Source organism: Cupressus sempervirens, chromosome 5 (genome assembly GCF_028749045.1).
Source record: "Cupressus sempervirens isolate cs-2001-9-10 chromosome 5, ASM2874904v1, whole genome shotgun sequence".
NCBI classification, from domain to species: domain Eukaryota; kingdom Viridiplantae; phylum Streptophyta; class Pinopsida; order Cupressales; family Cupressaceae; genus Cupressus; species Cupressus sempervirens.
The window spans coordinates 45321748-45465926 of record NC_143122.1 but is presented as its reverse complement, the minus strand read 5'-3'; the positions used below and the strand labels follow the sequence as shown (position 1 = coordinate 45465926).

General features: G+C 33.3%; 1 non-coding gene across 1 annotated transcript; it reads left to right on the top strand.

Moving 5' to 3' along the window:
* The first annotated feature begins 47709 nt into the window (after positions 1 to 47709).
* LOC149554475 (small nucleolar RNA Z43) lies at positions 47710 to 47836 on the top strand. Its single transcript, XR_016352515.1, has one exon. It is a non-coding gene; the product is annotated as a small nucleolar RNA Z43 (small nucleolar RNA).
* The last annotated feature ends 96343 nt before the right edge of the window (positions 47837 to 144179 follow it).

The window sequence follows — 144179 nt, the reverse complement described above, 5'->3', positions numbered from 1 at the left end:
GACCATCTCAAAAGTGGTCAACAATGGATTTCAAAATGAAGATCTCATCACAAGCTTTCCAACGACGCTCATTTCATCAAAAATGGACTTCATATGTGAAAGTTATGAGAATTTGAATTATGGAGGTAAAAAATATCATTTTGAATTCTGATGACATCATCATGACATCATGGTGGCATTTACACATCATTGGCAAGTGGATGGAGGACTTGGGTCGTTGGGGGTCGAACTCCCAACCACCCTTCTACCAAAATAAGACATTGCCATTAGGCCACGTGAAGTAATCATTACATATTTGTTAAACATTTTATTTGAATTGTGAATGTCGCCAAAACTCTTTGAAAATGTGTACCCCTGGGAGTTGTACCCCGAACCGGCCAGGGCATAAAATACTTAATTGCCACTATGCCACACACACATTTTAAAGTATATATTGGTTAAAACATATTTATCATGTGACCACCGACTGAGCTACCCTTAAAATAGGGATATATGGTTATTTTGTTAATTGTCTTTAACCTCAAATTCATGTAATGCCAAAATTATTAAATGGCAAAGAGGTTAATGACAAAGCATGTATTGTTAATAGGCCTATTATTAAAATATTTTTGTTTTGGCCTAATTTAAGTAAATTTGTTGTATAAAAAGGGGGAGAGAGTGAGTGTTTTTCACTCATAATTTTTTCAAGAGTCTTTTTGGAGGAGAATTTTGGCCAAGCATTCTTGGAGGCAGATTTTATTCTCTTCAAGTGATGATTTATTGAAACAGGCATTGTGACAGAGAGATCTTGTAAGGAGATTTTTGTACCATTCTTGTGTCTCGGAGTTTTGTTGCTACCGAAGTGCTCGAAGGAATGGTCTTGGTGCTTTGTAATTGATTTCTAGAGATTAATCAGATCAGTCATACTCTATTGGAGCCAACCCGAAGACGTAGTCACATTTGTGGTGAACTCTAAAATCAAACCTATTTGCAATTTTTCTCTCCTCTCTTATGTTTTGATTCTCACCTTAAGTTTTTAAGTTTTAATGCATAATTTTAATTATGTATAAATGTATTAAGACTTCCATTGAGTTGTGTTTTTAATTAAGCATTCAATACTGCAATTAGTCTAGATCCATCCATCAGATTACATGATGGAGAAGAATTTTTCTTTGAAATACTAGAGAGAGGCTATAGGTACAACTATATATACCTTGAACTATGTGCAAGTCAAGAAAGGTACTCATTTAAGACCTTTTGAATTATGTTATGGATACTCACCCAAACTAAAATATTTTAAGGTATTTGGAAGCAAGTGCTAAATTCTTAAAGATTTCAAGAATGGTAAATTAGATTCTAAAAGTGAAGAAGGTATATTCCTTGGCTATTCCATAAGAAGTAAAGCTTATAAGTGTTTAAATACTAACACTAACAAAGTTGTGGAAAGTGCAAATGTGAAATTTGATGAATATACAAAGGTACATGAGGCTAAACCTATGAAGGAACTAGAGGAATACAAATTTTTTGTATAATTTTATAAAGGTATGCCTGTTGATGAAGATTTTGTAAATCAAGTTGCAAATTAATAGGTAGTTTTAGTGACTATCGAGTCAAATACAATGAATGTCGAGTTGCATTCAGGAATCGAGCTGCAATTAGGTGTCAAGTTATAGACTAAAGCTAAGGCACATTTTGATAATATGATTAGTGTACATGAAAGAGATGTTGAATTACCTAATAGAGAAGTACATAGTGATTCAAAAGTTGACAAACCTAATGAGGAAGTTAGAGCAGAATAGATATTGTCAAAGTATGTTAAGAGAAATCACCCTGATGAACAAATTATTGGAGAGGGAGATGCTAGACCAATGAAAAGGAATAGGTTGAGAAGTGATACATGTTTTTTAAGTATGCATGAGCCTAAGATAGTGAAAGATGCCTTAGACAATGAGGACTCAAGTAAAGCCATGAAACAAGAGATTGGGTAGATTGAGAAGAACAAGACATGGACTCTAGTTCCTAGACTAGAGGATAAGAATGTGATTGGAACCAAGTGGGTGTATAGAAACAAGTTAGATGAGAATGAAAAAGTCATAAGGAATAAGGCAAGATTAGTTTTCAAGGGGTATGCACAAGAAGATGAGATAGACTATGGAGAATGTTTGACTCTATTGTAAGATTGGAAGGAGTAAGAACTCTGTTTTCTTACTTTGCATACAAAGTTTTCAAAGTTTATCAAATGGATGTGAAATCTACATTTCTAAATGGCATATTAGAAGAAGAGTTCTATATAGAATAGCCAAAAGGATTTGTTGATGCTAACAACAAGAAAATGGTATGTAGACTACACAAACCTTTTATGGTTTGAAGCAAGCCCCAAGAGCATGGTATGAAAGGCTTCACAATTATCTTGTGAAGATTGGATTTGAAAGGATTGATGATAACAACAATCTATACTTGAAGACAAAAAAAAGGAAAAGTTATTTTACTAGATGAAATTTTTGTTGATGATATCATATTTGGAGGTCAAGATGGATTATGTAAAGCATTTGTAGATCAAATGAAGAAGGAATTTGAGATGTTTATGTTTGGAGAGATCAATTTCTTTGTTGGTTTGCAATTATATCAAACAAAATGTGGTATATAAATCACTTAGTCTATGTATGTGAGGTAAATATTGAAAACTTTTTGATTAGAAGATTCCAAACTAGTTAACACACCTATGGTGATAGGACACAAGTTGTCAATGAATGATGATTCAATTGATGTGAATCATACATTGTATAGGTCTATGATTGGAAAATTGTAATATGTAGAGTATAATAGACATGACATTAAATTATCTATTGGGATAGTTGCAAGATTCTCTACTAAGCCTAAGGAGAACCATTTGATGGCTATAAAGAGAATTATGAGATATCTAAAAGGAATAGAAAATAGTGGTCTATACTACAAGAAAATCATAAGTTTGAGTTGAGAGCCTACACTGATGTTGATTGGGCTGGAAACATTAATGATAGAAAAAACACTAGTGTGAGAGAATTTTTCTTAGGAAAGAGGTTGGCCACCTAGACTAGCAACAAACAAAATTGCATATCTCAATCTATTATTGAAGTTGAATATGTGGCTAATGTAGTAAACTGTACAAACATTGTATATATCAAATAGCTACTCAAAGGTATGAAGGAAGAAATCACTAAACCTATGGTAATTTATTGTGATAATAAAAGTGCTATAAATATATCAAAGAACTCTATGATGCACACAAAGACTAAGAACATTGCAATCAAGTATGATTACTTGAGAGAGTTAGTTCAAGAAAAAAAAGTGAGGATGGAATATGTGAATACAAAAGAGAAAATAGTTGATATCTTCACAAAAGAATTACCCAAGGATGCTCATGAGTATCTAAGAGGTAAACTAGGGGTGATACCCCTATCCAAAGCTACTTAAGAAGCATGAGTAGTGCTCTACATCAACTAGAGTAGAATGTTGTATCTTACAACTTGATGCAATGGATCTTACTTTAGGAGCAGCCTAAAGTAATCAAAGAGTTAGAACAATAGATCAGTCACAAGTAAGGTGATAGAGGGAGAAATATGAATTGTTAAACATCTGCATGTTCAGATGACAAGTCTTTGGCATTGTTGTCAAAGAGGGAGATATAAGAATAGGGAGAAATACTTAAGAAGGAGAAATGACTAAAAGAAATACATCTACCTAGTAAGAGGGGGACAATACTATGGGAGATATAAGTTAGAAAGAGTTGATTGTCTATTGGTTAGAACAGAATTTTGTAGCATATATAGAAGATGAAAGATGATGATAGAGGGAGAGATTTCAATACAATCAATTATTTTATTTTTGGTATTGTTGTTGGTATTGGTTTTCCATCAATGCCAAAGAGGGAGATTATTGAGAAAAGATTGATACAAGTATGAGAATAAGTTTCAATCATTGTTTTGTCACTAATATCAAACTTACTACTTCATAGTAGGACAACTACTTAGTTGATTTGAGTACTATCATTTTTTTTATTGATAAATAGGTTTTGATCAAATGAGATAACAAGAGCACCTAGAGGAAAGATTGATTTATGGTATGCAAAAAGAAGTATAAAGGTCAGTTAAGGCAGTGATGATGTAGTGTATTAATTATCTACTTAAAGCTACAAAGGTTGGATACACTTATTAAGTCTAGAAGAACAAGTTTAAAAAAAAAAATGTCTACTAAACTTCATTAAGTGCATAGTAGGTGTCGAGAAAACTTAGTGCAAGCCGAGTAGAAAATTAGTTGGAGCTAAGTAAAGTGAAAATTTAGTGTATGTCGAGTGAACTTAGTATAAGCCAAGTAAAGTTTAGTTAGTGTGGAACATTAGTAAACTTTAGTGTTTGTCAAGTTATCTAGTTGAAGATGAGTGGAAGAACAATATGGAAGCTGAGTGACAGCATATTGATGTTGAGTGCCAATATTCATATTAAATCATAGATTTGACAAATCTGAGCCAATTATTTTATTTTCTTGAATTGTGTGAAACATGTGGAAGATAACTATGATGATCTGGTGGCACAAAATTCAAGGTAAACCATTTTGAGGCTAATTCAAGGGAGATTAAAGAAAAAGTTTCTAGAGGAACCAAATGAAAAATTGGATAGATTCATTGTATCCTACCTAATTCTACCTAACCCTAAAATGGATGACTGTGGTGAAATGGAAAAAGATATAAAATCTCTAATTTATAGATAGAGTTGGTCAAAAGAAAAGGTTGTCATTGTTGGAATTATAAGTAAGAAAGGAGTAAACTTTTTTTTTTTGGGGGGGGCAGGGGGGGGGAATTAGGAGTTTAAACTTGGACCCATAAAACTCTCACCATTCATTCATCACATGCATTAATATACTGAAATAACATGTAAACTAAATCCATCTAAAACATATAAGTAATCAAACACATACACACATAACATCAGATATGATTATGCTAAGAACGTAAAACTAAGGTGGGGATGACACCCATAAATCTTCACTACTATAGTTGTAAAGTGTATCCAATTAAGGTTACAATGGTTTGACCATGAATCATGATCTACCCTATGAAAGGCCTACATTTTTAAAAGCTTACAAAGACTATTAAGACCCACCTTGTTAGAGGATTTCAACACTTTATTAGAAGTGTGCCTTGTTAAAGGAATTTTGGTCATTCACTAGGAATTCCATCCTATTAAAGGATTTGGTAAAGTCTATTAGGACTACTCCGCCTAGGAGATTTAACTAAAATCACCTGTCAAAATGTCTCAACATAGATCTTGCAATTGGTTTCTTTCCAGATAACAAATCACCTCTATCCAATCTCTAATTAATCCTTCATGATTTGATGTATCAATGTTGTATCCTCTATCCTTTGTTCTTCACTTAAGTGATTCTACAATTCACTCTTACTGCTACGTCACCTTGAATGCTCTACAAACTCTCTTTTTCACTTCTTTAATTTGATCATTCACCCCTTGTTCAATGCTCTCAACTCTATTTAAAATTTAGGGCTTCATCCTCCTTAAGAAGACTAGGGTGACTTAAGGTTGGTATGAATCTACAGCTGAGATTCATCCATTTTTTTGTTTAAACTTTCATATATTCTAATTGGCTACATGTAATTGCATAGGGATTTTGCATATAGATCCGTCCTTAACTCTAAAGGATCAAAACTATCCTTAGGTCAATTTGGAAACAATTTACATAGTTGTTTGTGACTTTACAAACAAATATGTCCAATCTGTGTTACTCAACATATGAAGTTACTAATGCTCAGCATATACTATAATTCTACTTTTGACCTGGCACCTGAACTACTTAACATTTATTATTCACTGAACACTTGAATCACTTAGCATGGTCTATCTACTTAGCACTTGAGTGACTCCACACTGATTACAACTTGCCATGGTCTAATATTTACATGTTGTACTCGGCATGTATTACTAGTTTGGCATGAACTAAGTAAATGACTTAAGTGTGTTGACACTCAATTGTCAACACCAATTTGAGATCAACAATCTCCCCCTTTGACATGAGTGTCAAAAACACTTAAATATACATAATCAATCTAATCTTCTCAAGTATAACATATCCATGACTTGGTTTATATACAAAACTTCAAAATTTTCAAATTTTGCAATAACCTATGTACCTCAAAATGTATAACTCCCCTTAAGTTAATATGTTTGTTCCATATCCAAAACCTGTTCTCTATTCTGAGTAGATTTGTCTATCCTAACTGATACTCTTTGACTTCAATCCACTTATACTCTTTATGTTGCTCTATTTTTATCTCTGCATTTTTTCACTCTCCCTTTTTGTTATCTCCCCCTTCTCCATAATTTCCATTTGTATCTCTCCCCCTTTCATTATTCTCCCTCTTGCTTACTTACTCCCCCTTTCTTCTTGTTTACTTACTCCCTTTTTTTGGCACTTATGTCAAATGAGCTATACACTTATAGTGTATTTGTCCAAAAATTATTTATGGACTTCCATTATTATTTTAAGAGCTACATACCAATTGGCACATGAAACATTCAATGACTTGACTTGGATAGTGAGCTCTGCTGCAAGGTGTACTAGGCCATCTAGATTAGAAAGGTTGGGATCTTTCTTTAGTAGAGTTTCTGCATAACCTAGCTCTTTATGGAGGATTTCCATGTGTGGGGTGAGGGAGGCTTGAATATTTGTTAATTTGGCTCCTATTTTAGCCTCTTATGTTGTTAACACAACTAATTGACTCTGTGATTGAAGCAATGTATGGAAATGTTGCTCACTCTGAGTTGGGTTCTTAGGTAGTTGTGTGCCTAATATGTTTAGATTCCTCTCTAGGCTCAGAATTCTATGTCTATTGTCTTGGGTGAAGAGTATGGGGTCACACAATTTGGTGTACAATGAAAATATATTCTCAAGTACCTTCTTCACATCCTCAACCTTTGTTGCCAATGCAACTTGAGTCAGTGCTATGTCACTAGATATCTTTTCATTTACTTTTCCTTAAAACTTTCTTTCAGACCATTCTAAAAGTTTAGCATTTGTATCTAGGTCTTCATTATTAACCTTTTCAACAATTTCTAATAATTGTTCTAGTAGTGGCTTGGTTTCTTTAGGAGGTGGCAAGCTGAATGCATCTAAAAGGATGTCTTTAATTTCTTGGAGAGCTTGCTTCTACCTATATTCCCTCCTAATCATTTCTTGATGCTTCTTTTTCTCGAAGGCTTGTTGCAAAATGCCTATTTTATCTAATGTAATTGTTGCATTGTCAAATGTAGGAATCACTAATTCTTCATTAGAGTTACATCTCCATAGTGAATTACCTTTTCAACCTTAGAAGAGTTTGAGGTTGGCACTAAGATTTGCAAGGTTATAGCTTCCATGCTCAGCTTTTGAAGAGATTTTTTAGGTGAAGAGCCAAATGTTGGTAAAGTTACCAATGCTTGGATGGCCTCTTGTTCCTTTACCTTCGGTGATTTCTCCTACTTCGTTGGCTTATCTTGATCCATGAAAATGACTTTTCTTGCACCTTGTGTCTATGCTTTAGGTATAGATGAATCTATCTATCCTATTTTCTCTGTTGTTATCTCTTTTTCTTCTTTGGTAGTCTATCTCTGCTCAACTATGTCTACTTTACCACTTGTTTTGACCTTAATAGATGTGTCTATAGCTGTTTGAATCAAACGTTGATCACTAGTAACTGAAGGGATGATAGAAGGTGGTTCTTGTGAATTCATCTTATCCCTTGTAACCTCAATTATTTCCTTTTGAAGTTCTTCTACACTGACCAAAATTGGATTATTACATAATTTTGCTTGTAGTGTAGATTGGTCTAGAATTTTCTTCAAATCATTTGTAGTTAATGGATTGATTTTCTGATCTAATGCATTAGACACTTCCTTGAAAATGATAGTTTCTATAGTTTTACTAATGTTATGAGGAGGACTGGCACTCGACATTTGTGTGTCATCCACATTATGTTCCTCTTGCTACTGTTTAGCTCTTGTCGTGTTAGTATCCATCTTCTCAGTCTCCTCCTCAACTGTATTTTTTTCTTCCTTGTTGTCTTCTTTGTCATCTTCTTCTTTATCATCATTTTTACCCTAAAAGGGGTCCTTCTCTCCTTGTTTTATAGTAGTTAATCCATAGATTAATTTCCACATTGGTGTGGATTTCTTGACAACATCCTCAATGTTATTTTGGAGAATGTTGAAGGCTCTATACTTTGGTGTGAACCTTCCTCTATATTTCTTGTTTGTCTTAGCAATCTGCCCTTTTGTGATTTCTAGTATTACTTGGGCCAAAGTAGTTTCCCTTATTTTATTTTCCAAATTTAAACAATAATGCCATTTTTACTTAACTAAATCATATAATTGCTTGGGTAGTAAGTTAGAAAATTCTAATGGTGTAGTCTTAAATTTAGACATCATTGCATATAGGGCTTCTTCTACTAACTTTTTCTCCTCTTTTCCCAAATCATCAAAATTTAAATTTTTAAGTCCAGATAGATCTGCATTATTTCTGACATTTTCACACAAATTTTCAAGATCAGAAAGTGGTGTATGACTTACCACTTTGAATTGTCTTAGATCATCTAATTTAGTTCTCTCTTCATCTTAGTCAGGTTGTGTAATATATTTCCTTCTCTTCTTCTTCTACTCTTGGCCTCCTTGTTCTATATACTTGGTTTTCTCCTTGGCCTTTTGTGTGGTAGCTCATGTGCTTTCTCTAGTGATGGGTGTTGTTGGCATTGCTAGGCTTGGTTTAGCAATTGTCTTTGCTTTAGCAACAGGTTGTTCCTTGGCCTTTCTCTTCTTGGGCTTGGCATGTGTTGGTGCTTCCTTAGCACCCTCTATTTCCTCTTCTTCTTTATCCTCACCCATTCCTTGGGTTAATGCAAAAGGTTCTTGGGCTTGTTCTTGTTCTTCCTCTCCATCCTCTTCATCGCCTTCGTCTTCTTCTTCTTCAAAACCTTCATCAAATTTAGATTTAAGTTTCTTCACTAGTTTATCCCTCTTCTTTAGTGTAGAGGTTGTCTTCAATTCCATTTCTACCTTTGACTTCATTACATAATAGTTTCTAAACATTTTTTTCTATTTTTTCCATGTCCTCTACTAAAGTTTAGTTATTGTTGTCGATGGTTCATCAACATTTATCTCATAAGCTAAGGGTGTTATCCATCTTACCCAAGGTTTGGTTGCTTGTACATATGTGTAATCAATGTCTACAAGAAAACATATATCATTCTAATATTGTTCAACCAAAGAAACAAGTATGTTAATCCTTTGCTTCATAGACTTCTTAAAGTCTTCAAAATAACTAGTCATCAATATCTCAAAGTTTTCTTCCATTTGTTCAATGTACTCATTTATCTAAATAGCAACCAACCTATTTGTCTTCCATCCTATAGTGCCAAAAGATGGGAATTTATTATGTACATAGAAAAATATGCAAACTAGAATCGATCCAAATTTTCACTGTGCACTCTCATTCTTCCTTACTACTCCAGGGTTTTCTATTAATTGTTGTAGTTGAAGCTTTGCTAGATCATAAGTATGATCTTACTTCACAATTTTGTATCTAACATCTACTACAATATAGGGTACACTATTTAATCTGCTAGATTGATAAAACTTGTGAGAAATAACCCTTACTACAAATTTTATCAGTGGATATGTTATAGTATCTATTGTCATTCCTCGTTTGTTTTTCTTTGATCTTATATTATTCTCTATTACCTCTTTGGAATCATTTTGCAAAGTCTTTGGCTGATCTAGGGTTGGGAAACTAGTAACCCTATGGATTATTCATTTGGTGATTTTTATTGGTCCACCTTCCAAACCTAAGGATCCATCGTGTATTTGGCTCAATACTATTCTTATCCATTCTATCTTGAATATGCTAGGAAATTCTAGGGCACGCGTCAAACCCTTCCTTTTAACAATTTTGAATTCTTCTTTCAACACACCATTTTCACATAATCTATCATAGTCTTCCTTTATTTCCATCTCACCTATTCCTCCTATCTTACAGTTGTAACATTTTCTGACATCTTGAACCATAATGACATTTGGGGGAATTAGGGACAATGCACTTGAAGGATCTTGTTTGTAAGCTACACCTAGAATTTCTTTAAAATTTGGTTGTTTCACCTCATTACTAACTAATTGGACATTCAAGACCTCTTTCCCTTCTACATTTCTTGAGCTAGATGTCATTGTGACAAACTAGGGTTTTGTTAAATGCAAACTGCATAGCTTAGATTATGATAAATACTTTTAAAATCTTGTAGAACTGATGTGAAATCATTGTTTAAATCTTTGCAGTCACTTCAAACAAATTTTTGAATCACCTTATACTCTATTTTCTCTTGCTTGAATTAAAAATGACAAAAAATGAGTGAAAAATGACCATATACCCTTCAAAAACCCTTGCAATTAATGCTTAGTGCTTGTACAGTTGTAAACACGGCATTAACTTGATTTTAGAATCATTTGGCATCCATTGATATTACCATCACTCGGTAGTTACTATGGACTCAAAATCAACTAGCTAATCTAGTAGCTTGGCACTAACTAGCATTCCACTCAGCATCCATTAAAAACATTTTATGTTTGGCAACAACATGAAAACTTAAAATTTAATCTTGAATTTTCAACAACATATTACATCTTCATTCATGCTAATTTAGTCCTTTCATTAATAAGTTCTTTTGGAACTGATGTATGATATAATACTTTAATTATCAATCCCACATACCTCTTGATTGTTCAATTTGATGAGGTATCATTTGACCCATTGGGTGAAATGATCCCTTCTCCATTTGATCTAATGCACTATCACTTGGACCCATAAAACTTTCACCATTCGAACATCACATGCATTAACATACTAAAATAACATGTAAACTAAATGCAACTAAAACATATAAGTAATCAAACACACACACTTAAGACTAGAAATGATTACCCAAAAACCCTCCAAATGAGAATGTAAAACTAGGGTGGGGATGACACCCACAAATCTTCACTACTATACTTGTAAAGTGTAGCCAATTAAGCTTGCAATTTTTTGACCATGAATCATGATCTACCTTGTGAAAGGCTTGCCTTGTTAGAGGCTTCCAAAGACTATTAAGTCCCACCTGGTTAGAGGATTTCAACACCCTATTAGAAGTGTGCCTTGTTAAAGGACTTTTGGTCATTCATTTCGAATGCCACCTTGTTAAAGGATTTGGTAAAGCCTATTAGGACTACTTTGCCTAGGAGATTTAACTAAAATCACTTGTCAAAATTTCTTAGCATAGATCTTGTGGTTAGCACTTGCTTTCCTAATAACAAATCACCTCTATCCAATCTCTAATTAATCCTTCATGATCTAGTCTATCAATATTGTATCCTCTATCATTTGTTCTTCACTTAACTAATTCTTCAATTTACTCTTACTGCTACATCACCTTGAATGCTTTGCAAACTCTCTTGTTTGCTTCTTCAATTTGATCATTCACCCCTTGTTCAATACTATCAACTCTCTTAAAAATTTAGGGCTTCATCCTCCTTAAGAAAACTGAGGTGGCTTTGGGTTAGGTATGAATCTATACCTAAGATTCATCCATTTTCTTGCTTAAACCTTCCCATTTTCTAACAGGTTGCATGTAATTGCATGTTGATTCTACATATAGATTCTTCCTTAAGTCTAAAGGATTGAAAACTATCCTTAGGTTAGCTTGGAAATGGTTTACATAGTTGTTTGTGCCTTTGCAAAAAAATATGTCTAATCTATGTTACTCAGCATATGAAGTTACTGATGCTTGGCATATACTATAATTCTTCTTCTAACTCAACAGCTGAACTACTTGCCATCTACTATTCACTTAGCACTTGAATCACTCGACATGGTCTATCTACTCAGCACTTAAGTAGCTTGGCACATGAGTGACTCGGCACTCATTGCAAATTAGCATGGTCTCATATTTACATGTTGTACTCAACATGTATTACCAGTTTAGCATGAACTAAGTAAATGCCCTAAGTGTGTTGACACTCAATTGCACTCATTGCTCATTGCAAATCAGCATGGTCTCATATTTACATGTTGTACTCAACATGTATTACTAGTTTAGCATGAACTAAGTAAATGCCTTAAGTGTGTTGACACTCAATTGTCAAAACCAATCTGAGATCAATAGTCATATGTGAAACCTAAGGAAGACAAGAAGTCTAGGGTATTTTCTCCATTCAGTGGCCAAATAGAAGAGATTGCAACTAGAAAGAAAAGAAAGAAGGCTTAAGAGTATGAATGCTTTAAGGGTGAACAAGCTACTAGAGCTAAAGTGTGTGAAAGCCAAGTAGAATGGAGGACTAAAACAAAAATATTTAATTTGCAAGTGAGTTGTAATTTCAATTTAGATCAAGTCTTACTATTACTTTTTAGTCACTATATCAATCTAGGGTAAATCCTTTGGATTAAGGTTGACCTAGTAGTCATTTGTAAATCCTTTAACCAAGTGACATTCCAAGTGAATGATCCAAAGTCCTCTAACAAGGCTCACTCCTAATAGGGTGATTGAAATTCTCTAACCAAGTCACATTTAATAGTGTGTATTGTAACCTTTAACAAGGTTGGCCTTTCATTGGCCATCACTTCAAAAGAGTGAGAATTAGTAGCATGTTACTGGTGGTTTTTTCCAAATTGGGTTTCCACATAAAATCCTTGTGTCAAATGTGTTATTGAATCTACTATGTTTCATGTTTACATTGCTACAAAGTTATTTTGACCTAGGATAGTAACCTACCAAGTTTAAGTGTTGTATGATCTAATGGATGCATACATGAAAATGTTTTATGGATATGGGTTCATTGAGTTGTGAAAATTTTTATGTGTATATTTATATCTTGGATAACTGATTCAACCCCCCTCTTAGTTATTCTAAAAAATTCCAAATGAGTAATTCATCATTATGTTCTTCTTCTTCACTACTACCTTAGGCAACTCCTAAAGTACATCTGTTTGCATCAATTTGTAAGATAATCTAATCACCACATTTAATGCAATGCTTCACTATAGCTTAAGTAGCTTTGTCTAGTAGAATTGCCCCTAGTTTACCTCTAATATATTCACGAGCATCTTTAGGTAAATCTTTAGTGAATATATAAGTTATTTTCTCTTTAGTGTTCACATACTCCAATTTTCACTTCTTTCTCTTGAACTAGTTTTCTCATGTAATGATACTTGATAGCAATATGCTTAGTTTTTGTGTGCATTATAGGATTCTTTGATATGTTAATAGCACTAGTCTTATCACAATAGATAACCATTGGATCTGTGATCTCTTCCTTCATACCTTTTAATAATTGCTTAATCCACATGATATTTGAACAATTCATTATTGCTACCACATACTCAGCTATAGGTGTTGATTGAGAAATGCAATTATGTTTCTTTTAGTATTTTTCTTAGAAAGAATGCACCACTACATGTTCTCTTTCTATCATCAACATTTCTCACCCAATCAGAATCAATAAATACGTTCACTTTAAACTTATCATTCTTCTTGTAATACAATCCAAAGTCTTTTGTTCCTTTTAGATATCTTAGTATCATTTTTACTGACATCATGTGATTTTCCTTAGGCCTTGCAGAAAATCTTGCAAATATCCCAACTACTAATGCAATAAGTCTTCTATGAACAACATATTGCATTTTTCAATCACTATTGATATGTATAATGTCTAGTTTACATCAGTAGAATCATCATTCTTAGATAATTTGTGTCTTGTAACCATAAGTGTACTAACTAATCTTGAATCTTCTAATCCAAAAGTTTTTAGCATCTCCTTGATATATTACAATTGAGTAATGAAGATACCTTGCTTCATTGGATATACTTGTGCGACAAAAAAAAATGATCTCACCAAACATTGACATTTCAAATTCCTTCCTCATTTCATCAGTAAATTATTTGCGTAATGCTTCCCTGCCTCCAAATATGATATCATCAACAAAAAATTTAGATAGCAATACCTCATTGTTCTTGCATGTCTTCAAGTACAGATTGATGTTATCATTTGTTCTTACAAATCCAATCTTCACTAAATAGTTATGCAGTCTTTCATACCATGCTTTAGGGGCTTGTTCAAACCATATAAATCTTCGTTCAACTTACACACCATATTTTTCTTTCTAGGATCCACAAATCCTTCACCCTACTCTATATATACTTAAATCCTTTATAAGAATAATATGCAAGTAGTGTTCTAACACCTTCTAGTCTTTCTATAGGGACAAATATTTCCTCATAATCATGATACCTTCTTCTTGTGCATATCCTTTGCAAACCAATCTAGACTTATTTCTTGTGATCTCACCATTTTCATTAAACTTATTCCTACATACCCACTTTGTTCCAAAAATATTTTTGTCTTTTCATCTAGGAATTGGTGTCCATGTTTTTTTCCTTCCAATCTATTAAATTTCTTCATTCATTGCTTGTATCCAATCTTCATTCTCCTAACCATCTTTCACAAATTTAGGCTCAAAATCACATAGTAAGCATGTATCACTTCTCAGTCTTTTTATTTTCATAACACTAGATTATTTATCTCTAATAATTTGTTCAGGTGTATGATGTCTTACATATTTTGCAAGTACATGCTCTTTTCTTCTTCTTTTTTCAATAGGTTCATCTTGAAAAATGATTTCAATTTCATTATCTCTCTCTTTTTAAGGTTTTGTTCCATGCTTTGTATGCTCAATATTTTCTTTCTAATGTTCATCTTCCTTTGTATGTGACTCAGCATCATTTTCCTATTGCTCGGAACCCATAATCTGTTGCTTGGAAACTCCCTGTCGCAACTCGACATTACTAGTCTATTATTGATGTGTAACTTTATTTTCTTGTTTGGATGTTATGATTGGAGCACTATCATTCACATATATGAATGATTGTAGTCTTCGGGTTCTTTCTTCCATTCAACTTCATTACTTTTTGTATTCTCATCAACTTTCACATTTGCACTTTCCACAACTTTGTTAGGGTTAGATTTAAAACACTTATAAACTTTTCTCTTAGTGGAATAACCTAGGAATATGCCTTCATCACTTTTAGCATCAATTTTTCCATTTCTATCTTCTTTAAGTATGTAAAAATTCCTCCCAAAAACTTTGAAATACTTTACATTAGGAGCATATCCAAAGCATAATTCAAAAGGTGTAATAGTTGTACCTTTCTTGACTTGCACTCTGTTCAAGGTATAAACAACTATTCTTACAACTTCTCTCCAATATTTCTATGACACATATTTCTTCATCATCAATGTTGTAGCATAGTCTATGATTGATCTATTTCTTCTTTCAACTATCCCTTTTTGAGGAGGGGTCCTAGGTGCTAACATCTATCTTTTGATTCATCTATCATTCTAGAATATGTTAAATTTGTTGAAAATGAATTCACCACCTCTCTTAGATCTCAATCATTTCATACTCTTCCCTATCTACATTTCAACTCTAGCCAAATACCACTTAAACAATTGAAAACCATTAGATTTTTCTTTAACAAACATCACAGTCATCATCCTAGAATAGTCATCAACAAATAAAATGAAATATTTGTCTCCACAATAGTTTTGAACATCAATAGGTCTACATAGGTCAGTATGAACCAATTCCAAAATGTCATTTCATGAATTTTTCTTGGTCTTGAAACTAGACTTTGTCATTTTTCCCAATTGACATTGTTTACAAATGGTATTATCAAGTTTCTTAAGTTTTGGCAAACCTCTTACATACTCTTTTTATTTTGTTAATGCTAACCAAATTGTCAAAAATTTACATGACATAAATTCTTGTGCCATAACCAAATATATTCATGTTGTGCAAACAAACATGTCTCATCGGATAAATCTAAATAGAACAAGTTACCTCTTGTTTGATCACCACTTCCAATCAGTTTACCATCAACATCAAATATTTTTGGTCTTTTTGTGATGGAATTCAACTCTATAGCTTGATTTGTTTAATTGTGAAACACTACATAGATTATAGTTAAGTCCTTCAACCCAATAAATATTGTCACACTTGAGCTTATCAGTTAGTTGTATTTACCCTTTACTTTTCACAAGACATGAAATGTCATTAACCAGTTTAACACAACCACCCTTTTATGCTCTAATTTTCTCAAATTTACTTCTATCATTAATTATGTGATTTGAACAACTACTATCAATTATCCATCTATCATTTTTATTCACATAAGAGATTAATACAGCTTTCTCATCTTTGTCAGAATCTTCTTTCATAGTAACATAGACTACTATCACTTTTCACATACTTCCCTTTTCCTTTCTTGCTAAGAACTAGTTATAATTTAAAATCATATTCAATAGTAGTAGAAGTGTAATTGTCAAAATTAGACATCTCAAAATCAGTAAGCCTACCAATCACACCTTCTAGAGTTATGGTGTTACTTGGTATACATCTCAGGTTTTATATTGCAAAAATCATAATACCATAAATAGAAAATGGAGTTCTCAATGCCTTTCTTATTACTATTTCATCCTCAATATTTTCATTTTCTCCTCTAATAGTATTGATAACCTCTTTGATTCTTGTAGAGTACTAAACTATATTGCTTAGGGTTGAAGCAATCTACAACATTGCTTGATTGTGCTCTTGCTTTTCTTTCAACAAGTCCTACTTTATTTGTGAGAAAATTCTAAAGACATGTAAACTTAAAAGATCATTTATCTCATAATAGAACCCTTCTTAATTAAGCTAATAGGCTTATATGTAGGAAATATGCTCACAGATTTTACAATTTTTCATCAAGAAATTGTCAACCTTTCTCAGATTTCATATTTTCTGACAATAGATCTTCCCTTTAGCAATCTCTATTTTCTACTCTTAAAAACTATCACTTTCATTTCTAATTTAGTCTCTAGTTTCTAATTTCCATTCACCTCCCAATTTAATAGATTTTTTTTAACATTTGTTTATAAAAAGAAGCTTTTCAATCAAAGTGGAATAGTGGAGTTTTGTGTATGAAATATTGAAGAGTTTTCTATGCTATGAAAAGGGTTTCATAATCTTCCTTGAGTACTATGTCCATTTTCCCTACTTATTCCCAAACGTTTAGATTTATAGTTGCAATAATGTTTAGATATCTTCATAGCCTCATTTATTAGTTTCGTAAAGGAGATTTTTATTTATTTTTTAATAGATTTTCAATTTTTTTAATGTGACTAATTTTTTGGATTAGTTAATTATTATTTTTACACAATTTTAAAAAAATCTGTAGGACTTACAAATTAGTGAATCATTGAATGATAGGTGGTGGAAAGAAGGTAAAAGAAAGTTTGAGGGTTATATATTATTTTTGTGACAAATTATTCATTTTGAATTAGGCAAGAAATTTTTTTATGTTTATTGTTTAAATCAAGACAATTATGTTTCCAAACTCTATTCTATTTGGATATTATCATTTTATTCAATTGTGTAGAATCTACTTTTATTATTTGTGCATGATAATATATATAACAATAACTAAAGTTGGAGTTTGTTACTTATATTTGCAACAATAAGATTTAAGAAATTAAAGAGCTCTAATGAACAAAATATTACTAGATTTTATAGTGAAGACCTTGAATAGAAAAATATCTATGCATCTTAACAAGAGAGAAAAGTTAAAAAATAAAATGATAAATATAGAAAATGAAAAAATATACATTTTTTTGATAAAGAATGATTTGGATTAAAAAAAATAGTATTTCTGCATCTAAATTTTACTTTAATATTTCTTGAAATTAAGATTTAATTTAATTTTATAACATAAATGATTTGCATGAGGTTTATATGCACATTTTGGTAACAATGTAATTTAGATTAACTTTCTAATATGAAATGTTTTAAAGTAAAAAGGACAAATAAAATGGAAAGATTATTTTTGAAATATGAAGTAGCCAAAACAAGGGGATTGGCCCTTATAGAAAGTTCACTTGGCCAACTACCTGCAAATTACCAACTAAGCAAAAATTACCCCCTACCTTCATTTAATATACCAAAAAAATAGTAGAACATAAGAACAAAAAGGTATCGAACTAAGATACCATAACCAATACTATTTAAACACAAAGAGTAAATAAACAAAGGCCAAACTACCTTAAAATTGACCAAGTTCAAGATCTGCCAAAAAAACATAAAAGCAGAGGTCAGGCACTAATTATGCTTTTTACTGCATCTCCCCTTGAGGAGGACATCTGCCCAGTCTTCCACCAAGAACCCAAATAGTAATTTGGAGTCCTCTTTGTTCAAGTCCTCATCCTAGTTATCTTTCAACAAATTCAAGGTTGTAGTAGACACATGGGTCACCTTGATGGTGAATTTGGACAAAAGGCCAAATCTTTTCTCTAAGGCCATTGTTTCCTCCCTTGGCTCCTTGACCTTTGTTTTAAGAGTTGTCACTGTATCCTCTAGATAACCACATGAGCTGCATTTCTCCTTCTCCATGTTGTTAACTTGCAAAACTAGGGATATTTGTGTTAGAAACAATTACACTAGATATGTTAACTAGGGAAACCCTTGATCAGAGGGAAAACCCCAATGGGAACGATGCCTGGACAAGATGATGTACTAATATAAATATTAGAGGATGGACTTGTTAGGTGTCTATTACAACATTTAGTACATAGATACCCTATTAGGAGATTTCAACCTTGTTAGGAGTTGTAGAACAACTTATACAAGAAGAGCCCACTGCCCAAACATACATTTTCAATTACAAGAAGAGCTCACTTCCCAAATAAGTAATTTACTATTAAGTTCCTCTTTCCTTTGTTCTGTCAACCAAATCAATCACTGTCAAACCTTGTAGACTAGATCACAAACCTTAAATCCAAATTTCAAACCTCAGATCACATAATGAAACCTCGGCAATGAAGTTTCCTTCACTTCTGCTCTACTACTTCGCATCCACTCTCTTAATTGCTTACAATCACTTCTCCATATCATCTATGATAAAGGAAAATGTCCTTCCTTTATACTAAATCCATAAAAAAATTCCCTAAGTTGACTATTACACCTTCTAAAAAAATTATTATAGGACCACATTAAGAATATGTTACACTTAGCAATAACATTAATCTTTCACCTTTGAACTTAAATAAATTTTTGTACATGCAATATTATGATGAGTGAGCTTAGCTATGTCATCATCAACATGTATTTTTCACATCATCAACCTCAATTCTCAGAATAACACTGCTGCTAAGAGATATAACAAGTCTATTAGAACATGCCTTTGTAAACTCTATCTTAGAACAAACATCTCCAAAACTTACATAATTTCTTCCAAAATTAACATTTCTTCACTTGACATTAACTACATATACTAGATAGTCAGAAGTATCTCTCATAACCTCGTATAGTGAGAATACTCAACTAACCATCCATACCAACTTGATCTTTCTGTTGTTCTTCTAGCAAATACAATAGAAGACTACTATGTTGACATCAATGACAAACTTAGTCATGAATGTAACATATCATCATCTACAATACTCCCCCATAGGAATATGATCAGCATTCATGCTTCCAACAATTTGTTGATATTGTCCATATAGCTAGATATTAGTTTCTTGTTTATTTTAAAATTATAATTAGTAATTAAAACCTATTCTAAAATAAGCTTACAAATTTAATCTAATTTATTTCTTTAGATTACTATTATAATTAAATTAATTATTTAACATCACATAATAAATATTTTGAAAATTTGAATTTAATTTAATGAGGTTGCACTTTAGATTCTAGGTTATGATTGAATTAGAGTTAGATGAAATGAATAGTATACACTATAATAGCTTTTTTATAATATATATATTTAAAATATTTTTAATTATACTTTAGTAAAACAAAAACTTTAAGTTAGATTTTTTGTATTAATCTTTCTTTAAAAAATTTAAGTTACATACTTAGATGGTCACCTTTAGATATTTAAATATCTTGTATAATAGATTCTTTCTATTTTTTATATATTTCTTAAATTAGAATAAATAACATTATTTCACAAAAAAATGGCAATTTGTTTTTGAAGTAAAAGTTTTTAGTGGGTTTGTAGAGTTAACAAATTTTTAAAATCTCTTTGCAAACTATGAAATTAAATCTATAATAAAGATTTTTCTTACCCACTTTATCACTGCATCATAATGAACTTGAGAAACTAAATAGATTTGTATAATATTTAAGTAAGCATTTAAAGATTTTTTTTAAATAAGTTGTAGTGTTTCTTGTAGACACATATGGTTTCCTCTATGGACTTAATTGACTTTGCAATTTGTATTTTTATATATTTAGCAAAGCTAGATTGTTACTACGAAGAATAAATGTGGACAAGGTACATAATGAAATGGTTAGATATAAATTAATCAAGATTTTAAAAATAAAAAATTAAACTCCAATTTAATGTTACAAGGTACCTTATAACATTCAATTTATTGTATGTAGATGTTTTTGTTAAAAAAGAAGCCAAAAACAAGGGGGCTGGCCCTTTACAATAGTGGTGGAACAACCATAAAAAAAACCTAGTGGCAACCAGCACAAAACCAGCTTGCAACTAGCACAAAACTAACTAGCAACCAGCACACAACCAATCTCCCTAATGGTTCATATCAAAAAAATCAAAAACAATATACTAGAATATAGAGTTACTAGTATTCCTACTTTTAAAACTAGCAGAGTTTAAGTTAACAAAATGCATGTAGGTGGTCATCGCATTGTACCACCTACAACCCACAAACAAGATCAACATAACAAATAAAACCATCAACATCACATGGGGAGAGACCAAAAGAGTATGAAAAAAAACAACAACAAAATAGAAAGCCATTAACTAGCCTCCTTTTTCTTTCCCTTCCCAACCATGAGGACTTTGGCCTAGTCATCAATAAGGAAGCTATAAAGAAGCTTTGTGTCTTCCTTACCCAGGTTCTCCTCCTCTAAGTTATTAGCCAACAACTAAAAAGTGGTAGCTGCCGCATGCATCACTTTAAGATTTAACTTGGAGAAAAGGTTGAATCCATTTTCCACTACCACAGACCTGTCCAACAACTCATTGTATTCATTGTAGGTAATAGGTTCATTCTCCTTGGTTTCCAACTTTAGGATCCTTCGATGATTCTCTAGGGCATTCTATTTAACTTGCACATCAAAAATGTTAGCATGCCCCTTTAGGTTCTCCTAGCCCTCTTTACCACTCAAGGAGGAAATAGCATCAGGGGAGGCATCGGTGATATTGGGGTATTCCTAGTTGATAGCAAAACGTAGGGTGATGGTGGTGGAGACATGTGTGGGGTCAGGGGAGGGGTCCTTAGTACTGTTGCCTACCTCAAAGTCCTAGGTACCATCAAGGGTATCATCCCATTTCTCAACTTCTTTAGATGTCTCCTCTTTCCCCTTATCCATACCGTCCCTCGAATTTCACTCTTCTTAGAGTTGGTATCATCCTCCTCCTCTTCTTGAGAGTGATTGGCCATTTGTCTATATTGATGCTAGGTCTTAGCAATTCTTCCCAACCTCCTTCTACTCCCATAAATTTCCTCATTAGAGTCACCAATTTCAACCTCTGCCCTTTCATCCATTTTAATTCTTTTATTGGGCTCCAGCTCAAGGGTGAATTTTTTTTTTCCTTCCCTTAGCAAGGGTTTGACTAGGAGAGGGCTGAGGAGTGGGGCCTTGGCTACTACTAGTAAATTCCAAACATAGGGGGCCCCAAAGGAGAGGATGTTATCTATGGCAAGCACACAAGGAGAGAGGAGGGCAGAGGGCCAAGTGAAATTGGAAGAGGCAAAACATGAGCCCTTACTATTACTTTCAAATCATTGTATCAATCTAGGATAAATTCTTTGGATTAAGGTTGACCTAACAGTCATTTGTAAATCCTTTAACTAGGTGACATTCCAAGTGAATGATCTAAATTCCTCTAACAAGGCTCACTCTTAATAGGGTGATTGAAATCCTCTAACCAGGTGACATTTAATAGGGTGTATTGTAACCATTAATAGGGTTGGCCTTTCACTAGGCAAGACTTCAGAAGAGTGAGAATTAGTAGCATGTTATTGGTGGTTTTTCCCAAATTGGGTTTCCACATAAAATCATTGTGTCGAATGTGTTATTGAATCTATTATGTTTCATGTTTACATTTCTACAAAGTTATTTTGACCTAGGATAGTAACCTACAAATTTCAAGTTTTGTATGATCTAATGGATGCATGCATGAAAATGTTTTATGGATATGGTTTCACTAAGCTGTGAAAATTTTTACTTGTACATTTATACCTTGGATAACTGATTTAACCCCCCTCTTAGTTATTCTAAATAATTCCAAATGACTGATTCATCATTATGTTTTTCTTCTTCTTCACCACTACCTTAGGCAACTCGTAAAGTAGAACTATCTGCATCAATTTGTAAGATAGTCTGATCACCACATTTAATGCAATGCTTCACTATAGCTTAAGTAGCTTTATCTAGCAGAATCACACCTAGTTTACCTCTAATATATTCATGAGCATCTTTAGGTAAATATTTAGTGAATATATAAGTTATTTTCTGTTTAGTGTTCACATACTCCAAGTTCACTTCTTTCTCTTGAACTAGTTTTTTCAAGTAATGATACTTGATATTAATATGCTTGATTTTTGTGTGCATTACATGATTATTTGATATGTTAATAGCACTAGTGTTATCACAATAGATAAACATTTGATTTGTGATCTCTTCCTTCATACCTTTTAGTAATTGCTTAATCCATATGATATTTTAACAATTCATTGTTGTTGCCACATACTCAGCTTTAGGTGTTGATTGAGAAATGAAGTTATGTTTCTTGATTGTCCATGAAATTTATCTTTTTATTAGAAAGAATGCATCACTATGTGTTCTCTTTCTTTCATCAACATTTCTCGCCCAATCAAAATCATTAAATACCTTCACTTCAAACTTGTCATTCTTCTTGTAATACAATCCAAAGTTTTATATTCCTTTCAGATATCTTAGTATCATTTTGACTACCACCATATGATTTTCCTTAGGCCTTGTAAAAAAATATTAGAAATATCCCAACTACTAATTTAATAAGTCTTCTATGAACAACATATTGCATTTTTTCAATCACTATTGATATGTATAATGCCTGGTTTACATCACTAGAATCATCATTCTTAGATAATTTGTGTCATATAACCATAGGTGTACTAATTGATCTTGCATCTTCTAATCCAAAAGCTTTTAGCATCTCCTTGATATACTAGAATTATTTAATAAAGATACCTTGCTTCATTTGAAACACTTGTGCACCAATTTTTTTTATCTCACCAAACATTGACAATTCAAATTCCTTCTTCATTTCATTAGTAAATGATTTGCATAATGCTTCCCTACCTCCAAATATGATATCATCAACAAAAAAATTAGATAGCAATACCTCATTGTTCTTGGATGTCTTCAAGTATAGATTGATGCTATCATTTGTAATTGCAAATCCAATCTTCACTAAATAGTTATTTAGTACCATGCTCTAGGGGCTTGTTCAAACCATATAAATCTTTGTTCAACTTACACACCATATTTCTCTTTCTAGGATCCACAAATCCTTCAGGATGCTCTATGTATACATTAAATCCTTTGTAACAAGAATATAAAAGTAGTATTCTAACCCCTTCTAGTCTTTCTATAGGGACAAATATTTAATTATAATCTTGATACCTTCTTCTTGTGCATATGCTTTGCATACCAATATAGACTTGTTTCTTGTGATCTCACCATTTTCATTCAAATTGTTCCTAATGTTGGATACAATTGACTAACTGTGTGTTGTCCTTGATGTTACACAAATGTCATATCAATTGACAGTTAGTGCATGCCAAGCCCACTTGGTTAGTGAAGTCAGTTCTCTTTATCTACCAAGCATTCTTGACTCTTCTCTGTACAAAAGGTAGTATCTACCAAGCTCACTCAAGCGTTGAAAGAATTTATGCATAAAAGAGTGTTAACTTAGCTCACTTGGTTAACAAAGGGAAAAGTGAATAGAGCTAGTATTAATTGAGTTCACTCGGTTACTAAAGGAAATTTGTAAGTTCACAGTGTTAACTAAGCTCTAGTTGGTTAACACAAGAAATCGCTTCAGAATCAGTTTCTACCAAGCTAGGTTGGCCACCAAAGGATTTTCTTATTTTGGCATGTAAAGCTTAATTATTTTACCTATTGATTCTATCTGACTATGGTAATGAATATTGGTTATTCTAATTTGTATTTAAGCTAACTTGACAATTTGGAAGGTATAAGTAAAAGGTCAATTCATGATTTCAAAGTATGCAAGTTGAATGAGTTGAAAAAGAGAAGAAAAGAGGAAGAAAACTTGAAGATAAGAAGGTATCCTTGTTGAGAAAAAGAGTGTTACTTGATCAAGAAGGATTAATTATAAGCTAGAATAGAGATCTATAATCAGCAATTTAGTTGCATCACAATTAGGTCATTTCATTGTTACTCTCTAACCATTGTAGTAGTGATCTAAAATCTCTTAAGATAGTTGGTGTAACAGCCATTTTTAAATCCTCTAACAAGGTGGAAATTCCATTGAATTATTTCAAGACCTCTTACAAGGAAACTCCTAATAGGGATATTAAATCTTTTAATAGGGTCATACCTAACAATGTGTTTTGTAACCTTTAATAGGGTTGGCTCCTAACAAGGCTCACTTTAGAAGAGTGAAAACTAGTAACTAGTTACATTTGGTGGTTTTTCTCAAATTGGGTTTCCACGTTAAATCTTGGTGTCATATGTTTTCATGTTATTTCTTTCATGCTTACAAGTAAATTATTGACAATATCTTAAGATTTGCTAAGTTAAACACATTCTACATTTACCGAGTTACAACAATTTTTGTATGCTTACTGAGTATCAGTAGTAATTAGTTTTATTAGTGTGAATTTTATTTTACATTTAAGGGATCTAGGATTTATTTTAGTAGTACCTAATTCACCCCTACCCTCTCAGTTACTCCTCTTATATTTCTAACAATTGGTATCAGAGCTTCTGGTGCTTGCAGAAAAGGTTTTAAGGACCTAAGCTAAAGATCAGGATATCTTACAAAAGAGAGATTTCAAAGCTAAACAAAGAACACTTTGCAATATGGAAAGGACTTATGAGGCTTCATATGGCTACCATCAGTGGATTAGGCTGCAAATATCTTGATGAAGATTACAAAACTCCCACTAGAACATTATCAGTTGAAGATATTGCTAAAAAAAAGAACCATAACATCATGATGATTGATATTGCATCTACTCTTAGTTATGTTGAATTTGATGAGGTCAAAGACTATAAAACTACTTTTGATATGTGGAACAAACTGAAAAAAATCTATGGAGGAGATCACAATGTAAGTAGAGCCAAAACAGAAAGCCTTAGAGGACAATTTGATCAAATGAGAATGAGAGAAGATGAAAACATTGCAAAATATGTGGAAAGAATTAAGGCTAGTGTCAGTGCAATCAGAGTATGTAGAGGAGAAATCAAAGAAGAAACTATTGTAAGAAAAATACTCAGAACTCTGCTTCCCATTTATGCAATCAAAGTGTCTGCTATTCAAGAAAATAGATGTGATCCAAATAACAAGATAGGCTTGGATGCCCTAGTAGGAAGATTGACAAGTTTTGGACTAGACAACTTTGACAACTATGTTCCTGCTTCCAAGAATATTGAGTCTGCATTTGAAGCTAAACTCTCACTCAAAGAAAATGGCAAGAAAATAAAAGATAATCAATCCAGAAGTGAGGAAGAAACTGAAATTTTTTTTGATAGTGATCTTAAAATTGTTGAAGCCCTACTTGCAAAGAAATATTCTAGTAGTAGAGGAAAGTACAAAGGTAAAATCCCTCTAATCTATTTTTTCTTGTGAAGAAATTGGTCATAAATAAGGAAGAGAAGAAAAGCCACAAGTAAAAAGGCAAGAATGAATTCAAAGGTCACAAATCCTACAAAGACAAAGGTAAGAAAACTTGTTTTATGGCTAAAGATTATAATAAAAATGAAGATGAAATAGTGTATATTGTTGTAAAAGATGAATCTGATGATGAAGGAGATAAGATGGCACTTGTCTCTCATGTTAGTAAAAATGATACTTGGATCATAGATAGTGGATGTTCCCACCAAATGAGTGGAGATAAAACTAAATTTGAACATTTTGAACACTATGATAGAGGTAGTGTAAGGTTTGGAAACAATGAACCTTGTTGCATAAAGTGAAAAGGTTGTATCAAATTAACCAATGAACTTGTATGTGATAATGCCTATTGGGTTGAAGGACTAAAACATAATTTACTAAGTGTGGCATAGTTGAACAACATTGGATTCAAGGTAGAGTTCATGAATGGCAAGGCAAGACTACTGGATAACAAAGGAAATCTGATTGGATCAAGCAAGAAAACAAAAGGTAACCTATTTTATCTTGATCTTGGTGATTGATTGTGTTTTATTACTCAAGTAGAAGAAAGTTGGTTATGGCACAAAAGACTATGTTATCTAAACTTTGATAATATGGTCAAGATAAGGAAACTCAAAAGAGTAAGAGGTATCCCTAGTTTGAAGAAACCTGATGTTGGATTATGCAAAAATTGCCAAATTGGTAAAATGGGAAAGACTAGTTTTAAGAGCAAAAACTACTAGTCAGAAGAAGTTTTGGAAATTGTGCATACTGATTTATGTGGACCCATTGGAATAGAAAGTTATAGTGGAGAAAAAATTTTCATTCTTTTTGTTGATGACTATTCTAGAATGATGACTATTATGTATCTGAAAGAAAAATTAGAAGCTTTTGAGAAATTCAAATGGTATCTAGCTAGAGTAGAAAAAGAAACTGGAAAAAGATTAAAATGCTTAAGATTAGATAGAGGTGGTGAATTCATCTCAAATGAATTCAACAATTTTTGTATTGAAAGAGGAATTAAAAGACAAGTATCAGCCCCTAGTACTCCTAAGCAAAATGGAATAGCTAAAAGAAGAATTAGATCCATCATGGATTGTACAAGAACACTAATGATTGAGAAGAATGTTGCTATCAAATACTAGAAGGAAGTTATTAGCACTATAGTTCATAGTTTGAACCAAGTTTAGTTGAAGAAGGACTCAAACAAAACTCCCTATGAACCATGGTATGGCTACAAACCCAATGTAAGTTACTTGAAAGTATTTGGTAGCAAACGTTATATCTTAAAAGAATCTAGAAAAGGAAAATTTGATGTAAAAGGTGATAAAGTTATATTTCTAGGATATTCCTGCAGAAGGAAAGCATACAAATGTCTAAATTTGTCCACTCACAAAATAATAGAAAGTGCACATGTGACAATTGATGTGTTCACATAAAAGAGTGAAGAAGAAAGCAAAAAGGAGCCAAAAGATTATAGAAGATTTGTTTGCTATGAACCTGATACATTGCCAAACAAATTTGACGAAAAGGAGACTTAATCTCCTATGCTCTCCAAGTCTCCAACAGTTGTTGAGTTGCAAGAAGTGCAAACCAAGTCATAGGGACTCAAGTCACATTTAGAGGCTACCGAGTTAGTGCATATCAAGTCTAAAGGACCCAAGCCATAAATAGAAGGACTCAAGCCTGAAGTTGATATTCAAAATGAAGATAGAGCAATTCATTCAAAAGTCAAAGAACTTGTATTTGCTAAATATGTCAGAAGGCATCATGCACCTAATCAAATCTGTTGGTGTTTTTCAACTATTGAATAACAACGGCTCAATACCAAGATAATAATGCTCACAAATCTAAGGATTAGCTATGTTCCATCAACAATTATGCTTGCATATTATCTGGAACCAACTTCAACAAAGCCTAGGTTGGCTTTCTACTCTTTAGGCTCTACAAAACCAACGTGGGTATAACTAAGGGATAATCTAGAACAGATGTTGAAGTGTGAGAATTCTATTAGTTTCATCCTGATTCTCATCTCATACCTCTAGCATATGCATATTTTTTCCTTTGTAGTCACTTTCAGATGATATATATCCCTTACAAGAAGATTTGGTCACAATTCTTCTCAGATTTGCAAGTATCTCTAACCATAGCAGCTAACTAAAGCTAAAATACTACATGCAAACAAGTGTTGACCATCTTTGAAGCTCTTCAAAAGTAAAATAAAGATGATTTTGATTTTAGAGTTGACAATTTTTCATGATCTACCTATCTGCAGACTAGATTATTTAGATTAGTGCCTATTCCATTGGGATTCAGAGTCTAATGCAATTTATAGATCTGACTTGTTGCATAACAACAAATATTATCAGCAATTCATACTAGAATTCATTCTTACAAACATCCTTTCTACAATCACAACAATCCCATCAACTTCATTAAAGCCTTTACATAATTATTTGAATCAATAGCAATAATGAATTGACATACAACCTAAGTGAATTGTATTCAATTGGACAAGCTTTACTCATACAATATCAAGATAACTAGATAGTAATGAAGGAGACCAACTTCAGCAAGAAAAGATATGGGAACTGCTCGAATTTGTATTAATTTTCTTTGAAATTTGTATGCAATTGCAATAAAACCCATAATGACTCTAAAAAGACACAAAGATCATATGCTATCAATGTATTCTCAAAAACTTTATAGAGAAGATACATCATGAAGTTTTCTATCATAACTAGACTGAAAATATCCTGAGTATAAAACTAAAAATGCATTAGAAATTGGACCCCTCTCTAGCCCTAGAATCTCACTTATATAATGTGAGATGCAACAAGCTTTAGGCTTAGAGAACTAACAAGTGTCTTTTTACAAAAGATATTTAAATTTGCTACCACAAAAGACAAAATTGTGTGTAATAGAAAAACTTATACATCATTATATTCTTTTGGTAGACCCTTTTTCTGTTACATCTCTTGGAACAATAAAACTCTATGATTTGATTCTCTAATTATTTTGAATCTTCAGAATAAGTGGAAATGAGGCTTGAAAGTGATGTGTCCTCTTCAATTATCTGCAAGCTTACTTTAACCTGGGGATTCTCCTTGTTTTCATCATCAACTATCAAAGTAACAGTTACACTTGCATCTTCTTCTGCCTCATCACCTTCTTCCATCAATTCTATAGACAAAAATGTTCCTTCCATTCATTGTAAATAGTGTCATTAGGCCAATCAAAATTTAGGATCTCCCTTTGTACAATTACTAAGGAACTTCCAATTGCTTCTATTTCAACAAAATATTTTCTGATGGCACTATAAAATAACTGCACCTTAACCAATTCCTCATTGGTCATTGCCCATAATAAATGCCCTGATTCATTTATTACATTATTTATTCTTTGAATAAATATTTCATCCAATTCCCTTTTCTACTCTTCCTTTTCCTTTACTTTGTCAACAATTTTTAGAGCACTAGGGAATAAATAAAACTCTCAGCTATGTACTTGGAAAAGAAAATTGTCACTCTTATTTGAAAAGAATCCTGTTTGTCATCAAAATTCTCTAGCTTATCTAACAAATCAAAAATCTTCTCTATCTGGTGATAGGATAGCTAGATGATAGATACATACATGATAGTAATATCATTATTTCTCTCAGTCCATTTATGTACAATAGGTTTCATTCTATTTTCATTTCCTTTTAACTCATCCCTGATTGCTGCAATCCTTTCCAACTGATCAAAAAATGTTGGGCATTCTATCCTATCCATTAAATACATTACACCCTTCCTTATTTTCTCTTCATATTGATTGTTCAACTCTACATGCAGTGCATATAACTTATTCTTTTCTTCTTCAAATTCATTTGTGGTGTAGAATTGAGGCCTCTTAGGGGTGTTTGGTATCTCAATAATAGGGGTTGACTTAAAGGGTTCAATAGGTGGCCATGGGGGGTATACAATTATGGGTCTACTAGACTCTCCCACCTTTCTTTTCCCAAGTTGCTTCTCCATTTGAGTTACTTGGTTTTCCAATGATTGTATCTATTTACCCCTATATTCATATGCTTTCAAAACTTCCTCAAACCTAGCATTGAGTTGCACAAACCTATCTTCTTCCTGGCCAGACACCACATTGCCAAATTTCATCATTTATAAAGCCATTCCAAAAATTTGTCTGTTGCCAACCTCACCAACCTTGACTACTGTTAGTGCACCAGTATGCTCTGTAGTAGAGATTTCCTACATTCTGATTTTATCTGTCTTCTCAATTGACTAGATTACTAGGGCTTGGTGGTCATCACTAAATTTAACTCCCTTGTGGGCCTACAAAATTTCTTCCTTTGTTTTATATTGTACATATTTCTTCTTTCTAATTGAATAAAAAATCATAACATTAGCTATGTCCCACTCTAGCAAAATTAAAACTCCTGATTACTTAATCAATTATCTCCCAGCCTCAGGTGTGAATTGGGAAAAGTCACTCAAAAACTTGGCCTTTACCTCTTCCTGAATAAAAAAGTCTAGTTTTCCAGGTTGCTCTATTTTTATTTTTTCACATGTTTTCTCAAAATTTCCTATATTCTTTCTCCACTAGAATTGTGCAAAAGCCCTAGATTTAACAAAATATTCATCATTAACAAATTTCTTAGAAGCCTGATCAATTATTGGATCTATCTCCTTACCTTGGTAATCAACAATTGTAAGGTCCAAGGAGGGCGCAGGAGGTTCTTGTGGTTCTCCATTTTCTAGGTCTGTGGTGGTAATAATGACATCCTCTTCTCCACCAATCTGTCTAAGCTACTCCCTTAAGGATGCTTCATCATCTATGAGGATTGGGGTCTGACTTGGGGAGTACTCTTCTAAATGAGAAGAGGATCCTTGTTCCAACTTTTACCTCTTTGGGGCACTAGCTACAGGTGGGCTTTCTAGCCTTGGTCTTCCCTAAGGGGGAACCTATTGTACATTTTGTACCATCACATATCCTACCCTCTTCTACAAAGTATATTGACCAGGAGATACTATGTTTTTGCTATTTATTCTTCTTTACACCTCTATAGCTTTGTCTGGATAAGTTTTGGCATATGAAGCCTTCTTCTCATTCATTGTTTGTATTATTACAACAAAAATTTTCATCAATGCATGCATTTTGGCTCCCCAGTATTTTTTATCCTTCAATAGATCATAGGTAGGTTCAAAATTATTAATGAATTCCAAAGTCTTGCTAAATACTACCAATTCTCTTTCATTAGTTCCTGCTCCTGTAAAGAGAAAATGTTCCTAATAATATCTTTAGGAAAATATACCTACTGCACCATATGAGAACCTTTTATTCTTTCTCTTAAAACATCATAAAATCCTTTTGGATCAATATATCTTGCATGGGATTTTTCCATGTTGTATCTATCCAAAAATGAACAGAGATGCCTCCATCCCTTTTTGACAAAAAAAAATCATGGGCCATAGTAACTACTGGGAAAAAGGTACCTTTTTTAGTCATTTCTCTTTCCTCTATGGTCCCAATCTACCATAGCAACTCTGTTATCCCTATCTGTAGAGGCACATGGAATGGTAGCACATGAGGCTTCCCTAGAAAGCTATATACTCTAATCATTGTAGAAACATTATATGGGATTATATCCCCCTAGTTATGACTAACCAAAAGCCCTTTTGCATGGTCCTTGGGTCTGACCAATTCTAGCAGTGATTGTGGAATCCTAGGGCTATCTCCTCTCAAGAGCAATCTAAGCTTGGATGCAAAATATCTATCAAACCTCACAAAATTGGCATCTCTAGCCTCTGAGGTCATGTCAACACTCCACAGCTAAACTGGATTCTTCTCTCAATCCCTTGTTACTTCTAACTTCATACCCTTCGAGAAAAAGGTGACTCCCTTAAACAGACATATATGCATGAGCAATGAATACCAATCAAAAGGTCTATTTACTTTTCCTTGTGCTATTCTCATTAAACCATTATGAATTTCCTGTGAAAGAAAAGTAGCAAAATCAAAAATATTGCTCATTCCAAATTGTAATGTCTAAGCCATAATAAGAACAATAGAACCTTTATTATGCTCCTCCTCATGCATACCAAAAATTTTGCACAAGGTGAAATATAATGCCTGAGCCCTAGGGTTGAAATGTTTCCTCATTAAGGGTTCTAGTGTATGGACTATAACTAAAGGAAATGTACCAATCCTAGAAAAATGTTGTTGTAGAGGCACTATCCTTAGATATGTTCTATATGCATCGTACATTTCCTAAAGGTCATCCATGTCAATCGTCTCATGCACAACACGGTTAGGGTTAAGATTGAAAACTTCACTAATCAACTCAAGAGAAACCTTAAAAAGATTGTCTCCAGCATAATTCTTTACAAACCCAGTAATATGATCATACTTTTTGGCCAAATCTATAAGCAAATCACTATCAAAGAAAACCCCAAGTACTACTAGTTTCCCAATGTCAAATTCCCAAACATTGCTTAAAGGGGTGTCTAGGTTTCTCCCAGCAAACCACTTCTTAAACAATTCCAATCCTCCCATAGAAACTTGGGTGTCTCTTACACAATTGGCTCTATCATAAAAACCCTTAGCTACAACTAACCTAGAGTGCTTTGAAATAAGCTCTCTCCCCTTAGTTATTTCATTTGTAGACAGTGGGAGTTGTTCAAGGAAATCATCATTCACAACCCTCTTTAGGTAATCAGTCTATCCTAAGAATTCCTTTTATGGAGGCATTTTCTAAGATTTTAAATTTTCACACTACCAAATTCTTGCTTTTCAGAAGTTACAGAGCACTTACCCACCGAATTATGCTTCTTTCTGTGTAATTTTCACTGTAATTCACTGAATCACTTGATAGAATTTCTATGCCCTAGCTCCAGAAGTTCTTCATGCTCTGATAACTTTTTTGCACTTTGGTGGTTCAATAATGGTGAAATCATGAGTTTTATTCATACATTAAGATCACACGAATGAACTCTGAGTAGTATTAATTTCCATTAGCCATTATTTGCATATTGCACTCAGATTTGAATCTTATTCGTTGATTTTAGTAGATCATATGGTCCTTATTCAAAAAAGTAGACTTGCTTTATCACTTTAAAAATCTAGCCATGTGTCAAATAGGCACTTCGCTACATTCCTTAAACTTCTTGTATTTCAAAATTGCAAGCAAGCACCGACCATTGATTTTCCTTCATATTAATGGCCAAGAGAAATAACACACTTTTATGACAAGTGGAAAATGTAATACAACTAGCTTAATAAATATTCCAACCTAGCACATAGTATCCCACTTTGGTCGTGACTAGTCCCACTTTGCCAGATGTCATGTTAGCACTTCCCCGCATTGCTTAAACTTCTTGCATCTTGAAATTGTGGGCAAGCACTAACCCTTGATCACAGATGAATCAATGATCATAGATTATTGTACTTTAATGATACCTAGTCAGCTATGTTGACCAATAGGAACTCTCCATATGCATCAGTGCCTTTTTGAAAAACTTCCACACAAGTGGGTCCCATATTATATTCTAAGAAAGTGGTCCCTAACATCACACTTGCCATGCGTCAGGTTGGCACTTTCCCATATTGCTTAATGGCAGAAAAGCTTAAACCATTTTGATAGTCTGAGATGGAAGTGTTGATATCACCATGGACACATGTCCACATGGCACTTACTCGGATTGCTTAAATTTCTTGTAGGTTCTTAGTGCAGGCAAGCACTATTCATCGATCTGACCAAGATCAATGGTAGATCAAAATCCTTGTCTTCTATGGTCAAATCACCCAATCTAACCAATAAAATAATGTCTTTTAACCATTTTGCTCTGAAAAATCCAACTATCATATTAACTATTAAAGTCTTCGTGCCCATGACATCATCACTCCCAACTTGGCATACATGTCACATTTGACCAATGAACGTGCTTGAAATATTATAGTTTTACAACATGGCATGACACAATAGTCTTCCCAAAACTTGGTCCCACTAGGCCACATGGCACAAGGGCACTTGCCCGCATTATTTAAAGGTCAAATAGTTTCTTATTGTGGGTAAGCACTAGCCACTCATCTTTAAAATATCTACAGTCATGAATGTTTAATGCATCTTTGGCAAACAACCCTTCTGAATGGCCTAGCTATCAGTACACATCAACATCTTTTTTCCAGCTTGGCACAACTCAATACATACCCTACACAGCTAGTTCCACCTTGCCATGCATCAGATTTGTGCTTCCCCACATTGCTTGACATTCATGCAACTTCATAATGTGGGCATGTGCTAACCATAGATCAATGATCAAAAATCTTGCACGTTGACCACATCAAGTCAACTAAATGACCAATGAGACACTTCACTTTAATCCAATTCACCTAATAGCTACCACAAAAGATATGTCATTATTACCCTCTAAAAAGGTGAGCACATGATGTCACATCGTGCTACGAGTCTTGTTTGCACTTCCCTGCATTGTTTAATTCTTGTGTATTTTCTCATTATAGGCAAGCACTAGCCTTTGATCTAAACAAGATCAACAGTACATAAAAATTGAACATAAAGTAATACATTCACCTAAAAATACCAACCAATGATATTGCCAAAATTTTAGAACGTGCATTAAGGTACTAACAATCCTGCAAAAAGTTTTAGCCAACTCTGAAAAATCATAAACTTTGTAGCATGCTAAAATTCTATCATGAGCAAGGGCTACATGGTGCAAAAGCACTTTCCCACAATAGTTAAAATTCTTGTATTTCAATGTTGCGGGGAAGCACTCTCCATCAATCTGACCAAGATCGACGATTGATAAAAAGGTGTTGCAATTAAGATTTTCAATAAAATGTTTGTAATAATTGCAATCAAAGCAAGGATATAAAAGGTTTTTAAAAAATTATGAAGTCATCCTTGCATAAGTTTAGAACTTAGGGTAAAAAATCCTACCAAAAATCATTTTGGAAAAGTATTTTCAAAAGTTTTCAAAACCTAGGGTAAAACAAGATAAAGCACTAGAGTTTTTTATGAATTTTACCCAAGGCCTTAACCTGATTTCAAAATTTCAAGGCACACATAATCAAGGTTTTTCACTGATGAATGTACAAAATAGGAAAGGTGAAAAACTAGGCCAACAAGATCATTGGAGACAAATCAGATGGAATAATGACAAGAAGCAAACTAAAAGGTACATGTTTACTTGCCGCATTTGAACTTAGAAGTGTTAAGGATGCACTAGAAAATGAAAGTTGGATTGAGGCTATGAATGAAGAAATAGAACAGATAGAAAAGAATAAAACTTGGACTCTTGTTCCTAGGCCCAAAGATAAAAAATGTGATTGGTATAGAATGGGTATTTAGAAATAAGCTGAATGAAGATGGAAAAGTGTCAAGAAATAAAGAAAGATTAGAAGGTGTTAGGACTTTATTGGCATATGCAGCTCATAGAGGATTCAAAGTATATCAAATGGATGTTAAATCTACATTCTTGAATGGAATTCTTGATGAGGAAGTCTATATTGAACAACCAGAAAGTTTTATTGATCCTGACAAATGGGACATTGTCTGCAAATTGCACAAAGCCCTATATGGTCTAAAACAGTCTCCTAGAGCCTGGTATGAAAGATTATATAACTATTTGATATAGATTGGTTTTCAAAGAACATATGATAATAGTAGCCTATATATCAAGGAAGGACCAGATAAGAAGATTGTGTTGGTAGAAATATTTGTGGATGATACTCCATTTACATAGAATCATGACTTATGCAAAGCATTCTTAGAACACATGAATAAATAATTTGATATGTCCATGTTTGGTGAAATAAAATTCTTTGTTGGATTGCAGATACAACAGATTAAAAATGGTATCTATATCACTCAATCTAAGTACATTAAAGAGACTCAAGAAATTTGGAATGGAAAATTCAAAACTAGTTGGAACCCCCATGTGTATTGGACTTAAGCTTACAAAAGATGATGACTCCAAAGAAGTAGATTAGACTTTATACAGATTAATGATTGGGAAATTATAGTATGTAGTACATACAAGGCTTGATATTGCCTTAGCAGTTGGGATAGTGGCAAGATTCTCAGCAAAACCCAAATAAAACTACATGATGGCAATAAAAAGAATCTTGAGATATTTGAAAGGTACTGAAGACTATGGCTTATGGTACAAACTTGGAGGCAATTTTGACTTAAAATTATTTACTGATACTAATTGGGCAAGAAATCTTGATGAGAGAAAAAGCACTAGTGAAGAAGCATTATTTCTTGGTAAAAGGCTGCTATCTTGGACTAGCAAAAAGTAAAATTGCACATCTCAATCCATAGTAGAAGTAGAATATGTAGCTATAGTAGTAAATTGCTCTAACATTGTTTGGTTCAAACAATTGTTGGAAGGAATAAAGGTCAAAATCAAAGAGCCAATGTCATGTATTGTGATAACACCAGTGCAATCAACATATCAAAGAATCCAGTGATGCATTCCAAAACAAAGCACATTGCTATAAAATATCACTTTATAAGAGAATTAGTATAGGACAAAGAAATAAAATTGGAATATGTGCATACAAAAGAACAAATTGTAGATATATTCACCAAGCCATTACCTAAGGATGCATTTTTGTATCTAAGAGGTAAGCTAGGGGTCATGCCCCTATTTGAAGCTCACTAAATAAAGTTTAGTGATGCATCAATATGAACTAAGTTGAAGATCAATCAGTTCATCTAGTATTGGCAAGGACATATTGTAGATGAATCTATACTCAAGGTACATCGACACTAATTAGAATTGTCTTTGGCATGTGTTGTCAAAGAGGGAGAAGTTTGCTGTCATAACTTTATGAAATTTTGTAATTTAAAGAAGGAGAAGTTAAGTAGTTCATTCATAGAGGGAGAATATTATAGGAGAAGTTTTCTATTTAAAATCAGAGAGGGAGAAACTTTCTGACAGAGGGAGTCTTGTTCTCAAAATTTCATTGTGCTATGACATGTTGTGTTGCCATCAATGCCAAAGAGGGAGATTGTTGGATAAAATTGACTAATTGTGTATTGTCCTTGATGTTACAAAAATGTCATATCAGTTGATAGTTAGTGCACACCAAGATCACTTGGTCAATGAAATCAGTTTTCCTTGTCTACCGAGTGTTCCTGAGTCTACTCTGTACAAAAGGCAGTATCTACTAAGCTCACTCAGGCGTCAAAGGAATTTATGCAAAAAAGAGTGTTAACCAAGCTCACTTAGTTAACAAAGGGAAAAGTGAATAGAGCTAGTATTAACTAAGTTCACTCGGTTACCAAAGGAATTCTATAGGTTTGTAGTGTTAACCAAGCTCCTATTGGTGAACACAGGAAATCACTTCAGAATTAGTTTCTACTGTGTTGGGTTGGCTATCAAAAGATTTTCTTATTTTGGCATGTAAAGCTTAATTATTTTACCTATTGATTCTAGCTGACTATGGTAATGAATATTGGTTATTCTAATTTGTATTTGAGCTGACTTGACAATTTGGAAGGTATAAGTAAAAGGCAAATTTGTGATTTCAAAGTATGCAAGTTGAATGAGTTGAAAAAGAGAAGAAAAGAGGAAGTGAACTTGAAAGATAAATAGGTTTCCTTGTGGAGCAACAAAGTGTCATCCGATCAAGAAGGATCAAGTATAAGCCAAAATAGAGATCTATAATTAGCAATTCAGTTGCATCACAATCAGGTCATTTCAATATTACTCTCTAACCATTGTAGCAGTGATCTAAAATCTCTTAACAGAGTTGGTTTAACAACCATTTGTAAATCCTCTAACAAGGTGGAAATTCCATTGAATTGTTTCAAGACCTCTTATAAGTCCACTCCTAAGAGGGTGATTAAATCCTTTAATAGGGTCACACCTAATAGTGTGTTTTTTAACGTTTAACAGGGTTAGCTCCTAACAGGGCTCACTTTAGAAGAGTGAAAAATAGTAACTAGTTACATTTGATGGTTTTTCCCAAATTGGGTTTCCACGTTAAATCTTGGTGTCATATGTGTACATGTTATTTCTTTCATGCTTGCAAGTAAATTATTGACAATATCTTAAGACCTATTAAGTTAAATACATTCTACATTTACTAAGTTACAGCAATTTTTGTATGCTTACTGAGTATTAGCAGTAATCATTTTTATCAGTGTGAATTTTATTTGACATTTAAGGGATCTAGAATTTATTTTAGTAGTAACTTATTCACCCATCCCCTCTCAATTACTCCTATTATATTTCTAACATATGAATACCCACTTTGTTCCAAAAAATATTTTTATCTTTTGGTCTAGGTACTATTTTCCATGTCTTGTTCTTTTCAATCTGCTCAATTTCTTTATTCATTTCTTGTATCCAATATTCATTCTCCAAAGCATCTTTCACAAATTTAGGCTCAAAATCACAGAGTAAGCATGTATCACTTATTAGTCTTTTTCTTGTCATAACACCAGATTATTTATCTCTAATAGGTTGTTCAGGTGTATGATGTCTTCTTAAATATTTTTCCAATATAGGCTCTTTTTTTCTTTATTTTTCAACAGGTTCATCTTGAAAAATGATTTCAATTTCATTCTCTCTCCTTTTTAGGTTTTGGTTCATGCTTTGTATGCTTGATATTGTCTTCCTGATGTTCAGCTTCCTATGTATGTGACTTGGCATCATTTTCCTATTGCTGGGGACCCATAATCTATTTCTTGGAAACTCCCTATTGTAACTCGACATTATCAGTATATTATTGATGTGTAACTTTATAATTTTGTTTAGATGTTGTGATTGGAGCACTATCATTCGCACACATGAATTATTGTAGTCTTCAGGTTCTTTTTTCCATTCAACTTCATTTCTTTGTGTATACTCATCAACATTCACAATTACAATTTCCACAACATTGTTAGGGTTAGAGTTCAAACACTTATAAGCTTTCCTCTAAGTAAAATAATGTAGGAATATGCCTTCACCACTTTTAGCATCAAGTTTTCCATTTCTATCTTCTTTAAGTATGTAAAAATTGCTTCCAAAAACTTTGAAATACTTTACATTGGGGGCATATCCATACCATAATTCAAAAGGTGTAATAGTTGTACAAGTTTCTTGACTTGCAATTTGTTCAAGGTATAAACAACTATTCTTACATCTTCTCTCCAATGTTTCTATGACACATTTTTCTTCATCATCAATGTTGTAGCACAGTCTATGATTGATCTATTTCTTCTTTCAACTATCTCATTTTGAGGAGGGCTCCTAAGTCTGACATTTGTCTTTTGATTCATCTATCATTGCAAAATATGTTAAATTTGTTGAAAATGAATTCATCACCTCTGTCAGATCTCAATCATTTAATACTCTTCGCTGTCTCCTTTTCAACTCTAGCCAAATACCACTTAAATAATTGAAAACCATCAATTTTTTCTTTAACAAACATCACATTCATCATTATAGAATAGTCGTCAACAAATAAAATGAAATATTTGTCTCCACAATAGTTTTGAACATTAATAGGTCCACATAGGTTAGTATGAACCAATTCCAAAATGTCATTTGATGAATATGTCTTGCTCTTGAAACTAGACTTTGTCATTTTTCCCAATTGACATTGTTTACAGATGGTATTATTAGGTTTCTTCAATTTTGGCAAACCTTTCACATACTCTTTTCATTTTTCTAATGCCAACCAAATTGTTAAAAATTTACATGACATAAATTCTTGTACCACAACCAAATATAGTCATATTGTGCAAACAAACATGTCTCATTAGCTAAATCTAGATAGAATAAGATACCTCTTGTGTGATCACCACTTCCAATCAATATACCATCAACATCAAATATTTTGGCCTTTTTGTGATACAATTCAACTCTATAGCCTAATTTCTTTAATTGTGAAACACTCAAAAGATTATAGTTAAGTTCCTTCAACCCAATAAATATTGTTACACTTGAGCTTATTAGTTAGTTGTATTGATCCTTTACCTTTCACAAGAAATGAAACATCATTACCAAGTTTAACACAACTACCCTTGTATGCTTCAATGTTCTCAAATTTACTTCTATCACCAATTATGTGATTTGAACAACCACTATCAATTACCCATCTATCATTTTTATTCACATAAGATATTAATACAGTTTTCTCATCTTTGTCAGAATATTATTTCATAACAACATAGATTACTTCTTCATCATTACTTTTGGATTCAATAGCACTATCTTCTTTAGCAATATAACAATATTTCTTTCCTTTATCTTTGTACACCTTGTTTCTCCTATTGTCTCAGTCATCTTTTCCTTCTTTTTTCTTGCTTTCCTTTCTTTCATCATCTTCTTCTGTGTTAGGACATCTTGCAGCAATATGACCAACTTTTTTGCATAAAAAAAGACTATAGGAAGTTTTCCTTTGTATTTACCTTTTCCTCTTTCAAGCCTTCTAACCATTAGTGCCTCAAGTTCATCAAGTTCATCATCAAGAGTATCACTATCACTTTTCACATGTTTACCTTTTCCTTTCTTGCTAAGAACCAATTGTAATTTAAAAGCATATTCAATAGTAGTAGGAGTGTAATTGTCAAAATTAGACATCTGAAAAGTAGTAAGCCTACCAATCACACCTTCTAGAGTTAGAGTATTACCTAGTGTACATCTTAGCTCTAGTATTGCAAAAATCATAATTGCATAAATAGGAAGTAGAGTTGTCAATACCTTTCTTATTACTATTTCGTCCTTGATCTTTTCATTTTCTCCTATAATAGCATTGATAACCTCTTTAATTCTTGCATAGTACTGAACTATATTCTCACCTTCTTTCATTCTCATTTCATCAAAATTTCCTCTTAAGCTTTTTGATTTGGTTCTCATGACATTATCATCTCCTCCATATATGATCTTCAGTTTATCCCACATTTCCTTTACATTCTTGCAATCTTTTATGTCATCAAACTCAACCTAACTTAGGGCTGAATATCTTGTGGGTCTATGATGTAAAGGAGTTGTTTTTACCTTAATCTATAAAAAACTTAGGGCTGAAGCAATCTCCAACATTGTCTGATTGTGCTCTTGCTTTTCTTTCAACAACTCCTACTTTATTTGTGAGAAAAATCTAAAGACATGTAAACTCAAAAGATCACTTATCTCATAATAGAAACCTTCTTAATTAAGTCAAAAAGCTTATATGTGGGAGCTTTACTCCCGAATTTTACAATTTTTCATCAAAAAATTGTCATCCTTTCTCAAATTTGATATTTTTCGACAATAGATCTTCCCTTTAGAAATTTCTATTTTCTACTCTTAAAAACTATCACTTTTATTTCTAATTTAGTCTCTAATTTCTAATTTCTATTCACCTCCCCATTTAATAGATTTTGTTTAACATTTGTTTATAAAAACAAGCTTTTCAATCAAAATGGAATAGTGCAGTTTTGTATATGAAAAATTGAAGAATTTTGTATGCTATGAAAAGGGTTTCATAATCTTCCTTGAGTACTCTGTCCATTTTCCCTACTTATTCTCAAACATTTAGATTTATAGTTGCAATAATGTCCAGATATCTTCATAGCCTTATTTATTAATTTCCTAATGGAGATTTTTCTTGGTTTTTTAATAGATTTTTAATTTTTTTAATGTGACAATTTTTGTGGATCAGTTAATTATTATTTTTACACCATTTTTAAAAAAAATATAGGACTTAAAAATTAGTGAATCATTGAATGATAGGTGTTGGAAAGAAGGTAAAAGAAAGTTTGAGGGTTATATATTATTTTTGTGACAAATTATTCATTTTGAATTAGGCAAGAAAAGTTTTTATGTTTATTGTTTAAATCAATAGAATTATGTTTGTAAACTCTATTCTATTTGGATATTACCATTTTATTCAATTGTGTAGAATCTACTTTTATTATTTATGTGTGATTACATATATAACAATAACTAAAGTTGGAGTGTGTTATATATGCAGCAATAAGATTTAACAAATTAAAAAGCTCTAATGAACAAAATATTACTAGATTTGAAACTGAAGACCTTGAATAGAAAAAATTATGTATACATCTTAACAAGAGACAAAAGTTAAAAAATAAAATGATAAATATAGAAAATGAAAAAAAAATACACATTTTTAATAAAGAATAACTTGGATCAAAAAAATTTAAAAATAGAATGTATTTGTGCATCTAAATTTTACTTTAATATTTCTTGAAATTAAGATTTAATTTAATTTTATAACATAAATGATTTGCATGAGGTTTATATTCACATTTTAGTAACAATGTAATTTAGATTAACTTTCTAATATGAAATATTTTAAAGTAAAAAAGACAAATAAAATGGAAAGATTATTTTTGAAATATAAAGTAGCCAAAACAAGGGGATTGGCCCTTACATAAAGTCCACTTGACCAACTACCCACAAATTACCAACTAAGCAAAAATTACCCCCAACCTTCACTTAAATATACCAAAAAAATAGTAGAACATAAGAACAAAAAGGTATCCAACTAAGATATCATAACCAATACTATTTAAACATAAAGAGTAAATATACAAAGGCCAAACTACCTTAAAATTGACCAAGTTCAAGATCCGCTAAAAAAACATAAAAGTAGAGGTTAGGCACTAATTATGCTTTTAACTGCATCTCCCCTTGAGGAGGACATCTACCCAGTCTTCCACCAAGAACCCAAATAGTAATTTGTAGTCCTCTTTGTTCAAGTCCTCATCCTAGTTGTCTTTCAACAAATTCAAGGTCGTAGTAGCCACATGGGTCACCTTGATGGTGAATTTGGACAAAAGGCCAAATCTTTCCTCTAAGGCCATTGTGTTCTCCCTCAACTCCTTGACCTTTGTTTTAAGAGCTGTGACCATATCCTCTGGATAACCACATGACCTGCATTTCTCCTTCTCCATGTTGTTAACTTGCAAAACCAATGATGTTTGTATTACAAACAATAGTCCACTAAGATAACTGAGAGGGGGGGATGAATCAGTTATCCAATAATTAAAACATTTATTAACCCTAAACAATCTTATCCATCCAACCATAGTAAACAGCAACCATAACAAGATGCACATAGACAATTACACCATATATGTTAACTAGGGAAACCCTTGATCAGATGGAAAACCTCGGTGGGAATGATGCCCACGATGATGTACTAATATAAATATTCCCTATTAGAGGATGGACCATATTATGAGTCTATTACAACATTTAGTACATAGAGTCCTTGTTAGGAGACTTTGAATCCCTAACAAGAGATTCCAACCCTGTTAGGAGTTGTAGTACAATGTATACAAGAAGAGCCCACTGCCCAAACATGAAATTTCAATTACAAGAAGAGCTCACTACCCAAACAAGTAATTTAGTGTTAAGTTCCTCTTTCCTCTATTCTCTCAACCGAACCAATCACTGTCAGACCTTGTAGACCAAGTCACAAACCTTAGATCCAAATGTCAAACCTTGGATCACATAATAAAACCATGGCAATGAAGTTTCCTTCACTTCTGCTCTGCTCTACTCAACTTTGCATCTGCTCTCTCTACTACTTAAAATCACTTCTCCATGTCATCCATGATAAAGGAAAATGTCCTTCCTTTATATCGAATCCATAAAACAATTCCCTAAGTCTGCTATTACACCTTCTCAATTAATTATTATAGGACCACATTAAGAACATGTTACACTTAGTGATAACATTAATCTTTTGCCTTTCAACTTAAATAACTTTCCATACATGAAATATTATGACAAGTGAACTTAGCTACATCATCATCAACATGTCATCTTCACATCATCAACCTTGATTCTTAGAATAACAATTTTACTAAGAGATATAATAAGTTTACTAGAACATGCCTCTTTAAACTTTATCACAGAACGTACATCTCCAAAACTTACATAATTTCTTTGAGACTTAACATTTCTTCACCCGACATTAATTGCATATACTAGATACTTAGAAGTATCTCCCATAACCTCAAATAGTGAGAATACTCAACTAGTCGTCTGTACCAACTTGATCTTTCTGCTGTTCTTCTATCAGATACCGCAAAAGACTGCTATGTTCACATCAATGACAAACTCAGTCATGAATGTAACATATCATCATTTACAATACTCCCCCATAGGAATATCATTAGCATTAATGCTTCCAACAATTTGTTGATATTGTCCATATATCTAGATATTAGTTTCTTATTTATTTTAAAATTATAATTAGTAATTAAAACCTATTGTAAAATAAGTTTATAAATTTAATCTAATTTATTTCTTTAGATTACTATTATAATTTAATTAATTATTTAACGTCACATAATAAATATTTTATAAATTTAAAAAGTTTGAATTTAATTTAATGAGGTTGCACTTTAGATTCTAGGTTATGATTGAATTGAGAGTTAGCTAAAATGAATATTATACACTATAATAATTTTTTTATAAAATATATATTTAAAATATTTTTAATTATACTTTAGTAAAACAAAACTTTAAGTTAGATTTTTTGTATTAATATTTCTTTAAGAAAATTAAGTTACATATTTAGATGGTCACCTTTAGATATTTTAAATATCTTGTATAATAGATTCTTTCTATTTTCTCTATATTTCTAAAATTGGAATAAATAACATTATTTCACAAAAAAAAATTGGCAACTTTTTTTGAAGTAAAAGTTTTTAGTGGATTTGTAGAGTTAACAAATTTCTAAAATCTCTTTGCAAACTATGAAATTAAATTTATAAAATGATTTTTCTTACGCATTATATCATTGGATCATAATGAACATTAGAAACTAAGTAGATTTGTACAATATTTAAGTAAGCATTTAAAGATTTATTTAAAATAAGTTGTAGTGTTTCTTGTAGACACATATGGTTTCCCTTATGGATTTAATTAACTTTGCAATTTGCATTTTTATATATTTAGCAAAGCTAGATTGTTACTATGGAGAATAAATTTGGACAAGGTACATAATGAAATGGTTAGATATAAATTAACTCGAGATTTTACAAATAAAAAATTAACTCGAGATTTTACAAATAAAAAATTAACTCGAGATTTTACAAATAAAAAATGAACTCCAATTTAATGTTACAAGGTACCTTATAACATTTAATTTATTGTATGTAGGTGTTTTTGATCAAAAGCAACCAAAAACTAGGGGGTTGGCCATTTACAATAGTGGTGGAACAACCATCAAAAACTTGGTGGCAACTAGCACAAAACTAGGTAGCAACCAACACACAACCAGACAGTCTCCCTAATGGTTCATATCAAAAACATCATAAACAGTATACCAGAATATAGAGTTACTAGTATTGCTACTTTTAGAACTAGTAGAGTTTAAGTTACCAAACTGAATGTAGGAGGTCATCGCATCGTACCACCTACAACCCATAAACAAGTTCAGCATAACAAACAAAACCATCAAGAGCAGATGGGGAGAGACCAGAAGAGTGGAAACAAAAACACAACAAAAAAATTGAAAGCCATTAACTAGCCTGCTTTTTCGTTCCCTTCCCAACCATGAGAACCTTGGGCTAGTCATCAGCAAGGAAGCTATAAAGAAGCTTTGTGCCTTCCTTACCCAGGTTCTCCTCCTCCAAGTCATTAGCCAACAACTAAAGAGTGGTAGCCACCGCATGCAACACTTTGAGAGTGAACTTGGAGAAAAGGTTGAATCCCTCTTCCACTGCCATGCACCTGTCCAACAACTCTATGTATTCCTTGTGGTTAATAGGTTCATTCTCCTCGGTTTCCAGCTTTAGGGTCCTTCTATGATTCTCTAGGGGGTTTCTCTTAACCTACACATTGAAAAGTTAGCATGGCCCTTCTAGTTCTCTTGGCCCTCTTTACCAACCAGGGAGGAAATAGTGTTAGGGGAGGCATCAGTGATATTGGGGTGCTCCTATTGACAGCAAAAGGTAGGGTAATGGTGGTAGAGACATGTGTGGGATTGGGGGAGGGGTCCTTAGTAGTGTTGTCTGCCTCAAAGTCCCAAGTAACATCAAGGGTATCATCCCATTTCTCGACTTCTTTTTATGTCTCCTCTTTCCCCTTATCCATATCATCCCCCAAATTCTTGTCACTCTCCTCAGAGTTTGTATCATCCTCCTCCTTTTCTTGAGAGCAATTGGTCATTTGTTTGTATCAACCTCGTGTCTTAGCAATTCTTCCCGACCTTCTTCTACTACCACAAATTTCCTCATCAGAGTCGCCAATTTCAACCTCCATCCTTTTATCCATTTAAATTCTTTTATTGGGCTCTGGTTCAAGGGTCAAAAAAAAAAATTTCCTTCCCTTAGTGGGGGTTTGACTAGGAGAGGGCTGAGAAGTGGGGCCTTCACTACCACTAGTAAATTCCAAACGTAGGGGGCGCCAAAGGAGAGGATGTTATCTATGGCAAGCACACGAGGAGGGAGGAGGGCAAAGAGCTAGGTGAAATTGGAAGAGGCAGAACATGAGCCCTTGGTGGAGAATGGTGAAATTTGGTGGAGAATTGAGAGTGGAGAATGTTATTATTGATAGAAAAAATAATTAGTTATAATTTTTTTATTTAGTACATTTTAGATTTTATCTAATTAGTTATATAAATGTAATATTTTCTATCGACATATCATTGCATGCATAAAAGCACGTGACTGCTAGTATTATCCTTCAACTTTTTAAGACATTTTTGAAGACCAATTTACCTTTTCCATCCAATTGATTATTACCAACATGCTAAAATACAATAGTGTGCCCTTTTACTTTTCTCTCTTTTCTTTTCTTATTTACCCATCTATTTATGTTAATATTGTACAAAGTTCTTTATATAATGGGTCATTACCCACAACCACATCCATAAATCCATGATGTATATCAATCTCATCCATATTTAATTTAAGCAAACTATTCTCCTAGGGCTCCCTAGACATACGCAAGGCAAAGTTGAGCTATGATGGGTTTGAAGCCTCACACTTAACGCGCTTGAATAGACTAACCAGCTCATGGAAGACATTCTTAAACTAAAAGGAAAACATGGCACCAAAATGTATGCAATAAACTAGCTGATTTTTATGCCAAAGGCATCCCTATACTAGAGTTTCAAAACATCATTGAACAATCAACAGTTGATAATGCTCCTTCGACAATGCAAGACGATTGAAGCTTTCTTAGCCCTCAATTTCAATTCATTGCCAGCCGTCCATTTTGCCTCAACGGTGTGATCTGGATCGTTCAAAATGTACCACCTCTTCTCGAGACTATCGGATGTGTGTTTGAAATTTAATATACATGCTAAAATCAGCGTGATTGCCTCTTTGGTTTGGTAGTGACAAATGGAAAACCCTCGAAAAAATAAAGTAGATACTTTGAAATGGGTTGTCAGGTAATTATTAAGCAAACGCGTTAATTTTCAAATAAGTCAAGGCGAGGAAGATGACAGAAAAATTTCCAACATGGAACACGACATCAATTAACGAAATAGCCCAAAATATCTAGAGAAAAATATCAAAAGTAAAGCGGCGAGAAAAACCCTAGCCCTAATCCAATAAGTTTTATAAACCGATTTCAACGAGTTTTTGGATTGTTGTGGAGGTTAGAAACCTCGTCCAGTGAAGAAAATAATTGAGTTTTGGTTTAGATCAAGTTTATTTGCTAAAGAATAAATTTTAGCTTCAATTTATGTCATTTTTTTTTGTTGAAGAATCGATTTTGATTTCTCTTTTTGTTGATGGAAGTAGTGAAGGGCAATGATGAGCTAAATGAATGGTCTCGTTCGACGTAATGCAAAAAAATCCTTGAAGACAGTTCATATATATATATATATATATATATATATATTTATATATATCGCCACCCCTAATCTGAGCCTTTATGCAACGGTCCTTGTGAGGCATTTGTTCATCTTTTTCTTGTTAGGTTTCACTTTTGATTTGATTTTGCTACAGGATTTTTTCTAGTTTTTTTTTGAAGGTGTTTTGTAATTTTGTCTGTGATGCAGTGTATAATAGCTTTTGATGCCTTCATCCTTGATCATCTATTAGGGTTTGTTTGACAATTTCTTACAATTACAGCTTTGGAGATCTGATTAATAGCTCATGGGTTTGTTTTTTTCTTTGTCTTTATTTTTTTGTTGACATGTAAAACGATTGGCAGTTCTATGGGTTATGTCTATTTCATGGGGATCTTTATGATGCATTAGCAGCTAGACATGGTGAATCTCTCAAGATTTATTTTCCTTGCCAATTTTTATTCTGTGTTATCCATTTTGGATGCTTTATGGGGTTTGAAGATTTTTTCCTCTAACATTTAGTTTTGGAAAGTGTTATTTATATTGGAATTGTGCCACTGTGCCTTCTTTGGAAGGGTTTTTAAATCCAATCCTTTTGATTTCAACTCACAGAGATTGCCCTGGCCATGGATCTCGATTGATTTTGAACTTAGCTACATTTTAATTCTCATTAAAATTTATATAAAATGTTAGATTTAAATATTTTGAAGGTAATATTATATATTTATTATTTGTGCAAATTATATATTATTAATTATTAGATTTAGTATAGTAGAAGATAATATAATATATAATTAATTAAATATTAAATTTAAAAAATTAATTTTATATAAAACAAGAATGATGAAATTAATTTTGTTAGCATTATTTATTTTGTATTACAAATATATCTAAAAGATATATGGTCTACTTTTTAATAAAATTATGAAACTAATAAGATAGCACATAGACTATTTAGTTATATTGTTTAATTATCTAAATTTACTTCATTCAAAATTTCTATTATTATGCTTAAATAATGTTAAATTTTGTCTATTTATTAATATTATGTGATCCTGGGTATTATAGTTAGAACAAAAGTTTTCATTTGCATCAAGATTATTGTCAAGTCAAGATTACAATTATGTTTGACTATAGAATTAGGATTATAGTTACTATTATGATTAGGGCTAAGATTTATATCATAGTTCATATTCTTATTAGGATTTGGATTTTGGTTTAAAATTATGATTATGGTTCTCTTTAAAATTTATATTGTGGTTGTAATTATGATAAAGGTTAGGAATTTGATTTAGATTCATAATTAGGGTTAGTGGTAGGATAATGATTTAGGTTTATGTCACAATTATAGTTAAAATTAGTTTTAGAGTTTGGGTTATAATCTTGTTTTGTCTTAGGTTTTAATGTTTGGGTTAGGATTAGAGTTAAGATTAGGAAAATGTTACAATTATGGTTAGTATAAGGGATAACATACATATTATCATGGATTAGGATTAGGGGTAGAATTACAGTTAGACTTTGGAACACATTTAATTTTATGGTTAAGCATATTTAGGTTTATGTAATAATTAAGGTTAGGGTTGTGTTTATAATCTAGGTTATGATCTTTTACATAGTTGACCTTCAAAATTTATTCAGCGTACCTATTGCACACTAAAGAGAAATTGCCAGTTTTAGCATGTGCAACGAAGATGCTATATTCCTTTTCTACCTAAAAACAATTTCAATCGATTTTGGTAGGTTGTGCAAAGTTAATCCCACATCGTCCAATTGCTAGAAAATATATTACTAGTTATATAGAAAAAAAAAACTACCTTCACTCTGAAAGGGTGGTGAAGACGTCTAACGCAAACGGAGATTTAAAGTTCCTCCACTGTTCAGACTTTGTGGAAGCTAAAATTGCATTTTTGAGCCCCTTTTTAATTGTGTCGTGCATTGTCAATAATTTGACCATAAATGAATCATTTCAAGTTAACTGTAAATGAACTATTTATAGTAACAAATCTTTTATAGTATTTGTCAAATTTTAATGAACTATTTATAATAAAATTAATAATAACAAATAGATTTTTGGTTCGTGCAATATCCATAGTTTGATTATAAATGTAATTTGGTGAATCTTTTAATTTCAATTTAATTCATTTGTAATAAAATTCTTAATAAATTTAAATTTTTGAGTGGAATAAATATTAATAATTTTATATCTATATAAAATTAAAAAAATTATAAGAAATTATTTTATTAAAATAATATATCATTTTATTTTCATGTATAAAAGTATCAAAACTAAGGGTGCTTGTGTTTGTCCATATAAAACAACCTTAGAAGGTTTAATAATGAGAAGTGTGAGAGCATGTTAACTACCCAACTTCCACCACCATACAAAAATAAAATTATCCAATCAACAACATTAATCTAAAGCCAAAAAGCTATCCAACCCAACAACATTCATCTAAAACTAGTCTTTAACAAAAATGTAGCTTTGAATAGCAACATAGAAATTAAAAAATTGAAGGCACCAATAGTCTTAAAGAGTTTAAACCTGAATACTAAAGAGAATACCATAGACCAAACTATTTAATAATGCATCTTGATTAGTTAAGCATACCAACCCAATCATTGGTAAGAAACTTAAAAAGTTTCTTGAAGCTACCTCACTTCTCCGCATTAGGCCAAACATTTTCTTTTGCAACAAGCAAATGAAGGTGATCGAACTATGCATCACTTGCATGCTAAATTTGAAAATATTGGTAACCTTTCTATCCAGGTCCACAACTTTGGTCTTTGGCTTACTGAGTTTCCCATTCAACAACATGCAATTGTTACAGGTCCCTATGGCTCCATCCTCTTCCTTAGGCATCATATCATTAGTAAAGTCAATAAGCCTCAATTTTACATTTTCAAAGGCATGGGTAAACAAAGTATCACCTAAACCCTCAACCTCCATAACTCCCTCCTTATCAATCTCCTCCTTTTGGTATTCATCACCATTGTCCTCACTCTAGTTTTTTCCCTCCATTATTCTCCCTCTTGATGCCTTCACTCTCTTTGGCATCACAACTCTCATCTCTTCAACATTAGAAGCCGACACCTCCTTGCATTTACCTTTACTAGAAGAATGTGTAACAATCCAATGTGAGCATCTGTGGGTACTTGTTTCTTCCACCACATCGTCATCCAACCCCACTTCCTACATGATATAATTGTCTTTCTTATTCCCATCTTTGTCTTTCAACTTGGAAAGGCTTAATGACAAAGTTGTTAGAGTGGGGTTGTTGTTGCACCAAAAGACCAATCTATCAATGCCTGATATAACCACTCAACTTATAGTACGCATGAGGCAATTAAGCCCTTGTCACAAATCCCGAAGGGAGCACTGAATAAATTTCCAACAAAAGCCATATTCTCCTTTAGCTTAGCAACAAAGCATAAAATCTTCATCAATTAAATCCACTCTTTATTTAATAAAGAAGGAATGAGGCATATTAGAGAGAAAAGTATGATTCTCTGATGGAGAACCTAGTTTGCAAGATCTACAAAAAGTTGGAGAAGTTCACAAAATGAGAAGTGTGAGAAGATGAAGAAAGGTAGGAGAGTGTTTATTAAAATAGAGTTTTTTTTAGAATAGTTGTAAGTTATACAAATGTGTTTAAGGGAGTACAAACATCAATGGAAGTAGTCCAAACACAAGAACAAAAGCTACATAAGTAATTAGACAAAAAGAAAAGAAAATATCAAATAGCTTTAGTGTATGCAAACCTCTTAAGCTAAGCGAGCTTTCCATTGATGTGTAGATGTGTCCAAGTGATGGAATGTGTACTCAAATGGATAATCAATGCTTCAAGGATGAGATATTATCAACAATGGAAAAGGATGAATGATTCAACTATGGATGTGTGGAAGGATTTTGACATTATAATGGTAGTTTGGTAGTTTTTAGAATCTCAACCTAGCATTTTAATTTTTCTCTTTATCATTTCATGCTTTATCGTTATGATAGTTTTGGTCAAAATTTATACTTTTGTTATTCCTTTTCTATATATACATCTATTTTTATCTTGTCAACTTGAGCATTCGACCTTGGACTTGTCAATCTACATGAACAACTAATTAATTTTTTTCCAACGTGGCATTTGTGTCATAAGTTCAATCTTTGCACTTTATATGAGAGCTTTGTTCCCATAAATGACAATTTCTTGTTGAATAGTTCTCAGCCTTCTTCTTGAATTATTTCCTTTTCTTACCTATTTTCTCATTTTTTAGTAAGCTAATCTCTATTTTCTTTTGTAAAATCTATTTGTTTTTAGTATCATCTATCTATTGGATGATTTTATTTTTAGTTTTTTGTTTAATTTTTTAAATTGATTTTATTTTTTTATTTTTTTAATTAATTTACTTTTTAGCTTCTATAATTATTTTAGTTTATTTTTTGCTCTTATCCTTATCCATGATACTCTTTCTTATGTTGTTTTTTTGTATTTCTTCTATTAATTTTTCATAATAGGTTTTTTTGGTGGAGATTTTTTTAGATGATCATTTTATACATATATGATAAATTGGATGTAATAAATAGTATTTCTTAGTATATTTGCAATTTTAAAAATTAATTTTATTTTACTGAGATTGTGAATTATTTATAATTTAATTTATCCACATCAAATTATGTTTAAAAATAAGTTTACTATCAAACACCTGTTGGAAACTACAATTAGAACAATTGTTATATTGTCATTGAGGTCAAACCCTACTAGCGAGACATTTTCTAACAGTGTAGAGTGTCATAGCAATTGATTGATGAAGATGATTTGAAAAGAGAGTTAAAAACATGAACTAGTCAAGTTGTTGAGTAAAAAGGAGCAAGTATGATGGAATTACAATGCGCACTCGATCAGTTAGTCTTCAACAAAATAATGTATTGTTTAATCATTATATGAAGTGAATCAAACAATTAAGTTCAAGTGTAGAAGAGTTTTTCAAAAAACACAAAGCTTGACCAAGTACGATTTTAAAAGGTCAATGAAGAAGTTGAAGCAAAAAATTAAAGAACTTAAGAGATAGTTGAGCAAATAGTATTAGCCAAATAATAGTTATGGTCGAGCAAGATGAAGAAGAAAATGTAGAAGCGAGTGAGAGTAGTTAAGACTGAGTGAACCGGTGTAAGCCGAGCGTGACAGAATAGTAGAGACTAGTCTACCTAGTGATGGTTGAGGTGAAGAACATAGTAATGACCAAGTTTCAAAAAAATAATAGTTTGTGAAAGAATTGAGATTTGAGGTCGACGTAGTTGAATTTTTAAATTGGTCAAAACATGTGAAAGATAATGATTGATGAGATGACGTATTTAATGCATGAATTAAGTTTGTCAATCAATCTAAGGCAAGGATTTAAGTATTGTATATGCATGACAATGTGTTTGTGCCACTCATGTCAAAGGGGGAGATTATTAATCTCGGATTGGTTTTGACAAGGCAATGACAAAACACTTAGTCATTATTCAGCAGAATTATAGTGCAAGCTAAGTGATCAAAGCATGCCAAGCATCAATTGCCACACAATACATGTCAAGTAATATACCTCGTTAGCATCGAGCACTAGTATGTGTCGAGAAGATAGTGTCGAGCCACTCATGAGCTGAGTAAATAGAGTATGTCGATTCATTCAGAAGCCAAGTGACAACATTGAAGATATAGTGGATGTCGAGCATCAGAGACATCAATTGTCGAGTGAATAGTTTTGGACACAATTATTTGTAGTGGCACAAATTTCTATGTAAACTATTTTTGGACTAACTTAACGATTGTTTTATGATTCTAGAAGATAAGGATGGATGTATATTATGAATCCCTAAGCATTATATGCAACCAATCAAATTGAGAAATGTTCTAAGCAATAAAATAGATCAACCTTGGTTGTTGATTCCTACCTAACCCTAACCCACTTATGTTTACCTAAGGAGACAAACCCTAAACATTTTGTATGCATGAAGGAAGAGAACAAGACATAAGAGAGACAAATGCTAAGTGTAGAGAAGGCATTCATGGTGGCTATGGAGGTTGTGATAAGGTTATGAATTGAAGAATTAGTTAGAGAGAACAAAGGAAAGCAGAGAGAGGATAGAGGAGACATAGCTAATCAAAAGGATCAAGTACACATCAGGAAAGAGAAGATCTAACATCTAGCAATAGAGTGCTAACCAAATGATCATGATGTTGAATCATTTTAATAGGTGATGAAGAGAAAATATCCTAACAAAGTAGTCTTAACAAGATTGTGTAAATCCCTTAACTGAGTTCTTGTTTGTTGCAAGTTTAAGTCCTCTAATAAGGCACACTTTTAGTAGGGTGTTTAAATCCTTTAACAGAGTGAGACCTAACAGTCTTTGTAAGCCTTTAATATGGAAGACCTTTCATAAAGTAGATCATAGTTTATGGTCAAACTTCTTGTAACCTTAATTGGCTACACTATATAGCTACAGTAGTGAAGATTTGTGGGTGTCATCCCCACCCCAGTTTTACCTTCTCATTGGAGGGTTTCCAGGTAACAAATTTATTGTGTTATGTTTTATTTGTTTCATGCTATGGATGAACATGTGTAGTTAGCTATATTTCAATTTACATGTTAAATTGTGAGATGGATGTGTGGTAAATGGTTTATTGTTAAATTTTTGAAGTGTTGATTCAGCCCCCCCACCCTCCCCTCTCATAGTTTACCTTTTCATTGTTATTTCCAACAAATTCTATTGAATTCCAACCATTGTATTTAAGAGATAAAAGATTTTAAATGGGTAACTAACAAGGCTTTAGGTTGGGACCCATCATATCTAGCTTATAGGAGATATTTAGATTCTTAATATAGATATTTAGTATAGTCAATGTAATTAATCTAGGGGGTGCTAAAGTAAATTAGTTACTTTTGTCTACAATGTTAGCTAGGGTTTTGGAACCCTAAATATTTCCCCTCTTAACTCAACAACATGAGAAATTAGAAACCTTTAAAACTTACAAATTATTTTGCATTTATATTATTTAATTCTTTAATGAATTAAATATATCCAAGATAAATGCAAAGTCGTTAATTAATAAACCATTACTCTAATTTCTCATATGATTAATTCTGTAACAAATTAATTATAATATGAGGGTGAAAGTAGAAGAATTATATTTGGAAAAGAATGATTTAAAATAATTAATTCTTTTTTTAAAAGAATTAATTATTATTATTGTAATTAGTTTTGGTAGATTGGAAAGAGATTTTAAAAATGCTTAATTCTTTAAAGAATTAAGTATTATTGTAATAGGGGGGTTTTTTATGAAAAGTTGTACGAGATTGAAAATAGATTTTAAAGAAAAGAAGTTAGGGTAGTTGAGAAACGACTTGGGGTAGGATTTCTTTAAAAATAGGAAATTCTATTGTAAAGGGGTTCCTCCCATTTTGAAGGAGTCTGCACTTCTGAGGGAAAGGGAAGACAATTTAGTTTTTTCAATCTGGTATCAAAAGAGTTCATCTCTCCATAGAATACTGAGTCAGAACTATTTTTGCCTAAGTATTCTATGCTTTAAAACTTTGAATATATTTTTTGAAGTTGTGGCAAAGTATATAAAATTCTACAGTTTTATATGTTATGTTAAACTTTCTAGAGTAGATACTATTGTTTACTCTTCTGTGATTCATGTTCTTGTGGATATTAGTTGCATGTGAAAGTTTAATTTTCCTTTGTTGCATATTGGAAACATATCTTGGAGTTTAAAGGTTCTAAGGGAGGAAGTTAAAATTATTCATCTACTTTTATTTTAATATCCAGTCATGTTGATGAATGGATGCTAGTATTCCTTTATCACCTTATAGGTTAAAGGCATAACCAGAAAATCATTTATTGTAAATCAAAAGGAGGGAGTTGTACCTTCATTTCAAAATTTAGAGAGCGCTTGACAAGATAATTGCAAGTGACTCTATTGTTAGTTTCAGAGTTTGTCTTTCTTTTGGGTATTCAAGAGTCAATTGTAAAGGTGTTTTTGGTGAGGACAACTCTGTTTACTAACATACAACAACGGTCAACATAGATATTTATTAAAGTGCATGTTTAACATATGATCCTATATATATCTCTCTCTCTATTAACTAGTCATCCAAATAGAAGTTTCAAAATGATATCTTCCACCATCCATATTTAATATTTCAACTAACTAAAAGTATCATAATCATTATTTATTTTCCTATAAATTTAATCCCAAGACCTGACATTTTAGTGCTCTAGTATTTGGAAATAAATTTGATTATATGTGAGTGTGAGTTCTCTATTATTTTTCAATTTTGGCACATCGAATAGATTGAAGATTTCATTCAAAGTTTTTAAAACAAAAGGAAGATATATGTTGTGGCATTTTAAAAAAAAAAACTCTATGCAACAGGTGATGTAATTCTGAAGTCGAGTTCATGAGTAGTAGATATATATGTACAAAAGGAGAGCATTCATTGTATTGTACTGTAAGTAATAGAAAGTTAAGAAAAAGACCTAGAGTTCAAATGCTACAAGGATGTCTTCAATTTGTAGTAGCATAATTATGCATTAAGGCTTTGTTCCTCCAAGAAATATTATTGTAATCAAAGATTGTTGGGTGCTTGATAGATATAAGGTTGTAATTTGGCACTTCTAATCTATTTAGTAGAAGCTTTGGTTCTTATTTTTTATTTCAAAGTTTGAATGGTTCTAGTCATTCTCTGATTGAGTTCGAGCTCATAAAAAGTTGAAGCCCATTTTGTTTTGGGTGTGAAAAGAGTTGCAACTCTTCTTTGTATTAGGTAGGAGCCCTCTTCTTAACAGTTAGACATATTGTGATTTTTATCCAAAAGGGTTTCCATGACATAAATTTGTGTACTCTTATCTTCTTGCTTATTCAAAGTTTTAGAAATATTGATTTACCCCCTCCCTTTCTTACCATTTTTTTTTTTTTCACCCACAAGAATCAAGTCATGTTGAGTGCAAGGCTCTGACATCATAAGGACTAAGGTCGGGGTGTACCCAAATGAAATGTGGAAAACTAGATACCACCTAGTCCTTAGCTCTTAGCCGAAAAGATTTTATCCTATAGGCATTGGCTTCAGTGTTGTATTGTAGGAATTCTTCATGATGGCCCTCAATGGACTAGTTTTCTTGCAAGATTCAAACTTCTATTGGGTAGCCTTGCTCATAGGTCCAACTCTCCATTAAAAAAAAGAGAGAGGTTGTGTAAGATAAAGAGGCAAAGACATCAATTCTTGTATTTCTCTTTGTAAATGGTAGATGAAGTCACATGTAAATTTCATATTCTAATTAACAAAATAGAAAAATAATTATATTAATGTGTTTTTGTTAAATATAAATGATGTATTTTCCTTTATGTGTGAGTTGAGTTTTGTGGTCCCTATTAAATGTTTGTTATCTGCAATAGTGTCAAATTCCCTTGCTTGAATTTGTGTGAGAAATATGTATGTGTATTTGTCTTTGTTGACTCAAAAAATAAGGTTTGGCATGTACGACCAAATAGATTGTAAGATAATTAGCAACAATTGATTTTTTCCAATTAATCTTCTCTAGACTTTACTCCAAAATAGTCTTTTTTCAGACCTTTGTTGTCAGGAACCAATGACGAAGGCCCATTTCTTGTTTCAAAAATGGGTTTCTCCATTGCTAGTGACTATTTCTAATCTCTACTTAATTGTTTTCAATTTTGTTTCTTTCAAATTCATTTAAGTTAACTTACATAGTGGTATTTAGTTGTCAATTACCTACCAACTGCAAGTTGAGTTGTTCACTTTGAGTGCTAACTGGAGAAAAAGATCTTCAAAACATTAACAGGGTATAGACTAATAATTAAACTGCTTATATGAAGTGATACTATAGTAAATTGATTTTTAATTTTTAAATATACATTTTTGACATAGGCAAGGGATGAATAACTAGGGCCAAAGGCTCACCCAACTATCCAAACCACCCTGCAAGAGTTAACACATGGAAGTGAATGCAAGGAACAACACCAAGGAGAGAGAGAACAAGAATATCTTTATTAATTCATCAAATATTTGGCATACATGCCTAGCTATAAGGCCTTTTGGGTTATGACCAATTACAAATAGATTCAAATCCTAATAACCAACTTCAAGTTTGTGTCTTCTACTCCATCCTCTAAGTTCTCACTAACTGACTTCTCTCCTCTTGCCCCCTTCTACCCTAAACTCAAACCTAGACCCCTTAAATACTTGAAAAAATGGCTTACAAAAGATTCTAGAACATAGAAAGCCACAAGTTAGCTCAAAACAGATATTAACTACCTATACCAAAATTAAATGTGAGCAAAGTTGACCCAAACTACAACCAGATATAGATAACTCAGCAAATGAAGACTTCACAGAAACTGGCACTCGACACTGACACGAGCTCAGCATCCAAAAGAATCACTTGGCAACAACTACGAACTTGACATCCTCCAATGCTCAGCAACCAAAGGATTCACTCAACATTCAAAGGAATTCACTCAGCAACCAAAGGAACTCGACAGCAACTAAGAATGACTCGGCATCCAAAGAGTCCACTCAGCATCCATAGGAACTTGACAATCAAAGGAATGACTTGGCATCCACTAAGAACTCGTTACCTATAGGCAGAAAGAAGCAAAAGCGTAAGATTACAAGGAAACCCAGAATGCTCCTGCATCAGACAACCAAGGTTAGAGAAATGATTCTCCTGAATCATGCAAGTGTCACAACCTAAGTTGAATCTAACTTAGATTGAGAAATCCATGTAGCATCTTCAATAGGTCTATTCTTTCATTTCACCAAATACTCATAGTAATCTTTTCCTCTTGTACTCTTGCCAAAGTTCTCTAATCTAATATCTGTTCAACCTCTTCCAACTACTTCTTAGGATAATCATCAGGTACAACCATTTCATCATTTGACTCATGATACTCATATAAATTAGCAACATTGAGTATAGGAGATATATCCATGTCATCAAGTAACTCAACTTCATATGCATTACCACTATCAAACTTCTTCAAGATCTTCCAAGGTCCAAATTTCTTCATCTTCAACTTACTATATGTACCAACAAGAAATCTGCCTTTGTTCAAATGAGCCATTACCTCATCACCAACTTTAAAAACATGATGTCTTTCAGACTAGTCAGCATTCTCATTATACTTTTGATTGCTTTGTTCCAACCTCAACTTCACTTCCTTATGCAAAGACTCCATAAAATTAGCAAATTCTTCTCCTGCAGTGCTTTTCTTTTCTTCACCAGCAACATCTCTCAAATTTGATATACCTCTAGGATGTATTCTAGTAACAATCTCAAAAGGTGTCCTCCCTGTACTCCTATTCACAGAATTTTTATATGCAAATTCAGCTTGTGCCAATACCATCTCCCAATCACTTGGCTTGTTCCCAACTAAACATCTTAGAAAATTACCCAAGCTTCTATTCACAACCTCTGTATATCCATCTATCTACGGATGAAATGTAGAACTAAACTTCAACTCAGTACCCATCTTCTTCCACAAAGTCTTCCAAAAATAGCTAACAAACTTACTATCTCTGTCTAAAATAATACTTCTTGGTAATCCATGCAATCTCACATTCTCTTTGAAGAAATGTTTAGCAACATGCTTAGCATTTGATGTCTTCTTACATGGTATAAAATGAGCCATCTTAGAAAATCTATCCACCACAACATATATGGAATCATACCCTTTCACTATCTTAGGTAATCCAAGAACAAAATCCATACTGATGTTAGTCCAAGGTTTCTCAGGAATAGTAATAGGTGTATACAAACCAGTATTTTGACTCACCCCTTTTGCAACTTGACAAACTCCACAACTCTTTACAAATTTTTGAACATCCTTATACATTTGTGGCCAATAATACTTCTCTTTTAGCAAACTCAATTTCTTATCAATTCCAAAATGTCCAGCTAATCCGCCACTATGCTTTTCCTTAATCAGATTCAATCTCATAGGACTTCTAGGAATACACAACTGAATAACTTTGAACAACATACCTTCTTGAATGAAATATTCATCATACTTACTTATGTGGTCTGTCAAATTTGGTGCTCTACACTCTCTCCACGCCTCAGAAAAATTAGGATCAGCATCATACAACTCTTTCATTTCATCAAAACCAAGAACTTCAACCTTCATTTTAGTCAACAAAGAACGTCTTCTACTCAATGCATCAGCAACTATGTTAGTAACTCCACTCTTATTCTTGATCACAAATGTAAAACTGTACAAGTACTCAAACCACTTCATATGTCTCTGATTCAATTTATGTTGACTTCCAAAGTATTGTAAAGCTTTATGATCAGCATACAACACAAACTCCTTAGGAATCAAACAATGTCTCCACTTCTTTAATGCTTGAAAAATGGCATGAAATTCTTGACCATACACAAAATACTTCCTTTTAGCATCATTCAACTTTTCACTAAAGAAAGCAACAGGCTTAACTTCTTGACTCGATACAGCTCCTATTGCACTACCACTAGCATCACATTCAACTTGAAATTAGGAAAAGCCAATATAGGTAATTCAACAACCTTTTGTTTCAAAGTCTCAAAACTCTTATCAGCTCCATGTGTCCACTTGAATTCCTTTTTGTCTCCTCTCATTGTCTCATGCATAGCATTACAAACAACACTGAAATTCCTTATAAACTTTTTGTAAAAACTAACCAAACCATGAAATGATCTTACCTCACTCACATTCTCGGGTGTAGGCCATTCCAAAATTGTTTTAACCCTCTCAAGATCCATCTTCAAACCATCAGCTGAAATAACAAATCCCAAATACACAATCTCCTCTTGCATAAAAGAACACTTTTTCAAATTAATCAGCAACTTTTCCTCTATCAACCTCTGTAATACTTGTCTAATATGCTCAATATGTTCTTCCTTAGTCTTACTGAATATCAGAATAACTTCCAAATAAACAATCACAAATTTACCCAAAAATATTTTTAGAACTTCATTCATCAACCTCATGAAAGTACTAGGTGCATTAGTCAAGTCAAAAGGCATAACCAACCATTCATACAAACCATCCTTTGTTTTGAAAGTATTCTTCCATTCATCACCTTCTCTGATTTTGATCTTATGATAGCCACTCTTCAAATCAATCTTGGTAAAATACTTTGCTCCACTCAAACAATCCATTATGTCATCCATCCTTGGCATAGGAAACCTATATTTCACTGTGATTTTGTTAATAGCTCTGAAATCAGTACACATTCTCCATTCTCCATTCTTTTTAGGTGCTAATATAGTAGGTACAATGCATGGGCTCAAGCTTTCTCTGATCAAACCTTTCTACAACAACTCATGCACTTGTCTATTAAGTTCTTCATTCTCTGTAGGTGTCAATCTATATGGTGCTTGTTTGGTAAACTAGCTCCAGGAATCAAATCCATACAATGACTTATGCTTCATACTGGAGGCAAGCCATTAGGAATATCATCAGCAACAATCTCTTTATACTCATTCAGCAATTCAACAATTTCTACTGGTACTCAGCTATCACTATCTACTATCACTCGGTCATTACTAGCTTTTGTTTCTCGGTCATTACTACCAACACTCGGTCCTCTAGGGATTATAGTGAAATAGATTTGATTCTTCTTCATTTCCTTTTCAAATTGCTTTCCATTAATCATACAAACTTTTATTGCAGTACAACTGACCTCATCTTGACTTTCAATCAATGGTAGCAATATTTGTTTCTTCCCATTTACCCAAAGAGTATATTGATTCAATCTTCCATCATGTATAACATATCTATCATACTACCAAGGTCTACCCAAAAAAATATGACAACAATCCATGGGCATAATATCACACAAAACTTCGTCAAAGTAATGTCCAATTGTGAACTTCACAAGGCATTGCTCACTTATCAATATCTTATGCTCATCTTTGATCCATGAAACATGATAAGGTTTGGGATGTTTCAGCCTCTGCAATTGGAACTTGGTAACCAACTCTTCTAATGCCAAATTTGTAGAACCTCCACTGTCAATGATCACCTTACAACATTTTCTGGCCATCTTACATCTTGTCTTGAAAAGACTTCTCCTTAAAACAAGTTCCTCGTCACTTCCCTTATTGCATAAGGTTCTTCTCACCATCATATTTTCTTCAACCTCAGGTCCACTTGGTGAACCCTCATCATCTCCTTGAATCATAGCATTCCTGTTACCTTGTCCACTTTCAAAGGATCTACATTTAAAAGATCTATGTCCCTCTTTACCACATCTAAAACAATTAACATGAAATCCATCTCTAGAATGAGAATTACCTCTTCCTCAGTAAGAATTATCGCTTTTCTATTCGGTCTTGCCTTTGTCATCATTCATCCATTTACATTTTCCTTTATCCTATACAAAATTGTCAAATCTGCCACCTTCACAATAAGATCTACCTCTACCTCTCTAGAATCTACCATCTCTACCTCTTTGTCTTTGTTCATTCTTCTTTGTCAAGATCTCCTCAGCTTTCAAGGCATATTGATATGCTTCTTCTACACTTTCCAACTTCAGAAAACTTATTTCATCTTGTATTCCAAACCTCAATCCATTAATCTACCTTGTAATTTTCTCAACATCATCATCCACATGTCCAAATCTGATGTCCAATCTATAGAATTCCTTGGTATATTCTTTCACACTCATGTCTCTTTGTCTCAAATTTTGCATCTTTCTTAGCAAGCTAACTTGGTAATCAACAGGAAGGAATTTGTTCTTTACCTTGTTCACCATCTTTGGCCAAGTTTTGATTTTCTCCTTTCTTCTCCTTTGTCTATCATTTTGCAAGTGCTCCTACCATAGCGATGCATGACCTTTCAACCTAGTGACTACAATCTTCACCTTCCTATTATCAGGATTGTTTTCATACTCAAATAACTTCTCTATAGCAGAGATCCAATCCAACATAGCATTGGTATCCAATTTTCCATCATAAGGAACAACTTCCACAATAGGCTTTGAATTTTCTCTAGACAATACTCTCAACAATCTAGCTTCATCTTGGTCTTCTTCAAGTTCTTGATTAGGGTTTGGTGTTGTTGTTTCATCATCGCTTACATCATCAAGATGTGCTCTTCTCCTCTGGGCTATCTCCACAGCATCTAATCTAGCTGTAGTTTGTCTCAACTAATCTAATATAGCATTATCAACATTATTTCCTCTCCCACGAACCATCTTTACAAATCAAGTTCCTGCAAGATCATAACCCTCTGTAATTTATAGGTCAAATCCACAGATCTGCCACCCTACAACCAAATCCAAATCAGGGTTCTACACAATCCAATCTCCACAAGTATGAACCTCAAGCTTTGATACCAACTGATGCAAGCAAGGGATGAATAACTAGGGCCAAAGGCTCACCTAGCTATGCAAACCACCCTACAAGAGTTAACACATGGAAGTGAATACAAGGAATAACACCAAGGAGAGAGAACAAGAATATCTTTATTGATTCATCAAATATTTGGCATACATGACGAGTTGTAAGGCCTTCTGGGTTACAACCAATTACAAATAGATTCAAATCCTAACAACCAACTTCAAGTTTGCATCTTCTACTCCATCCTCTAAGTTCTCACTAAATGACTTCTCTCCTCTTGCCCCCTTCTACCCTAAACTCAAACCTAGACCTCTTAAATAATTGCCAAAATGGCTTATAGAGGATTCTAGAATAAAAAGCCACAAGTCAGCTCAAAATAGATATTAACTACCTATACCAAAATTAAATGTGAGCAAAGTCGGCCCAAACTGGAACCAAACACAGATAACTCGGCAAATGAAGACTTCATAGAAACTGGCACTCGGCACACACACGAGCTCGAAATCCAAAGGAATCACTCGATAACAGCTATGAACTTGGCATCCTCCAATGCTTGGAAACCAAGGAAAATCACTCAGCAACCAAAGGATTCACTCAGCATTCAAAGGAATTCACTCGGCAACAAAAGGAACTTGACAGCAACTAAGAATGACTTGGCATCCAAAGAGTCCACTCAACATCCATAGGAACTCCACAATCAAAGGAATGACTTGGCATCAACTGAATGCTCAGCACCCACTAAGAACTCGACAGCTATGGGTAGAAAGAATCAAAAGCGCAGGATTACAAGGAAACCCAGGATGCTCTTGCATCAATTTTCTCTAAAATTCTCAATAAATTATATAGTATTTATATAGTGTTGCATAAATATTTCAATTTAAATTTATAGCTTTTGCAAATAGATTACAACTTCAATAATTATATATCCCTATGGTGATCTTTCTAGGCCATACTTGATTTACTAATTTATCTTTTATCACTAGTTTTGAATTTTGTCTTGTATTTTTCATTTTTATAAATTTTAAGTTTTTAGTTTTAAGTATATTTTTATTTTTTATAGAGTGGAGCAAGCTTCCTTCTCTTCCTTAAAGAAAATAGGGGCATCATGTCTCCACACACCATACCCAAAAGAACATGAAACAATATCCAACTCTTTGCGAGCATGTGCCGCCATGGCCAACAAATGCATTATTCAAAATTTCTAAAATGACAATTCTACAAGACTCTTTGGAAATCATGTACCTTTATCCATATTTGGGATGAGTCTACTTCACCTTCTATTTCAAGCATGTTTGTCACACCAAAATTGATCACTTGATATTATCCATTATGTTTGGTAACATTGAAACAAGCATAATTCCATTATTTATAGGTTTACTTTGGAATATGAATCAAAGAATCAAGAATAGGATTTGTCAATGAATCACTTACAGTGAGCATTGACTTTGAGTCTATTTGTTAATTTCTTTGATTTTATTTTACATTTTAGGGGAAGCTATTGGGTAGTTGCATATGTTAATTTTGTCTATCTATAAATCTTAAATTATAAGTTAGATTTTGATATTTTTTTGGTACAAATGCATATGTGAGTGAATTGCTTAAAGCTTAAGTCTCAACTTCTGTGTATTTGCAAATTCTTTATAGAGATCATTGAACACCAAGTGGTCAAAAATTTGCCATACCTGTTATGTTCTTGCACAAGTAGTCTTTCATTCAAAATAGCATCAATTGTGGTCAAATGTTCTAGTAGTCTTTATGATCTACATGTGTAATTGACTATTTAGACATATATTATAATTTTCAAGGCACCTCTAATAGTAATAATTGGAAGGTCAACATGACAAAAGGGTCATTGTTGTTAGACCCTCTAATGGTTATAGGATCTTTTCCCATAATAGGACTATATAAATAATATTTTTTATATCCAATAAGATCTTAAAAATGATCAAATATAAGAAATTAGGACGACATACATTTTTCAAATATAGAAGTATCAATTGCTAATAAATACATTTACTTGACTTGACTTATTGATTTTAGATGTATCAAATAGTACATGCTTTGGATATGCAATTTTTTTTGAAAATTTAGAATGACATATAAATTATGTACATGCTTTGGATATACAGAATTTTTGGGAATTTAGAATGGCATATAAATTATGTAGAATTTAAAAAACAAAAATATAGAAGTTTATATAGACTTTTAGGACTCTTCTACTTCATTTTCCTAAAAACCTACAAATCTGTTTATTTTGGCTCTCCATATTTATCCAAATTGAGTTTCTGTTCCCCATATTCCCAAATTTCATTTAACCAAAAAAAAATAGTTTTTTACAGGGGAAAGGGAAATATACATGCCCTGTTATGTAACAAAGCTTGTAACAGGCGAGTTATTTCTTTCAACATAAATTCATTTCATACTTCAACCGTTGAAGCTGTAAATATTCTTAATACATTCAAACGCTGTTTTTCTTTTTAATTAAGCTGATATAGAATTCTGCGATGCCGGAAAAGGAAAAAGTTCACTAGTGCCAGCAATTGAATTCTACAGACCTCCTCCTTTCACTCGTTTACTTTGTAAAAGAGTGGCCTTTAGCCGTTAATGAGAGGTTGTACCATTTAGTCCCACATTATTCGGACAATATCTTCAAAGGGCATACAATTTGGAAAAATGGAATGAGATTTAGTAAGCTAGGGCGGTGATGAGAATAATCTCAGAAGGAGTAATTAAGTTCACTCCGCATATCAGACTTACGAAGGCTGATGTAGCAGATCTGAGCCCCATCTGAAAGGTTTTTTAATCTATTCTTTTCAAATTATATTTATTTTTTTCAGTTCTTTGAAAAAAAAAAAAATCAGCTTAAGCCATCCAAAAATAATTAGAAGTTTGCTTCCAACAAAAGTGATTATGCATGGTTTTTTCCTAATATTATCTTGCATGTCTCAACAGATTATTACCTTCTATGTACTGTTCTTGAATTTTCAACTTAGATTGTTTCTTTCAGACTATTTAACTTGATAGAGCCTCCTTCCAAATTATCTATATCTCTTGTGGATTATGTTTTCTTAATATTTATAATGAAGAGCAGATATTCTTTCATTTAACTAATTATAATTGTACATGAATTTACCCCAAAAAATATTCAGTCCTATCTTGATTTTATTTTAAAGTTTATTAGAAATATGGAAATTTCAAATTTTGAGTCACATTCATATCATATTTTGGGATTTTTTTTTCTTTGGCTCTATTTTTATATATAACATAACAATTCAAATATTGGTAGTACATTATTTTTAGAAATATTATTTATATTTACAAAATTGTATCTATTTATTTATTACTTTACCTTAAAATTCAACTTTATTGTTTCTAGTGTGATATCTTATGCTGAGGAAAATTTGATCCCTATAGATTTATTGAAAACAATAATATAAGCAACACTTAAATTAAGAGAAATGATATGAATACATACCAAATGTGCATTAAGTGGACTCATTGGTCACCAACATTTTAAATTGAATTATGTATGTATTCTTGCATCCTTTGCTTCTTACACTTGATGATGTAGGTACATTAAGTAAAAAATTGGTGGCAGCCACCATCTTTCCCAACAATTTTTTTGTAAAGAAGAAACTGAAAAAATATATTTTTTCATTTTACAACAAGCGAGTGGTGGACCAAGAGTGACTCTTTATCATGGAGTGCTCAATTTATTGCAACATCTATATACCAATTTTGAAGACACCTTGGAAATTTTAAAAAAAATCTAAGCACTTTGTCTAAGAAGGTAAGGCACAACAAAATTGTGAACTTCATAATCAAAATCACAATATAAATTTATTATAAAATTAGTATAGAAATATTCAATGCTCTACATCATAATTTGACTAAGAGGCCTATATGTTAAATCGTTTGATGCATGGCTTGAGAAGAAGAATAAAGAAGGATTTGAAAAGGGGTGAACTACAATTTCTAAGGTTATGTTTTGGTTCAATGAACATTAAAACTATTCTAGTTTATTCAAAACATGAGGTGGACCACCATTTTTAAGAGAGGAGCACTTGATTTTACTAAGGAAAAAGAAAATTGCATGTTATATAAACTTTTCAAAAGGAAAGACCATGCTTCAAGTTGGGGAAAGAGATGTTGGTTAAATGAAGTAGAGGAGGAAATGACTAGTGAAATAGAATGGTGAACAAGATGAGACCCTCTTTTTTTCATTTTTTTGAATTAAAAGTAGTCAAAACTAGGGGGCTGGCCCTTAAATAGTCAAACTGGTCAACTATTAGCAGAATAACAATAACCAAAACTACCCCCTACCACTTAATAAAATAAAAATATAGTTCAGAAACATAATTAAAAGAGTATCAATAGGCCCAACATACATATTGCCCAGATATTAAAACTAGAAAAGCTACAAAAATATATGAACAAAGGCATAACAACCTTAAACCTAGCCTAGTTCAACAACCAACAAAAAAATAGCATGGAAAACCTGAAGGAGAGAGCCATTAAGGCTTCTTAGTCTCTTTTCCTCCTCAGGAGGATGTTTGCCCAATCTTCTACAAGGAAGTCAAATGGCATTTTGGAGTCCACCTTTGGCAGATCTCCCTCTGTGTCTTTTAGCAAGCTAAGTGTGGTGGTAGCTGCATGTGTCACTTTGACAGTGAACTTTGTCAATAGGTGCATTCTTTCTTTTGGCGCATGAATTCTTTCCCACACCTCATTGCCATTCTTCTGCTTAATCTCCATGTTGACCTCCCACATGTCGCTAGGAAAGTTATCTGCTTGCACCATAGTACCATCTTGCACAATCAAGGGGTTAGCGTTATCCTTGGAAAAAGCCCTAACAGGGGAGGAAATCATTATAGGGGAGGGCACTCTATCCACCATTTTGGGGAACTAGTCCTGAGTTAAGTCCACACACCCCAACCCAATGGTGACCAAAACATGCGACACCTTCTTTTCCTTCATCCCCTCTCCCAAGCCAGACCAAGAAGAATTTGAAACCTCCTCTTCCTTCTCCTCCATTCTCCCATCCCCATAATTTGACACCTTCTCTTTCATCCTCCATTTGGGACGGCCTATGTCTTCCAAATTTGACTCCTCTTGCAAGGCCCCAGCTTTCAGTTTCCTCTTAGCATTGGACTTTCCTATCCTCCCTGAGCTCCTCCTACCCCCTCTCCCCTCCTCCTCTGACTCCTCTAATTCCTTCTCTTTTCCTTTATCCTATCTCCCTTTTTTCCCTGAGGGGGTGGGCTTCAATTCAATAGGGGACCCGCTAGGTGAAGGTTGTGGGGTAGAGGCCCTAGGACCCATGATCCTAAGGGGAACCAGTTGGGGCCGGGGGTTGGGATGGGCAGGAATATCAATCTCCACGATTGTGGGGGGACCAAGGTGAGGTGAAATTCATACAGCCCAAACATTAACCCTTGATGTAAAATGGTAAAATTAACACCCTTCCTCATTTTTCCCTTTACATCAATAATTGTATCCACTAGATCATGCAACAGAAAGAACAGAATGAAAAGTAAATCATGATGGCGAAAATGATTTAGGAGGGGAAAGTGGTGTTGCCCCACTTTTCATCTTGTACTCGAGTAGTCAAATTGATTTCTTATATCTTATTAATTTCTTGGGAATATTCAAATCTAGGTCTAAGCCCCCTTAGTTGGGGAGAGTCTTCATTAGATTTTTCATTTTCCCCTTCTCTGCATTTCATATCTAGGTGATTTTTCCTTTATGTGGAGGGATTGTATGGGTAGCTTAGTGCCCAATCCAATGGAGTTTCACATTTCTTGTGCAAAGATCATCTATGAAGATTCATCTACTTGCAATCTGTCATTTTCTCATAAAAATAGAAGCTTGTAGAAATTCAGACTTCGTCTTCTCCTCAATGAGTTTTCAACCCATGAAGACGATTTCTCACGAAGAGTGCCAAATGGTGCAGTTGGATCAAAATAAGAAAATAAGGCACCTTATGGGAGATTCATGTTCCTTTATGATTATCTACCTCTAGGAATGTTCAAGATTCATCACAACTCTTATAATCATCCCAGGCAAAAAACTCAAAACTAACTTCTCCTTGGTGGGTTTCAACCCATGAAGTCAGTTTTTCGCAAAAGGCAATTCTGAAGGAAAGGAAACAAAAGGTGGGTCCCTAATGAATTTTCACACTCCTTTTGGATATCTCCAAACCCAAAGGAAACAATAGTCAAAAGGCAAAGTAAAAGGGAAGCCTAGGCGAAGAAATGGAAATTGTCTTCTCGTCGGCAGGTTTTCAACCCATAAGGACAATTTTCTAGATTTTAAGAAAATCAAGTTTACGAATGGATTGGACCCACAATTTGTGCACAAAACTTCTCAAGATGATGATAGGAAATATTCTAACTATTGCGAGAAAGAGTTATTAAGAAGAATTCAACTCGGCGGATATTTTCTCATGGAGTGATCTATTTGTAACTTCTTGAAACTTAAAGGGAAATTGGAAAGTAGGTATAGGAAGATAGAAAGTTACCTATGGGCCAACATAATAGTGAAAAGACACCCAGATATCCATTAAAACCATGCATTTACTGTTCCAATGGATCTCTCCTTCAATTCATTCGTGTGGCGTGAATTCTAAAGCTCAACAAATGAATTGCAACTCCTATATAGATGGAAATATGAACAATTATAAAAACTACCACTCTTTCTGGAACTATTATTCTTTTAATTTGCGCAACTTTTTCAAAAAGTGAGTATTTGTGCATTTTCTATTCTTTTCCTTTTTTTGGATTCAAAATTCATTCTTAAATAGAAATGGCAGCTAGATTTGTAGGTTTTGACGGGTTGAATAGAATTAAGTCTTCACTACAAAATTTTACGGATACTTCTCTTTGTTTCTATGATATGCAAGATTTTTAGAAGAGATTAAGATCAGAGCCAATCCATTCCAAAATTGAGAAGCTCTAAGGATGTGGGCTTGTTAAGGCAACTGGTTTTCCTATTGCAGTCTAGGCTCTAGAATTAATCTATGAATATATAAATCATTACAATTTGGACACCAAACAAATTGTATTTCTAGATGACATGGTGTTGATCTCCATTGATATGCAAACTATGGTGAATTGCCTTCATATTCCTGAATGGGAAGAATTTTCAAATTTGACATTTGGAGGAGCCATTTTTTAATTCTCCATGAAGAAGATGATTTGGTGAAAAGAGATTATGCAATCATGGTTTCAAAAACCATGGAGTGCCAAGAGTAAGGTTCTTAAAACTCTGTTTGGGACTAATCTCAAACCTGAGATTGTTGACATCATGATCCTCTTACATAGATTGAAAGGTGAGGTTGAAGCTTTAAACTTTGTTGAGCAATATTTCTTTTTGGTGCAAGTCATCTACTCTAATACCCAATATATTGTTTGGGCTCACAAGGTAAGCAAGATTTTGTCCAATGCTCTTAGTGCTACAAAATTTTACAACATATTCTACATGTCCTCCTTCCTCATTTACATGTTAGCTTCTTTACAATTATGGTCAGGCCTCCCAAGGGTGGAAATTTTTCCTGATGATGTGAAGTCTTATGAATTTTACCATGTTTACAATTGGAAAATAGCTATGCAAAGTATGTAAGAGTTAATGATGTATTCACCATGAGAATTTGTAGGGAGCTATAGGAATGTCTAGAGAGGAGATTCAACCCTGAAGTCATGGTAGCTATTAGCCAATTTGGGAGTTATTTCATCTAGTCCTCATCCTTTTCATATTTGTTTCATGCAGCTTTTGATGGCTTTCTCTTGAAGCTGCCAAGATATCCTAGTGATATGATCGTGTGGTAGGTAATCAAAGTGAACTTGTTGAGTAGGAGTTTGAAGAAGAAAGGGTACAAGTTTCCTATGAAGGTGAGAGCTTTTAGTTGTGAGTCTTGTTCTGATGCAAAGAATATGCTAAAGGTGTTTGAAGCGAAATATAAATTAGAGATGTATGAGGTCTTAAGACCTATGTTTGATCTGAATGGATATGCAAAGGAAGTGTTGCAGATTGGAAGTGTGATCAAACACATCACCACCATTAAATTCTATTGGGATGATTGCAAGGATGAGTTTGAGAGACATGATTGTGCTTTTGCCAAACTTACAGTAGATCAAGTGAGGATGTATAAAGTTAATATCAATTTTGAAGGAGTAGAAGATGATGGGTAGAATATGTAAAGTAACACCTATCTAACAAAGCTAAGAAATATTCCTATCAACTTAGAACCTTATGAAGATATTGGAGAAGAGCTAGAGATCATGATGGCCTAGATTACTAAAAGGATAGGAAGGTGGGTCAAATGGACCACAACCAGAAGGAGTCAAAGTAAAAGCACACCCAAGCTTCTCCAACAATTGCAAAAACTTCCTCCTCTCAAGGTGGCACATCGACTATAACCTTGGCTATCATTCAAGGACCAGCTCAAGCATTAGGCAAAGGTGATCAACCTCCTGACAAGAATATTCCTTTGGGTTAAAATTTTCATGATAGCTCCCTCCTAGTGGTTGGAACTCCAACAAAAGACGAGAATAAGAAATTAGAAGATCATAAAGATACTATGGCTACTCTAGTCCCCTCACCTCATAGTAGTCTAGTTCCATCTGCAAGTGTTGGACTTCTCCATCGGAGTAGTCCTCAAGTGTAGGTAGTGGATTTAGGAGATGGAGGAAGTAGTGAAAATGAATCCACTGAATCAAATGAGGCCACAAAGAAGATTTCAAAGGTAGAGAAAGGCTAAGATTCTTCGAAGCTCATTTGACAAGCCCCAAAGAATCCCTTCTCTTTGACTATGAAAGCTATCACTTTGATCAGGAGAAAGATGTTTAGCATAGAATCACTTCGAACAACCTCCAAAGTGATAAGTACATATTCATGGTTGGAGGATGCTCTAGATAAGAAGAGAAAAAGGACAGATGAAGGAACCCCCAACAAGGATACCTTATCTCTTACTATCCACTCCGAATCAGCACTAAGTAAGGTTAAGAAGCAAAAGACATTGTCCATTCTCAGACAAGACCCTAAAATAGGGCATCTAACAATGGAGATAGAAAAGCCTACCAAGGAGGGAAGGATTTTGGATATGTGTACTAATTATTTTACTCTACATTTAATGGATCTTGGGGAGGCTAGACATGATACCAAAGTTGGCTTATGGAAGTCAAAAAATGAAGTGATTGAAGGATAGCTAGAGAACCTTAAGTTGTCAAAGGTCTAGATGGAGATGGAAATACAAGAACTAAATGGCTTCATCAGGCAACTGGTCACCCCATTAGCAAGCATCTCTAGAATGCCTATTAATAAAGATCTCACTGCTACAGATGTTCAAGCGCTCATCTCTCAACTCCAAGAAGATAAACATTTTGGAAAAATTGGTAGAGAGTGGAGCAGGAAACTCAAGTTGGAGGGAATCTCCATTATAGAGAAAATTGGAAATACTATATTGAGGCTAGAAACAAAGAAGGATAATATTTCATCAAATAGAGCAACTTTGGCCATGGAGAGAACAAAGAGTAAAGATTGTGTCTCTCTGTTAAAGATGATCATTCATATGAAGACTAAGGAAGTTGTAGAAGAAAAGATCCTACCTAAAGGAGATGAGACTTTATTTGAATGGCTTCAAAGTATGCAATTCAAGTCTAAAATGATCTTAGCAATAGAAGAAGGGCTCAAAGAAACTAAAGCTAAAGTGAAGAAAGATCAAGACAAAGACTATGAACTCCTAAGATACTTACATATAGACTCACAAAATAGTGGTCAAGGAAAGGGAATAATTAGAATACCTATCATGCAATCAAACTTCTCCAACTTCATAGATAGCCTGACAGATATATCTTCCGCTCATCAAAACAGAGTTTTTGAACTCCAAAAACTTGGCGGCTATGTACATGTGGCCATGGAGGAAATACAAGATCATTTGAATGTTATCAAGGATTTGGCTAGAGATCATTCTAAATGGCTCTTGAGATATACTAATGTACATGTCCATAGGCATGAAGAACTAATTCCAATCATTATAGCCGCTAAGGCCTATAGGACAAAAGCAGAAAAGGGAAAGAAGGCGAAGTATTTCATATTCCATCTCTTTCATATTTTGTTGTAATCATTGTAATAGACAAACTGGCTCCTTGTCATTTGTCATTTTTTAGGAGATTAATTGATTGAACTTCTTTTGTAATAGTCATCTTAGAACCCTAAATGTATTTTAATGAAAGATTAATAAAAGGTCGACGAATTTTGGTGTGAAATACTTGATGTTGCAGAGTCAATTGAATGGGATTTTGTGTCAATTATTTTTTGTTCCATTGTGTTAGTTGTTAATTGTTTGTTTTCTCTTTTTATCTGAATTAAAACAAGGAATGAACAGAGCTTCATTCTCCTATTTTGAGGCAGTGAACTGAATGTGATAAGTATTGTCATAATAGGTTTAAGGGAGATCCCTTAGATGTTTCTTTCTAGTTAATCTTTATTTCTCTATAGTTAGTTTTTCATTGAATCGGTTGGCATTAGTTATTCCACAATATTGAATTTTTAAGTCTTATGAGTTCATAAGATGTGTGAGTTCATAAACTTAACTTATCTTCTGAAATCTTTTCTTGCCTGAGTTAGATCTTGTATAGTTTTGGCTCGATTTACCTCTCCTATTCTTAGGTTAAGAACATACCTCCTTTTTAGATTTAGGAACAAACATAATTCATTTCAAATCTGCAATAGGGAGTTGTATCTAATAATTTAGAGGAAAGTTAGTCTTCTTAGAAGCAACTTTCTAACTATTGTAACTAGACATTGTTCATAAAATTTGGGTACTTAAGAGTTAAATAAAAAAAGAACAATCTATTTACCAGCAAATGGTAGTTATAATAGACACCATATTTCCCTTCTAGAGTTAGGTACTTCATCAACATCAAACAGGCCTTGGTCCATGGCTCGGGGAGCTTCTCCTGCATAAAACCACCTCTATGCCAAATAGGTTCCTCCCCATCCAAGAAGAAGTCTTGCAGACTCACTTCATCTGCCACACTTATCACCATTTTTCATTTCCTTCCCTTCATAGCCAAACCTATCGCTAGAGAAATTAATTCCTTAGAGATGTGAAATGAAATGCCATTTATCATGAATCTCTAGTCCTCCCAGGAATTGACAAACTGTAAGGAACAATTTTCATCATGCTCATTCAATGCCTCCATAAACGGAATGAAACCACCTTCATTCAACATGTACCATACCAAAGAATTTTTTGCATTCTCCTCTATCATGGATGACTTAATACACATAAGGTTGCCAAAAATCTCTGCAATTTTCCGTAAACCTCTCTTCTCCTTCAAAACCCAGGAGCACTTGCTAAGAATGACTTTACACTTAGGCAGAAAACTAATATCCCTTAAGCAAACATAATGACCATTATTGTTAGTAATTATAGTAGCATTCCTTGTAGAAATTAATGTCATGTGTCAACCTCCTCTATTTATCTCCCAATATTTTCCATCATTCCCAATAGACACTAGCCATTGAAAATTTAAACCTTTTCTTATCCCAACTTACGAGAAAATGCATAGGAAAATCATTAAAAAACCTTTCTTCTCAAAGTTCAAAATGTTTTCGTATTTGGGCTATGCAAATTTATTATTACCAATACCATTTCCTTCACTCCTAGACATTTGTCCTTCATCACTCTAACCTATCTGCCATCTCAATAGCATGTCACGAAAATTTAAAATAATTCTCCAACTAGGATTCATCATGCTTAATTTCCTAATTCACTAAATCTCTTACCAAATTTGGCAAGGCATTAAATTCCCTCCAACATCTTAGTCCCTTCACATTTATGCCTAACACCACCATACCATTTTCCACACTATTTCCCTCCTGAAAAATATGATTCAAATCAAACCTGTTTAAAATAACTAATAAGTGTTTGATGTTGTCTATCACATGTTTAATGGCCCATCCTTCCCTCACATTACCTTTAATAGTTTCTATGATGATTTTTGAATCACCTTCAATCTCCACATTTCTCTATCCCACATTTATCACTGATTTTAAACTCCAATAAAGAGTCATCGCTTCTGCAGTATTGTTAGACACTTTCCCTAGCTATTTAGAATACACCATTAGCATCCTGCGCTTGCTATTTCTGACCATTCTTCCTCCCACCGAGCTCTCTTTTCTAGTAGCCCCATCAAAATTGAGCTTAACCTAATTCATAGGCAATTTTTTCCACTATGTCCTTTACCTTGCCAATAGATTGGAATTATTTGTCTCCATTATCCCCTCCTCCAAGTTCCAGCCCTTGGCCACTCTAACATCTAGCATGCTAGGGGAGAATGTCCACAACAACCTCCTCATTTCTTTCTTCATTCCTAAATACCCTATTATTTCTCTCCTTCCAAATACCCCAACAGACATGGGGGGTGGGGGGATAACCTTCCATAAACTAACAAGGAGGGGGTGGGCAAGGGGGCATTGCCAATTCTCCACAAATTGCACCATATCCTTATTAAACACCCAGTTCACCTCCAACTTTTGTAAAAGTCTCCCCCACACATTAGAAGCATAACTACAATAAAGTAACAAGTGGGTAATATTCTCATCCTCCTTGCTCAAGTAGCATCTATTGGATAATTGAAAACCCTATTTCATAAGGTTATCAATAGTGAGAATTTTCTCATGGATGGTGGTCCACCATAATATATTAATCTTTGGGATTAAATTATTGAACCATATATTCCCCTACTAATTAGGTTCCAAAGTTTTATCAAACATTAGTTTGTAGGAAAATTTAATAGAGAATTCCCCTGTCGAAGCAACCTTCCAAATGAACTCATCATTCTGATCCATTTCTAGGATTTTGCACACTTCTAGTAGAACATTTAGCTCTTTTATCAAGTCCCCTCCAACCAGAGCATTCTGTTGCAACTCCACCATTTTCCACTTCCTCCCTGGGCCAATAAAATCAGCAACCATTCCTCTCCCATGCTTCTAGAGGTGGTTCTGAAGGGATCCATACTTTGTTCTTGTTAACAGTTTCTTAGTAAGTCATAGATCCTCCTAGGAGTTAATCTGATTACCATTGCCCATCAACCATCTTACACCATCTTTAAAAAGGGTTCTATTTTTCACAGTATTTCCCCAAATCTTAGATCCCATAGTGAGATCATTTCTCCAAGTATAGTAAGAGAATTTCAAATTCCTTAGGTACTTGTCTTTCATAATATTGCACCAATTGGCTTCCTCCATCAGATTCCACCCCATCTTGGTGAGAAGCACATTATTCAAATTAGAAATCTTCCTTACACCCAAGCCTCCTCTACTTTTAGGTTTACATACCGTATCCCAATTTACCAAAATTTGCCTATTCTTCTCACTTCCTCTTGATCAAATGAAGTTACATTGTATTTTCTCCAATTTCTCTGCCATACACTGAGTAATTTTGAATAGCAATAGGAAATACACAAGTAACCCCTAGAGGGAGGAAATCATAAGTTGAAGCTTACCCACACTACACAGAGTTTTTCCTATCCACCCAATCAACTTCTTTTTCATCCTCTCCATAATGCAATTCCAAAAGTTGTTACTTACCTCTTTCACCATCAAGGGGAGGCCCAGATACATGTTAGGTAATGCTGCAATATTACACCCCAAAATATTCACTATCCTTCATTGAATATCAAGGGGGGTGTTGAAGAAAAACACCTTACTTTTGTCCAAATTAATTTTTCGTCTTGCGTCGACCAAATATATCTCCAGCATAGACTCCAATTTTTGGCTTCGCCCACCAAGGACTCCCCACTAAGGAAGGTGTCATCCATAAACTGTTGGATCACCTTTGGTGGAAGCATGGATGCAGACTTAATACCTTTAGTCACCCCCTTCCATCTTTCTCAAGAATGCCCTTCACAGGACTTCAGCAACCATGATAAAGAAATAAGGAGAGATAGGGTCACCCTGTCTTAGTCCCCTCTCCCCGCCAAAATTCCCCTAAGATGAACCATTCACCATTACTGAGTAGCTAATAGTTTCAACCAACTATTTAACCATCCTTATAATCTTTTGACTAAAACCAATTTTGCCCATAACTTCATACAGGAAAATCCAATTAATTCTATCATAAGCTTTAGAGATGTCAAGTTTTAGAGCCATACCCAGATTACCACTCTTCTCCATTAAGTGCAAAACTTTATGATTTTTTATGGCATCATCAAGGATTTAGCATCCTTGGACAAACCCATTCTTGGTTTTCCTAATGAATTTATGTAGCAGCAATTTTAATCTGTCCACCAAAATTTTAGAGAAAATCTTATAAGTAGTGTTATAGAGGCTAATCGGCCTAAAATTAGAGACAACCCCTGGGTCTTTAACCTTTCGGATTAGGGAAATAAACATTTTATTAAGTTTCCTGAGAAGTCTCCTAGTTCTAAAAAATTCATAAGCCACCCAGAGGAGATCCAACTTAATAACATCCCAAAAGTGTTGGAAGAACACCAAGGGGAAATTGTCAGGTCCTAAAGATTTATAGGCTTTCATAGAGAAGATAGCTCTACGGACCTCTTCCTCAGTGACCAATTGTGTAAGTTCCTCATTCTCTTTAGCCAAGATCACAGTGGGCATGGAATTAATTAGCAATCATCTGTCCTCTTCCCTGATATTTCTCTACTATTCCAGATAAGAATTCTTGAAATAAGCAGCTACCTAGTTTCCTATGTCTTCAGTTTTAGTCAGCTTCACATTGTTATCATCTTTGACATTATCAATAGTGTTTCTCCTTTTATGAATTGAGGCCAGTCTATGAAAAAATGCAGTATTCCTATCACCCACATTGAGCCATAACACCCTAGATCTCTGCTTCTAGAAGGTCTCCTCTCTGATCATTGTTTCCTTCCAAACTTTTTTACACTTATCCTCCTCCTAAATCATACTTTCTAATGTGAGGCCTTCCCCATATCTTTTTGAATCTTTTATAACTTTTCTTCCACCTCCTTCTTAGTCTTAAAGATATCACCAAAATGTCTTTTCTTCTAGGGCTACACATTTCTTCTAACATTCTCTAGTTTAACATTAAGTCTATACATAGTAGTCCCTTCCACATAGATCCCCCACCATTCCACCACCCTAGGGCAAAAATTAGGATGGGATTGCCACATAATTTCATATCTAAAAGGTTTTGGACCCCCCTAGGACTCTTCTTTCCAATTGAAAAAGATGGGAGCGTGATCTGAGACTGTCCTGGGTAATCTTGTGAGAGAGAAGGAAGTTAGGCCCTCCTAGCCAACTAGGATCAAAAGTCTATCCAATTTAACCTGTATAACGTCATCTCCCTTACTATCAATCAAAGCTTCTCAAGAAAATATATAACTTGTAGAAAGGAAAGATGAGTGTAGAAAAATATATCAAAAAGATTTATGGAATTGAGTCAAACCATAATAAGATCAATCATGGCAAGGTGCACCAATGAGATTCTAAGTTGAATGTGTTGATAATACTATCAATAAGATAAATTATGCAAAAAAATTATATACCTCAGTTCTTTATGTTTGTACAATCATATAATTGTAGGAGGATGAAGTTTTCCTTTCCAAATTCATCACAATAAAAATGGGAATAGTTTTGTAAAATAATTATTTTGTTTGATTTTTAATTGTATATATAGTTTAATCAAATAGTAAAATATTAAATTTGTTTATGAGAAATATCATTCATTAGTACTAACATTTTTTTGCACCATAGTCTTCTTTAGTTTCTAGTTATTTAATTAATTCTTGTCTTTTTATAATTCAATGAAAGATTTATAATTATAACTTCTAAGTTCAATGTTAGGAGAAGATATATAGTTGACATCATAATTTGTAAAAAGAATTTACTCAACAATCGTAGACAACTATATTAACTAAAGATTTCTAAGAAAAAATATATCAAAGAATTGTAAATAATTTTGAAGAAGATTAGATTTGTTAAAAAAAAATAGAAACAATTTAGAAAAGTATTCATTGACATAACAGAAACAAAAAAGAAAAACACTCATTATGACTCCCACTTCCCAGCAAGATCATTTTTCAGTCATACAATAAATTAAGATTACTGATAGCATATCAAGGGAAGCAAAAAACTGAGGAACCAATGCCTAAAAATAAATATATAAGGGGATAGTGGTCGACAATAATTGTAACTAATTCTAGCATTCCAACGGCTCCCTCCAAAATTAGTTTTCATTTAATAATTTTATAACAAATAAAATCGTGGAAAACCCCAAGTAGCAACAATAAGGCCGATTTACTACTAGTAAAAGGTAAGACGGGTTGTAACAATATCTATTTTTAAATTGGAGATAAATTAATAATAGTATTAATTTCTTTTCAAATTTTACAATTAAAAACTATCTTTAAATAAATTCAATTTTAAAATTTATGTACATTATTCTTTTTATAATTGAAATATATATAAATATATAAATATTAAATGAAGTTTTAAAAGTTTTAATTGTTAAAATTATACATTCAATGAACTTTGTTTTAATAAAAATGTATTATATTTTTTCTTTACAAAACATAGATTATACAAAAAAATGACATGATCTATTGTTAAAAATAAAGTAAGTTGTCTTTTAAAAATGAAGATTAAAAATTAAAATCATTAATAATATATCAAGAGAATAGAATAATTATAATTCAAATTTTATTTAAAATAAACATGAGTTGTCTTTTAAAAATTGAGATTAAAATTTTAAATAATTAAGCATATATAAAGAATACAATAATAATAATTCAAATTTCATTTTATTTTAAAAAATTAAAATAATATATTTTAAAATTAGAAACAAATCAATAATGAATTTAATTTCTTTTCAAAATTTACAATAGAAACATACTTTGCAAAATACAAATAAATAAGTAAAATTTCAATTTTTAAAATTTATAAAAAATATTCTTTTACAAATTCAAAGTAATTGAAATATATATAAAAATTAAATAAGTTGTTTTGATTTTTTATTTAATAAATATTAAAAATATACATTCAAAAAACTTTATTTCAATGAAAAACATTATATTTTTATTTTAGAAAATACATAATATTCTAAAACTTGTATCTTTTTCTTATTTTATTTACATTTTTTAAAATATAAATATTGTAATAGATTTATTTTTTTAACAATCAAAATAATTTAGATATTTTTAGATATTTTTAATTTATTAACATATTTAATTGTTTATAAATGGACAATCAAAAGCCACTTTATCTATTTGGATTTGCATTTGTAGTTTAGTTCTCTTATCCACATAATATTAGTTTCTTAATATAATGTCATGAGTTCTCATTATTAGAATTATTTATTTACTACTAATAAATGTTATATACAATTATATCTAGTCTAATTTTCACTATTACATTTTATTACACTAATGTATAATTTTCTTACAATAATACTATAATAATTTCTATGATTAAAATTAACGGCTAGTATTTGCCACCGCGCAGTTGTTTTAATTAGTATTTAGCATACTTTCAAAATTTGTTTGATATTAAACATAGCAAGAAGAAAATTATTGAGTATTTAGCTTTTTGGAACAGGGCATACAATATACTGAACTGTAAGAAAAATGAGCAAGAGAGGAGAGTGATGAAAGTAACTACAGGAGAATATGAGCTCCCTCCAATTATCAGACCTCTCAAGGATGATATTGTTGTTATGAGCCTCATCTTATCTCAATTAAAAATTTCTTTTCTAGAAGTAAATATGTAACAAATGATTGAGAAAGATTTAAAATTTATTTTTTAGAAGTAAATATGTGACAAATGATTGAGAAAGATTTATTGTTCAAAATTATATTGTATAATATTTATTTTTTAGATATTTCATGATGGTGTGGATTTTTCATAGATTTATTAAAAAATAATTAAGCCTTTCAATAGACTAATAATCAATTAGGCTTATCAAAGAACTAATAATCTATCATAAAATAGTTCCAAATAAGTTCGTTTGTTGTTGTACAAGGATCGAGTCATGTTGAGTACAAGGTTTAGATATTAGGTGTGTCTAGTTTGAATGTGGCAAAATAGATACCACTTAGTCCTTAGCTCTTAACCAAAGAGGTTTCAACCTATAGGCTTATGCTTATGTATCGGATATTAGAAATTATTTGTGGTGGCCCTTTTTAGACTGGTTTGCTTGCAAGCTTCAAGCCTCTCTTAGGAAAACTTACTCACAAATCTAAACCTTCATATAAAAAGAGAGGTTGAGTGAATGATAAAGAGGTGAAGACTTCAATTCTTGCATTTCTCTCTATGAATAGTCAGTAAAGTAGGTTATAAATTTCATATTCTAATTAATAAAAAAAATTATATTAATATCTATTCTTATTGACTTCACATGATGCATTTTTCTTTATTTGTGATTTGGAATTTGTAACCCCTATTCTTTAATCAGTTCAAATGCATACCTCTCCTTTGTTGTTTTTATTTCCCTTATGTCCACAATAGATTCAACTTGAGTCTCATTTACGTACTTGTACGATTTTAAACTATTATGGCATTTCCTTTCAATATGACCTTGCTCTCTACTTTGTTAACATTTATTTTTTAAATCCCCATCTTTATAGTCTCTAGTCCAGTGACCACTATAGTTAAAACACCTTCCAAAATGAGGAAATATGACTTTCTCCTTTTTAGACTTGCCTCTGACAGGCCTCTCTCTTTGCTCATTACCTCTCCAATGATTTTCCTCATTTTTCCAACCATCCCACAAATGTATATGGTGTTTCATTTCAGCCTTCACCTACTAGAGATCATTCTCTGCCAAATATAAATGGCCAAGAATTTTTTTGATGCTTGAATAAGCTACAACATCTTATCCTATCTTTGCTCAATCACTTCACCATTTCTAATATCAATTGTAGATTTAAAAGAAGCAGAGAAACAAAACAAAATAGAAACAAAGGAGATGAAACACAATAAATATAATATTAATAGTGGTATTGCCTCAAAAAATAAGTCATGATATCAGAAAGTTAAACATGAAACAACACAATTCATGAATTAGTAACCAATTGTGGAATGGACTCAAATACTTATCAGCAAAAAACGTTTTACAAGAAAGATGAGTAGAACTTTGCAAGAGGGAAGAAATTTATTGGAGAGATAAATCTGGAGAATTTTGGCTTTGAGGAGATAGAAACACCAACTATTTCCATGCCTCAGTCAAAATTAAATGTGTTGCAAATACTATCTTTTCTATTAAAAATGCTAAGATAAATGTGGCATTAACCAAAGAAGCAAACATCCAACAAGAGGGTTAGCAGTTTACCTCTAATATATTGGCCCCCACAATAGTTGATCTATAACACAATTTGCAGCAAGAATCATATTTATTGAATGTCATCCCTTTAGTGATTTTGGATGAGGATAATTCTTTTCTCTTGAAATCATTCACTTTGGAGGAGATCAAAAAATTCAGTTTTTTCCATGCCCTCAGATAAATCCCCTAGGCCTAATGGATTCACAATGAAATTTTATCAAAAATATTGAGATTTTCTTGGCTAGGACTTATTATAGGTGGTTGAATAATTTAGGACAAGTGACACCATTTTGAAGGCCTTTAATGCTTCTAACATTGTTACCATTCCTAAAGGGAAGAGTCCAAATACATTTGAGGATTTCAAACCTATCTCACTTTGCAACAACATATACAAAATTATTACAAAGGCTATTTACTTACATCTTTAGCATGAGGTTCTTCACTCAATATATGAACATAAGATGCCTTCTTTCATCATTAAATTAGATATGATGAAGGCATATGACAAGGTAAGTTGGAAATTTCTTTTGAAAGTTGTTAAACAATTTGGGTTTTCAGACAAGTGGTGTAAATGGATTAGTGCATGCTTGTCGACGACTTCTTTTTCAATTATTATGAGTGGTGTTCCTTTAGTTTTTTTCCAATCTACTTAGGGGGTACAGGGCCCCTTATCTTTGTCCCTCTTTATCATCATGGTTGAAGCACTTAGTAGAACTATTAAATTTTGAAGTCAAATTGGTAGGTGGCAAAGCATTCACATCTCAAATACTCCCATTATGGTTACTCATAATTTGTTTGTAGATGATACCCTTCTCTTTCCCAAATCAAATATCTCTACAACATTTGAAACCAAAGAATTTTTAAATCTATACATGACCATATCTAGGCAAAAAATCAATGAGCACAAATTAAAAATATTTGTCTTCAATACCAAGAAGGGGGTCAAAATCAAAATTCTATGTATCTTAAACTTCTAGCTAGAGAAACTTCCAGGAAAGTACCTCGAAATTCCATTTTTCAAGGACTGTACAAAAAGCTCTTATTGGCACACCATTTTTGGAAGGACACAAGACAAAATTGCATCCTAGAAAGTGTGTTGGGTTTCATTCTATGGTAGGAAAATTCTAGTTAAGTCAATGCTTGCATCCATCCCCAATTATTATTTGATAGTCCTCAAAGCTCTAGCTTTAGTGATCCATAGAATTGAAAAAATTATTCACAACTATCTTTAGACTGTGAATATTAATGAAGAAAAAACAAATTTCATCTTGTCACTTTACACAACATGGCAAAGAGCAGATTACATGGAGGTGTTGGGCATCATCGATTATCTCATCAAAATTATGCTTTCAAAGGGAGGTTGGTGTGGACAATGTTTCAAAGGCCACACACTCTTTGGTATCAAATCATGCAAGCTAAGTACCTTGATGATCCTGATCTACCATGCATTCTCACCATTACATATCCTCCTCCAGGTTCCAACATATAGAATTTTGTTGTTTCATCAAGGAAAGTCATAACTTGTTACATTTCTTAGCAAGTAAATGATGGTCAATGTGTGTTATTTTGGGAAGGCTCTTGGAATGATCACCCCCCTCTAAATTATATTAAAATACTTAGGCATATTATTCCATTACTCTCTCACACATGGGGAACCAAACTTGCAGATTATGTTGTAGCTATTGACCAGCATTCGGGCCCAATTTATTGGAAAAAATATATCTCATTTGCAAGTTCCTATTATTCTCAAAGAAGATTTTGTGAACATTATTAAGGATGGACTAGTTTTTATCTCAGGTAAAAAAGACCAAATATTTTGGGTTTCTTGTAAATTAGGGTCATATAATGTTAAATGGGGATATCAAGCATCAAGGCACAAACAAAATCAATTTTCAATCAGTAGATATTTTTCTTTTTTTTGGAACAATGCTACTTTTCTCAAGGTAGGGAGCTTCCTTTGGTTGGTTCTTCACAAAAGCATATTAACCAGTGGCTGTAATGCCCCAATCAAGAACCCCAAAGAAATAAACTTAAGATGTTACAATATTTACTAAACTCTTTTTTTGTTAACTTTAAACAATATCAAATAACAATGTGGAAGCAATGTATACATACACATCAAATACACATAAGCAATTACAAATATAGTTTTCATTCCTCAAGGGTTCCTTTACATTGAGTCACATTAAGAAGTTTGTATTAATTAATTTAAGTCTTAAGTACATTGCCTCATATTTAAACAGAATTATTGGTTGAAAATCTTTCTGAAAAACAAATACATTCAAAATAGAAAATTAATTAAATTTATGATTGCATGTTTCGAAAGATCTTAGTCATGTGAAAATAGAAATTGCATACTTATATTCTTTTATAAAATATAAAGTAATTTTTAGATTTATTATTTATTTTTTTTTAAAGTAAAAAAGTAAAAAAAAATGTTGATTTATTAATTCCAAAAATTAAAGTTTTGGAATCATTATATTAAAAAATAAAAATAAAATTTAAAATATATTTTATTAATTTCAAAAAAATTAATTAAAAAATAAAAAATAAAATTATTCATTAATTTCAAAAATCTAATTTGCACAAGTTAAATATTTTTTCCCCATTTTAGTGTGTCCTATGTAACAAATATTTGGATTTAGTTCACCATCTTTTCATCTAGTGTCCTTTTGCTTCACAATGTTGGCATTATGTTATGAGAAAACTTCAATTTTCTACTCCTTTATCAAAACAAATTTTTGACTAGATTCAAGCATGGCCTTCAATGTATTCATCCTCATTTTTTGCTTGCATTTGGAAAATTGTTGCAACAATGGTTGTATGGGGATTGTGGTGGAAGCACATCAAGTGTATTTTTAGAAAGGAGACTTCTACTCTTCATCAAGTTCAGTAGCTTATGATTCAATATATCAATGAATCAATGAATTCCAATGTCCAATGGCAGAAACATCTCTTTGGTTTACACATATTTGGACAGTTCGCTCATTAACAAATGAAATCTTATTAAATTGTCTTTCAATGGAAGTCTTTTGTCCCCCATGAATGTAAACAAGCCTCAAGACCACATCAAATGGTGTCCTCTTACACATGGATTTGTGAAGATTAATGTGGATGGCACCTCTGAGGGTAAGTCGAGACCTTCAAGGATAGGTATTTGTATTAAGGACTCCAAGGGTTAGATTTTGGCATGCCAAGCTAAAGCAATACCCATGGGGAAAAAAAATGTTGTCAAAGCATATGCAATTGTGCATGGCTTGATTCTAGCTAGAAAACTCAATTACACCGAGCTACATCTTGAAGGAGATTCACTTATTTTGATTAATGTGTTCATCAATAGATTTTGTCAATCATGGCATTTATGATATATTTTGCAATGAGCTTAAAGTATTTTGGATCATTGTGAAGTATTAATGATTTTGCACACATAACGTAAAGGGAACAAAAGGATAGATCATTTAGCAAACTATGGAGCTATGGGGAAAGAACTAGACTCCACAATTGAGGAACCTAAATGGGATGATCATCACCAACTCTAGTTGTTTGCTACATACTGAATGTCCTATTTCACACAATGATCTATATCATCCATTGCACAGTTCATGTTGATTTGATTTTAGTACATTTAGCTCATTTAGGCCTCTAAATCAAATTTTGTGTATATGTATGAATCAAATTTTGTATATATGTACTTAACTGTTTATTATAATAGAGTATTGGTGTCATGCATTTTACCTTTAAAAAAATATAACATTATGTGAAACACATTCAACACAATGTCAAATAGGTGGAATATTGTGTAATTGGAATGATGATGGCAGATGCACTAAGAGAGGCACTATCAATAAACAAGGTCAATGTCAAAATAATATTAGGCTAGATGGAAGGATTGAATATTCCTATGGTAATAAGCTACACACCTACAACAAAAGTAATAATCCTTTTCTACCAAGAAATAATTTCATTCAATTTTGGTAGACTCTAAAAATTTAATCGTGCATCATTTAATTACTTGAATAAATTACTAGTTAATAACAAAATAATTGTCATTAGTTTGAAAGGTCAGTGAAGATGTCTTACACAAATGGAGTTTTATAGTTCCCCCACTATTCAAACTCGGTGGAAGCTAACATTGTGTTTCTGAGCTCCTTTATATTTCAATAATTTATAGATAAAATGTTTTAAAAATATGAAATCATTCATACAAAAAAGCTAAAATTGATCCTTTAACATATACATTTCACCTCAATTTCTAGTGGCCAATCTGGAAAAAAATCTAGAGATTGCAGTACATAATTTGGATATGCAAAATTTGTTGGAAATTGGGAATATGGAAATATACATGCCCTGTTATGTAACAAATCTTGTAATGTTGATATGAGATTGTTTTGAAGTGAAGAACATGTAATGTTTCAATCATTGTTTTGTCACTAATGTCAAACCTGCTACTTGTTGGTAAGATAATTGCTTAGATGATTTGAGTACTTTTCATTTGTTTGAATGATGAGGAGGTTTTGATCAAATAAGATAACAAGAATACCTAGAGGAAAGGTTGAGTTCTACTGTGTAAAAGGAGTATAAAGATAAGGTGTGACAATGATGACATAATGTATTGATTATCTTCTTAAGGTTGTAAAGGAGGGATACACTAATTAAGTTTAGAAGAACAAGTAAGAAGAATTGAGTCTACCAAGCTTGATTGAGTGGATAGTAGGTGCCGAGAAAAGTTAGTGCAAGTTGAGTAAAAAATTAGTAGGAGCTAAGTAAAGTGAAGTTTAGTTGATGTTGAGCATAGATAAACTTTAGTGTTTGTTGAGTTATCTAGTGGATGATGACTGGAAGAATATTATGGAAGTCAAGTAATAGCATATTGATGTTGAATGCCAGTATTCATGTTAAATCATAGATTTGACAACTATGATGAGTTGGTGGTACACAATTCAAGGTAAACCATTTTGAGGAAAATTCAAAGAGGATTGAAGGAGAATTTTCTAGAGGAACCAAATGGAAAAGTGGGTAGATTCATTAAATCCTACCTAACCCTAAAATGGATGATTGAGGTTGAATGGAAAAAGATCTTAAATCTCTATTTATAGAGAGAGTTGGTCAAAAGAAAAGGTTTTCATGTGTGAGAACATAAGAAAGACAAAGATCCTAGGCTATTGCTTCATTCAGTGTTCAAATAGAAGAGACTACTATTAGCAAGAAAAGAAAGAAGGTTTAAGAGTATGAATGCTTGAAGGGTGAACAAGCTATCAGAGCTGAAGTGTGTGAAATCCAAGTAGAATGGAGGACTAAAATAGAGATCTATAATTAGCAAGTGAGTTGTGATTTGTTATCAAATCAAACTTTATTGTTACTTTCTAATCATTGTATCATTCTAGGTTAAATCATTTGGATTAAGGTTGACCTAACAATCATTTGTAAATCCTTTACTCGAGTGACATTCCAAGTGAATGGTGTAAAGTCCTCTTACAAGGATCACTCCTAATAGGATGGTTAAAATCCTCTAACCAGGTCACATTTAACAATGTGTATTGTAACCTTTAACATGGTTGGCCTTTCACAGGACACCACTTCAAAAGAGTGAGAATTAATAGCATGTTACTGGTGCTTTTTCCCAAATTGGGTTTTCACATAAAATTCATGTGTCAAATGTGTTATTGAATTTGTTATGTTTCATGTTTACATTTCTACAAGGATGTTTTGACCTAGGATAGTAACTACAAAGTTTAATCATTGTATGATCTTATGGATATGTGCATATTAAGTTTTTATGGATATGGGTTAAGTTTAATAATTGTATGGTCTTATGGATACGTGCATATTAAGTTTTTATGGATATGGGTTCACTAAGATGTGAAAATTTTTATTTGTACATTTGGACCTTAGATAATTGATTCACACCCCCCCTCTTAGTTATTCTACAGAATTCCAACATGATGCAGGGAGAGAATGAATAAGTAGGGCCTAGGGTACACCTAGCTATCCAAACCAACCTGCAAGAGATAACACAACAAAAAACACAACACAAATACAACACCAAGGAGAGAGAACAAGGTATCTTTTATTGATTCATCAAGCAAATAGCATACATGCCCAGGTGTAAGGCCTTATGGGTTATGGACAATTATAAATACATTCAAATCCAAATTCACGATCCAACTTCAAGTTTGCATCTCTATTTCCTCCTCTAAGTTCTTCTACCCTCCAAAAATATGTTGAAGACTCAATCCTAGACCTCCTTAAACACTTGCCAAAATGGCTTATAGAAGATTCTAGACATAGGAAAGCCACAATTCATCACACAAAAAATATTAACTACTTATACCAAAATTAAATGCAAGCAAAGTCAACCCAAACTAGAACTAGACACAGACTACTCGACAAATAAAAGCTTTTCCTAAAAATCGACACTTAGGATCCATACGAGCTCAACATCCAAATGAATCACTCAATAGCAACTGGGAGCTTGACATCCAAAGAAATGACTTGGCATCCACAAGAATCACTCGGCATCCACTCCAACTCGGCAACCAAAGAAAATCACTCAGCAACCAAAGGAGCTTGAAACCCAAAGGAATGACTCAGCATCCACTAAGAACTTGGCAACAACTAATAGAATGAATAAAAGTATAGGATTACAAGGAAACCTAGGATGCTCCTACATCACAATAATTGGTATCAAAGTCATCTTCTTAAGAGGACTAGTTTGAAGGTAGTAGAAGCAAAAGATCAAGATGTCAAAAAGAGAGGTACCCAAGCTTAACAAGGAAAACTTCCCTACATGTAAAATTCTGATGAAGCTACACCTAGGAGGTCTTGGAGATCATGCACAATCAACCATCTTCACTAAGCATGTCAATCCTATGGAACCCTAACTATTGAAGATTTGAAAAAGTAGAAAGAACACAATTAGGAAATTTTGGAGATTGCCTATGCCCTAATTTATTCTAAGTTTGATGATGTCAAGGGTTGTGATAGTGCAAAGAAGATGTGGAATTCTCTTCACACCATTTATGAAGGAGACACAAATGTTCTAAGAGCCAAATTTGAAATTTGTAGAGGTAAGTTTGATGATATGGAAATGGAAGAAGGTGAGAATGTTGCTCAATATTGCTTTAGAATAAAAGATGTTGTTAATGCTATAAGAGGAGATACTGGTATTATTAATGATGATACTATTAAGTAAAGTACTGAGAAAAATGTTTTCCATCTATGCTATTAGAGGTTCTGCCATACAAGAAATGAGATGTATACTAGGTTCTAATCTGACCCTTGAAGGTTTGGTAGGTAGGCTTACTGCCTTTGAGCTCTCTAATTTTGATAATTTCAACTTGACAATGTTTAATCTACTTTCAAAGCTAAGTTGTCATTAAAAGAACCTAAGGTCAAGAAGGAAAAAGTCAAATATGTTTCTGGTGATACTGACATAGATGAGGAGGATGTAGAATAGCTTAAAGCACTACAAGCAAGGAGATTGCACAGAGGTAAAGGAAAATTTAAAGGTAAGTTACCTATCATGTGTTTTAATTGCAATGAGGTTGGTCATATTGTTGCTAGGTGTCCAAAGAAGAAGAACAATAGAAGTGGTGATAAATAAAGAGGTAGAAGAGATGAGGACAACAAAGATTACAAAGACAGAGGCAAGAAGTCTTGCTACATTAATGAAGAGGAAACCAAGGATGGATCAGATGGTCATGATGATGAAGTGGTGTATGTTGCAATGAAGTATGAATCTGATGAGGATGAGGAAATTGTACTAGTGTCTTGTGTGAAGAAAAATGACAGATGGATCATTGACAGTGGGTGTTCACATCACATGATTGGAGATAAAAGTAAATTCATTACCCTAAATTATTATGATGGAAATATTTTAAGATTTGGTAATGATGCACTCTGTTTGATAAAAGGAAAAGGTTCTATCAAATTCACAAAAAAGATTTTATGTGACAATGTTTATTATGTTGAAGGACTTAACTATATTTTTTTGAGTGTGTCACACATGAATAGTTTAGGTTGCAAGGTTGAGTTTGAGAACAAGAAAGCTAAGATATATGACATTGATGGGAAACTAATTGGGAAAGGTGACCAAACTAGAGGTAATCTATTCTACCTTGATATGGATGATGCTACTTGTCTACTTGTAGAATTTAATGATGTGTGCCTATGGTACAAGAGGTTATGTCATGTTAATTTTGATAACTTGCTTAGTATCAATAACATGAGAAGAGTTAGAAGTTTTCCTTAGCTGAAGAAACCTACCAATATAATCTGCAAAAACTATCAGTTATGCAAAATGACAAAGTCTAGTTTTAAGAGTAAGATTCATACCTCTAAAGGAATTTTGGAGATTGTTCATACTAACTTGTGTGGACCAATTGGTGTGCAAAGCTACAAAGGTGATAAGTACATTATGCAATTTTTTGATGATTATCCTAGGATGATGATAGTTATGTTTCTAAAATAGAAATATGATTCTTTCCAAATGCTTAAGTGGTACTTAGCAAGAGTTGAGAAGGAAATAGGTAAAAGTCTGAAATGTTTGAAATCTAATAGAGGAGGAGAATTTACATCAAATAAGTTTGAGATGTTTTGTAATGAGAGAGGAATCAAAAGACAGACATTTGCACCTAGATCCCCTCCACAAAATGTAATTGTTGAAAGGAGGAATAGATATGTAATGGACTATGCTAGGACACTCATGATGGAAAAGAATGTTGCTTTGAAATATTGGAGAGAGGTTGTAAGTACAGTTGTATATACCTTGAACTGTGCACAATTCAAGAAAGGTACTCACTCAACACCTTTTGAACTATGGTATGGATACTCACCCAATGTAAAATATTTTAAGGTATTTGGAAGCAAGTGTTATATTCTCAAAGATTTTAGGAATGGTAAACTAGATGAAAAAAGTGAAGAAGGTATATTCCTTGGCTATTCCACAAGAAATAAATCTTGTAAGTGTTTAAATACTAACACTAACAAAGTTGTGGAAAGAGTAAATGTGAAATTTGATGAATATATAGAAGTACATGAGGCTAAACATATAAAGGAACTAGAGGAATACAAATAATTTGTATACTATTATGAAGGTATGCTTACTGATGAAGATATTGCAAATCAACAAGTTTTAGTGACTGTTGAGTCACATGCTATGAATGTTGAGTCACATTCAACAACCAAGCTACAATCGGGTGTTGAGTTACAGAATGAAGTCAAGGAACATTATGATTTTGAGATTAGTGTACATGAAAGAGATGTTGAATTGTCTAACAGAGATGTACATAGTGCTTCAAAAGTTAATAGACCTAAAGAAGAAAATAGAGCAGAACCAAGATTGTCTAAGTATGTCAAGGGACATCACCTTGTTGCACAAATTATTGGAGATAAAGATGCAAGACCAATGACAAGGAAAAAGTTGAGAAATGATACATGTTTTCATAGCATGAATGAACCTAAAATAGTGAAAGATGCCTTAGAAGATATGAACTAGAGTAAAGCCATGAAAGAAGAGATTGAATGGATTGACAAAAATAAAATATGGACTCTAGTTCCTAGACCAAAAGATAAAAATGTGATTGGCACCAAGTGGGTGTACAAAAATAAGTTAAATGAAAATGGTGAAGTCACAAGGAATAAAGCAAGATTAGTTTACAAGGGTTATGCGCAAAAAGAAGGGATAGACTATGGAGAAACATTATCTCCTATTACAAGACTGGAAGGAGTAAGAACTCTACTTGCTTACTCTACATAAAAAGGTTTCAAAGTTTATCAAATGGATGTTAAATTTTCATTTCTAAATGGCATATTGGAGGAAGACGTAGAATAGCCATAAGGATTTGTTGATGCTAACAATAAAAACATGGTATGTAGACTATACAAAGCTTTATATGGTTTGAAACAAGAACCAAGAGCATGGTATGAAAGGCTTCACAATTATCTTATGAAAATTGGATTTGAGAGGATTGATGATAACAATAATCTATACTTGAAGACAAAAGAAGGCAAAGGTATTTTATTATCTGAATTTTTTGTTGATGATATCATATTTGGAGGTCAAGATACTTTATGTAAAGCTTTTGCAAATGAAATGAAGAAAGAATTTGAGATGTCTATGTTTGGAGAGATCAAGTTCTTTGTGGGTTTGCAAGTACATCACATGAAATATGGTATATACATCACTTAGTCAAAATATGTAAAGGAAATACTAAAATTTTTTGGATTGGAAGATTCCAAGCCAATAAGCACACCTATGATGATAGGACACAAATTGTCAAAAAATGATGATTCAGCTGAGGTGAATCAAACATTATATAAGTCTATGATTGGAAAATTACAATACATAGCACATAGCAGACCTAATATTGCATTATCTATTGGGATAGTTGCAAGATTCTTTTCTAATCTCAGGGAGAATCATTTCATGGATGTTAAGAGAATAGTGAGATATATGAAAGGAACATAAGACTATGGTCTATATTACAAGAAAAATGAGATTGAATTGAGAGCCTACATTGATCTTGATTGGGATAGAAATATTGATGATAGTGTTGGTGTTTTGAAACATTATCAGTTTCAAATTACCTTGATGAGAATAAGAAAAATCTAGGGGTAGCTAACTCTCATCTTTAACATGTCATTTTAGACACCAGGCCAACTATAAGGTTAGACCCTTCTTCTACTTCAAGCTTTGCAAAACCTAGGTGGGTGGACCTTAGATTCAATTAATATGGTACTAGTGCAAAAAAATATTCCTGGATCTATTAAGCAGATTTAACCCTTATATCTCCTAATAACTCATACTATGACATAGATCTGCAATAGCTAAATGCAAGATAATGCAATGCATAAGCTGAGTGAGGGAATTCTATCTTAGCTCTTCAACATAAAATATAAAGATGATTTGAATTTGATTTGATTTTATGTGGGCTAGGGAAAGTGGATGAAAACTAAGTATAAACAAAAAGCTAATGATCTTGTAGCTAATCAGTATCTAATCCATTAGGCAAATTCATAAATCTCTCTCATGCATTTTGGATATCCTAGACACATATCCTATGCCAAGACTCTAGATCTATCCATTTAACTTGTAAATTGGATATCAATGTTCAATCTAAATTTCATTCTTACCTGATATCCTCCTCAATAAACCTACAACCCTATTGATTTCTCTGAAGAATTTACATAATTCCTTGAATTACAAGCAACAATGAAACAACATACAGCCTTAAGGGATTGCAACTATGATTTAGGCTCTTTGTTCAAAGATCATAAAATATTACACATCACTAAGAAAGGAGACAAGATTTAACATGAAACTCAACACTTGTTGTTCTTGTATTGATTTCCTTTAAATAATACATGAAAATGCATAAAATTGACTCACAAGATACCTAATAAACCAGATTGTACAATAACATATGTTGTCATACAAGAGAGAAAATGGTTGAAATGAGAAACCGATGGGATGGGAAGGGGGTATCATAGCCAAAGCAAAGCTTCATGGTCTAGAACCAGCACATCCTAGATCTTTCCATTCAGACTTCATCAATTCCAGAGCCAATTCTACTAAATGTTTTCATTCCTAAATTTCCAATATTTTCCAACTACTACAATGGATGAGAAAGAAGAAGATATAGACAAGGAGTGAATTCCCAAATTTGATCTGAAGATGACATGTGTCCACTTGAAATTCCATTCCTTGTAGTTGCAAAAGAAATCTCTCTAATCTCTCTCTACAATTGCACTGATATAGTTTTCATCATTATTCTATAAAAAACTTGTAAATATCTCTGTTGAATGATGAAAACCATTGAATCATGACTCCAACTACAATTCCCAAAATTCATAACATCTGAAAATGCATTATTCTCAAAACTTAAAATTTGAGCCAAATTATACCAGAATGGCATAATATCCTCAAAACTATCCCAATAGACCTTTTACCCTATGTTTTTACCATGCCTATAACTATTTTTTCAATTTTAGACCATTTCACTGAGAAGGCCCCAAAATTAAAAATTTATCTGTAGCCGCTCATGGTTAACACCTACACAAAATCTAATTGCAAAAATGGAGAGTTCATTCTTTGTCGATTCCAATGGTATATTATACTGCATATTTTGGACAAAAAACATGCCCCTAAGACTGATTTGAAATTCTTGCTCCTAGGCTGAACAGAGCATTAAAATTTAAAATGTTTATATAGTTGAACTATATAAAACATTAAATATATTCAAATCTTAACCATTTTTAAAATTATATGTTGAATGCTCTGAATTTTAAATTTTATATTATTTTCTCTACTCCCCTTATCTCTCCAATTCTAATTATCGATCCCTCATTGGTTGGGTCCCACATCCACCATGTATTTGATATATTTTAATCATAGTATCTTACCTTTCTTATTTTCTCCATCTAATCATATGATGCCAACTGGCGTAGCATCTTACATTCAAATTATGACCTTCATGATCTTACGATTTTTGTAAGATCATAAGGCCACATCCTTAGGGTTGCGATCATGCGATTAGCACTTTAGTCATAACATTCAAGATCAATATTCTTACCTTATACAATATCACAGCAAGGGGACTCATCGTAGTATCTTAGCCCCATGGAATCCGCTTCTCAACCACATGATGGATTGCCATGTGGCACTCATCTTTTTCAACTTTCTCGACCTTACACCAGTTGTAGCATCATAGACCCTAAGAATTCTCCTCTCAACCATATAGAAAGGGGCCCATCATAATATCATATCACTTCCTGCTACATCTCCTGACCACATGACACGAGGCCTATTGTAGCATCATAAAACATTGAAAATCATCTCTCGATCTCATGGCAACTTGGGCTTATTATGTTATCATAGGCCACTTGGAAACCGCCCCCTGATCTCATGATGTGATTATAACATTGAGCCTCTTCACAATGAGCCTTCCAATCTCCCAACCCTTCAATTCTACAATGGCATCGTAGCATCACCACTCTAGGCTTTGCATCTCTGATCAGTCGATGGTCCTGTAATATCGTGGGCTTTGGGTTTGAGCTTTCTAACCACATGGAAAAGGGGGGCTATTGTAGCATCTTAGCTACTTGGAAATTGATCCTCAATCTCTTGACATTATCATAACATCAGAGGCCCTAATCTTTCCTCTCCTAATCTCACAATGAGCCTCTTGGGTCGTGCCATGTGGCAACATTTGATTTTCTCTGGGGTCCACGTCTTCTACCACCTCATTTCCTTATCATCACCATGTCATTGTACGATCACTGCCATGTCACCCCCCACCTAGGTTGGTCTCTATGTCTCCATGCATATCAATCGAGCAACTTCCCTTGGTGATGTAGCAACCATCACAAAATCATCCATGTGTCACAATCTCCTTCTTCAGATTCCATGTCATCACACGTCATCGCTGGGTCAAAATTTTTCTCATAGTGTCCTCTAGCTAGCCGACCATGGTGGGCCCCTCCTTTATGCCTCTAGCTTACAAAATCCTCATCTCTTATAGACACAATCTACATGCTTTTGTATTTAAAATACAATATTACCCACTTCGATATGAATGTGAGATAAAATGTTTTTCAAAGATATGCTTCTGCTCTATGCTTGGCCCCTTTTACCCACATTCTTCTCTGTCTACAGCTTCATCTTTCCTTGGTGCCATCCTCAACTATGATCCAAACTGTGGTTCTAATGTCATCTTCTTGCTCCATGCCATTAGTGCTCTCTCTCTTTGGTGTAGATGCCTAGATACCTGTGGATGTCGCCTGGGCATTTTTTCTTGCATGGAGTGTTTGGTTTTATCAATAGTACTCAAAATTAGGGCCTTGATTTTTAGTCCCAATAGTGGCTCTATTTGGGGATGCATTTCCCTTGCAAGCATGGTAAAAATTTAGATCTCTAGAAGAAGCAGACCATTCCCAAAAACTTCTCTTGCACAGCTTTATTGAAAGCAGGGAAACAACTACTCCTACTATGTACACACAATGGCCCTGGGCCACCAAACCTCAACACAAAATTTTACCTCTGTCAAGAACTTGATTTTCATTTACATCTTCATGAGGTAAACTGTGAATTTCACTTTCAATTTTTTTGCCATTTTCAATAACACCTTCACTTAACTCACTAGGCAAAACAAAATAACTGCCATCATTTTCATAGTGCATATTAAACTCAAAGATTGTTTCATCATCATGCTCACTATGAGAAAAAACATCAGCATGCTCATGATTACACAAACTGAACTGAGAATCAAAATCCAACAATGATTCATGCATGCTGATCGGAAACACAAAAACTTCATATTCTACACCATTCACCAAGTTGCATGTATCAAAAACTTGCAACTCACCTTGTGTCTCCTACTGCAAAGAGTATGAAAATTTTTATTGTTGCCTACTTGCAGTCATGTCATTCACTAAATCAAATTTATCTTTCACTGAAACCTCTTCACATTCTTCAAACAACTAATTAGTTACCAAGCATGAAAACTTATTATGAAAGTATTGATCTAAACTATGCCGATCACAATCATTTTCTTCATATAATTGAATTTTAGAATAAACCTTGAACTTATCTTTACAAGACTTATCAGGATATAAAGAAAATCTATAATTTGATTGACAACTTTCATTGTTTTCCTCTTCATCACATGAAACATCAAAACAAATTTTAGCAAGATCAACATGAAAAGAATTTGAAACACTATTAAACTTACCTTCACTAACATTCCCTGCATCCAACAAGTCATCATGTACAAAGACATTTGAGGTATTGTCATCTACACCTCCAAACTTTCATAAAAATCTTTCGAATTCTACATCTCTTTCTACATCAAACTTTGGGGAAGTAACTTGTCTGAATGAAGAAATATTATGACAGAAAATATGAGCATCCTTAGAAATACTTACATGCTTTTCAAAATCACGAGCCAACAAATCTGAAATTTCATCAAGGCTCAAGAAGACTACCTCACAAATCTTCTCCTGGTTGTGATTATCATCTGGATAACATGAAGAACTTACAACAACAAGATCATTAGCATAATAATTTGGAAAATCAAAATTATTATGACATTCATTCTTATCATGGCAATCACTACCTCTACTATTGTTACATAATTCCTTAACTTCATATTTACTATAACCAAGTTTATTTTCTCTTTCATATCCATCTTCCTTATGCTGATTGCAATTACCTAATTTATTAACATATGAATCCTTCTCTACATATTCATTATTTTCATTAATACCTTGACTTTCAGCACACTCATTATCATTAGAAGATATAATATGAAATCTTTAATCACTGCTTTACATATTTTCAATGAATCTTTCAATTTGCAAAATTATTCATAATCTTATAGGTGTTGGCCAATTGACTAAATTAGGCACTAGAACATCAAGGAAAACACTAGACAAGGAAGATTCATCAAGTCTACAATGAAAAGGCATCTTGCTGATTACTGATTTAAGCCTTAAATAACATTGTTCAACATTTAAACCTTGAGTACTTCCTACTTCGATTCTTATAACATTGACAATCCTTTTGTAGATCAGCTTATTTAACATAGCAATGTTATTACTCACAGTCTCTAAACTTTCAAAATTTGGCAAACTAATCTCAGATCTTAGATCTGACTCCATCATAAAGTAAAACTTTTACCTATTCCTTTTAGTACTAAAAATCATTGAATATAGGCAACCATGTTTTTAACATTTGACTTCCATGAAAAGAAACATGAAAATCAAAATACCTCAAGTGCTGATGCTAAAATTCAATCTACTGATTTGGCACAAGTGCAAGACTGAAATTCCTTCACACCACTGGTCAAATTTTTTAGAGCAGCCACCTCCTTGCTAGAGGATAAAGAAATCACTATTGTGATTTACTTTTACACTTCACTTTCTTATAACAGCAGATTGCAAACAACACTTTAAAACTTTATCAAGAATTTAAAATTCCTTTTCAAGAAACTATTAAAAGCTTTAGATCTGCCCATACAACTCAAAGTCCTTCAAAATTTTGCAATGAAATCAACTAAGAACAAAATAGTATAGAGATTTGGGAGTCACCACTCACTCATGTGAGAAATAAAACATAACTTGTCACTTGACAAATCTGAGCCAAACCTTCAAAGGTAAGATAAATGCAAATTGTCAAACCACTCTTGTAGATTTACAAACTTGGAAAAGGGGAACATAAATTTATTCTCATTCTTGACTCTAATTTTCTCAACAGTAATTGCAAAAAATTGAACTGATTGAAGATAGACTTATAACAATCGTAGAACACAATTTACATCCAATTCTCACAACATACTATTGTCCATGGATAAAAACTTACTGGGAGACATGAATCTTCAGTAGAGAAATGGAAAACACCTCACAACCCTATTGTTGTAGCAAATTCTTACTTACTATATTGAATCTTTCTTCAAATTCCCAAGATTTGTCTATTATATAGATTCTAAAAATGATATGTATACTAGAGATTCCAATACTTTTAAACAATGAATTCCTTCATATACTCCCCACTAGAATCACCATTTTGTTGGTGTTTTGAAATGTTATGGGTTTCAAATTACCTCGATGAGAATGAGAGACATCTAGGGATAGCTAACTCCCATCCTTAACATGTCATTTCAGACAATAGACCAACTATAAGGCTAGGCCCTTCTTCTACTTTAGGCTTTGCAAAACCTAGGTGGGTGGACCTTAGATTTAATTAATATGGTACTAGTGTAAAAACATATTCCTAAATCTATTAAGTGGATTTAACCCTTATATCTCCTAATAACTCATACTATGACATAGATCTATAGTAGCTAAATACAAGATAATGCAATGCATACGCTGAGCGAGGGCATTCTATTTTGACTCTTCAACATTAAATATAAAGATGATTTGAATTTGATTTGATTTTTATGTGGGTGGGGAAAGTGGATGAAAACCAAGTATAGACAACAGGCTAATGATCTTGTAGCTGATCAATGCCTAATCCATTGGAAAAATTCATAAATCTCTCTCATGCATTTTGGATATCCTTGACACATATCCTATGCCAAGACTCTAGATCTATCCATTTACCTTGTAAATTGGATATCAATGTTCAATCTAAATCTCATTCTTACTTGATATCCTCCTCAATAAACCTGCAACCCTATTAATTTCCCTGAAGCATTTACATAATTCCTTGAATTACAAGAAACAATGAAACAACATATAGCCTTAAGGGGCTACAACTATGATCTAGGCTCTTTGTTCAAAGATCATAAAATGTTACACATCACTGAGAAATGAGACAAGATTTAACATGAAACTCAACACTTTTTGTTCTTTGTATTGATATCTTTGAAATAATACATGAAAATGCATAAAATTAACTCACAAGATACCTAATAAACCAGATTGTACAATAACATATGTTGTCATACAAGAGAGAAAATGGTTGAAATGAGAAACTGATGGGATGGGAAGGGGGTATCACAGCCAAAGAAAAGCTTCATGGTCTGGAACTAGTGCATCTCAAATCTTTCCATTTAGACTTCATCAATTCCAGAGCCAATTCTACTAAATGTTTTCATTCTTGAATTTTCAATATTTTCCAACCAATGCAATGGATGAGAAAGAAGAAGATATAGAGGAGTGAATTATTGGATCTAATCTGAAGGTGACATGTGTCCACTTGAAATTCCATCCCTTGCAAAAAAAATCTCTCTAATCTCTCTCTACAACTGCTCTAATATGGTTTTCATCATTATTCTGTAACAAACTTGTAAATATCTCTACTGAATGATGAAAACCATTGAATCATGACTCCAATTGCAATTCCTGAAATTCATCACATCTGAAAATGTAGTATTCTCAAAACTAAAAATTGGAGCCAAATTATACTAGAATGGCATAATATCCTCAAAACTATCCCAACAAACCTTTTACCCTATTTTTTAACCATGCATATAACTATGTTTTCAATTTTAGCCCATTTCACTGAGAAGGCCCCAAAATTAAATATTTGCTTGTAGCTGCTCATGGTTAGCACTTGCACAAAATCTGACTTCAAAAATGGAGAGTTCTAACTTTGTCAATTCAAATGGTATATTATACTACATATTTTGGAGAATAAAATGCCCTTGAGACTGATTTGAAATTCTAGCTCCCGAGCTGAATAGAGCATTAAAATTGAAAATTTTAAAATGTTTATATAGTTGAACTATATAAAACATTAAATATATTCAAATCTTAACCATTTTGAAAATTGTGCATTGAATGCTGTAAATTTTAAATTTTATATTATTTTCTCTACTTCCCTTATGAAATCTTCTAAGTTATAAAAACTAATAAAGATGCTTTGAGTAAGTTTGTAGTTGGACTCGCCCTCTTTAATCACCCATCAATTTAACCATTGGTTGCAATCTCAGCGCAATCTATGGGGATGGGTCTACCTAAGAGGGTGTTAAGTGCTCCATAAATATCAAACTCCACTCACTTGGGTCTTTAGTGGTTTTTCTAAGTTAGAAAATTCGTTGAATGCGCATTAATCTCGCTCACACTTCATTTGGGCCTAAAAATTGGACAAATCTTGACGTGGAGGGCCTCCGGGCACGCGCTTGGCAATCGAGTTTCACACATCTTTGTTTTGGGCTTAAAACAAACTCACACTTAATCTTGAATGCCTAACAATCAATGAACATTGCATGGTTTGGACGCATTTTCAATGACACTCACATTTCTTATGTTGACAATCTCTCGACTTTCATTATGCTGACGATGCTGTCAAATTGGAATGAACATTGTATGCCATAATCACAAGTGTCTTCAATCATAGCTTACAAAATCTAAATCATCAATTGGAATAAACGCGTGTCTTTTAAAGCCCAAGATCATGTATGTGGTCTTGTTTTACACTTTTTAGGAGGCCTTCTTGGGGATTTCATCACCCCTTGGGATGACCTCAACTCTAGCATTCTAGCGAAGTATAAAAATCAGGAGGTAAATCCAAAGACACCTCTCTTGGAATCAAGATTTTGTCACTCGCTCTAAGCCTCAAGGAACTTTATACCCTTGAGAAGTGAAAGAGGAGAAGTGGGTTACTACTCCTCTCGGCTGTGTGACATCTTTTTGGTTTCATCTACGAATTTGGGCCTCACGTACCTTGCGTATATCGAGGACTCCCTAGCTATAACAAATTTCATCCTTGTAAAAAGCTTCCTAGGATGTTGGTGTGTTTGACGTGCTTGCTCCAAAATTTTGTCTGCTTGTTTGTTCATAGCTTTTGAATGAATGTTTGCCAACTTTGGTCAAAATCCCAAAAAAGCAAAAATCTCCCAGCTCAAGGCATACTTAGCGTAGTCACTGCCTCATCAAAAAATCATCCAAGCTTCCCCGCTATAATCGAATCTATCTAGTTCCTTGCTTTAGAACAATCCCAAATCCAAAGTCTCTCCAAATCATCCCCCCTAGCTAGCTAGCAACCCAATCCAAAATCACACCCAATCCTTTAGAGAGTTGTTGTCATTCTGCTAGAATTTGCTATCCAATCAATCTGACCAATCCACCAGCCTCACCAAGGTTATCTCTTTGACAGAGCTTTGTCTAGGGTAATCTAGCTTTGTCACTTGTTATCCCTCATCAGCTTGAGCTAAAGGTTGGGATCCACAAGTGGTCAATCTCATGTCATGCCCATAGGATCATTAGTCTATCCTTAAGTCGACACAATCTCCACCAATCTAGCGCATAGGAAAGCAAAACTCTCACTTTTTGACAACATGCCCTTGAAGTCTTCCATCCACAGGAAATCCAAAAATCTTTAACCAATCCTCCTTAGGTCTATCATACAGCTTTGACTCTCCCTAGGAAATCCTTCATCAACCAATCCAAAATCTACGCTTAATCCAAATCCAACCATGAGCTTCTCTGTTCATCCTTATGCAAGACCCCATCCCCATCTGACTCATCATCAAAACATGAAATCCCAAACCTATCATGATGTGTTCGATCATATTGTCCTTGCTCCTGCCACCTCCTATTCCAATGATGATGAAAATCTTGTTGACTATGACGGGTATATTGAAAGCTTTAGAAACATTCCCTCAAGCATCCCACAAAATCCATGCATTCTTCGAAACTATCTAGTCATGCCATCTGATATCCCAGCTTCTCCTCCATCACCCAAGCAACCAATCTTCCAATCTTCCACCCCCATCACACTAGCTATTCCTGTCAATCCACCTCCACCTCCGACACACGAGTCTCCAAGGAATCTCTTAGAGGAAATACAAGAAAAGTTGCCTCGAGTAGTTGATAAGCCATGTCATCTAATCCAACCATGTGAAGTAGTCAGTAATGAAGCTTCCCCATCTATAATATCACCTCCATCTCCCATAGCTATCATCCCCATACCATCCATCAAATTGCTTAAAATCCTTCCACTTCCCGCAAGCATCAAAATCCAACCCATCTGTCAAAACCCTCCAAATCCTATCCACATCACCTCCTAGCATTTCCCAAATCTCCCATAATGACCCTTATGCATCCATCTTCTACTCACCCATCTCCACTACTGAATCTCCCATCTATCCATCCTCTACCTTTGAAGAGTCCATCCCTTCACCTCCTATCGCACCATCCACTCCAAACCAATCCTATCAAGATCCTGCCCAAAAGAATGTTGACATCCCACAAAGCATAAATGAAGATATCATCATACCATGTCTTCCATCCATAGTGTAGTCACTATCCCCTCCATCTCCAAAACCTCAAGCCATACCTCCTCTACTGCAAGATATCTTTTCATCCCATCAGCTAAATCAAGATCCTATCCTACCATCTCCTCCACTCCATGCTTCCATCTTACCACCTATCCAAGATATTTCACCATCTATAATATACCCTCTTGGTTCACTTACATTAATCCATAGTGGCCTCCTCTCAGCAGAAGAATTAAGAATAGTATCTCCTTATTGCAGTACATCTGATAAAGCACTTCCACCATTTTTTGCAAGCAAAAAGTATCCTCAGCTAGTTCAAATGCTCAATCAATGGCATTATCAAGGTCAAGGTTTAGGACCACAAGAGCAAGGAATCGGAAAGCCTATTATTGCACAAAAAAATCTAGGATTTCATGGTCTTGGATATGGATCCAAAGGCTCACCATCTAAAGGTGTTGGTACACCACACCCCCAAACCAAGCCTATCTCCAAACCCCCCATGCCAGCCTCCCATCACTCCTTCAAGAAATCTTATGTCATCCCCCCTCCACCATCTTTGCAACCTAAAACAACCTACCATATCCCCCCTTCATCCACTAAATCCATTTTGGGTCCCTATGTCCCAAAATCTACCATCCTCCATACTCCTATTAGCCATCATTCAAATCCACTCCCATCCATTCCTGTCAAGATCTTGTCCAAAAGCATGTTGAAATATCCTCTGACAGAATAGAAGATCCCACCATCCCACTTATTCCCCTACATGATCCACTTTTACCATCCCCTCCATATCTAAATCCTACCATCTTACTTACTCCATCTCAAGATCCCTTTCCCTCATCCCACCCAACTCAAGATCCTATCCTCCTATCTCCTCTGCTTCATGATCATACATCTCCCATAATCCATGATGATAGATCCATTGAAGAAGAACTAATTATCATATCCGAAGCTCCAACTCCTTTAGCTAGTAATGGACTCACATCTTGTGTTCCAAATAATGAACATCATATTGAAAAAAGAAATGAAAATGTATTTCTAGATGTTGGTATCCCCGCTATTCCTGCATGGTCCCATGTCCTTCGATCTCCACCCCAAAGTTCCCATCCATCTTATTCTGCATCTATTTTGGGCCCTCATCCTACTCCTTATCTCCAACCCTCCATTTTGGGTCCATATATCCCTTATCTAAATCCCACACCCTTTCCATCCATTTTGGTTCCTTACATACCTAATATGAATCCTTTATCCCCTCCATCTATTTTGGGACCTACACCTTCGTCATTTCCATCTATTTTGGGCCCATATCCTTCCTTCCCTCAATCCATTTTGGGAAATTATATCCATCCATATTCTATGTTCCAATCTATCCTTCCATCCCCTCAAATCCACCAGCTAGATCATCAAAGGCACTCACCCTTGAATCCCTTCCAACCTTTAAATCGTATCACTCCATCAATTATCCCTCCATCTCCTCCATGCTCTTGTTCCCATCCCATGGCTAATAGAAGCATATTGGATGCCAAAATACAAAAGCATAAATCCAAAAATCCAAGTCTCAACATGTCCCTTCTAAAATACATGTTCAAAACAAGAAACATTTAATCCCAATCAAAGAAAAAGCCAAGAGGCCACAAAAGCCCAAGCTAAAAAAGTCAAAAATCATGTGGATACCCAAGATGCTCATAAAAGAAATGCATGTCAAAGAAAAATCTCAATTGGCATCCATTCATGCTACTCAAAAAGCCTCATCCATCCATCCTTCATCCAAATCCCCATATAAGCATCCTTCATCCCCCCAATCCACTTTTAGTCCATATGCTTCTTATCCTAAATTTCCCATCCTCCATCTTCCAACTCTACTTTTAGTCCTTATCTTTCTCTTCCTCCATTTTCTCCTTAACCTCACTCAAAACCATCTTTCCCGCTACTTTATCACCTCTCAAGGTGTGTGCCAATGATGATCTTTCCATTTTCCTCATCCATTTACCCACAAGCCTTATGTCTTCGCATCCATTATCTATCAAACTCCTACCCACCATTCCACTTGTTCAATCCAATCCTTTTTCATCCATCCTACCAACATCTATGAGCCAAAAATAGTTGAAGAAAGCCAAAATCATTCCAGCTAAGTCTAAAGTCAAAAAGTCAAAAAAAAATAAAGAAAAAATAAAGCGTCCACTAGTGAAAACTTGGCAATTCAAGTGCCTTGGACAAGTACCATGATGAAAACTTGGCAAACAAGTGTCATGCATAATCCCACCATCCCCAGCTTAGCTTATCACCCTCATGCTTTTGTTCATCTCTTGACATCCAACTCCATCTTCCAATCTATCCACCTATCCTCCACCCTCCATCTTCCATCTCACACCATCCACTTATCTCCTGCAGCTTCAGCCAACCATCCCAGCTATCATCCATCTCCCTAGCCCCTTCAGCTTATTCCATCCTAGCTTAAATCCTATCACATCCATCATAAGACCTCCTTCCAGATGTTATCTTCTGATTGGGGGCACTATATTCCTTGGAGATCTTGTCTTGTCCATCCTCCCTTGTCATTGGTATCTAGCTCTAGGCTATCCTCATGCAAACCCAATGTCATCTCTTTATATCCATCATAATCCTAGCTATCTACCATCCTATCTAGCCATCTCATCATGCTCCTCTAGCTATCCTTGGTCACAAAATCTCTCATCATCATTGGATGCATCCTGCCAAATCCATATCTTTTGCTATCACCCCACCCTTAGCTTTTGCATCTTGCACAACATCAAACCATCCCACTATCCTATCATCCTAAGCTTTTACCTGCTTGTAATTATCTTGGTTAGTTTTAGCTTGTAAATATCTTGGTCCATCAGCTTGTACATCCTCTTTAGCTTAGTACCATTGTATCTATCTAGCTTTTGTGTCAGTTCCTCCTTGATCAGCATCTTGCACACATCGCACATCTTGGTTAGCTATTCCAATGCATCCTTTAGCTAGATCTCCTGTCACCAAAGTGTTATCCTTCTTAGTTCAGATGCATCACTCACCCAGATCCATCATCTTAGGTGCTCTTCGATAGATCCTTGTAGGATATAGCTTTCCTCATGTCTGATCTTGGTTTGTTAGTACCTCATCCTACCCATCTCATTGGCAAACGGTTCTCTTTTGGATTTTCACTTTCTTTTGATTTGGAATCTTCCCTTTTGGGTCTTGAAGTATCTTTTCCAAGCAATCTTTTTGTTCCCTCCTCAAAGTTGCCACGATTTTCCATATCATGGTATGCTATGAATGGGGCAATTTGAGTATAAGGTATTGATCAGGTCTTTCATTTGTTTTTCTTTTTTGCTTGTGGGTTACCCAATGTCGGTTCCACGCTACTTCCTTTAGGAATCATGTGTGATGCTAGGGCAATCCTTGCGTGTTTGTTTTGATTCAGTTCGTCAGTCCTCTAGATAGTTGGTGAAAAGGCCTTGATGTTCTTGGTAACCTTGGCAATTAACCAACAGTCCTATAGCAAATCTAGTGCTCAACTACATGGTGGTACTTCTCTTTGAAGTATCCCCCCGCTCAAAAAGCTTCAATGGTTTTCCTTCATCTCCATTATCCCCCATCCATATCTAGCATCTATCTCTCCTACCCCAGCTTATGCATCAGTATCTCTTTGAATCACTCCTCACCTTTAGCTTTAGGGATCCACAATCCTAGTCTTAGGGATCCACCAATCCAAATCAATCCACCAAGCCTCATCTTTCAAGATCCACAATCCTAGTCCTAGGGATCTCCGAAACCCATCTTCCACCAATATGACTCTTTGAAATCCTGTTGCATCAGCTTTTTTAATCCCCTCATCCATCTCCCCATCCTGGATTCCTTTTATACCACTCTGCTCCTTCATCCTCTGCAATCCCTAAGATCTTAAGCTTGCTTCCTCTTGTGCCTCTAATTCTCCCTTTATCATTCTCCCGTAGTGAGAGTTTGAGCTAACTAAACCTCTTCTCTTGATCCAATCTGAGTCTTCTTGCTCATCTCGGATTCTTGTACTTTTCAAGAAGTCGTCGAGCCTCGCTTTCTCTCCCCGCCGCCTTCTTGAGGGGGCATCTTGCAATCCATTCTCTCCTCTTCTGCTCTAGCCTTGGGCATCTTATTTTCTTATCTTTGATGTCATGCCACTTGCGGCATCACATCAAAGAGGGGCAAAATGTAGACACCTAAAAACCTTTAGAAAATAAAGTATTTTTATTTTCTAAAAAAATTCCTAATGACATCATCATTTATTAATTAATTATTTATTTAATTAATTTATTTATTTTTATGCCATTAAATCCCTTTATCTTAATTAAAAATATTTAATTAAGGAATCCCTCCCAAAAATGTTTAAATCTTATTTAAACATTATTTCCTTATTTTTTAATTATTTAATTAATAAATTGACCAAAAAACTCAAAATAAATAAATAAAATTATTTTTTGCCCAAAACTTGGCCAATTTCCTTAAGACCACTAACCTCTTCCAAAATCTTCTAATCCTTCTTTAATTTTGATTAAAGGCTAATCCCATCATTTCCTACCCCTAATCCCAACTCAAAATATTTAATTAAGATTAAATATTAATCCTCGTGTTTATTAAAAAAGTTTTAATAAATATCTCCTCAACGCAAACCCTTGAAATAAATAAAACTTTATTTATTTCCTAAAAATCTAATTTATCCTCATCCTAAGAAGTTCTAGACTCTTCTAGAATGTCTTCATCCTCATCCTAGGAAGTTCTAGACTATTCTAGAAAGTCTTTATCCTCATCCAAAGTCTAGACTCTTCTAGAAGATGTCTTTTTAACCTAATCCTAATCCCCTCCTAACCTTGTCACATTCCCTAAAAATGGGTTAAGACTTACTAACCCAAGCCAAAGTTAACAAATATCTCCTCCTTCACCCACCCTCAATAAATGCCATCCACTTGCCTATCCCTAAGCTAATCCTAAACCATCCTAATCCATCCTCTAATCATTTGCACAATCCTAAGCAACCTTAAAACCTTCCTAATCAAGCCCAAGTAAAAATTCCTCTCATCTCCTTCAAAATATCCCAACCATAAAACTTTTTGAAGCCCACTAGGCCATAAATGACTCTTCCAAGCCCTTTTATTGCTCTTACAAGCCATTATGAGGGTCTTTATGAAGATTTTATCCCATTGAGCCTCCTTTGTTGACTCATCCTTCCCCTTTCCTCCATCCTCTCACCCTGTGACATGTGTCACTCCTTGATTGGTTGTAAGGAAGCACAATCCATGTGCTCTCCTCTCATGCAATCTGAGCCCTCCATGAGCTTTTTCCCATCCTTGCATCTTAGCCCTCAATCCCACAAGCCTATTGCCTATAAATTGGATCCTTCCCCTTTTCAAAATAACACAATCTATGAAGTAAAGTCATAATTCCATTTTAAGAAGCCATTTTACATCAAAACCATACACTCACACCCAAATTCCAACTCCATTTGAAGCCCTTTTTGAAGCATAAGATTGAGCATACATCCTATCTATTTAGACAAAGCCACTCAACAAGAGAGCTTCTCATTGAGAGAGTCCATTAATGGCTCATATTCTCAATTGAGAGTTCATCTTAGTCTATCTTGAAGTTTATGAATTTTGTTTAGTTTGTAGAAGCTTTATTTAAATTTGGTTTCTATTAGCATACTAACATTGCTCATATACAATTCCAAGTGTCAATCTCTCATTGGTTGGGTCCCACATCCACCATGTATTCAATATATTTTAATCGTAGTATCTTACCTTTCTTATTTTCTCCATCCAATCATACAATTCCAAATGGCATAGCATCTTACATTCAAATTATGACCTTCATGATCTTACGATTTTCATAACATCGTAAGGCCACATCCTTAGGTTTGAGATCATGCGATTAGCACTTTAGTTGTAAAATCAGAGATCAATATTCTTACCTTATATGATATCACAACAATGGGACTCATCATAGTATCTTAGCCCCATGGAATCCCCTTCCTGACCACACGATGGGTTGCCACATGGCACTCCTCTTTTTCAACTTTCTCGACCTTACGCCAGTCATAGCATCATAGACCCCAAGAATTCTCCTCACGACCACATGACAAGGGGCTCATTGTAATATCATATCACTTCTTGCTGCATATCTTGACCACACGACAAGAGGCCTGTCATAGCATCATAAAACATTGAAAATTATCTTTCAATCTCACAACAAGTTGGGCTTATCATGTTATCGTAGGCCACTTGGAAACCACCCCCCAATTTCATGATGTCATCGTAACATCGGGCCTCTTCACAATGAGCCTTTTGATCTCCTGAGCCTATGATTCTATGATGGCATTATAGCATCGCACCACTCTAGGCTTTACATCTTCAATCATTTGATGGTCTTGCAATATGGCAGGCTTTGGGTTTGAGCTTTCCGACCACACGAGAAAGGGGGGCTATTGTAGCATCTTGGCTGCTTGGAAATTGATCCTTGATCTCTTGACATGATTATAACATCGAAGGCCCTAATATTTCCTCACCAAATCTCACTACAAGCCTCTTGGGTCATGTCATGTGGCAACATTTGATTTTCTATCGGGTCTATGTTTTCTGCGACCTAATTTCCTAAACATCACCACACCATTGAACAATCACTGCCATGTCACCTACCACTTGGTTTGGTTGCTATGTCACCATGCATATCAATTGAGAAACTTCCTTTGGAAATGTAGCAACTACCATAGGATCATCCACGTGTCACGATCTCCTTCCTTAGATTCCATGTCATCATACATCATCGCTTGGCCAAAATTTTGCTCATAGTGTCCTCCAGTTGGGTGGCCATGGTTGGCTACTCCTTCATTCCTATGGCTTACAAAATCCTCATGTCTTAAAGACACTTACAATTTGCATGCTTTTGTATTTAAAAGACAGCATTACCCACTTCGGCATGAATGTGGTATTAAACATTTTTCAAATATATGCCTTTGCTCTTCTCCTTGCCCCTTTTACCCACGTTCTTCTCTGCCTGTGGCTTCATCTTTCCTTGATGCCATCCTCCATTATGCTCCAAACTATAGTTATGATGTCATCTTCTTGCTATATGCCATTAGTGCTCTCTCTCTTTGGCATAGATTCCTAGATACCTGTGGATGCCACCTGGACATTTTTTCTTGCATGGGGTGTTTGATTTTATCAATAGTACTCAAAATCAAGGCTTTGATTTTGAGTCCCAACAGATAGAAAGAGCACTAGTGGAGAAGCATTTTTCTTAGGAAAAAGGCTAGTTACATGGACTAGCAAGAAACAAACCTTCATATCTCAATCTATTGTTCAAGATGAATATGTTGTTGTTGTCGTAAATTATACAAACATTGTATGGATCAAACAGCTACTCAAATGTATGAAAGAAGAAATCAATGAACCTATGATACTTTATTGTAATAATACAAGTACTATAAGTATATCAAATAATCATGTTATGCACACAAAGAATAAACACATTGCAATCAAGTATCATTACTTGAGAGAATTAGTTCAAGATAAAGAGGTGAAGATGGAATATGTTAATGCAAAATAGAAAATAGTTGATATCTTAAGAAAAGCATTACCCAAGGATGCTCATGAATATCTAAGAGGTAAACTAGGTGTAATACCCCTATCCAGGGCTACTTAAAAGTCATGAGAAGTTCCCTACATCAAACAAGATGATTGACATATCTTACACATTGATGCAATGGATCTTACTTTAGGAGTTACCTAAAGTAATCAAAGAGTTGGAGTTATAGATTAGTCACAAGCTAGGTGACAAAGGGAGAAACTAAAATGCTCATATATGCATATTAAGACTACAAGTCTTTGGCATTGTTGTCAAAGAGGGATATAATAGAAGATATAGGGAGAAAGAAATCCAAGGGAGATAGAAGAAACTTGGAATATCTACTTAGAGGGATATAGTTTAGTTGTTGATTACTACAGAGTAAGAAAATATTACATCTACCTAGTAAGAGGGAGATAGTACTAAGGGAGTTATAAGATGTGATCAAGAGGGAGTCATAAGGATGAGTTGCTTGTCTATTGATCATAACAAAATTTTGTAACCTATACAGAAGATGAAAGTTGTTGATAGAGGTAGAGATTTAAATACAAGAAATTATTTTCTTTTTGGTATTATTGTTGGTTGTAATGGTTGAACTAGTTTTCCATCAATGCCAAAGAGGGAGATTGTTGAAAATAGGTTGATACAAGTATGATAATGTGTTTCAATAATTTTTTTGTTACTGATGTCAAACCCACTACTTGTTGGCAAGACAATTGCTTGGTTTATTTGAGTACTATCATTTGTTTGATTGATAAGGAAGTTTTGATCAAATAAGATAACAAGAGCACCTAGAGAAATGGTTGAGTTATGGTATGAAAAAGGAGTACAAAGTTCAGTGAAGAAAGTGATGATATAGTGCATTGATTATCTAACTATGGTTACAAAGGATGGATACACTGATTAAGTCTAGAAGAACAAGAAGAATTGAGTCTACCAAGCTTGACCGAGTGATAGTAGGTGCCAAGCAAAGTAAGTGCAATTTGAGAAAAAAATCAGTTGGAGCCAAGAAAATTAAAAAATTAGTATATGTCAAGTGATATAGTGTAAGCCAAGTAAATTTTAGTTGTTGTCAAAAACTATTAAATTTTAGTTCGTGTTGAGTGATTTGATAGTGGATTATGAGCAATGTAATATGTATCGAGCATCAGGAGCAAGTTAATGCTGAGTGACAACATTATGAGAAAGATCATGAATTTGATCAATCTGAGCCAACAAGTTTTATGGATATGGGTTCACTAAGCTATGAAAATTTTTATTTGTATGATTGGACCTTGGATAACTAATTCAACCCCCTCTCAGTTATTCTAAAGAATTTCAATAGGTTTGTGCTCCAAGAATATAAGGAGAAAAAATATTTCAATTTTATAGTAAACTTAAGCATGTCAAACCCAAAATCAAGGACCAGATGAAAAAGTATTCAAGAACATATTTCAAGAGAAGGATTAGGTTAAAACTAAGCTCCAACAAATCAATGAGCATATTATACAACATGGGTTAGATAATGATACCTTCTCATTGCAGAAGGAGTTACAAAGTGAATTCAAAGAGCTTTGCAAATGAGAGGAAGTGTATTGGAGACAAAAGTCTCATGAACTATGACTTAAGGAAGGAGATAAGAACACAAAGTTATTCTATGCTTTTACCAAATAGAAGAAAGCAACCAACATCATTTTTTTCTATTCATGATGCATATCTAGGTAATTTTATATCAGATCTGGTTGGAATTAAGTTACAAGGTGTTAGGTGTTTTAAGAAGTTATTGGATCCTCCATCCCCTTCTACTCCGGATCAGGCAAAGTTTGATGAAATTTTAGAAAACATCACACGAATGATCTTTGATCAAGATAATGATAAACTAATGTCTCCTTTCACAATAGATTAATTTAAACATGTGGTTTTATCTTTCCTAACTTATAAGGCTCTAGACCCATATAGGTTCACAAATCATTTTTAGTAGAAATGTCAGGATTTTATTTTATGGGACTTACTAGTTTAGCACTAGAAAAATCCAAGAAATTCATAACTATGTTGAGTAATTTTAGTACTACCAATATAGTACTCATCCCTGAAGTCAAGGATCCTCAAAACTTCATAGAGTTTTGGCCAATCTTGCTTTGTAATATAGTTTTCGAAGTCTTTACAAAAGCTATATACTTAAGGTTATAATTTTTTATGCCCAACATCATTTCATTAGAGCAAGGAAATATTTTACGTGGGAGAGAAATAGTGGAAGGTGCACTAGCTAGTGGCACATAAGGTATTACATTCTATAAATCCTAGCCAATCTACAATTTTTCATATAAAAAATGATATGATGAAGACATAAAATAGAGTGAATTGGGACTTTTTATTTAAAGTTGTAGAAAATTTTGGTTTCTCAAAAAGGTAGTATAAATGGGTTAAGGCATGCATATCAAGTGCATGGTTTATGGTCATCGGTAATGGGATATCAATGGGTTTTTTACCTTCAACACAAGGGGTCAGACATGGGGATTGTTTGTCTCTGATCCTAATCATTATTATGTTTGAGACTCAATAGAACCATAAGGAAAGAACAAGATCATGGATTGTGACATGGAGCTAAAATTAAGGGCACAAATATCTTTGTGACACACTCATTATTTTTTGATGACATTGTTATTTGGTAAGGCTACTATTCAAGAAGTGGGACAAATCAAAGGGATTATGGTGATGTACACTTCAGCATCATGACAAAAGGTAAATTCTCAAAATCCAAAACTTATTTCCTACACATAAATGCTTCCCTTGCTAGTAAGGTATGTGCAAGTTCATGGGGGTCCAAAAAGTGGAAATGTGAAAAAAGATCACTTTTGTAATGTCCAAAGGCACTTCAAAATCTGATCTAACTTCCCCCCCAAGCCTATGTTGTCAATTAGTGTCCAAACACTTAGTCATTTACTAGGAAATATTACAAGGTCCTTACTACAATTGAGTTATCTAGTAATGGCCAAGAATACAATTCTTATACTTAGCAGGATAGTGATTATTGAGTATTTACTAGCAACCAAGTCGATGTAAGCATCAAGCAATATAGTTGAGACCAAACATGTTGACAAGTTATCAAGTGTCAAGAAAATAGGAATATAGAGGCCAAGTAATAGCATGAAGAAGTAAACATGGCCGAGTGTCAAAGCATTCAAGTGTCTAGTAGTTTAGTTTTGACATATAAGTTTGTAATGGCACAAACACATATGTAAATCATTTTGGCCAAATTTTATATAATATTTAATATTTGTAGAGTCAACTAAGAAGATGATCATGTTTCATTTTTGAAGGTAATGATCCCAAGACATGTAGTTTAACCAATCAAAAAATGAGATAGAAAAAGAAAAAGATGATGAAGTGTAAGTCATCAATCAAGATCTAGAACCTTCATAGAACATCTATTTAAGGAGGATTCTAACCCTAGAATTGTATGTAGAAAAAAGGAGAAGTATCCTTATGCATGTGAGGAGATGTGTATGTTGGAATTCTTTAGAATAATTGAGAGGGGGGTGAATAAGTTATCCAAGGTCCAGATGTATAAATAAAAAATTTCAATGCTTAGTAGAACCATATCCATAAAACCTTATTATTCATGCATCCATTAGATCATACAATACATAAACTTTTTAGGTTATTGTCCTAGGTCAAAATAAATTTGTAGAAATGTAAACATGAAGCATAATAGATTCAATAACACATTTGACACAAGGATTTTATGTGGAAACCAAATTTGGGGGAAACCACCAATAACATGCTTTTAATTCTCACTCTTCTAAGGTGATGCCTTGTGAAAGGCCAACCATGTTAAAGATTACAATACACATTGTTAAATGTGACCTGGTTAAAGGATTTCAATCACCTTGATAGGAGTGAGCCTTGTTAGAGGACTTTAGACCATTCCATTAGAATGTTACCTAGTTAAAAGATTTACGAACGACTGTTAGGTAAACCTTAATCCAAAGGATTTACCCTAAACTAGTATAATGATTAGAAATTAATAGTAAGGGTTGATCTAATAACAAATTACAACTCACTTGTAAATTATAGATCTTGATTTTAATCTTCCATTATGCTTGGCATTCACACACTTTAGCTCTAATAGCTTGTTCCCCCTTCAAGCATTCATAATCTAAATCCTTCTTGCTTTTCATGCCAATTGCAATCTCTTATGTTTGACCATTGAATGAATCAATACCCTAGAATCCTCATCTTCCTTAGGTTCTCACACATGACAACCTTTTCTTCTGACTAGCTCTCTCTATAAATAGAGAATTAAGATCTTTTACTACTTAATGACAATCATCCATTTTAGGTCAGGTAGGATTATGATATGAAATAAGAATTTAGAATACAATACCTAGTGTAGAACTTGCGGTATTTTGAATTAATTAAAAAACTATTAAAATGCCACAATAGATGATTTGCAAGCCAAAAAAGTGATTCACTCCATTCAAAAATAGAGTTTATACAAGTACAATGGATCCCAAGGGTCATCACTATCCCTTGGAAATGAAAATGAAGAGTCCAAAAGATAGTTAATTACAAAATAAATCCAAACAACTATAAAAAAACTACAAAAATCTATATTAAAAAAATGTCTACTTGTAGAAGTCATAACTTTCTACTCATAGCTCGAAAACACAAATTTTCAGAATTTCTAGAAAGATCTTCAAAATTTCTCCATTTTTTGTCCAAAGTCTTAAGCATAGAACTATGACTTCTTGCCCCTACCAAAGCCTAGAAATGCTCCAGAGGCCTCCAAAAATGCAAAATACTAGAACATAGAAAATACCGAAAAAATAGATTTTGATATTTTCTCATTTTTCTCCTACCAACATCTTCTACATCTTCCTAGATTGTGTTTTGATCATTCCTTCCCCCTTGAGATGAAATGGGCCCCATTTCATCCAGACTTTACATCAATTGCGAAAAATGAAGCTAGATTTGTTCACATGTAAGCCACTTTTGGTGTTGAACAAATTGTCCTACTTTCACCACATGATATAAATATATTGTCTAATTCCTCAAATTTTTCATGACAACCTCCACAATTTGGTCACTTTGGAGTTGATTAATAACTTTTGGATTCAACTCTGTATGACTAATTTCTTCAACAACATCTACAATGTGTAGTAAAGGAGGGAAACATGGCTTCAATAGTTCTACATTGAAAACTAAATGGACACCCAAAAATGGAGGCAGGTTGAGTTCAAATGCATTTTCACTAACTTTCGTGATGATCTTATAGGGACCATAATGAAGAGGATGAATATTTCTATGAGGTCCATATAAACGTTCCTTCTATAAATGCAACCATACCTTATCCTCAACCTGAAAATTATGAGGAGTTTGACGTTGATCATGCCTCTATTTATATTTTATAGTAGTCTAATCCAAAATTTCATGAACTTACTATTTCAAATGATGAATTTTATCAATGAACTTCATAGCTTTGTCCTTCTCTTTATCCAAGCAGGGTACCAAGTCAGGTTGCATCACTAGGATAGAAACATTTATTGGTGCTAAGGGTTGATATCCAAGACAAACTTCAAATGGGTTGTGTCCATTTGAGCTATGAATTTCCCTATTGTAGCTATGTTGCACATATGGAAGGCTCTCATCTCATGTGCAAGGATGTTTGGAGTGATACATATGTAGAATTTAAATAATCATTTGATTAATAACCTCTGTTTGGCCATCTGTTTGAGGATGGAATGCAGTAGACATTGTTAGTTTTGTGTCCATCATTGCCCATAATGAAGAGAAAATTTTACTAAGAAACTGAGTATTCCTATCTAAAATAATGGTTTTTGGTAGCCCAAAATGAACCCAAACATGCTCAAAAAAGAGTTTTGTAGTTTCTTCTATAGAGATTGCCTTTCTATAGGCCACCAAGATTGCCATTTTGAAAATCTATCTACTAAAACATATACACAATCATGCCCATGTTTAGTGGTAGGAAGACCAGACATAAGATCCATTGAAATTGAATGCCAAGGTTTATCTAGAATAGGAAGTGGTAAATATAAACCCAACTTACAAATTGTAGGCTTTGTAATAGCACACGATGTACATGCTTGAATGACTCTATCACATCATTTTTTATTCTTGGCTAGTAAAAATATTTTTGTAGTATAGCAGTAGTCTTACCTATTCCAAAATGACCAACAACCTTATTGTAGTGAGCTTCCCATATTAACTTCTTACGTTCTTCCTCAGGAACACAAATCTGGCCAAAGTGACAAAGCATTCGATCTTGTATGTAATAATCATTCACATGTTTACCTTCCACAAGCTGAGTATAAACATCAGAAAATTCATTATTATGCCCATACAAGTGGGCCCAATTTTTTGTTTGGTGACCAAACAATTCTAATACCATACTTATTCTTGCAATTGGTGACTACTTAGACAATCTACTACCTTATTGGTGCTTCCTTTATTATGATGAATGTTGAGATGAAATTGTTGAAGATAAGTTGACCATCTTTGGTGCCTATCATTCTATAATTTGCCTTGTGTTTGCAAAAATTGAAGGGGTTTTTGATCTATGTGAATGATACTCTCCTTTCCCAATATATAATGTTTCTACTACTTGCAAGCTTGAACAATAACATATAATTCTTTATCATAGGTGAGAAATCTATGCACTATATTAGAAAAAGTCTCACTATGGTAGGAAACTAGATGTCCATGTTGCATGAGGAATGCTCCCAAAGCATATTCTGATGCATCAATTTGAATTTCAAAAGATTGTTGTAAATTAGGAAGAGATAAAACAGGTGCAAGACATAACCTTTATTTCAACTCCTCAAATGTTGTTGTTAACCACCTATCCACTTGAATTTTTCTTTCATATCTCCTCATAATGATTGATTCAAAAGCCAAGACAAATGTGAAAATCCAAACACAAATTTGTGATAAAAGTTAGCTAAGCCAAAGAACCTATGCAACTCTCTAAGATTCCTTGGAGCAGGCCAATCTTTAATTACTTGGATCTTTTCAAGATCAACATGAACACCTTCACTATTAATAACATATCCTAAGTACTTAATACTTTTCATACCAAAATAACATTTTTCCTTATTTGCATAGAGTCCATGGTCTTGCAATGTAGACAATATCTATTCCACATGTTGTAGATGTTCTTCCCATGTTTTGCTGAAAATTAGAATATCATCCTAATACACTACTACAAAAGAATCAGTGAATGGCCTAAGCACACCATTCATCATCCTCATAAATGTGGTTGGGGCATTTGTGAGGCCAAAAGGCATCACCAACCATTCAAATAATCCCTCTTTGGATTTAAAAGAAATCTTCCATACATCTATTGGATCAATTGGTACTTGATGGTATCCATATTTCAAGTCAATTTTAGTGAAGAATTTTGCCCCTCTAAGCTAGTCTAAGAGATCATCTATTCGAGGAATTGGATATCTATTTTTTATAGTTATTTTATTCAATGATATATAATCAGTATAGAGCCTCCATGTACCATCCTTTTTCTTTGCAAGAACAATTGGGCTACCACAGGGAGATACACTTGGGAGGATATGTCCTTTTTTAATCAATTCTTGTATCTTCCTTTTTATCGCATCTTTTTCTATAACCGATGTCCTATATACTGGCTCATTAGGCAATTAGGTTCCTAGTATCAAATAAATAGAGTGTCTAACTTGGCAATGTGAGGGTACCCCTATTGTTAACTCAAACACATTCTAAAATTTTTTTAAATTTTGATCCATTGATCTTTGTTGTTTTCTTGTGATGGACACCATGGAATGAGAATTACACACACTTTTTTTTTTGTTCCTTGGGACAAATCATCAATAACACAAATGTACCAGTTTGGGCTATTAACCTTCTACATTATTTTGCACTAATCAAAGATGCAGAGTGTGCAAGACTTACCTCTGGAATCCTATACTTCTAGCCACCTAATTTGATTGTCACACTTTTTGGTCTAGACTCATACAACTCATGATGTTAATACATGTATGGTTGTCTTAGTAAAATATCACACACATCAAGAGGAGCTACATCACAAATCACCTTATCTTTGAATGTTTTAATGGAATATGATAGATGACATTGCTTATTTACTTGAATATCTCTCCCTTGGCTCACCCATCCCATAGAATATGGTTGTGGGTGTGATGTTGTTTTCAGATCCAATCTTTTTATAGTCTTGGCGGATATCAAATTCTTTTGACTACCACCATCAACAATAAAATGCAAAGCTTTTTCTCCTACCCACATTTGTGAATGGAACAATCTTTCTTCATCATCACAAACAAATACCTTTGCAATGGCCACTATGGCATATGGGTCAGCCTCAATGATTTGTTCATCCTCTTTTTATTTTCCAAAATTTTTCACCTCGGGTGCAATAGCTTCTTCATGGGTTTCCATCATTAAATTCTTTATAGTTTTACAATCTTTGGTGTTATGAGAGGGACTTTTATGGACTTCACACCACATACGTGAGTCTTGCCCTATTTTCTTTATGCCCCATGTCTTCTTTGCTGGTGCATTTGGAGATGGCTCCATGGTTGTTTGTTTTCCCATTGGCTTATTACCTTCACCTTTCCATTTTTTGTTCATTGAATTTTCCCTCCTCCCTTTTTCTTTGAACTTCTCCTCAATTCTTGATGCATATTTGAAAGCACTAGACAATGTTTCTATATTCAAGAAATCCATTTTAATCTAAATATATCTATGAAGACCACTCTTATACTTTAGAACTCGATGTTTTTCTAAGTCTTTGATGCCAAGCTTTGCAAAGGGAGCATGAAATATGTTGGTGTACTCCTAAATTATTGGTCTTTCTTTTATCAGAGTAATTTTCATTGCATATATTTATGTTCATAGGTATCCTTAGGGTAATATTCTTGTTTTATATGCTCTACAAATTCTTCCCATGTGGGTTTTCCATCAAACATCATAGAAAATTCATGTCCATCTTGAGCCTCTTGATTTTCTTTAATTGTTAAGTGAACCTCCCATGCCAACTTCACATGATTCTCAGATTTGAGGAGGGCAAAGGTTATCTTTTCAACATCTAAGAAATTATTAACACAAAAGTATCTCTCTAATTTGGACAACCAATCATCAACAACATCTACATCAATTTTTCCTTGAAAAGTGGGAATATCAAAATTTACCTGCACCTTGAATGGGGTTTGCCCACCAAATTTAGGATTGCTCAAACTAGCTTGTACCTCTCATTTTCCAAGCATCTATGAAAATTATTTCATCATTTCTTCATGTTTCTTATTTAATGCCTCTTCCACCAGTGTTTTGAAGGATTCATCCATCCCCTTAGTTTTTTGTTCTATCATCTATGATCGTGTGCATCTCAAAGGAAGATAATCTAAGAGATCTCTTGTGCCCAATCTCAACCTTCGATAAGTTGATCACGTATGATGGGACATACATGAGTGAACAAGATTTGATACCAATGATCTAAATTAAGAATTCAAATTACAATACCTGGTGTAGAACCTGCAGTATTGTGAATTAATTGAAAAACAATTAAAATGCCACAATAGATGATTTGCAAGCCAAAAAAAGTGATCCATTCAATTAAAAAATAGAGTCTATACAAGTATGATGGATCCAAAGGGTCATCACTATCCCTTGGAAATGAAAATGAAGAGTCCACAAGATAATTAATTACAAAATAAATTCAAACAACTATAAAAAAAAAACCTACAAAAATCTATATTAAAAAATATGTCTACTTGTAGAAGTCATAACTTTCTACTCATAGCTTGAAAACAAAAACTGTTAGAATTTTTGGAAAGATCTTCTAAAGTTCTCCATTTTGTGTCTAAAGTCTTAAGCATAGTGCTATGACTTATTTCCCCTGATGAAGCCTAGAAATGCCCTAGAGGCCTCTAAAAATGAAAAATATTAGAACATAGAAAATAGCCAAAAAATGATTTCAGTATTTTCTCATTTTTTCTTGTGCCAACATCTTCTACATCTTCCTAGACTATGTTTTGATCAAATTAGGTAGGATACAGTGAATCTACCCACTTTTCCATTAAGTTCCTCTAGAAACTATTTTCACAATCTTCCTTGAATTTGACACAAAATGGTTTACCTTGAATTCTGTGCCACCAGTTCATCATAATTATCTTCCACACACTTCACACAATTCAACAAAATAAACTAGTCAGCTTAGATCCATCAAATCTTTGAGTTAACATAAATACTGGCACTCAGTGTCAATATGTTGTCAATCAACTTCTATACTATTCTTCCACATGGCCGACACTAGTTTACTCAATGAACACTTAATTTTTATGATGCTTGGCACCAACTAAACTTTACTTGGCATATACTGAAAATCACTCATCTTGCATTTCTTTTCCTCTTTGCTTGGCACCTCTCTTTTTTCACTTGACTTCCATTGGTTTCTGCTTGGCTTGCACTGATTTCTCAGCAAGGCTCAGTAGACACTCTTCATACTTGATCTTCTTGTAGTCTTAACTTGTGTAATCTTTCATTTGGAATTTAAGTAGATAAACAATATACTATAGTATTATGTCTTACTTGCTCTTAGGGCTTCTTTACATACCAAATAACTCAATCTTTCGCTAGGTATTATTGTTATCTCCTCTTTTCAAATCCTCTTCATCAATCAACTAAATGATAGCTTTCAGACCAAAAAAAATGTGTCTCACCAGTAGGTATCAAGTTTTATATCATTGACAAAATAATGATTGTTCCATTTCAAGTTCTTCACTTCAAAATAATCTCATATCAACAATGTATGAATGTATGTACATGTGAAGGAGTAAAGATGAAGTCTAAAAGTGTAGCAAAAAGAGCAATTAGAGTAGTGAAGGACTGAACAAAGTCATTAGATTAGGATATCATATCAGAGATACAGTAAAGAGGAGACCCAAGATCATCTTATAGAGAAAACCTAGGGTTATGTACTGAATCAGTTATTGTTAACTGAGATAGGATAAATCTCTTAATAGATCTATGTAAACCTCCTAACAGAGTTCTTACTTTATTATGAGTGTAAAATCCTTTAACAAGGTGAGACCTAATAGTCTCTTAATCTTTTAACAAGACATACCCCTCACAAGGTAGATCATATCTTATGATCAAACATTGTAACCCTAACAGGTTAACTTTACTATTGCAATAGTGAAGATTTGTAAGTTTCATCCCCATCTCAATTTTACCTTCATCTTGAAGTGTTCTAGGTAACCACATCATTGTGGTATGTGTTTAACTCTTTATGGATGTAATGTATTTCATTTATGTTTCAACATTACATTTTTAATGGTAGATCTATTATATGAGATGAATTAGGTGTGGATTTGTGAAATTGGTTTTGTAGTCAAAAGTTTAAGATCTTGATTCACCCCACTCCCAATATCTTGTTTCCCCTATACTTATTCCAATAATTGGTATCAAAGCCTAGTTCTCTTATCAAGAAGCCTAATAGCTTGAGAAGATAAGATCATGGAAATGGAAGTGTATAACATGGGAAAAATCATTGAGAATCATATTATTAAAATCTAGATCATATTGCAACAATTAGAAGCAACAAAAGATGAGTTAAGGATAACCCTAAAAAGAAGAAAAGAGACAGATATTTAGATAAATGACACTCAATACAAAGAAGTTGATACAGAAGGACTTCTAGATAGTGGAAGGATAGGTAAAAATGATTAAGCATTGATAGAATTGCTAGAGAAGAATAGTGCCCTAGTAAAAGAAGCAAAAGATCTCAAGATAAAATAAGAAATTCAATCAGTTATGCTATGTGAAGAAATCGATCAAAAGGAGAAATGGAAGATAAGCTAATGGATAAAGAAGACATAAGAGAGATGGATAGAAGACATGAAGAGGGATCATTTTAAGTACATAAGCTTACAAATAATCAGCTAGATATGATAAATCAACTAGTAATTGTAAATTAGGAAGCAAGTAGAAAATATTTGGAGATGACAAATCTAAGGCTACAGAATGAGCAATTAAAAAGTGAGCTAAGGCATGAAAAGGAACTAATGGAGAGAATCAATCAATAAAATTCTTTAAAGAAATGTTGAGATCACCTAGAACAAAAGATACCTTTGGAATTGGATACAACAAGCACTCTTCATCTATAGAAGTAGGAGAATCATCCAAAAGTGGAGAACAAAGGAGTACAAAATCCAAAGGCCAACCTACATTTCATTATTGTAGGAAAATTGGTCACACAACCAACATTTATAGAAGTAAAAATGGTATGCAAACTCCTAAACCTAAACCAAGTGGTAATTTTTTTAATTGCAAGAAAGTAAGACATCAAGAAAATGAATGTAGATCAAAGAACAATGACTCAACCAGAAAGGGATCTAAATTCCAAGGTCATTGCTATAATTTTCAAAAGTATGGATATAGAGCTCATGAGTGTAAACTCAATAAAAAGTCAAACTAATTACCTAAAAAACAAACTCATACAGAAAAGAAAGGCAATTCCTACAATTGGGATTACAATACATGGTACACTTGTCACTATTATGGAGAATATGGACATATTCTAGAGAGTTTCATCAAAACACATTTCAGAGGAAATTACAAGAAATGGTTAAATGGAGAAATAGTATGTTTCAATTGTCTCAAAGTTGGACACATCAGTAGAAACTACAAAACTAGAACACCAGCTCTAGCACCTAGTAATGGAATTGGCAAACCTAAAGGAAAGAAAACATGGATAGAGATAGTAAGAGCTCGAAGCAGTAGAAAAAAAAAATTGTTCAAGTGATCACACCACATCTCACTAAAGAAAGAAGGTATGTAGGAATTGTATATTCAATGTTATATTTTACATTAGTTCCTAGCATAAAGTGATAAAAGTTCATATTTACGTAAGTTAAAATGCATTAAGAACTGTTAGAAAAATAAAATTATAAAGTATCAAGCATCAATGGTACAGTCTATATTGACCAAGATTTTCAGTATAGACCAAGTGATCAAGGAAGGTTATACATTGAATTGGTTATGGTTGAGTGAGTAACCTTGACCAACCTAAAGTAAAGATCGAGCTAGTTGTCAAACACCAACTAAGTATGAAGACAATAATTGCAGACCTAAAATGAAAGTTTTAAGGTATTTATCAAATTTGAAATTCATTTGCATTCACCAAGTGATAAAAGAGCTTATGAGAATATTTCAAGTTGATCAAAGCAATTTTAGAAACCAGAGATAAAGAATCACAAAAATTTATTAGTAAATTTGTGGAACAAAATAAGTATTAGTCTTAGTACCAAGTTAAATATTCAATGAAGATATTTGAGAAAGATTTTTGTTCCAAACCCTAGTTTGAAATGACATCTAGAAGTGAAATGATGAAGGAAAATTGTGTACAAATCATAATGAATGATCAATGTCCTCCACCAAACTTCAAAAATTTAGTTAACATCGAAAACATTATTGATGATATTGGAGCTTTATCATCAATTCTACCAAGAGTCCTGACTATTCAAGATTTAAGATCATGTTATTAATGCAAGATTGGAGAAATCAAAGATTTTGAGATAAGAGAATCTTATGAGAAGCTATGTGTTGATGGATTTTTGAAGGATGAATACAAGATCATTTTTGAGAAAGGGCTTACCCATGCCCTAGGATTTTTGAAGGTTTTTAAAGTCAAATGGATAAAGATTGTGCTCAATCACATTCATGATATGAAAATATGGTTAGAAGGTGGGCCGATCAAGATCAACAAGGCTATCATTCGCATGGTAACTGGGCACCCTACCTTGGATCAACCAAAGAGCATATGAAGTGGAACAAAAAATGAAATTGAAAATATGACCAAGGAAAAGTGGAATGGTCATGGTATGTCAATTGATGGAATTAAGGACCCATTAATTGAATTTGATGTTTTTGTGATTACACACAAATTTTATCAATCTAAAAAGTTGAATAGTGTACCTTGCGTAGCAATGGATTTGGGCTACAAAATTGTGAAGAAGGATCATTCATATGATCTTGTCAAGTTGTAACTTCATCAACTTACAAAAAGCTTAGAGGTAGTGAGGAAAGCAAAGAACACCTCTTGTAAGCTTGGATCCTTATTAGTTTGTATATTTTTCTATGTACAAAACTCATTTCCTACTATTGGAATAGTTGCATAGGATAGGAATAGTACAACTATAGAGAAGATTAGTCACCTAATCAACAGATTGGGAGAAAATTTTGAAGCAATTGTGCACAACTACTTTGAAGAATTCAAGATAAAGATGAGGAATGGAATGAGAATTCTAAAGTCAATTGTGGAAAAATACTATGGTGAAGTATGTTTCATTGTGGACACAAATTTTGTATATGCACAAACAATTTTTTTGAGGGTAGCATGGCTAAGGCCAATGCCCTATAAAGTAAATGTAGATGAGGTAACTACATTAGTTACTACACTTTTGGTAGAAGATATAGATGTGAAAGTCAAGCAATTTTTCACATTTGAAATTGTAATTTTCAAGCTGACTACTGAATTTGGCACACCTAAAGCATGGAAGCAAAGAAAGAGAATGGTTGTCGAGGGTAGAAATAAGGAACAAGGAGAAGGTTTAGGACAACCTATAGAGGCCAAGGAAGGAAAAGGAAAAGAACTTTCTATTATGAAGCCAAAAGCCACCAAATAGAAAAATGTTTTTTGTGATAGAACCTAAGGTACAGGCAGACCTAAAGAAGGACATGTAAGAAATGGTGACACATCAAAGGCCAAAGGGAAACATGATCATCACCAAGAAAATTACAGCACAGGCCCCTATTGAGCTATCAAATAGAAGTCCATCTTAGAAGAGGAAACTAGTTGAAGTACAAGAAAAGCCAAGTAGAAAATTGATTGTAGCACAAGAGGAGGAGAAAGATGGTGAAAAGACCGAGTCTAATGAAACTAGAAAACTTAAAATAGTGAAGAGAGTATTGGAAACTTACAATTGGAAAAAAAAAAAAAAATCATTGATGTCAAATCTATTGATTAGACATATTTCTACCTAATCTAAATGTTATATCTATTTGATTTATGAAGGGGATTTGAAAAATTTCTCATAACAATTTTACCTAGAGGAAAGGTTGAGTTATGAAAAGTAAGCTACAATGGGCATTTGATTAGATAGACTTTGATAAAGAAAAGTGATTATTTATATCAAGAAAGTTAAGCCAAGTCAAGCAATAGAGTAAATGGAAAAGGAATGTTGAGTGATGCTAGTGTCAACCGAGCCATAGTTAGTGCTGAGAAAATCTAGTGTTAACCAAGCATTAGTGTCAACCAAGAAAGCTAGTCGATGTCAAGCTATAAATTTTTATAGTGCCTGAGTGTTACGTGATGATCGAGTGTCAGAACTTAGTGATTGTCAAGTAACACTGTTAAAGATGAATTTGAGGAAATCGTGATTCTAAGCCAACTCAGTTGATTTCTTGGGAGATATAAACCATGTTAAAGATAAGATTGATGAGTTAGATCATTAAATTCAAGGAAATTATTAGGTAAAGAAGTAACAAATAGATTCTAGAGAAGTTTCTAGAAGAATATCAAGAAGATGGATAGATACAATGAATCATGTTGAACCTAATTGTAAACCCTAAGATCTATGATGATTGTGGAAAATGGTAAAGAAAGAATTTCCTATTTAAAGAGGTGCAAAGACAAATAATGTGTGTATACAAGTGTGTACATGAAGAAATCCATACAGAGCAAGGTGGATCAGAGATGCACAAGTGTGAAAGTGAATGTGAAGCTAAAAGAGATTGTTTATGTAGATGTTGTTGATAGTGATAAGTGAAATCTAAACAAGAAGGTTTGTGTGTTGTTGAAGGGGGAAGACTGATTACGTGAAGGCTTGCCAAGAAAATCAAGAATAGCGATGATAGTGGAGATCTTATCAGTGAATTAGCACCTGGACAAAATAGAGATCTAAACTTGCAAAGTGAGCTATAATCACATAGATCAAAACCTATTGTTTTCTTTCTAATCATTGTAAACTATTTATATTGAAATCCTTTTAACAGAGGTTGACCTAACAATCATTTGAAAGACTTAATAGTCTATGTAAATCCTTTCACAAGGTGATATTCTAATTAGAATGATCAAATTCTTCTAACAAAGACACTCCTAATAGGGTAATTAAATCCTCTAAGTAGGTCACATTTAACAATGTGTATTGTAACCTTTAACAGGGTTGGCTCCTAACAGAGCTCACTTTGAAAGAGTGAAAAAAGTGGCGACATGTGGCTAGTGGTTTTTCCCAAATTGGGTTTCCATGTAAAGATCCTAGTGTCAAATGTATGTTGAATGCTTTATGCATTTTACATTTTATATTTAGCAAAGCATGTTATATTTGGAATAGTAATTTTGATTAATAATAGAGACTGAGTAATAGTAGAGGGTACCCGCAAGAAGCTGGGTTGCAATTCCCTGGAAGTTAAATTCGTGGAATTGTACTTCTTAGAAATAGGTACCTGATTTTTTTTAAAATGGGTACCCGTTTCTAAAATCACAGCTCAGGCACATGAGCCATGATTCAAATATCAGGTACCCAATATTGAAAAGTGAATCGGGTGCTCGAACCACTTAAAAATTGGGTGCCCAATACCTTTACAAATTGGATACCCGATTTCTTAAAAATTGGGTACCTGATTTGTAAAATATCAAGTACCTAATTCTTAAAACTTACAAATACCAAATTTCATGCATTTTGGGGGTCATTTTCACATCTGGAAAATGGGAGCCCAATTTGAGAGTGATACGGGAGCCCATTTTTTACCTCTACTGACTACCCCTTGCTGTTATTTTCTGATATACTAGGTATTTTAATTTGTTTTGTACTATTTTACTTAATTATTTTCAGTTTTACATTTGATATGTACGTCAATTTATTTTATTTTTTTCAATTTTAATATACATAAAATTGTAAATTTATATTTTAAATGAGTATTATCTTATCTGTTAACTTAAATAATAATTTCGTAGATGTTCATTTAAAAATTATTATTTTAGATGTTTTGAAATGTATTTAATTTATGTATTTATTACAATGTTGAATGATTAGATTAGATGTAAATTCATTGTTTAAAAATGTAATTACAAATAAATATTGATTTCAAATAACTAGTAATTAATTATCTAGATTAGTTTGTAAACCATATAACAAAGAAAGTATTTAAACTAACTATAACCTCGACCTAACCATATAGTTATGTACAATAAAACCCTAAACATATAACTAAGTATTTAATTACGTAACACTCTGCCAAGGGATCAAAACACAAAACTTAGTATTTAATGATTTTACTTATTGTATTGTACTTTGTTTCATGGATCAAAAATGGATGATGTAAACTATTTTATAAATTTATATTCTTTCAGCCTTTCATACCCTGTGACATGTATAGTGGATGATTTTGCATTCCAAATTAATTTGCCAAGTGGTATTCAGAACAAATGTATATTATTTAAATGGATTGAACTCAAGTAGTTATTCTTTCATGTGGATGTGTTATTTATTTTACTTCTAGTACTTATAATTATTTAAAAATGAAATGTAAATGTGCTCGTTAAGGAATGTAATCTCTTATGTTTTTTATGTAAATTATTGTACATGTTATTTCTTGCTTAGTAAAACTTTAGATTAGTTCTTTGGATCCCTTGGTTGGGCCTCATTTAGGATTAACTATAATCCCAATTTTAACCAAAACTCTAATCATAACCCTTACTATCATCCTAACCATAATCTTAATTTTCTAAAACCTACACCCTAATATATAAATAATTGAATAACTATCCTAAGAACCAAGTACTAATTATAAATGTCAAACCATAATCATAACCTTAAATGATAAACTATTATCCTAGAGCAGCATCATATCTACATCTACATGTCATATGAATATAAAAACATTTACATATCTAATTACATCATTTATTGCATAGGAAGGATTTAAAATTTTCATTATATTATCCATGCATATCATATCAAAAGAATCATATAGAGACATGTCATTTACTACATCCATCATAATTAATCAAGAAGGGTACTTAGGTAAATTTATATATAACACGATATTATAAGAAAATAAAAATGCCATATAGGAGCATCTCATGTATAAACTAAAAAAATTTATCATGACACATGTAATGAGATCAAATAATATTTGTAATCATTGCATACACTATCAATGTATGGGGGTGATATAATCAAAATATCAAAAAATGAGTGATATCGGAGCGTTATCAATATGAAGGTCTCAAATTGATACAAAGACAATGATACATCGTAAAAAAATTAGAAGAGAAGAAGGAATTAGGCATCTAATTAAATAACCCTCCCTCACCATCAAGAGGTGGAGGTGGAACATCAGTGCAAGTAGGAGGGACTATACACCCTTGGATGCCTAAGAATATATAGAGAAGTGAATAACTTGTCTTTCTGCTAGAATAGTTGTTGAGTATTCATCATAATAGTAAGAATCTCCAGAGTTATGATAAGTGGCCTCACCCTATGTAATCCTTAGTTAAGAAGTTAGCTCTGCAATCTACCTATCACGATAAATTACCATGCTGGCTGATATGACCACCTATGTCTAGACTATCACCTAGTTCTGTGATACTCTCAATATTCTCTAGAGTCCCCTAATGGCATCTTCTTATGTGGGCTCTCCTTTGGCTTCCTGCTCTAGAGGCCCATGATAAAACATCAATGATTTAATATAAAAAATCAATTTTAAAAAAGGGGCATTGATCCATTAATTAATCCTAACATAATTAATCAAATCAATTTTTTAAATCCTATGGGTAGAACTATTAATTAAAATGATCAATTATCCATATCATCACTAATGGAAAATTAAATTAATTCCCACCAATAAAGCTTAATCATGTATTGATAAATCAAGGATTCAACCTCCATCACTCATGGAGAATGAATCCAAACCATTGAACTCCCAAAGATTTCTATAAATGTGCCATCAACTCAAGCTTTTGAGATATCTACATTTTTTGTAATAAGTTTATGCAAATCATTCTAGGTGATTTGCAAGTGCTTCTAAGTGAATTATGGGCATTTGAGAGCTAATCCATGTATTACAAGATCATAATCTCATTACACTTTATAGCTTTCTAGCATCATGTAGGGTTTATTTAGTGTGACTTGAGTTCATGATTACATCCATTTTATGATTACATGTGCCTAATTTGAAAAATATTAAACCTTGACATTAAGTTTTAAATTCTAATTATGTCAAGTCTAACCCTTATCCTAAACCTTTATATCCTAAATTCTTAACCCTTATACTAATGCTAAACCTTCTATCTACCTCTATATCAAATAATATATCTCAAATTCTTTAAATTCAATATACTATAATATTCACTATTTAAAATCAAATAATATATCTTAAATTCACTTGTGAATTGAAATCATTTTTAAAAATAAAAATATAGAACAACAACCAACTTACTGAACATATAAGAATTTTCCATTCTTTAATTCTTTAGTGCAATTACTTTACCATTCTTCTTTTATGAATCCAAAAGTATAATAATTCTTTAACATGCAATTACTTTCCTTTGCCAATCCATTTTTCAAGAGTGTGATCAATTTATCTTATAAAAAGGCCTAATAACCTTTAGGAGACTAATCTTGTGTCAATATGGAAAGTGGAAAAGATTTCCAATCCTTGGAAGTTGTGAAGAGTGCACAAGACTATATCAAGGTGCATTTTGTAGTCATTTAAGTTAGGAATATAAAGATGAACATGCTAGTTGGTCATTATGGAGAAAGTGGAAGAGTGATAGGAAATAAGGTAATGAGTCCACCTCAACATCTTCCAAAGGGAGATCATTGTCATTGGTATTATTTTCTATAAAATTATCAATATTATTAGTTTGATGATAACAAAGTTTAAAATTGTATTGAGATAATTTATGGAGATGAAAAGGAACCTCATCCAAATAATATTAAAGCTTCTAAGAATAATTTATTGTATAAAAAAGTGCATGATAAATGACCATATAATCCCTCTTGATGATAAATATTTGATATATGATGCAAGAGAAGATGAAATAGCTAAGATTAAAGCTTCTATTTTATCCACATTATTAGAAATTAACTACATGAAGTTTATTAGAAATGACTTTAATGATTGAGCTAGAGAAATCCATTTTTACAAGATGATCACAAGACAAACTAGGATCAACCCTAAAATAATCATCAAAAAACTTATAATTCCCTACTGGGGAAGGAGACCAAACAACTTGGGCCAAAGATTCATACTTATTGACTTGTTTTCCAGACCATTGAGAAGGGTTGGATTTTAAAGGGGCAAATTTTTGTGAGTAAAGTTATCTTAATGTATGGATGTCTTAGGATGATTAATATTTTCGTATACATATATCATGAAAAACTTGGAGATATATTGTTCAATCTTATGAATGACATTAGATATTGTTGATGAAATTTTCCTGAAGAAACCTATTGTTTTTCTCAAGCCAAATATTCCAAATAACTATGGAAGGACTTATCTCCTAGATAGAAACAACAAATGACACCTTATACAAAAATGGTCAACTCTTAAATAATTACATAAGGCTAGTTGCCATAGCTGATGACCACCCAAACTTAAAACTAATTAGTAGTAGTTGTCCATCAAGAAGGGGAAATGTAAGAAAAAATTATCTGAGGATTCCATAAAGTAACCACCAAAAGTAGGGATACAATGCCCATAGTAATCTAGAGGGCTACAAGTCAACATGATTCATCACAATGTTGGACACATGATGCAGGAGCATCCAGAGGTATAAGGGCAATCCTGTATCACCCAAAAAAAATATACTTAGACCTAGTTTCTATTTCATATGTTTTCATTTTTGGATACCCATTTGGATCAAATAAAAGTTCCAACTCTCACAGTTCCACTATCAGTGTTCTAGGATAGAGTATTTGAGCACCTTGGGATATGTGTAAATGTTGGAAAAATAGGAGTAAGTAATTGAGCCATAATTTTGGTGAATTAGAGGGTTTAAAATGGTCAGATGATTGCAATTATAATTTAGAGCATTTCAAAAAAAGAATCAGGACAAAAGGCCCCATGGTTTGAAAGTTATTGCAGTTTTTCAATTTTTGGAGACCTCCTAAGAATGCTTCAAAGTCAGGTTAGGGGCATTAAATGACCTTTAATAGGGCCAAAAAATGGAAGATGAGTGGAGCTTATCCATAGGGCTATAGAGCACTTCGAGAGCTTTCTGAAAATGTAAACGGTTCGTCAATCGGAGCTATGGTTCAAAAGTTATGCCTCCCGAAAGTTCGCTTACCATTTCTAGATTCTTCTGATTTTGTGCCGACTTCTAATGCAACTTCTAGAGCCTTCCATTTTGGTGGTGGATGCCAACTAGCACTTTCTATGATTTATTCCTAATCCTTAACCCTTCGAGGTCTATTTAAGAACATTTCTGGCATTGTAAAAGGCAGTTCGGAGTGGAGTTTAAGAGAAGGTACTGGGAGAAGAATTTATCTCTTGATTTATGCTATTGTAAGCCCATAGGGAATGTTGTGGAGTCTATTTCTCTGCACTAAGTGTACTAGCATATTTTCACAGTTAATAAAATTTTCCCTTTCCTGTTGTGTCCATTCTATGCTTGGGTTGTGTCCCCATCAACACTCAATGAGATTTGATTGTATACTTCTTCGAATGTTATTGGATTGAAACAAGTTCATTTTCTAGAGCGTTTAAAATAACCATGTTCTCTCATTTAGTTCTAATTCTAAGGCACATATAAGCTCATAAGGAAAATTGAGGACATGAAAATTGTAAATATAACAAAATTTTAAACCATAACCTTGCCATAATCTTAACTTTGTTTGATCCTGAGATGAACATATAATCCATAATGAGAATACAATCCCCCCGTGTCACAAAATAAGTGTACATGAAAGCAATTAGCTAGGTGGCTCCTATTTTTACAAAAGAAACCTTGAAGTAACCTATATAGTTTTTATGGAGTATTATTTTATGATTAGACTTAAATTTGGTATTTAATGTTCAATTAGACTAAAGTGTTTAACTTTATTTATTTAATTGATATGATTTTAAAGATTTGGGCATTTATATTTAATTGATATTTCAGATTCAAATTTTATTAAATAGTAATTTTGTCATTTTTTATGTTGTTTAAAAATGTATGCAGATTATATTTGATGGACCCGCCGCCACCCCCTCCCCATCCCCCACCCCCCCATCCACCCCCTCCATCTCCACCTCCACCTCCACCTCCACCCCCACCTTGACCACCTACCATAGATGAGCTCTATGAGAGCAAGAGGCATAACCTTAATGACCTAATGCATGATATTGAGGCTATCTAATATGAGACCCACCCCCTCCTCACCTACTACACCTTGTAGATAGCATACAAGGCATCATTCACTCCATACAACATTTAGATTCTAATATTGATTCATTCAGATTATGGAGGCAAAACATGCATGCCTTCTATTCCAATGGCTTATCATATAGAGAGGTTCATAACCTCAATATAGGTAAAGGAAATTTTAAAAGCTATTTTCTAAACCCTAAGATAGGTGAGGAGATTAATGAGAAGAAGCCTCGCATTTCTATTAGGTGCTGCACACATCCATGTATAGCAGCACATTTTTGGGAGTGGTGGTGGATGGTATTTGACCATCCACCACACGCTAATCATGAGGTACCCATGTACTTCCTTAGGAAGCTATGGGCTGATTTTGAATTGGGTTTGAAACCCAATTATTTTGATATGAAAGTATTTCAGGGGGTTGGTGGAGGGATGCCTTAGGATAGGCCTGGGGCAAAGTTGAGTGATAGAATGAGAAACTATAGGTGAGCTCAGCCCCTTGTACATCTTCTTGTGCCTGTTGTACTAGCTCCACACCATCACCAAGTAGTTTCATCTGGTCTTACCTCTTTGAGTGCCCTTTTGGGCAATTTAGTATAGTAGTGGATGCAGGTGAGACATGTTCATCCACTTGGACATATTTGTACTAGTTGCAGAGGCATATGCACAGGCCGCCAGAGTGATGCTAATGCAGCGCATGATGACCATTATGCTGAGGGTGTTGATTTTGATGATGATGTATATGTTTCCCATGGTGATGGTAGTGACAAGATTGATGTGTCATCATTTGTTGACCTCATGCAGTAGGGAGAGCTAAGAGAGAGTCAAGAGTAGCAGGTAAAATTTTAATTTTAATTTTAATATAAAGTACACATAATTATTTACTTTCAACATACATGTGTATTTGTATTAACCATATTAATTTGTACTTTTGAAATAACAAAGGATGGATGATACTATTCCTCCTAGGAGGCAATATAGTCTTTTTTCAAGACTTACAGACATTGGTGTCCCTCATATGGTATGCACTTTGAATTACACTGTAAAAATGTACATTCAAACTCAAATTTAATAACATGTGCTCATATGTTATTTTTATCTAATTTAGTACGGATTGTCCGTAGCTACACAATTTGATGTCAGTACAATTCCTGCTTCAGTTACCACTAAGGCACAAACTCAAATACATACGGTATGAACTTTTGACTAAATACAAATAATTTGTACTATTTTTATGTATGTATTTTGTTATTAACTTATAATCTAAACAATTTTGACTCATGTATATATATTTTATGTGTTTTGATTTGAAAAACCATACTCATCCATAAAGGCCTTGATATAGTCTATTTTTGACTCCATCTTATGATTATCATGCTAGCATACTTGTAGACACATCTGTGACATTTGCTAGTACTCAAGTATGATATATATACATGTTAAATTTATAGTGTATAAAAAATGTAGTGTAAAAATTATGTACTTTTTAGTTTGCATACTTTGTAATTATTCATGTATATATAAATTTGACTCAATGTTTATGTATCCATAGTTTTAGGACTATGTCACCATGAGTGTTGCTAAGAGCATAGGACTTATCCAGATGGAGGTACCTACATCATCCTTTGAGGTCAGTATTGTAATTTATGTACATAATGTATAGTTCATTATTCTCTAAAATTAAATTTTAAAAATGTATGTATTTTAAATTACAGGACCTCACTATTGCTGCATTTGGTAGTTTTCACAGTGTGCCTCCTCCCATTACTGAGGGACACCCATCTAATGTGGTATTTATTTTATTATATAGTGAATATTTAATAACTCATTTCAATTAAGCATGTACATGATGAGACGTGCCTCATGTTACACAGGATGATCCATCTACCTCATAGGTTGTCCCACATGATGAGACAACTCTTACTACATAGGCTGATCCATCTAAGTCCTCTTTGTGTGGAGTAAAGAGGACATTTGATGAGATTGATTAGGCCTTTTTGGCACCTATAGATTGTTTTTTTATGACACATATTGTATATTTTGATACACTTTGTGTTAGGACAGTTAAAACTATATTATATATGTATTTTTTAACTTCATAGATCATGTTATGATGTATGTTAGACCATGTACTATTTTTTTTTTATCACTTCTTATCATGCTTATGTATGTAGGATATATTATTATGTTTCATCATATTTTAAGTATTCAAACCATTTTCTTTATTGCAACATATTTTATTCATGAACATATGACACATTTTGTAAGTATATATGCTAGATGAACAATAATTTTAACTATTTATAGAGCATTAGTACTGATATAAAAAAGCTTATTGGATAAATATCACATCAAATTTATGCATTGAGATTCACACAAATAAAATTAATGTACTATTAAATAAATATTTTTCATCCTAAAATTTTAAGTTTATAAAATTTAGGTAAAGATTGAAGATTTTTTTAATGAAATGATGGATGGTACCCTTCCTTTCACACATTATGAACCCTTATGATACATTATAATCATTAACATCCCATTTGTGTGTCCTATCATAGTTAATGTGTTCTAAGGGGTCCTAATAGGCCCTAAGATGTCCTAGGACCACTAAGAACCCATTATGACCCTTCATGATATATTAAGACCACTTAGGAGCTATTATAATGCCTTTAGACATTAGGACCTAGTAGGACTCCCTAAGTCATATTAACACACATATGAATCAGAGTACCTAGAAATGTATCGTAAGGAGTCTTTATGTGTTTTATGTTAATGCAAGACTAATTATTACATATTAAGACATGTTAAGACCTATTAGAACCTATAGCACATATTAGGACCGAGTAAGACTCTCTAGGTCCCCTTAATACAAATATGGATCTAAGTACCTAGAAATGTATCATAAGGGGCTCTTATGTGTTGTTTGGTAATGTAAGACTTATTATTACCTAATAAGACCTATTATATCCTAATGATACATATTAAGACTTACTAGAACCTATAAAAAATATTATGACCTATTAGGACTCCTATGTCCCCTTACGACACACATGTATGGATAACGTACCTAAAATTAATCTAAAATTAGGACCTAAAGTACTAATCCTAATTGACATAATTTTAACTATTTATAGAGCATTAGTACTGATATCAAAAAGATTATTGGATAAATATCACATCAAATTGACCCTTCATGATATATTAAGACTACAGTTTAAAATCCAAGAGGAAACATTAGGACTAATTACAACCATTTAGGAACTATTACAATGCCTTTGGACATAGTAGTGTATCATATGATGGTGAATTTGTTCAAATGGGTTATAATTGTTTCTTATGAGTCCTAATGGCCCCTAATGGATTATAAGGGTTCTTAACTAGTCCTAAAAGGTCATGGGATCACTTAAAACATATTAGAACTCCTTAAGACACATTAGGACCCATTAGGGCATATTATAACCCATTAGTGTGTCTTAAATGCTTGTTAAGATTATCTAAGAGGCATTAATAGATTTTAATATGTTTTAAATGGTCATAATGTGCACCCTAAACAATATTAATGGGCTTTCAAACCACATAGGACCAATCATGATCCGTTGTGAGATATTAGGACCACTTAGGACACATTACTATGTCTTGTAATTGTTAATGTGTTATAAGAAGTTTTAATGGGGTCTAATGGGTCCTAATGTGTGCAAGTGGATCCTAATGTGTCCTAATGAGACCTAATGTGTACTAATGGGTCCTAAAAATCCCTAACATGTCCCTTTAGAACATATGACTAATATGACTATAAAGGCTCATAATGGGTCATAATGGTTCTTAGGAGGTTGTAATTAGTCTCAAGGATTCCTAGAACCACTTAGGACCCACTAAAACTCCTTAGGAAAAAATAGGATTGAATACGACACATTACAACCCTAAAGTGTATCCTGTGATGATTAATGTGTTCTAAGGGTTCATAAAGTGTGTTAATGGTATGAATGGGTTCCAAGGAGTCATAATGGGTCCTAAGGTTTCTTATGACCACATATGACCCATCAAAACCTCTTGGAAATATTAGAATGTACTAGGACACATTAGAAAAGATTACTTTTAGGACTACAATTATAACTAATGTGTTGTAAGGGGTCCTAAGAGGTGCTAATTTGTCCTAAGGTGTCATAATGTGACCCCTTTATGATAAATTGCAAGCACTTATAACCCTCCCTGTATCCCTCCCTCCCTCTCTCTCCCTCTCTTCCTCCTTCCCTCCCTCTCACTTAAAATGGTCAACATGGTTAAACATACATGTCAATTATCAACATAACAATAGCATATAATCAATACAATGAGTAATGATCTTTAAATTATCATGTACATGTGAAGGGTTATTAATTAAAATCAATAGTAATTTGAAACTTCAAACAAACATTAATTTAAACATGCTTGAATGTAAAAGTAATGGAAAAAAATAGGAGGCCATTACTTAAATTGACAATTAATTTATAATATCAAGTGCACACCTTTAACTTTCAAATAGAAGTAAACTCCTATTTTAAAAATTTTTTGTACAACATATTTCAAAATATATGTAAGACAATGTCAATGATAAATATATAGAAGCACGAACTAAAAATATAAAATTGGTTCAAGACATCTCTTCAAATGAGGTCTTGTAAAATAAAAATGTAAAACAAAAACACATGTTAATAAACACATAAATTAATATGAGGTAGTTGAACTATGTAAATATATGTGTAATTTGTATGTACTCACTATGTGGAATTGCACAAGATGTTGATGCCTGATCCACTTTAACACTTAAATTTGTATAAATTGTAATTGAGACCTGAATAAGAGGAATATATATAAGTACATATATCAAAATACATACATGTAATTAAATTATATAAGTACATATATAAAAATGACACAATAAAGAAAAAACTTACGTGCATTTGATTTAAATGTAGTCATCCCACTATTGTTGGAAATAGAGATGGAGTAACTGAGAGGGGAGGGGTGAATCAGTTACCACAAAAATAAATCCATAGGTCCTTATATGTCTTAAAATATAGTTGCTACTGATACTCGGTAACCACACAAATAAATGCTAAAAATTGATAGATGTTATGTTAACTTATTAAGCATTTAAAGTGATTAACATGCATGCATAAAGAAATAACATGAACACAAGAGACACCAAATTTAATGTGGAAACCCAATTTGGGAAAAACCACCAAGTAACTAGTTACCAATTTTCACTCTTCTGAAGTGAGCCCTGTTAGGAGCCAACCCTGTTAAAGGTTACAAAACACACTGTTAGGTGTGACCCTGTTAGAGGATTTAATCACCCTATTAGAAGTGGCCTTGTCAGAGGTCTTTAGAAAAATTCAACTGAATTGTCACCTTGTTAGAGGATTTACAAAATGGCTATTAAACCAACTCTGTTAAGAGATTTTGAATCACTGTTACAATGATTAGAAAGCAACAATGAAGTGATCTGAAATATATGCAACTTATCTTTGCTGAATATAGATCTCTGTTCTGTTTTACTAGATCCTCACTAATCGAATATAACTTTGCAGCTCCATAAGCATATCTAATCCTTCTTCAACATTCACTCATATATTCAATATTCGCTCATTCCATATCCATACATTCACACTCTTATGCATCCAAACTCTTACATTTTATGAATTCACAACTTGACCTTTCATATATACCTTATAGATTTTCAAGTTGGCTCAATTACAAGTTACAACAACTGAAAAACATAAATTAGTCAGCTGCAAACATTGCACAAAACAATTAAACTTAATTCTTTAGAATAATAAAATTCTTCGCTATCTGACCCAGCTCGGTAAACACTGCTCCAGAATAGTTTCCCCAGTGTTAACCAAGTGAAGCTCAATAATCACTGCAAACCTTGCAACTTCCTTCAGAGACCGAGTTAATTCGGTAAACACTAACCTTCCTTCGTTTACCGAGTTAGCTTGATAAAAGTTAACTTTCTTTTTGATGACCAAGTCAACTCAGTAAACATTATCTTTCCTTTTGTTAACCTTGGGAGCTCGATTAACATTAACTTTCTGCTATAGAATCCTTTGATGCCCAAGTGAGCTCGATAAGAGCTAAATTTCCTTTGTGTTTTTCAAGAACGTTCGGTAGACACTGTAAATTGCTTTGCTGACTGTCTGAGCTCAGTAGACTCTGTTTGATGGCTAATATGACACTTTTGTAACATCAAAGACAATACACAATTAACAATTGTATCCAACAACTGTACCATCTGCATCCTCTCTCTTTTGCAATGCATCTATGATTGTCTTGTGCTTGTCCATTGAAATTGTCCATAATACTTTATTGGCGGGTCTCCCTTTGTATCTTTCTAATTTGATATTTGTGCCACTATCAAATGAGAATAGTGTAAAATCTTCTTTTCAGTGTGGTAGTCTTCAAATGCTAGTAAACCATTTCTTCTTGTTAGGTATCTACGTAGCCAAGTACTAGCTACAATGATAGACCCAACTAGATACTCAAAACCATCATCGCCTACTTGATGGCATATCAATTTTTTCTTAGGTTCCACACATCTAGCAACCCAATACTCAGTCTATTCATCATTATTACTAGGTACAATAACAACATAAATATGTCCTACAAGATAAGATAAAGTATAGAAACACTTTAATCACATGAGTACATATGTAAATTATATAAATTGAAGAATTAGATCATAACAAAATCTAATTAAATTGTGCATACCAGGTTTTATGAGGTCTAAAATACGATCATAGTCTTCTGATGCAAAAGTAACATTCTAGACTTCATTTACTATATCATCTTCAAAATGCATGTCACTAGGTGCTAATGATCTTTGTTGCCAATCTTCAACCCATTCTATAGTCTCACATTCTTCCCATTCACCTGCAAGACAAAATTAACAAAAACAAGCAAGCTCCCTAGTCCATATAGTCCAAGTGTTAGAATTTGAACTCCTAAATGAATGCCATTTAGCTGACCCACTAATTGTATCATAGTCATATCTTGAAAGGATATTCTTTTCTTCAACTAGGTAGAAGAGACATTTGATTGTAGAGTTCTGACTTGATCCCGTGTATAAATATTTGTTACACCATTTGACAATCTCATGTGCATTTTTGAATTTAGCTTTTTCCTCAAATTTTAATTGCTCTCTACTAAGGGCTCTCTTCATGCATGCACCAGCACCATCATGTTCTCATTTACCATGTCCAACCTCAAAAAAGCTCCACACATGTTGGATGTTAGTTTTCCTATGTGTCCTACTCAACCAATAGAACATTCTAGCATTCTTGAATTGTCCTATACAATTATCTAACCATATTCGATATTGTGTCATTTGAATTTGTCTCTTTTAAATTATCATAAATGACCTTGAAAAAATATTGGACAAACTTAGATGAATGGAGTTTATTATCACTCATATAAAAATGGTACTCTCTCAATATTTTTTGATCCTCCTTTGTACTATCAAGTGCATGCCTATAAACTATATGAACATAAATTGTTACTTTCACTGAATTGTAATATTGTGGTTGTACCTCTTCTTGCAATGCAAGCGTGTTGTTCTTTGCAAAGTCAACAACTAAAAGTACAATACCAATTGGAAATGTATTCTTACATATGCAAAATTGTCCATCAAGCCATCTAGAATATTGAGAGTGTTTAAAATATTTTGGTATGATCACACTCTTAAACTCATCCATAAATGCATGACAACTAACTTTATCTATAACTAGATCACACCTTCTTCCAATCTTCCCATCCTTCAATGGATATTCAATAGTTTTGAATCTTTTTACCTCAACTAATTGTTGTCCAAAAGTAGTCAAAGCATTTTCATGCAAACATTCATCTAACAAAGAAAGATTCTCACACATATCACATGTACTAGAAAGATATGCATTGAAAAGAAAGTATTGATCATTAGGTGGCTTACAAAACAAACCTAATATGAAATCCTTTATAGTTTGAGGTGGTATTTTTATACTACATTCCTACAACATTTTTTTACTATGCATGGTACCACATATAGATTGAAATACATCATAATGGTAACAAAATTGAATATGAGTTTTACAACAACATGTGATTCTTTCCTTGTTAATCCTTACATATCATGGTTTACACTTTTCAAAAGATCTTTGACTAATGGTAATATTTAATACCTTAGCATCTACAAAAATTTTAAACAATTCAGTTTGAGTCATGTCCAAAAGGTGTTTAGGATGTGGATCACATATTTTTGACCCAATTCTCAATTTAAGAACATCTCTTAAATTAGGTAATACTCTTGTATTATCATGCCAAAAAAATTCAATCAAACTTTTGACTTCACTAGTAAGTTTCATATCATATCTTGGGAGTCTACCACTAGAAGTCCATAAAATATTTTTTGGATCACATTCAAAGTTAACCCTTCTCGTTGTAGCTCTTTCTAAAGTCTTACGATTCACATTAAGATGTCCACTTATGTTGCTAATCAATCTTTTGCCAGATGTTGATTTATTAACTAAAGCTATTGTTATTGCTTGTCATGTTGCATTCTTATCTTTAGACCGACTTCTCTTTTTAATAACATCAAAGGCACTAGCAATAGTGGATACAACTTGTTTTAAAGATTCATTTTTATTCTTTAGTTTTGCATACATTCTGAACCTTCTCATTAATTTTCACATTTTAGACATTTTAATTAGTTACAACATTAACTGACATTAAAACCCAAATTTCTTATTATAAAAAAAATGTCTATACAATCTATTAGCATGTGTCCTAATTTGTCTCCGTGAAACCAATCACTGAAGATTATCTAACACATCATTAGGAATATGAAAATTATGTTCAAACACTTTACTATCATTCTGACATGTTTGTTTAGTAGTTGGTGTTTCTATGTCCACATTCATGCAATTCTTATTTTCAATTGACATTTCATTTTCACTGTTATTTGGGATTTGAATCTTATTTTCAATTTTTCTTGGTATTTCTTTCGGGGCATGCATTTCAATTGGAGTTTTTTGTGCATGATCATTTGACAATTGCCTCTCATGAATAAAATCTAAATCATTTAAATCATAACCTGCTTCTAAAAATCACCAATGAGAAAATTTGAGGGTTTGGAGACACACCTGTATTGAATGCATGATTAGAATGTGTACCTAAATTTTCTTGTATTGGGTTCTCTTCTTTGACCTCTTCATCCATCATGGTATCCTCAATGTCATTCTCCTTTGAAACATTGTTCAAGTCTCTAATTCTCTGTCTTCTCTCTCGTTGACATCATGTTTCATTCTCTTTATTTGTTGCAATCTCCTCATCTGCCAAAACTTTTTTTTTCTTCTTTCTTCGTTGTTTTGATCCCATGTTTGCACCAATTTTGAATTTGAATCAGTACCTTCCAAATTGTATAAGACAAGAAAATAGAATAACAATGACAGAATTCACTATTGCAGATCTAAACTGTTATTCAAACATTTCAATCATTGAAATTCAATCTGTGGGGCACCTTTTGGGGCCCAATGGGTACGTTAGAAATGAGTACTCGATTGCTTAAAAATTGGGTACCCGATTGTTTAAAAATTGGGTACCCATTTACAAATAGGGTACTCAATTTTAAAAAGAATCGAGTACCCAATTTTTAAATAATTGGGTACAATGGTTGAAAGCAATCAAGCACCCAATTTTTGAATTACAAATCAGGTGCCCGATTCTTGAGACATGAGCAGGAATTTGGTATGGCACCCAACTTTTGCATGGGGTTTTTCCTTGGGGAAAGCCATGGCATAGGCTTGGTCCCACCAAGCCATGCCTTTATGATCCATTTTTTTTCTAAGGCATTTAATCAACAATTTCTAGTATTGCCGTAATTTTTTTATAGTCGTCCCCATTGATTTTTTTGATGAAAAAAAAACCCATTATAGGTCTTACTGTTCTGATTCCAACAATGTAAATTTTATAGTGTTATTAGTTTATTTTCTATTTTCCTATTATTTATTAATCAAAACTATCTCTTAAATGTTAGAAAGTGACATTCACAAAACCTTTAATAACTTTTTTTATTTTATAATTTATATGTCATCAATCTACAGACATTTCTTTTGAGGTTAAAAAAAAAATTGAAAAAAGTGAGATTTTGATCAAATTATGTGGTCTGTACACAGTAGGTTTTAAAATTTACCTTTATAGCCAATTAATAATTATTAATAAGAAAATTATTCAATAAAAAATAAAGGAAAAATATTGTCATCAATTAGGTAACTTCCTTTAAAAGGATTTATGAAAATTAGTTTATTTGTGTCAAATTATGGTGTCTGTACACAAGCATGGTATGGTCCTAAAATAGACATTTTGAAAAAGTGGTTTTTAAAGATCCATACCAAAAATATATATATCATATGGGTACACAAATAAATTACATATTCAAAAACTAGATTCTGAAGACTAGAATTTTTATTTGTGGAGTTTTTTAATATTCAATCTCTAAATGCCTCAAATTTTGACATCAATTGACTAAAAATTTCAAAAACAGGAAAAACACTTCCACTTTTTGGCCAAAAGTGAGACCCAATTTCTTGCACTGACCCTAGAGATTGAGCAATAGTAGGATAAGCATAACAGTAAGAGTTTTATGTTTAAAAGTTGAAGTAGTACTTGAGGACCTTGAGTAACTGATTCATCCCCCCCCCCCCATTTATTCTAAACATTTCTAATAATTGGTATAAAAGCTCACTGGTTACTAAGAGAAGTTTGAAGGTACTAAAAGCCAAAGATCATGACTCAAAAGAGAACTGTACCTAAGCTAAACAAGGAGAACTTTTCCTCCATGAAAACCTTGATGAGGTTGCATATATCTAGTATTAGCGATGTTGCCATTACTTTTTTTGGCAATGAGTATGTGAAGGTGACCACTACTCCTCTGACAACTAAACAATTGAAGAAGAAACAAGAACACAAACAAGCTATGTTGGATATTTCCTCAGCCCTTAGTTATGTTGAGTTTGATGACC